The sequence below is a fragment of the Crinia signifera genome, chromosome 2 (assembly GCF_055691185.1).
Source record: "Crinia signifera chromosome 2, ASM5569118v1, whole genome shotgun sequence".
Classification (NCBI taxonomy): domain Eukaryota; kingdom Metazoa; phylum Chordata; class Amphibia; order Anura; family Myobatrachidae; genus Crinia; species Crinia signifera.
Genome location: NC_139218.1, coordinates 396612443 through 396724505, shown reverse-complemented (window position 1 = coordinate 396724505; position 112063 = coordinate 396612443). Strand labels below are relative to the sequence as shown.

Here is a 112063-nt window from a genome sequence, read left to right as displayed (position 1 = left end):
CTAAGGCACAGTAACGCTGGAGTAGGTGTGAGCCTATACTCTGGCAGGGGTTTGCCCGCCAGAGACTTCCTTTATACTGTGGACTGAGCAGTTCAATTTCCTGCCTGTTCCTATAAACGTTAGAACGTGCGGCGCGCGCGCCCCTAGTGAGCGCGCGCTCGCGTACCCGGAAGTTGCAGACACGCTGCCGGAGCTTGTGCAGGGAGAGATGCCAGCCGCCCGTTACACCGCCGCCCACCGCCTGTCTCAGACCGGCGTCGCCCAGCCTGCTCAGGCTGCTGCCTGAGCCAGTGCCTGAGGCGCCCAGCCTGCCGCCCACAGAAGCCACGTCCCCGGACCCGGTAAGAAACTCCCGTGGTCCGGGAGACTGTGACAGGCGCACTCTATATCTTTGTTGCATATATATATATATATATATCTTTTGGACGGGTTGCCGGCACTCAGCTCCAAAAACTTCTCAAAGGGCCCCGTGCCCTCGGTAAAGACCCTGGCAGGGTCAGATACATGCAGTGGATAGCCGCGGCACTGGGGACTTCAACCAAATGAAACAGACAGACAAGCTTTTCTGTGACGTTTCAGCCTTTACTCTAGGCTTTTTTCAAACAGCTTACATGTAAGCTGTTTGAAAAAAGCCTAGAGTAAAGGCTGAAACGTCACAGAAAAGCTTGTCTGTCTGTTTCATTTGGTTGAAGTCCCCAGTGCCGTGGCTATCCACTGCATATATATATATATATATATATATATATATATATATATATATATATATATATATATATATATATATATATATATATATATATATGATACTGCCTCTCCCCTTTACCCCAGAGGCATAAATTAACTAAATATATAAAGTAAAATGGGATCTACAAAATGCAACCGGGTGAAACTGGCACATCACCTAGTTATTATACAGGGGAAACGGCCTCCTGTTCTTCCAACAACAGCTGCTGAATAGTAATCACAGTAATAAAGTGTCCCCCTGCACCAAGTCATGGGTCACCTCCAAGGCCCGCAGCTCCACCTCACCCTAGGAATGACTGCAGCCAATAGCATACCCCCTGTTCCTACGAGGCTGCAGAATAGGAATAGGTTCTGTAGAGTATATTGGACAAGGAAATGTTCTCTAATGTAGATATATATACAGTATCACTATAAGAAAGTAAAACTAATGTCATACATCCAACATGGTGGAATCCGTTGTACAGTGTGTATTACACTACAATATTTCATATACAGTACATGTTCTGCTTGTGTCACAGCTGCAGGCTCAGTAATGACACCATTAATCAGGCCTCTTACATGTCTAATGAGCTGTTCTTTTTTGCTTTGACTCCCACAATGATGTTGCTCATTTGAGCAGGTGTCAGACCCGGCACTAATAATTAGCGCCTGTAGGTTACAGTATTGAAGTAGATAACTCTTTGGGGTTTTCCGAATTAGCACAAATACATATAATTACTACAAGTGGATACAGGTACATTATTATCTCTGTAAGGCAGATGTCACCTTTCCTATATGACTGCTACTGTACTGTACTACTAACCCTCCTGAGCTCAGGTACCTCCTGGGAGTCATCCTGCTAACCGCGCTCATTATAATGATAATGAGCCCTAAGTGATGACACAAACTGTTCATGTAGGATCCTTGTAGATGGAGAGCTGTGTAATCAGCTGTATAACAGGCAGAGAAGGCTGCATTGAGAGCATATTAAACATATTATTAAAATAGAATATGAAGCATAAAAACAAAACATTGACACTTTACGATCCTACAACATATCTTTAAGCCAGAGGTTCCCAAATTTTTTTTCAATCACGGCACCCCTAAGTATCAGAACATTCTTCACGGCACCCCTAGCCCAAACGTTTCTAATTGAGAAAATAAGTAATAAATATTAAAGTAAGTAAATTGTGTTTATATCTTATACTTAGTGTCAGATATATAACGGGGGACAGGATTCACTTCTATTCGTCCACAATTTGCATATTACATTGGTCATAAAATAATATTAATGAGTCATGGATCACCAAACCAGGGCACCCCTGCAAGTCATCCAAGGCACCCCAGGGTGCCACGGCACACAGTTTGGGAACCACTACTCTAAGCAATATAGTGCAGGTCACATATCCGGAACACAATACGTACTGTTCAAAGGTACTTTGGTTTGAATATTGGAACAATGTTAAACTGTTCTGTTTCTACTTATACTGTATGTTAATGACACCTGTAGCTCTGTAATTGTAGCAACTGGACCCAAATAGAGACTTATGGGGTATCCAGCTGTGATAATGCAGCTTTTTCATGAGCCACTTTATCGCACCTGTCCGACTGCTCGCGTGATAATTCTCCCCAGGGTGTATCACAAATGTGTCTTCGTCTACTCTGAGCAGGTGAAAAGTTGGGCAAAATCCCTATGTTTGGGTAAAAAATTTCAGGACGTGCGTGAATTCCCACAGCGGCTGATTATCGAATACACTAAGCATGCGTATGGTTCGCAGTATGCATGCGCGAGGCAATCCTGCGATGAAGTCCTGCCGCATTTCCTATACGCACGCCATTTGCAAGGAAGTAGGTGTCTGAGGGGTGGCTAGGAATGTCCAGGGAAATGCTGGGAGCGACCATTTGCACAGTGAGCGCACTGATTCGCTGGCCAGGATTTTACTCTAGCGGGTGGTGGTATAACTGAGACCTGGCCATGGGAAATTGTGGACCTGCGATCTGGTCTGAATCAGGCACTTGGCGCAGAACCATCGTCCGTAATGACTAATTAGGCACTTACAGAAGTTTTTGCCTGTCAGTTTTAGAATAAATAAGTGCGAAGTGATGGGTACAAGGTATGGGACAGGTATATTGGGGTGCTTTATAGGTGGGACAAGTGTTTTTAGGCTTGCAGGTGGGAGTAATCAATTGTTGTTTTTTAAGAGTCTTTAATGGACCCAAATATATATTTATACCCATTTTCTGTACCCCAGATTTATGAGAGCTTTAATGTTACAGAAAAACTGAACTTTTAACTTTTTTTTCAGTAAAAAAAAAAGAGTGTGTTGCAGCCTGAATAAGTGTTATGTCCCAAATCTTTATTTATTTTTTTATGCCCTTTAATATACTTCTATACTGTTATCCTATGTAACTTTGGGGTTTATTCTAGTTCATTCTTTCTGACAAAATCCTTCTTAGATGGACAAAACCATGTGCACTGCAGGGGGGCAGATGTAACATGTGCAGAGAGAATTAGATTTGGGTGAGTTATTTTGTTTCTGTGCAGGGAAAATACTGACTGCATGATTTTACACTTCAATATAGATCTCACTTTGAAGAAAAACCCCACCCAAATCTAATTCTCTCTGCACAAGTTACATCTGCCCCACCCGCAGTGCACATGGTTTTGTCCATCTAAGAAGGATTTTGTCAGAAAGAATGGACTAGAATAACCCCCTTTGTATCTGAATAACTCACAGTCAATGCCTATCTCAGGCGTAGGCAACCTGTGGCTCTGTTGCGAAACTACACATCCCAGCATGCCGTGCCACAGTTGTAGCACTCCCTAATAGCAAAACTATGGCATGATATGCTGGGACTTGTAGTTTCACAACAGCTGGAGGGCCACAGGTTGCCTACGCCTGGTCTAGGTAGACCAGCTCAACACCAAAACATAGTGACATTGCTCTCGGTCGACATTGCCAAAAGGCTGACATGAGTTTTTCATGATTTTTTTCAATACCATGGCCTTTTTCATGCTTTACCACCCACATGGTCTCTGATCGGTAACAGTGAATGTGCCGAGCTCACCAGTAGGGGAGTGGAGCACCTGGTCCAGAGCATGGGGCGGGGGCATGCGAGGGGACGCGGTACACTGAGACGGTGTCCATGTCGACTGTGTCGACATCCTGCACCCCGGAAAATGTGAAAATCTCATGTCGACATTTTGACTGTCGACTTTCCCATTGTCGAAATGATGCTTATGTCGACCTTCCAACCCTGTCTACCTTCAGTGCCTAATATATGCCGACCTATGACCCATACCCCATTCGTACGCACAGCACACACATTAATTTGCAAGGCGGGAGTTCCCTGTAGCAGGGCGGAGGCATCACTGAAGGCTGTCCGTTGGGAATCCGCAGCCTTGGAGTTTAGGTCTGATTTGGCCCTATTGCAAGTCACCCGTTTTTTCACAATTTTGGAATAGGATAGCATACCCTCCAACATGGCCCATTCCATTAGGTACAAAATGCTCTGTTCCTGGACTTCCCTGCCAGTGGCAGTTACAGATGTGAGCCTGCAGCACAGTCCAATATTCAAAAAGGGGGGCTACACCTACTGCCACCCCAAACATCACTGTCCTGGACTCACTGACAGTTGATGTGACCCCCCCTCTTTGAATATTGGACTGTGCTGGAGTATTCCTACCTAATGGAATGGGTCATGTTGGAGGGTATGGGATAGGTTAGAAAGACACGAGCGCGAATAAGCTTTATTGGGAGACAGGCGCGATCTACGCACTATCACAGATTGTATTATTGTGGGTAACCGTACACCACCCGCTGATGTAGGAATAAGCCGTATAGTCTTACATAATGAGATGCGCGGTGCCCATTGTTACTGGATGATATTACAATCCATTAGAAGAGGCCATCACCGATTAATTTAGTTGCTTATACAGCTACTAGTAAGTCGGCTCCCAATTTACGGGACTCTCCCAGACATTCCGGGAGGGTAGGCAAGTATGAGATATACACAGGGCTATTTTTCTGCAGGCTCCAGCAGGAATGGTGGCCCTTATTCTAGTTCACTCTTTCTGACAAAATATTTCTGAGATGGACAAAACCATGTGCACTGCAGGTGAGGCAGGTGTTACTTGTGCAGAGATAATTAGATTTGGGTGGGGTTTTACACCTGCCTCACCTGCAGTGCACATGGTTTTGTCCATCTAAGAAATATTTTGGTACTTGTTTCCTAGCACGGCCACAATCTTCTTGATCGTGTGCCTTAACTTTAAGGCACACGATGCCCACGATGGACCCGATTTTCTTTCAAATCAGGTCCATTTTACCGGCAAATGGAAAATCGGGTCCATTGCGTCGGTCGTGTGCCTTTAATAAGGCACACGACGCGACCGACGCGATGGACCCGATTCTCCATAGGCTTCAATGTTAAAAATATTTTAACATTGATGCCTATGGGTCCATCGCGTCGGTCGCGTCGTGTGCCTTAACATGACACACGACGCGACCGACGCGATGGACCCGATTTCTCCATAGGCTTCAATGTTAAAATATTTTTAACATTGAAATCGCGTCGGTCTTGTGCCATTATAATGGCACAAGATAAGATGGACTTGATTAAGTCCATCTTAACATAGTAATCAATGGGAAATGGGCCAATATGGGCCATTTCTCATTGTATATGGCCCCATCATGCCCCCCCATTGTAAACGCCACCCCACTATTGACGCCAACCCGAAGCGTGGCGAGCGCAGCGAGCCCGCGAGGGGCGGCGGTGCGCCTTCTCCGACCTTTTCATACCCCTACTATCCACGTCGGCGTGGAGTTGAGAATAGAATAATGTGGCGAGCGTAGTGAGCCACCGAGCCCGAAGCGTGGCGAGGGGACGTGGATACCTTCACAGGTATCCGCGTCCCCTCGCGGGCTTCAGAGGTATCCGCGTCCGCTCGCCACGCTTCAGGCTCGGTGGCTCGCTGCGCTCGCCACACTATTATATTCTCAACTCCACGCCGACGTGGATAGTAGGGGTATGAAAAGGTCGGAGGACGCGCACCGCTGCGCTCGCCACGCTTAGGGTTAGCGTCAATCGTGGGGTGGCGTTACCAATGAGGGGCCATTTCAACCATCAGGGGTGCTGAAATTGGGGTCTGGGGGCTGTTTTACATTGAATCCTATGTAAAATCGGGTCCCAGGGACCATTTTACATTGGATCCAATGTAAAAATCGGATCGCATCGGTCGCATCGCATGCGACCAAATCGCATGCGATGCGACCGACGCGATTTTTCCGACACGACCATCCCGATGCTAATCGGTGTGGCCGTGCTAGGAAACAAGTACCAATATTTTGTCAGAAAGAGTGAACTAGAATAAGGGCCTCAGTTCCTGCTGGAGCCTGCAGAAAAATAGCCCTGCATATACATATATAATATATGTGATATATATATATATATATATATATATATATATATATATATATATATATATATATATATATATATATATATATATATATATACATACCTCCCAACATGACCCTCTCCTGTAGGGACACCATGCTCTGTTCCTGTACTTCCCTCTTAATGTACACAGGTGATGGTAATCATTAATTAAGAGGAAAGTCCAGGAATAGAGCATTGGGTTCCTCCTGCAGAGGGTCATGTTGGGAGGTATAGATATATCTAGATAGATATATAGATAGATAGATACGTCTAGATATCCATGCATCCTGATGCCCCTGCAGCAGCTACACCCAGCTCCCCCTCCTCCCTCACTCACACCACCTCCCGGCTACTAGGACCCAGGGAAAAGAAGCCTGCTGCCCGGTTGCTATGGAGACGCTTCCTGCTTCACGCCTCGTCCTTGGGTCTGATCTGTCCCTGCACGTGACCACCACTTCCTGTATCCAAGCCTCGTTTCCAGCCAGGTGCTCCCAGATTCTCATCCCCCGGTGATTGCTGCCAGTGACCTGGGTCGGCTACTGTGACCTGTCCTTCCCCTGTCAGACTGGTACTGGAGGAGGGGTTTGTGTAACTGGTACTTACTGGGAGGGGAGGGGGTTGTGTATCTGTTCTAGGTGATGATAGGAGGTGATATCTGGTACTGGAAGAGGGGGTGTGTGGTACTGGGAGGGGGGGAGGTCTTATACTGGTACTGTGATAGGGGATCACTGATACTGGGAGAGGAGGGGGTTGTGTATCTGTTCTAGGTGATGATAGGAGGTGATGGTTCTGGGAGAGGGGGTGTCTGATTCTGGAAGAGGGGTTGTCTTATACTGGGAGAGATGATGTCTGGGAGTGGGGTGTCTGATGCTGGTGCTGGGATGAGGTGTCTGGTGCTGAGAGAATGGGGGGGGGGTCTGACACGGGTACTGTGATAGGGGATCACTGATACTGGGAGAGGGGGTGTCTTATACTGGTACTTGGGGAGGGGTTCATGTAACAGGTACTATACAGTTAGAGGGGGAGGGTGTATTGATACTGGGAGGGGGGTGTCTGATGCTGATACTGGGAGAGAGAGTGTCTGATACTGGAAGAGGTGGTGCGTGGTACTGGGAGGGGGGGGGTCTTATACTGGTACTCGTACTGTGATAGGGGATCACTGATACTGGGAGAGGGGGTGTCTTATACTGGTACTTGGGGAGGGGTTCATGTAACAGGTACTATACAGTGAGGGGGGGAGGATTTACTCATACTGGGAGAAGGGGTGTCTGATCCTGTTACTAGAGAAGGGGAGTCACTTATACTGGGAGAGGAGGTGCAGAGAGCTGGACATTGTTGAACAAACAAAAATAACTATTGGGCATGAGGTTTAGCTGTGGGCACTACAGCACGGCGTGACTGGGCGCTACAGCACGGGGTGACTGGGCGCTACAGCACGGGGTGACTGGGTGCTACAGCACGGGGTGACTGGGCGCTACAGCACGGGGTGACTGGGCGCTACAGCACGGGGTGACTGAGCGCTACAGCACGGGGTGACTGGGCGCTACAGCACGGGGTGACTGGGCGCTACAGCACGGAGTGACTGGGCGCTACAGCACGGCGTGAATGGGCGCTACAGCACGGGGTGACTGGGCGCTACAGCGCGGCGTGTCTGGGCACTACAGCGCGGCGTGTCTGGGCACTACAGCGCGGCGTGTCTGGGCACTACAGCGCGGCGTGTCTGGGCACTACAGCGCGGCGTGTCTGGGCACTACAGCTCGTTGTGACTGGATCAAGGGAACTTCTCAGAAACATCAACAAGGCAGGAACTAATGGTCAGTCCGTGTACTCTGTGATACTTATTATAATAATTTTATTTATATTTGTTCCTAGACTACTGTGCAGTGAGGACCGAGAGCCTGTTTTCCTGGAAATCACAGGAGGGTGATACCTGTCCTGTATAACTCACTGAGTCACTGAGGATGGACACCGACAGGAGCCCTGTGACTGATAGGATATTAAGTCTCACCCTGGAGATCATCTACCTGCTGACTGGGGAGGTGAGAGATCTTGGAGTGTCACAGTGACATCACTTATATCTATAGTAATAATACAGGGACATGACTGGGGAGGTGAGGGGATCTGGGAGTGTCACAGTGACATCACTTATATCTATAGTAATAATACAGGGACATTACTGGGGAGGTGAGGTGATCTGGGAGCGTCACAGTGACATCACTTATATCTATAGTAATAATACAGAGACATGACTGGGGAGGTGAGGGGATCTGGGAGTGTCACAATGACATCAATTATATCTATAGCAATAATACAGGGATATGACTGGGGAGCTGAGGGGATCTGGGAGCGTCACAGTGACATCACTTCTATCTATAGTAATAACACAGGGACATGACTGGCGAAGGTGACAGTGACATCACTTATACTGTATCTATAGTAATAATACAGGGACATGACTGGGGAGGTGAGGGGATCTGGGAGTGTCACAGTGACATCACTTATATCTATAGTAATAATACAGGGACATGACTGGGGAGGGGAAGGGATCTGGGAGCGTCACAGTGACATCAATTATATCTATAGTAATAATACAGGGACATGACTGGGGAGCTGAGGGGATCTGGGAGTGTCACAGTGACATCACTTATATCTATAGTAATAATGCAGGGACATGACTGGGGAGGTGAGGGGATCTGGGAGGGTCACAGTGACATCACTTATATCTATAGTAATAATACAGGGACGTGACTGGGGAGTTGAGGGGATCTGGAAGCGTCACAGTGACATCACTTATATCTATAGTAATAATGCAGGGACATGACTGGGGAGGTGAGGGGGATCTGGGAGGGTCACAGTGACATCACTTATATCTATAGTAATAATACAGGGACATGACTGGGGAGGTGACAGTGACATCACTTATATCTATAGTAATAATACAGTGACATGACTGGGGAGGTGAGGGGATCTGGGAGTGTCACAGTGACATCAATTATATCTATAGTAATAATACAGGGACATGACTGGGGAGCTGAGGGGATCTGGGAGTGTCACAGTGACATCACTTATATCTCTATTAATAATACAGGGACATGACTGGGGAGGTGAGGGGATCTGGGAGCATCACAGTGACATCACTTATATCTATAGTAATAATACAGGGACCTGACTGGGGAGGTGACAATGACCTCACTTATATCTATAGTAATAATACAGGGACATGACTGGGGAGGTGAGGGGATCTGGGAGCATCACAGTGACATCACTTATATCTATAGTAATAATACAGGGACCTGACTGGGGAGGTGACAATGACCTCACTTATATCTATAGTAATAATACAGGGACATGACTGGGGAGGTGAGGGGATCTGGGAGCATCACAGTGACATCACTTATATCTATAGTAATAATACAGGGACGTGACTGGGGAGGTGAGGGGATCTGGGAGTGTCACAGTGACATCACTTATATCTATAGTAATAATACAGGGACATGACTGGGGAGGTGAGGGGGATCTGGGAGTGTCACAGTGACATCACTTATATCTATAGTAATAATACAGGGACGTGACTGGGGAGTTGAGGGGATCTGGAAGCGTCACAGTGACATCACTTATATATAGTAATAATACAGGGACATGACTGGGGAGGTGACAGTGACATCACTTATATCTATAGTAATAATACAGGGACATGATTGGGGAGGTGAGGGGATCTGGGAGCGTCACAGTGACATCACTTGTATCTATAGTAATACAGGGACATGACTGGGGAGGTGAGGGGGATCTGGGAGTATCACCGTGACATCACTTATATCTATAGTAATAATACAGGGACATGACTGGGGAGAGGATCTGGGAGTGTCACAGTGACATCACTTATATCTATAGTAATAATACAGGGACGTGACCGGGGAGGTGAGGGGATCTGGGAGTATCACCGTGACATCACTTATATCTATAGTAATAATACAGGGACATGACTGGGGAGGTGAGGGGATCTGGGAGTGTCACAGTGACATCACTTATATCTATAGTAATAATACAGGGACATGACTGGGGAGGGGATCTGGGAGTGTCACAGTGACATCACTTATATCTATAGTAATAATACAGGGACGCGACTGGGGAGGTGAGGGGAATCTGGGAGTGTCACAGTGACATCACTTATATCTATAGTAATAATACAGGGACATGACTGGGGAGATGAGGGGATCTGGGAGTGTCACAGTGACATCACTTATATCTATAGTAATAATACAGGGACGTGACTGGGGAGGTGAGGGGATCTGGGAGTGTCACAGTGACATCACTTATATCTATAGTAATAATACAGGGACATGACGGGGGGTGAGGGGATCTGGGAGTGTCACAGTGACATCACTTATATCTATAGTAATAATACAGGGACATGACTGTGGAGGTGAGAGATCTGGGAGCGTCACAGTGACATCACTTATATCTATAGTAATAATACAGGGACATGACGGGGGGTTAGGGGATCTGGGAGTGTCACAGTGACATCACTTATATCTATAGTAATAATACAGGGACATGACTGTGGAGGTGAGAGATCTGGGAGCGTCACAGTGACATCACTTATATCTATAGTAATAATACAGGGACATGACGGGGGGTTAGGGGATCTGGGAGTGTCACAGTGACATCACTTATATCTATAGTAATAATACAGGGACATGACTGTGGAGGTGAGAGATCTGGGAGCGTCACAGTGACATCACTTATATCTATAGTAATAATACAGGGACATGACTGGGGAGGGGATCTGGGAGTGTCACAGTGACATCACTTATATCTATAGTAATAATACAGGGACGTGACTGGGGAGGTGAGGGGGATCTGGGAGTGTCACAGTGACATCACTTATATCTATAGTAATAATACAGGGACATGACTGGGGGGGTGAGGTGAACTGGGAGCATCACAGTGACATCACTTGTATCTATAGTAATAATACAGGGACGTGACTGGGGAGGTGAGGGGATCTGGGAGTATCACAGTGACATCACTTATATCTATAGTAATAATACAGGGACATGACTGGGGAGGTGAGGGGATCTGGGAGCGTCACAGTGACATCACTTATATCTATAGTAATAATACAGGGACGTGACTGGGGAGGTGAGGGGATCTGGGAGTGTCACAGTGACATCACTTATATCTATAGTAATAATACAGTGACGTGACTGGGAGGTGAGGGGGATCTGGGAGCGTCACAGTGACATCACTTATATCTATAGTATTAATACAGTGACGTGACTGGGGAGGTGAGGGGATCTGGGAGCGTCACAGTGACATCACTTATATCTATAGTAATAATACAGTGACGTGACTGGGAGGTGAGGGGGATCTGGGAGCGTCACAGTGACATCACTTATATCTATAGCAGTGGTTCCCAAACTGTGTGCCGTGGCTCCCTGGGGTGCCTCGGGACACATGCAGGGGTGCCCTGGGTTGGTGGTCCAGGACCAACTCAAATTATTAATGGTTAATTATTTATGAGCGAAACCAGTGCTGGTGGCTGCCAATCATAAAATGTGGACAAACAGAAGCAAATCCTGCCCTTTACCACATAATTGACCCTAGGAATCGTATATAAACCCAATCTAATTAATTTTGTTTTGGCATAGGGGTGCCGTGAAAAAAAAATCTGATACTCTAGGGTGCCGTGATTCAAAAAAGATTGGGAACCCCTGATCTATAGTAATAATACAGGGTCGTGACTGGGAGGTGAGGGGGATCTGGGAGTGTCACAGTGACATTTATATCTATAGTAATAATACAGTGACGTGACTGGGGAGGTGAGGGGATCTGGGAGTGTCACAGTGACATCACTTATATCTATAGTAATAATACAGGGTCGTGACTGGGAGGTGAGGGGGATCTGGGAGTGTCACAGTGACATTTATATCTATAGTAATAATACAGTGACGTGACTGGGAGGTGAGGGGATCTGGGAGTGTCACAGTGACATCACTTATATCTATAGTAATAATACAGGGTCGTGACTGGGAGGTGAGGGGGATCTGGGAGTGTCACAGTGAAATCACTTATATCTATAGTAATAATACAGGGACATGACAGGGGAGGTGAGGGGGATATGGGAGCGTCACAGTGACATCACTTATATCTATAGTAATAATACAGGGACGTGACTGGGGAGGTGAGGGGATCTGGGAGTGTCACTGTGACGTCACTTATATCTATAGTAATAATACAGGGACATGACAGGGGAGGTGAGGGGGATATGGGAGCGTCACAGTGACGTCACTTATATCTATAGTAATAATACAGGGACGTGACAGGGGAGGTGAGGGGGATCTGGGAGTGTCACTGTGACGTCACTTATAGCTATAGTAATAATACAGGGACATGACAGGGGAGGTGAGGGGGATATGGGAGCGTCACAGTGACATCACTTATATCTATAGTAATAATACAGGGACGTGACTGGGGAGATGAGGGGATCTGGGAGTGTCGCAGTGACATCACTTATATCTATAGTAATAATACAGGGACGTGACTGGGGAGGCGAGGGGATCTGGGAGTGTCACAGTGACATCACTTATATCTATAGTAATAATACAGGGACGTGACTGGTGAGGTGAGGGGATCTGGGAGTGTCACAGTGACATCACTTATATCTATAGTAATAATACAGTGACGTGACTGGGGAGGTGAGGGGATCTGGGAGTGTCACAGTGACATCACTTATATCTATAGTAATAATACAAGGCCGTGACTGGGAGGTGAGGGGGATCTGGGAGTGTCACAGTGACATTTATATCTATAGTAATAATACAGTGACGTGACTGGGGAGGTGAGGGGATCTGGGAGTGTCACAGTGACATCACTTATATCTATAGTAATAATACAGGGACATGACTGGGGAGGTGAGGGGATCTGGGAGCGTCACAGTGACATCACTTATATCTATAGTAATAATACAGGGACATGACTGGGGAGGTGAGGGGATCTGGGAGTGTCACAGTGACATCACTTATATCTATAGTAATAATACAGGGACATGACTGGGGAGGTGAGGGGATCTGGGAGCGTCACAGTGACATCACTTATATCTATAGTAATAATACAGGGACATGACTGGGGAGGTGAGGGGATCTGGGAGTGTCACAGTGACATCACTTATATCTATAGTAATAATACAGGGACATGACTGGGGAGGTGAGGGGATCTGGGAGTGTCACAGTGACATCACTTATATCTATAGTAATAATACAGGGACGTGACTGGGGAGGTGAGAGATCTGGGAGTGTCACAGTGACATCACTTATATCTATAGTAATAATACAGGGACATGACTGGGGAGGTGAGGGGATCTGGGAGTGTCACAGTGACATCACTTATATCTATAGTAATAATACAGGGATGTGACTGGGGAGGTGAGGGGATCTGGGAGTGTCACAGTGACATCACTTATATCTATAGTAATAATACAGTGACATGACTGGGGAGGTGAGGGGATCTGGGAGTATCACAGTGACATCACTTATATCTATAGTAATAATACAGGGTTGTGACTGGGTGTTGACTTTGTTGTTGGATCTAGACCATGAAAACCTATGTGTAACTTGAACACTCTCCTGGGCACCAATAAGATGCAAGTCAGATTGGTAATATGGCTACAGGTGGTCTTATTGATTAATGAAACCATTATGGAAAATGGTCTCCAAAACACGCATAGTTGGTCAAATACGAAAGAGTTCTAGTTGCCACTGAAGGCGGACACACAATTGCCAGCTGATCCGTGCGGCTATTCAGAGCGGTACAGAAGTCCATTAGACTGAAGGTGCGTTTGTACAGTGCGATGCGATGCGTGCTCCCACGGCCATCTCATCGCACAGTACACAAAGTATCTTTACTTCCTTCTGATCACATCACATGCAAAACGTATGCGTTGCAATGCAATCCAGCCCATAACAGGTTCGATCATCGCACCCTGTATAGGTACCTTTACACTTGCGGCCCAGCTCGTGTAACTGGTGTGCAGCGGTGCAGGCACCTGGTGCTTACTCCAGGTACTGAACAAGGTGCTGATCAGTTGCAAGTTTTCTTTTTTTCAGTTTTTGAAAGGAAGATTGCAAGAGAGGTGTTATACTCTCCCCACTTTCCTGTATTCAGGGTAAGGTAAGCATTGGTCTATATTCTACACCCTGATAATATGCTATGTACTAGGAAAGCACAGCTCCATGTTTGTGGGGTTCAGCTTTTTTAATGATGTTTCCTCACAATATACAGGGTTACTCAATAGTGAAGAACACATCCGGTGACTGTGTCACGACCAGTAGCCATCCCCGTGTGTCAGGAGAACTGAACAGGAACCAGAGCCCCATCTCGGTGCCTCCACCTCACTCACTGATACATGAGAGAGACAAGGAGCTGGAGATCCTGGAACTCACCAAGAAGATCATTCAGCTGCCGACTGTAGAGGTGACTGCTGGGAATGGGACGTTATACAGTAACACCAGGGGATGTGACCGGAGAGGTGACTGCTGAGAATGGGACGTTATACAGTAACACCTGGGGATGTGACCGGAGAGGTGACTGCTGGGAATGGGACGTTATACAGTAACACCGGGGGATGTGACCGGAGAGGTGACTGCTGGGAATGGGATGTTATACAGTAACACCGGGGGGATGTGACCGGAGAGGTGACTGCTGAGAATGGGACGTTATACAGTAACACCTGGGGATGTGACCGGAGAGGTGACTGCTGGGAATGGGACGTTATACAGTAACACCTGGGGATGTGACCGGAGAGGTGACTGCTGGGAATGGGACGTTATACAGTAACACCGGGGGATGTGACCGGAGAGGTGACTGCTGGGAATGGGACGTTATACAGTAACACCTGGGGATGTGACCGGAGAGGTGACTGCTGGGAATGGGACGTTATACAGTAACACCGGGGGATGTGACCGGAGAGGTGACTGCTGGGAATGGGACGTTATACAGTAACACCTGGGGATGTGACCGGAGAGGTGACTGCTGGGAATGGGACGTTATACAGTAACACCGGGGGATGTGACCGGAGAGGTGACTGCTGGGAATGCTGCGTTATACAGTAACACCGGGGGATGTGACCGGAGAGGTGACTGCTGGGAATGGGACGTTATACAGTAACATCGGGGGGTGTGACCGGATAGGTGACTGCTGGGAATGGGACGTTATACAGTAACACCAGGGGATGTGACCGGAGAGGTGACTGCTGGGAATCGGACGTTATACAGTAACACCTGGGGATGTGACCGGAGAGGTGACTGCTGGGAATGGGACGTTATACAGTAACACCAGGGATGTGACCTGAGAGGTGACTGCTGGGAATGGGACGTTATACAGTAGCACCGGGGGATGTGACCGGAGAAGTGAATGCTGGGAATGGGACGTTATACAGTAACACCGGGGGATGTGACCGGGGAGGTGACTGCTGGGAATGGGACGTTATACAGTAACACTGGGGGGATGTGACCGGAGAGGTGACTGCTGGGAATGGGACGTCATACAGTAACATCGGGGGATGTGACAGGAGAGGTGACTGCTGGGGAAGGGACGTTTATACAGTAACACCGGGTGATGTAACCTGAGAGGTGACTGCTGGGAATGGGACGTCATACAGTAACACCGGGGGATGTGACCGGAGAGGTGACTGCTGGGAATGGGACGTTATACAGTAACACCGGGGGATGTGACCGGAGAGGTGACTGCTGGGAATGGGACATTATACAGTAACACCGGGGATGTGACCGGAGAGGTGACTGCTGGGAATGGGACGTTATACAGTAACACCGGGGGGAAGTGACCGGAGAGGTGACTGCTGGGAATGGGACGTTATACAAAAACATCGGGGGGTGTGACGGGAGAGGTGACTGCTGGGAATGGGACGTTATACAGTAACACCGGGGGATGTGACCGGGGAGGTGACTGCTGGGAATGGGACGTTATACAGTAACATCGGGGGATGTGACGGGAGAGGTGACTGCTGGGAATGGGACGTTATACAGTAACACCGGGGGATGTGACCGGGGAGGTGACTGCTGGGAATGGGACGTTATACAGTAACACCGGGGGGATGTGACCGGGGGAGGTGACTGCTGGGAATGGGACGTTACACAGTAACACCGGGGGATGTGACCGGTGAGGTGACTTCTGGGAATGGGGCATCATACAGTAACACCGAGGGATGTGACCTGAGAGATGACTGCTGGGAATGGGACGTTATACAGTAACACTGGGGATGTGACCGGAGAGGTGACTGCTGGGAATGGGACGTTACACAGTAACACCGGGGAATGTGACCGGAGAGGTGACTGCAGGGAATGGGGCATTATACAGTAACACCAGGGGATGTGACCGGAGAGGTGACTGCTGGGAATGGGACGTTATACAGTAACACCGGGGGATGTGACCGGGGAGGTGACTGCTGGGAATGGGACGTTCTACAGTAACCCCGGGGGGATGTGACCGGAGAGGTGACTGCTGGGAATGGGACGTTATACAGTAACACTGGGGGATGTGACCGGAGAGGTGACTGCTGGGAATGGGACGTTATACAGAGACACCGGGGATGTGACCGGAGAGGTGACTGCTGGGAATGGGATGTTATACAGTAACACTGGGGGATGTGACCGGAGAGGTGACTGCTGGGAATGGGACGTTATACAGTAACACCGGGGGATGTGACCGGAGAGGTGACTGCAGGGAATGGGACGTTATGCAGTAACACCGGGGATGTGACCGGAGAGGTGACTGCTGGGAATGGGACGTTATACAGTAACACCGGGGGATGTGACCGGAGAGGTGACTGCTGGGAATGGGACGTCATACAGTAACACCGGGGGATGTGACCGGAGAGGTGACTGCTGGGAATGGGACGTCATACAGTAACACCGGGGGATGTGACCGGAGAGGTGACTGCTGGGAATTTGACGTTATACAGTAACACCGGGGGATGTGTCTGGGTGATGACTGTATCATTGTGTCTCAGGTGCCTAAAAGATGTGAGGATGTCACTGTCTATCTCTCCATGGAAGGGAAGTATGTAGAGGAACATGATGTGCTTATGGAGAATCATGGTAAGTGGAGACTTTCTTTTATTGTATAGGGGTCCCCTATATACACACATCGTCTGATAATCACATATATACAATGTAGGGTAGTTGTGTAGTTTCACGGCGGCAGTTAGCAGCAGCTCTACGCTAAGTTTGAATCCCGGCAGCTCTACGCTAAGTTTGTTTGAAGCTACGTTATCAGCGTAGTCCAACGGCTGCCTCACTTCTGTAGTTAATTTGAAGGTACATTATCAGTGTAGCTCAAAGGCTCAGCGTAGTGACTCAGCCCTGCGGTGACAAGTCATTGTGCCACAGATAAATAAACAGCCTGGCAATCCGATAACAAAGGACGCTGTAGGGTCTAAATTTAGTCGGGTATAGGGGTGCAGCATTACTAAAAAATACACAGACCGGCAAACCACTAGACCGCATGCAGAATGCTATGGGGAGGCTCGGGCGTCTAGATTTAGTCGGGTATGGGGGTACATAGGGGTGCAGCGTGAAAAACACTATTAAACCTGTCGACAATGACACTGTTCGACGTAACAGATGTCGACCTTGTTTATTCGACCATCCACACCAGCCCGAAGCATGGCGAGCGCAGCGAGGGGACGCGTTACGCAACCTCCCGACCTTTTCATACCCCCACTATCCACGCCGGTGTGGAGTTGATTTTATAAAGTGTGGCGAGCGCAGCGAGCCACCGAGCCCGGAGTGTGGCGAGCGGACGCGGATTACTTCACATGTGTTCAGCGTCCCCTCGCGGAGCTCACCACGCTTTCATGTTTTTCACGCTGCACCCCTATGTACCCCTATACCCAATTAAATTTAGATGCTACAGCGTCTAAATTTTGACGACCCCTTTGTTAGCGGTTTGCCGGTGCTGTACTTTTAGTGTTTGTTAGCGGTTTGCTGGGGTGTCTATTTCTCTGTGCCACAATTAACCGTCACCACAGGGCTGCCACGGAGCCACTATGCTGACAACGTAGTTCAAGCTGCCGCCGTGAAACTACACAAGTACCCAATGTCCTCAGTCACTGTGTGTCTCCTACAGATGGGCCCAGTAACAGAGATACCCCAGAGAGATGTCCCCGTCCTCTGTATTCCCAGGATAGTCACATATATACCATGTCCTCAGTCACTGTGTGTCTCCTACAGATGGGCCCAGTAACAGAGATACCCCAGAGAGATGTCCCCGTCCTCTGTATTCCCAGGATAGTCACATATATACCATGTCCTCAGTCACTGTGTGTCTCCTACAGATGGGCCCAGTAACAGAGATACCCCAGAGAGATGTCCCTGTCCTCTGTATTCCCAGGATAATCACATATATACAATGTCCTCAGTCACTGTGTGTCTCCTACAGATGGGGCCAGTAACAGGAATACCCCAGAGAGATGTCCCCGTCCTCTGTATTCCCAGGATAATCACATATATATATACAATGTCCTAAGTCACTGTGTGTCTCCTACAGATGGGCCCAGTAACAGGAATACTCCAGAGAGATGTCCCCGTCCTCTGTATTCCCAGGAAACTCACATATATACAATGTCCTCAGTCACTGTGTGACTCCTACAGATGGGCCCAGTAACAGGGATACCCCAGAGAGATGTCCCCGTCCTCTTTATTCCCAGGATAATCACATATATACCATGTCCTCAGTCACTGCGTGTCTCCTACAGATGGGCCCAGTAACAGGAATACCCCAGAGAGATGTCCCCGTCCTCTGTATTCCCAGGATAATCACATATATACCATGTACTCAGTCACTGTGTGTCTCCTACAGATGGGCCCAGTAACAGGAATACCCCAGAGAGATGTCCCCGTCCTCTGTATTCCCAGGATAATCACATATATACAATGTCCTCAGTCACTGCGTGTCTCTTACAGATGGGGCAAGTAACAGAGATACCCCAGAGAGATGTCCCCATCCTCTGTATTCCCAGGATAATCACATATATACCATGTACTCAGTCACTGTGTGTCTCCTACAGATGGGCCCAGTAACAGGAATACCCCAGAGAGATGTCCCCGTCCTCTGTATTCCCAGGATAATCACATATATACAATGTCCTCAGTCACTGCGTGTCTCTTACAGATGGGGCAAGTAACAGAGATACCCCAGAGAGATGTCCCCGTCCTCTGTATTCCCAGGATAATCACATATATACCATGTCCTCAGTCACTGTGTGTCTCCTACAGATGGGCCCAGTAACAGGGATACCCCAGAGAGATGTCCCCATCCTCTGTATTCCCAGGATAATCACATATATACCATGTCCTCAGTCACTGCGTGTCTCCTACAGATGGGCCCAGTAACAGGAATACCCCAGAGAGATGTCCCCGTCCTCTGTATTCCCAGGATAATCACATATATACAATGTCCTCAGTCACTGTGTGTCTCCTACAGATGGGCCCAGTAACAGAGATACCCCAGAGAGATGTCCCCGTCCTCTGTATTCCCAGGATAATCACATATATACCATGTCCTCAGTCACTGCGTATCTCCTACAGATGGGCCCAGTAACAGGAATACCCCAGAGAGATGTCCCCGTCCTCTGTATTCCCAGGATAATCACATATATACCATGTCCTCAGTCACTGCATGTCTCCTACAGATGGGCCCAGTAACAGGAATACCCCAGAGAGATGTCCCCGTCCTCTGTATTCCCAGGATAATCACATATATACCATGCCCTCAGTCACTGTGTGTCTCCTACAGATGGGCCCAGTAACAGAGATACCCCAGAGAGATGTCCCCGTCCTCTGTATTCCCAGGATAATCACATATATACCATGCCCTCAGTCACTGTGTGTCTCCTACAGATGGGGCCAGTAACAGGAATACCCCAGAGAGATGTCCCCGTCCTCTGTATTCCCAGGATACTCACATATATACATGTCCTCAGTCACTGTGTGTCTCCTACAGATGGGCCCAGTAACAGAGATACCCCAGAGAGATGTCCCCGTCCTCTGTATTCCCAGGATAATCACATATATACCATGTCCTCAGTCACTGCGTGTCTCCTACAGATGGGCCCAGTAACAGGAATACCCCAGAGAGATGTCCCCGTCCTCTGTATTCCCAGGATAATCACATATATACCATGTCCTCAGTCACTGCGTGTCTCCTACAGATGGGCCCAGTAACATGAATACCCCAGAGAGATGTCCCCGTCCTCTGTATTCCCAGGATAATCACATATATACAATGTACTCAGTCACTGTGTGTATCCTACAGATGGGGCCAGTAACAGGAATACCCCAGAGAGATGTCCCCGTCCTCTGTATTCCCAGGATAATCACATATATACCATGTCCTCTGTCACTGTGTGTCTCCTACAGATGGGCCCAGTAATACAGATACCCCAGAGAGATGTCTCCGTCCCTTGTATACCCAGGATAATCACATATATACCATGTCCTCAGTCACTGCGTGTCTCCTACAGATGGGCCCAGTAACAGGAATACCCCAGAGAGATGTCCCCGTCCTCTGTATTCCCAGGATAATCACATATATACCATGTCCTCAGTCACTGCGTGTCTCCTACAGATGGGCCCAGTAACATGAATACCCCAGAGAGATGTCCCCGTCCTCTGTATTCCCAGGATAATCACATATATACAATGTACTCAGTCACTGTGTGTATCCTACAGATGGGGCCAGTAACAGGAATACCCCAGAGAGATGTCCCCGTCCTCTGTATTCCCAGGATAATCACATATATACCATGTCCTCTGTCACTGTGTGTCTCCTACAGATGGGCCCAGTAATACAGATACCCCAGAGAGATGTCTCCGTCCCTTGTATACCCAGGATTGTACAGAGGATCGCAGGATACCACAGGAGATGAAGGTATATGAGATTTAGGGTCTCCCTAATATATAAAAGTGACTATTGCTATATAATATGTAGAGAAGCTGCATGGTCTTATATTCCAATATTCTGCTGTGTAATCTGGCGTTATGTTATGTTATATTTAGGGTGATGATCAGCCTGATATTAAGTCAGAAGTTATAGAAAAAGAAGAAGTGATGTATGCAAGGGACGATCAACCGTGTAAGGTGGAGGATATCCCTACAGGTATCAGCACAGGTAATGGCCATAACATGTGCCTACCCCCCCCCTCCCCTCCCCCTCACATCATGTCACTGTGTGTTACCAGCCCAGAGATCTGACCAGTCTCCTCCCTGCACTCTCTGGTGTATCTCATACATCAGGTGCCATCAGCCCCTATTATACTCCTGCTCTCCCCCTCACATCATGTCACTGTGTGTTCCCAGCCCAGAGATCTGACCAGTCTCCTCCCTACACTCTCTGGTGTATCTCATACATCAGGAGCCATCAGCCCCTATTATACTCCTGCTCTCCCCTCACATCATGTCACTGTGTTACCAGCCCAGAGATCTGACCAGTCTCCTCCCCGCACTCTCTGGTGTATCTCATACATCAGCAGCCATCAGCCCCTATTATACTCCTGCTCTCCTCTCACATCATGTCACTGTGTGGTACCAGCCCAGAGATCTGACCAGTCTCCTCCCCGCACTCTCTGGTGTATCTCATACATCAGGAACCATCAGCCCCTATTATACTCCTGCTCTCCCCCTCACATCATGTCACTGTGTGTTACCAGCCCAGAGATCTGACCAGTCTCCTCCCCGCACTCTCTGGTGTATCTCATACATCAGGAGCCATCAGCCCCTATTATACTCCTGCTCTCCCCCTCACATCATGTCACTGTGTGTTACCAGCCCAGAGATCTGACCAGTCTCCTCCCCGCACTCTCCGGTGTATCTCATACATCAGGAGCCAGCAGCCCCTATTATACTCCTGCTCTCCCCCTCACATCATGTCACTGTGTGTTACCAGCCCAGAGATCTGACCAGTCTCCTCCCCGCACTCTCTGGTGTATCTCATACATCTACGAGAAGGGGGGGTGGCTTGCACTGACAATTAAATTAAAGTGAATAAATTGACCAACTTATGTATAAATATAGGTATAAATACCTCACATAGGTTTGTTGGCAGTGCTCCCTAGAGTTATGGATAACCATATATTTTTGAAAGAAAAAAGATAACTCTCTTTTTAGGGGCACTAACTTGATCTGTTAAAATTATCAAATATTTATTAGTATATGCTAAAAAAAAAAGGGGTCCAATACACTGTTTAGCACAAGGTACGAAAAAAGAAAAAGAAAAAAGCACAATAGACAGAAAAAGAAGAGGAAAATAGAGTATTACGGTTAAATGTGGGTGTAAAAAAGATGCTGATACGTTCCTCTGCAGGGACTTATCTTATCTTATGCTTGCACACACCAGCCTATAGTCAGTGCTCTCCCCCACTTTATCAAACGAGGCAGAGCTACAGCTTCGCGGTGGCATTGCGTGATAACATAACAAAATGAGTGCACACTTCAAAGTGATGTTTGTTTCAGCTTTTTGTAGTCAGTGATTCCCATATGTGGTCCTTCACAGAACCCCTTGGGTCAATGATCGCTAAAGCTGAGTTTTTTGGGTTATTTAACTGTGAAGATTTATATCTAATATATAATATAATGTGTTATCAGTAATTACAAGTGAGTCGTTATATAAAAAGGAAGTGAATGGCGAAAATATCGTTTTTCAGTGGTGTCAGCCACTTGAGGTAGACCCCAATATCATATCTTATATATATTTTTTTCAATTATGCACATTAAAGACCATATATTTCAATTTGAGTAGATGGGAGGACTGAAAAGAATGTATGCACCCCTAGAGTCCCAACTGTTCCCTGCTTGGTCGTGTGCCGCTAGGGCAGTGAATGATCCAGCTGTATACAGGTTAAGGGGCTGCTAATATGGGGGCAACTGAAAAAAAGATAACTGGGATCTGCTTTTGGGGCTCAGCTCCTGGATCACCCCTGTTGAAATCTCAGCGCAGGGGATCACTCTCTGGCTGGCCGCAATGAGAGTCCCTTAGAGAGAGTAAAGAGATAGTCTTGACAGTAGTTTATTAAATCAATTATGAATTCTGCAATGTTAATACAATGTACACAACTTCGAGTGACCATAAGATATTTTATGATTTAACCCAATTCCTTCTTTCCACACTGCTGGAGGATCTCTTATCACAGTTATTTTGACACCATGTCAGCAATTGCTAGAAAGATTTCAAAATTCAATTACTCTGATACTCTGACACTGGTGAACAAGCCTGTTTTCTAACGGCGAAACGCGCGTCCAGAGAGGTGGTATGGCGCGGCCACTGAGGGGACCCCTGTGATGTACATGCACATCTGAGCGGATCTAGGGAGGCTAAGTAGCAATTTTTTGCTGTGATATTTTGTCTGTCCAAACAATTATGTTTGAGAGATCTTTAGTGATATGAATTGGGATTCTTGAAAGCCGCAAATATTGCTACATTTTATGTACACAACCTGTTTCGGAGAGGGCGAATATGAACTAACACTGTAGAGAATGTAATAGAAACTTCTAGTTATGATTACTCCCCTATCCTCTTGTTGACATTGTGTCAACAATCTACACGGAGCAGGAATGTGCTAATACCGTATAGTTTTGAGATTGAGACAGAAAAGCCTTGCTTTGGCTTAAAATTTGGTTTAAATTATAATAACCTATGTCTATTTGCAGATAAGCCCTAATAATTGTGTCAGTATTGCAGAGTTGAGGATTGACCTAAGGAATTTTCCTGTCAACATCATCTCTTTATTTTCTAGCATTTTCTGGCTAAGACATCTGTCCAAATAATTATGTTGGAAGATTCCATAGTGATGTAAACAGGGAATATTGATATCCTTAGAATCTGCTTACATTTACTGGCATGCAGTCTTTCTCTGAGAGATTGAAATATGTAAAAACTGTGATGAAAAACTGATGATATCTTTACCCCACCTTTCTCCTGCTGACATTGTATCAGAGTAATTGAATTTTGAAATCTTTCTAGCAATTGCTGACATTGTGTCAAAATACCTGTGATAAGAGATCCTCCAGCAGTGTGGAAAGAAGGAATTGGGTTCAATCATAAAATATCTTATGGTCACTCGAAGTTGTGTACATTGTATTAACATTGCAGAATTCATAATTGATTTAATAAACTACTGTCAAGACTATCTCTTTACTCTCTCTAAGGGACTCTCATTGCGGCCAGCCAGAGAGTGATCCCCTGCGCTGAGATTTCAACAGGGGTGATCCAGGAGCTGAGCCCCAAAAGCAGATCCCAGTTATCTTTTTTCAGTTGCCCCCATATTAGCAGCCCCTTAACCTGTATACAGCTGGATCATTCACTGCCCTAGCGGCACACGACCAAGCAGGGAACAGTTGGGACTCTAGGGGTGCATACATTCTTTTCAGTCCTCCCATCTACTCAAATTGAAATATATGGTCTTTGATGTGCATAATTGAAAAATATATATATAAGATATGATATTGGGGTCTACCTCAAGTGGCTGACACCACTGAAAAACGATATTTTCGCCATTCACTTCCTTTTTATATAACGACTCACTTGTAATTACTGATAACACATTATATTATATATTAGATATATATCTTCACAGTTAAATAACCAAAAAAACTCAGCTTTAGCGATCATTGACCCAAGGGGTTCTGTGAAGGACCACATATGGGAATCACTGACTACAAAAAGCTGAAACAAACATCACTTTGAAGTGTGCACTCATTTTGTTATGTTATCACGCAATGCCACCGCGAAGCTGTATCTCTGCCTCGTTTGATAAAGTGGAGGAGAGCACTGACTATAGGCTGGTGTGTGCAAGCATAAGATAAGATAAGTCCCTGCAGAGGAACGGATCAGCATCTTTTTTACACCCACATTTAACCGTAATACTCTATTTTCCTCTTCTTTTTCTGTCTATTGTGCTTTTTTCTTTTTCTTTTTTCGTACCTTGGGCCCCCAGGGATATCTGTGCTAAACAGTGTATTGGACCCCTTTTTTTTAGCATATACTAATAAATATTTGATAATTTTACACATCAAGTTAGTGCCCCTAAAAAGAGAGTTATCTTTTATCTTTCAAAAATGTATCTCATACATCAGCAGCCATCATTCCCTATTATACTCCTGTCACTGTGTGTTACCAGCCCAGAGATCTGACCAGTCTCCTCCCCACACTCTCTGGTGTATCTCATACATCAGGAGCCATCAGCCCCTATTATACTCCTGCTCTCCCCCTCACATCATGTCCCTGTGTGTTACCAGCCCAGAGATCTGACCAGTCTCCTCCCCGCACTCTCTGGTGTATCTCATACATCAGGTGCCATCAGCCCCTATTATACTCCTGCTCTCCCCCTCACATCATGTCACTGTGTGTTACCAGCCCAGTGATCTGACCAGTCTCCTCCCCGTACTCTCTGGTATATCTCATACATCAGGTGCCATCAGCCCCTATTATACTCCTGCTCTCCCCCTCACATCATGTCCCTGTGTGTTACCAGCCCAGAGATCTGACCAGTCTCCTCCCCGCACTCTCTGGTGTATCTCATACATCAGGAGCCATCAGCCCCTATTATACTCCTGCTCTCCCCCTCACATCATGTCACTGTGTGTTACCAGCCCAGAGATCTGACCAGTCTCCTCCCCACACTCTCTGGTGTATCTCATACATCAGGAGCCATCAGCCCCTATTATACTCCTGCCCTCCCCCTCACATCATGTCACTGTGTGTTACCAGAGATCTGACCAGTCTCCTCCCCGCACTCTCTGGTGTATCTCATACATCAGGAGCCATCAGCCCCTATTATACTCCTGCTCTCCCCCTCACATCATGTCACTGTGTGTTACCAGCCCAGAGATCTGACCAATCTCCTCCCCGCAATCTCTGGTGCATCTCATACATCAGGAGCCATCAGCCCCTATTATACTCCTGCCCTCCCCCTCACATCATGTCACTGTGTGTTACCAGCCCAGAGATCTGACCAGTCTCCTCCCCACACTCTCTGGTGTATCTCATACATCAGGTGCCATCAGCCCCTATTATACTCCTGCTCTCCCCCTCACATCATGTCACTGTGTGTTACCAGACCAGAGATCTGACCAGTCTCCTCCCCACACTCTCTGGTGTATCTCATACATCAGGAGCCATCAGCCCCTATTATACTCCTGCTCTCCCCCTCACATCATGTCACTGTGTGTTACCAGCCCAGAGATCTGACCAGTCTCCTCCCCGCACTCTCTGGTGTATCTCATACTTAAGGACCCATCAGCCCCTATTATACTCCTGCTCTCCCCCTCACATCATGTCACTGTGTGTTACCAGCCCAGAGATCTAACCAGTCTCCTCCCTGCACTCTCTGGTGTATCTCATACATCAGGAGCCATCAGCCCCTATTATACTCCTGCTCCCCCCCTCACACCATGTCACTGTGTGTTACCAGCCCAGAGATCTGACCAGTCTCCTCCCCGCACTCTCTGGTGTATCTCATACATCAGGAGCCACCAGCCCCTATTATACTCCTGCTCTCTTCTCACATCATGTCACTGTGTGTTACCAGCCCAGAGATCTGACCAGTCTCCTCCCCGCACTCTCTGGTGTATCTCATACATAAGGAGCCATCAGCCCCTATTATACTCCTGCCTCCCCCCCCCCCCTCACATCATGTCACTGTGTGTTACCAGCCCAGAGATCTGACCAGTCTCCTCCCCGCACTCTCTGGTGTATCTCATACATCAGGAGCCATCAGCCCCTATTATACTCCTGCTCTCCTCCTCACATCATGTCACTGTGTGTTACCAGCCCAGAGATCTGACCAGTCTCCTCCCCGCACTCTCTGGTGTATCTCATACATCAGGAGCCACCACCCCTATTATACTCCTGCTCTCCCCCTCACATCATGTCACTGTGTGTTACCAGCCCAGGGATCTGACCAGTCTCCTCCCTGCACTCTCTGGTGTATCTCATACATCAGGAGCCATCAGCCCCTATTATACTCCTGCTCTCCCTCTCACATCATGTCACTGTGTGTTACCAGCCCAGAGATCTGACCAGTCTCCTCCCCGCACTATCTGGTGTATCTCATACATCAGGTGCCATCAGCCCCTATTATACTCCTGCTCTCCCCCTCACATCATGTCACTGTGTGTTACCAGAGATCTGACCAGTCTCCTCCCCGCACTCTCTGGTGTATCACATACATCAGGTGCCATCAGCCCCTATTATACTCCTGCTCCCCCCTCACATCATGTCACTGTGTGTTACCAGCCCAGAGATCTGACCAGTCTCCTCCCCGCACTCTCTTGTGTATCGCATACATCAGGTGCCATCAGCCCCTATTATACTCCTGCTCTCCCCTCACATCATGTCACTGTATGTTACCAGCCCAGAGATCTGACCAGTCTCCTCCCCACACTCTCTGGTGTATCTCATACATCAGGAGACATCAGCCCCTATTATACTCCTGCTCTCCCCCTCACATCATGTCACTGTGTGTTACCAGCCCAGAGATCTGACCAGTCTCCTCCCCGCACTCTCTGGTGTATCTCATACATCAATAGCCAGCAGCCCCTATTATACTCCTGCTCTACCCTCACATCATGTCACTGTGTGTTACCAGACCAGAGATCTGACCAGTCTCCTCCCCACACTCTCTGGTGTATCTCATACATCAGGAGCCATCAGCCCCTATTATACTCCTGCTCTCCCCCTCACATCATGTCACTGTGTGTTACCAGCCCAGAGATCTGACCAGTCTCCTCCCCGCACTCTCTGGTGTATCTCATACATCAGGGGCCATCAGCCCCTATTATACTCCTGCTCTCCCCCTCACATCATGTCCCTGTGTGTTACCAGCCCAGAGATCTGACCAGTCTCCTCCCCGCACTGTCTGGTGTATCTCATACATCAGGAGCCATCAGCCCCTATTATACTCCTGCTCTCCCCCTCACATCATGTCACTGTGTGTTACCAGACCAGAGATCTGACCAGTCTCCTCCCCACACTCTCTGGTGTATCTCATACATCAGGAGCCATCAGCCCCTATTATACTCCTGCTCTCCCCCTCACATCATGTCCCTGTGTGTTACCAGCCCAGAGATCTGACCAGTCTCCTCCCCGCACTCTCTGGTGTATCTCATACATCAGGAGCCATCAGCCCCTATTATACTCCTGCTCTCCCCTCACATCATGTCACTGTGTGTTACCAGCCCAGAGATCTGACCAGTCTCCTCCCCGCAATCTCTGGTGTATCTCATACATCAGGAGCCATCAGCCCCTATTATACTCCTGCCCTCCCCCTCACATCCTGTCACTGTGTGTTACCAGCCCAGAGATCTGACCAGTCTCCTCCCCACACTCTCTGGTGTATCTCATACATCAGGAGCCATCAGCCCCTATTATACTCCTGCTCTCCCCCTCACATCATGTCACTGTGTGTTACCAGCCCAGAGATCTGACCAGTCTCCTCCCCGCACTCTCTGGTGTATCTCATACATCAGGACCCATCAGCCCCTATTATACTCCTGCTCCCCCCCTCACACCATGTCACTGTGTGTTACCAGCCCAGAGATCTGACCAGTCTCCTCCCCGCACTCTCTGGTGTATCTCATACATCAGGAGCCACCAGCCCCTATTATACTCCTGCTCTCTTCTCACATCATGTCACTGTGTGTTACCAGCCCAGAGATCTGACCAGTCTCCTCCCCGCACTCTCTGGTGTATCTCATACATAAGGAGCCATCAGCCCCTATTATACTCCTGCCTCCCCCCCCCTCACATCATGTCACTGTGTGTTACCAGCCCAGAGATCTGACCAGTCTCCTCCCCGCACTCTCTAGTGTATCTCATACATCAGGAGCCATCAGCCCCTATTATACTCCTGCTCTCCTCCTCACATCATGTCACTGTGTGTTACCAGCCCAGAGATCTGACCAGTCTCCTCCCCGCACTCTCTGGTGTATCTCATACATCAGGAGCCACCAACCCCTATTATACTCCTGCTCTCTTCTCACATCATGTCACTGTGTGTTACCAGCCCAGAGATCTGACCAGTCTCCTCCCCGCACTCTCTGGTGTATCTCATACATAAGGAGCCATCAGCCCCTATTATACTCCTGCCTCCCCCCCCCTCACATCATGTCACTGTGTGTTACCAGCCCAGAGATCTGACCAGTCTCCTCCCCGCACTCTCTGGTGTATCTCATACATCAGGAGCCATCAGCCCCTATTATACTCCTGCTCTCCTCCTCACATCATGTCACTGTGTGTTACCAGCCCAGAGATCTGACCAGTCTACTCCCCGCACTCTCTGGTGTATCTCATACATCAGGAGCCACCAGCCCCTATTATACTCCTGCTCTCTTCTCACATCATGTCACTGTGTGTTACCAGCCCAGAGATCTGACCAGTCTCCTCCCCGCACTCTCTGGTGTATCTCATACATCAGGAGCCATCAGCACCTATTATACTCCTGCTCTCCCCCTCACATCATGTCACTGTGTGTTACCAGCCCAGAGATCTGACCAGTCTCCTCCCCGCACTCTCTGGTGTATCTCATACATCAGCCCCTATTATACTCCTGCTCTCCCCCTCACATCATGTCACTGTGTGTTACCAGCCCAGAGATCTGACCAGTCTCCTCCCCGCACTCTCTGGTGTATCTCATACATCAGGAGCCATCAGTCCCTATTATACTCCTGCTCTCTCCCTCACATCATGTCACTGTGTGTTACCAGCCCAGAGATCTGACCAGTCTCCTCCCCGCACTCTCTGGTGTATCTCATACATCAGCCCCTATTATACTCCTGCTCTCCCCCTCACATCATGTCACTGTGTGTTACCAGCCCAGAGATCTGACCAGTCTCCTCCCCACACTCTCTGGTGTATCTCATACATCAGCAGCCATCAGCACCTCTTATACTCCTGCTCTCCCCCTCACATCATGTCACTGTGTGTTACCAGCCCAGAGATCTGACCAGTCTCCTCCCCGCACTCTCTGGTGTATCGCATACATCAGGTGCCATCAGCCCCTATTATACTCCTGCCTCCCCCCCCCCCCCTCACATCATGTCACTGTGTGTTACCAGCCCAGAGATCTGACCAGTCTCCTCCCTGCACTCTCTAGTGCACCTCTAGTAAGTGAAGAACCCTCTTACTGGCCAGAATAATTATTACTGGTATTGTCTGACATTGCGAGTGGAGGCAGCCCCTGCACCTTTTCAAAACTCGCACAGTTCCTCTTTCCTGCCTGTGGTGTCACACTCTGCTTTGGCGCTTATAGCACAATTTGGTCTTTATCTCAAGATAGAGACCAGCATGTGCTAGAAGCAGCACAGTAGAGAGCCACACCCCAGGAAAGGAAAGTACAGGTTTTAAAAGTAGCAGCCTCCGATTCTCCCGTCTCGGTGGCTGTGCAATAGGCGACTGAGACCTCCTAGTACTTGGAGGAGGAGATTTTGATTTATTGTTGCTCGCCTACTAGAGTCACTGGCCCCTTTCACACCACATTTGGAACCTGGGATGTTACGGACGTAATAACCCGGTGAGAGGTGCTGTGTGAAAGCACCAAACTGTATAACCAGGATTGAGCAACCCGGGAATTCGACCCGGGTTATAAGCAGGGTTAAATGTGAAGGTGCCGGACCCGGGATTACAACAATAATCTGTCTGTATACATCAGGCGTGTCCAAGCTACGGCCCTCCATCTGTTGTGAAACTACAAGTCCCATCATTTCTTTCTATTAGGGAATGCTAAATCAATGGCAAGGCATGCTGGGATGTGTAGTTTCACAACAGCTGGAGGCTCACAGTTTGGACATGCCTGCTCTAGAAGATAAAATCTGATTGGTTGCTATGGGCAACATCCTGTCTTCATAAGAACTCCCATCTTGGTAAACGTACGCCATAGTGTTGCATCTGAGACGCATTATCCGAGTGCCAAGACGGGCACGACTGCAGCAAACATATATATATACATCTGTATTTATTATATGTATGTATGTATGAATCCACAGTCATTACATCGACAGACATTATTCTGATTCATTCGCTCGGATGCGTATTTGCACCCTTGCGAGTGACCCAGATCCCGCCTTGGGAATGGTGGTACGCCGGCCCACCATCCGCAATGTGTGTACGTTCGCAAGCATCCATTCGCAGCCGGCGGGGGAACACCCACATCATACGATGGTTGCCGACCATGGAATGATGTAAAACGTGCTGGCAGATCTCTGGTTGCTCAGAGCAACCTGAGATCTGCCTGCACATTCCGGTGATGTCAGCTGCCTGCCCGGTGATGTCATCGGCCCATCAGCATGAGAATCCCAGAGTTTTTATGGGAACGCCCATAAAACGCTGGGCATTTCCATATGCTGATTGATCAACTCTCCACCCCCCCCTCGCAAGGATGGATGAAACAGTTTGATCTCCCCTCCCAGCGCATGCGCAGAAATGTGGAAAGCAAAAATATCGGCCCTGTGCGAACACACGGCATTGCGAACTGACCAGAATAAGGTCCATGATCAACCTGAAGTTCTTTTTTAACTCTTGCGCCAAGCACGGTGACCGCAGCGGTACATTCATTCCATGTATTGATCTATAATTGTCGACCAAGTAAACCACACCCCTTAATCCCCTCCTGCGCTGAGTGTTACACGGTCAGTAGGTCATCATCAGTCATGTGATATTACAGACACCACTGATAGGGTTAGATAATGTCATAGCAACATAAACAGGAAGAGATACACGGTATAAATGCCCAATTAGGTGCAGAAGTTATTGCATGAATGGACGCAATCAAAAATTGACTTTCAGATTATAACCACAGACTTGGGGCAGGGAATATGATTAATTATCCGATATCAGAGGGCAGCGTTAAAATGGGTGACGTTATGAGTGTGGCGCGGCACCGGGTGTCCGCTGGATTCTGTCGCAAACTGGTTTCAGTGACAAAAAAAATTCAGGTACCTTCCCCGCTACATCGGCGAGGGAGTTGTCCTGTAAACATGAGAATTCTGGGTCAGACTTAAGTAACGGCCAATAGGATTTGGCGATCTTGTTAATACATGCGCTGACTGTATTAAAGGAATTTAGCCAAATAATGGATTGCTGTACATCACGTGCGCCATGGTTTTAAGACGGGAAGATCTACAGTAACTTACTGACGTATACGTATCCATTATAGACAAGATTGCTGGTGCTAATTTCTGTTAGCATCAAGCTTGTAGGGTAGACGGGCACAGGGTGGTGGCTTGAGGACAATAGTATGCGACATGGCGGACAACCGATGCGGATGGATACGTTTGCAGGTTTAACAAAGAAGGATATAATCCACCCATCATGTACTGTAATGGTTGAAGTTTTGAAGAGAGTCGGAGAGGGAGAGAATTCCAGAGGTAGGGAACAGCCAGGGCAAAACCGTTGAGGTGGTCTATGATGGCAATTTTGCGTTCTATCACCAAAGTCTTCATTTTATGACAATATTCATATTTCCATATGTGTGGTTTATTCCCAGCAGATGGATGTAGAACCTGGAATGTCTCCAATGATCATCTCGTATTAACTCAGAATTGTGAAATCGATGAGGACCTCACAATACAGTCTCCAGAAGAAAACCTGATAACCCCAGTTATACATCCGGCACCTCACCGTGCCTATATGTCATGTGATAAAGAGGGAGGTTCTAGTAATGCTGATCTCGCTACATCGGCTACAGCAGATAAAATGTTTCCATTTTCTGTAGATGCCAAATGTTTTATACAGAACACACCGCCTATTACCCATCAGCCAGCTAATGAGCATAAGAGGCAATTTCCGTATTCTGAGCGCGGAAAATATTTTAGACGCAAATCACTTTTAATTACACACGAGAGAACGCACACAGGCGAGAAGCCGTTTCCGTGTTTTGAGTGTGGGACATGGTTTACACGGAAATCAACTTTACTTGTACATCAGCGACGTCACACGGGTGAGAAGCCGTTTTCGTGTGCTGAGTGCGGGAAATGTTTTGCGCTAAAGGCGTACCTTGTTGCCCATGAGAGAAGCCACACGGGTGAGAAACCATTTCTGTGTTATGACTGTGGGAAATGTTTTACACAGAAATCAAGTTTAATTACACATCAGCGACGGCACACCGGTGAGAAGCCATATCCTTGTTTTGAGTGTGGGAAATGTTTTACGCTTAAATCATACCTTGTTGCACATAAGAGATGTCACACAGGGGAGAAACCATTCCCATGTGCTGCATGTGGGAAAAGTTTTAAACAGAAATCACATCTTGTCATACACCAGAGGAGTCATGTAGATGAGAAGCCTATTTTAAATCCCGAGTGAGTCCATTTACTCAGGTAATACTCTGTTTTTTTTCCAATGGAGAATATTTTAACTTATTTTCTTCTGGTTTTTTGTTCGTTGGGACGGTGGGTGGCGCTTTTCCATTTGCTAGACAGCAAATATAAACTGCCTAGCAACCAGGTCTGAATAAGGCCCCATGTGCACTGCAGGTGGGGCAGATGTAACCAGTGCAGAGAGAGTTGTTAGATTTGGATGAAGTGTGTTCAAAATGAAATCTAAATAGCACTGTGAAAATAAAGCTGCAAGTATTTACCCTGCACAGAAACAAAGTACAGATGTAGCGCCTGTGATTTTTGCAGGGGGTGGCGGTAGATTAGCCAGCTGCCGGAAGGGGATTCACGCGCATCCGGAGCTCTTCCCAGGACCCCGCAGCCTCCCCGCCAGTTCCCAACGCCGCCCCCACCTCTCCGCTCCCTCATAACCCTGCCCGTCTCCCTGAAGCGGAGATGGGCAGGGTTTGCGTCCCCTGCTGCCCGGAAACTGGGACGCGCGTGTGTGTGGGATGCTCTTGCGTCCCAGTCAGATGGAGCATCGGCTCACCAGCGGGGGAATTCTGGCGAGCCCCAGCGCTGGCTGAGAGGCACTTTATCTGTAACTCACCAAAATCTAACTCTCTCTGCAAATGTTAAATCTGCAGCACAGCATGGCTTTGTGCAGTTGCTAAAAAATGTGCCCTGCAATCGGGTCTGAAAAATCCCCTTTTGGGGGCATTCAATGTGGGATTCTGACTGTTGGAAAGTACCGACAGTTGGAATCACGGGACGTTTTGTGGTCGGATAGTCTGCAACACGACAGGCGGGAATTCAATGTTCCGCCTGTCAAGTGGCGAAATGTGGGCGTACTGGCGAAAACTACAGCGGATTGTCGACAAACCACAGCCGCTTCCGACAAAACAGATCCAACTGGTTTGAATGCCGAATCTGTTTTTTTTGGGATCCACCATCCACCTGTTGGAAACGGCAGCATTGAATAGGCGGTGTCTGCTAATTCCCCTGTCAGAAATAGCGGCTGATATTGAATACCCCCCTATATGTGTGTGTGCTCCCGGACCTCCAGAAGGATTTGCAGTGTGTTACAGCACCGCCACGTTACAGACACAGCCTGTCTGAGCTCATTGTCTAAAATCCGTTGTTGTTTCCAGGTACTCCGAATCCCCCCTCGTGTATGTCTGCCACCAGTCATTGATTTTTATAAAAATGTTTGAAGTGTTTTTTATTTATTTATTTTAAATAAAATCCTGGATCTGTATTAAATGTTCCGTACCTTATTGAAGCGTACAAAACCCAGACAAATTCCTTAGTGAATTTTGGAGATATTAGCTGTTTGAGTGGTTATATACGTGTGTACAATATTGTTATTATTGGCCTATTCAGTACCTAGTGTTACGTTTACTATCCTGTAAGGTTGTGTTTTTGGCCGTAAAATGCATCTCGGTAATTTCTGAAACCAAAAACAGCAGTTTGCTGAAATATGAATGAAAATCACGTACGACTCAATGCACCGTGGGCCAAACTCAGCAGCGTTACCTCATAGCAAACATCAAACACGCTCATTACCTAGGATTCATGTGTACAACCACGGCCACATGAGGGGTGAAATAGAACGTTCAAATAGAACAGCTTTTGGCTGCATGTGTGTATTATAATCCAATTACAATGCCTATAAAAGTATGTGCAGGTACTGCGGTATGTGTGGTATGTGCAGGTAGTGCGGTATGTGTGGTACTGTATGTGTAGGTACTGCGGTATGTGTGGTACAGTATGTGCAGGTACTGCGGTATGTGTGGTACAGTATGTGCAGGTAGTGCGGTATGTGTGGTACAGTATGTGCAGGTAGTGCGGTATGTGTGGTACAGTATGTGCAGGTACTGCGGTATGTGTGGTATGTGCAGGCACTGCGGTATGTGTAGTATGTGCAGGTACTGCGGTATGTGCAGGTACTGTGGTATGTGCAGGTACTGCGGTATGTGTGGTATGTGCAGGTACTGTGGTATGTGTAGTATGTGCAGGTACTGCGGTATGTGTGGTATGTGCAGGTACTGCGGTATGTGCAGGTACTGTGGTATGTGCAGGTACTGCGGTATGTGTGGTATGTGCAGGTACTGTGGTATGTGTAGTATGTGCAGGTACTGTGGTATGTGTAGTATGTGCAGGTACTGCGGTATGTGTGGTATGTGCAGGTACTGCGGTATGTGTGGTATGTGCAGGTACTGTGGTATGTGTAGTATGTGCCGGCACTGCGGTATGTGTGGTATGTGCAGGTACTGTGGTATGTGTAGTATGTGCCGGCACTGCGGTATGTGTGGTATGTGTAGGTACTGCGGTATGTGTGGTACAGTATGTGCAGGTACTGCGGTATGTGTAGTATGTGCAGGTACTGCGGTATGTGCAGGTACTGTGGTATGTGTGGTACAGGATGTGCAGGTAGTGCGGTATGTGTGGTACAGTATGTGCAGGTAGTGCGGTATGTGCAGGTAGTGCGGTATGTGTGGTACTGTATGTGCAGGTAGTGCGGTATGTGTGGTAAGTGCAGGTACTGTGGTATGTGCAGGCACTGCGGTAAGTGTAGTATGTGCAGGTACTGCGGTATGTGTGGTACAGTATGTGCAGGTACTGCGGTATGTGTGGTACAGTATGTGCAGGTACTGCGGTATGTGTGGTACAGTATGTGCGGGTACTGCGGTATGTGTGGTACAGTATGTGCGGGTACTGCGGTATGTGTGGTATGTGCAGGTACTGTGGTATGTGCAGGTACTGCGGTATGTGTTGTATGTGCAGGTACTGCGGTATGTGTGGTATGTGCAGGTACTGCGGTATGTGTGGTATGTGCAGGCACTGCGGTAAGTGTAGTATGTGCAGGTACTGCGGTATGTGCAGGTACTGCGGTATGTGTGGTACGGTATGTGTGGTACAGTATGTGCAGATACAGCGGTATGTGTGGTACAGTATGTGCAGGTACTGCGGTATGTGTGGTACAGTATGTGCAGGTACTGCGGTATGTGCAGCTACTGCAGTATGTGTGGTACAGTATGTGCAGGTACTGCAGTATGTGTGGTACAGTATGTGCAGGTACTTTTGGTATGTGTGGTACAGGATGTGCCGGTAGTGCGGTATGCGTGGTACAGTATGTGCAGGTGGTACGCTATGTGTGGTACAGGATGTGCTGGTAGTGCGGTACAGTATGTGCAGATACAGCGGTATGTGCAGGTACTGCGGTATGTGTGGTACAGTATGTGCAGATACAGCGGTATGTGTGGTACAGTATGTGCAGATACAGCGGTATGTGTGGTACAGTATGTGCAGATACAGCGGTATGTGTGGTACAGTATGTGTAGGTACTGCGGTATGTGTGGTACAGTATGTGCAGATACAGCGGTATGTGTGGTACAGTATGTGCAGATACAGCGGTATGTGTGGTACAGTATGTGTAGGTACTTTGGTATGTGTGGTACAGGATGTGTAGGTACTGCGGTATGTGTGGTACTGCGGTATGTGTGGTACAGTATGTGCAGATACAGCGGTATGTGTGGTACAGTATGTGCAGGTACTGCGGTATGTGTAGGTACTTTGGTATGTGTGGTACAGGATGTGTAGGTACTGCGGTATGTGTGGTACTGCGGTATGTGTGGTACAGGATGTGTAGGTACTGCGGTATGTTCGGTACAGTATGTGCAGGTACTGCTGAGACCTTATTTTTGTTAGGGGCCATTGGCTGATGCACAGGTCATGCTGATGTTCTGTCTCATTCGTACCAGCATTTTCCATATGACCTCATCAAACTGGACTTCTAGACTCAGAGACAACACTCTCACATTTTGTCTGAGGCCTGCATAAATGGCTGCGTGGCTTCTGGAAGCTTTCAGGCTGTCAGTGACAGAATTATTGGGGTCTCACAGCCCACCCTCTCCCATTATCTGACTCAGGTGCTGGGGGCTATAGAGCCCCCACATCGACACCTCTATCTGTTTTCCTATAGAGCAGGTTTGCCTGCCTGACCCTCTCCATGAGGGAGAAAATGCTCTGTTCCTGGTAATGTAGGATTGCTGTCACCTGTGGGGAGCTGGGTAATTGATAAGACAGGCATTTCACCGCAGGTGATGGCAATCATACATTACCAGGGACAGAGCATTTTCTCCCTCATGGTGACCTCAGCGGGATGATCACAAGGGATGATTGCCTGCAGTTCCTATTCACACCTCTAGATGTCATTATTTTTTTTTACTTCAACTGAGAATTTACAAAATGCAGCAAGCACATTAAGCTTTTAAATGATATATTTATAGTTAAAGAAAAAAAGATACAGAATTTATGTAGCATCTGCATTGGTTTATAACAACAAGGCCATATAATTAAATGAATAAGAAAACAGCATTCTAATATCAATATTGAGTCCTGGCACCGTTTCTATACGTTTCCAGTGGGATGATGGCGATGATCAGGTTTTTATCGTAGATATGTATACCTGGGACTGCTTTCTGTGCAGTCCGACCACCCGACTCTGATCCGATGCGCACGGGACCGTGCATCAGGTCGGAGGGGATGTCAAACACGTCCAATTTTGTCAGATTTCCTGAAATCAAGGTGAAAATTTTAATTTTATACAAAAAACAGAAGAAATAACAAAATTAGATCTATTGAATTATTATTTATGGTATCACTATTATGCAGTGAATTTGGACAACATATATGCTTATATATTTGCTCATGACCTCCCACACTACCAAAGTATTTTTCCCAACAGAACTGACAATCACTTTGTTCATGGATTTGTAATCCGCTGCGGAACGCTAACAAGAAGCTCTGATCTGCTCCGGCTACCATGCACTTCCAGGTGCCATTAGCCAGATGGCGGTACTGGCTCAAGTTGGTGTTGATAAGATCCACCACCTGGGACATACATGACCCAGGTGGTGACTGGGGTCAGAGGGGAGGATAGAGGGGGAGTAGTCATGCTACTGTTAAGTTTCATGACATCACAGGGAGCGGCTGGAGAGAGCCACAGCCATGTAGCCGCCTGCCGGCCAGGGAGCTCTGCCAGGGGAGATGCCCGTCAGAGGAGAGTGTCTTTCACCGACTGTGGCTACAGCTGCCCCCTAAGCACTCTCTCTCTCTCCCTCACCCCTCTCTCCCACCTGATTTTTTTAAAGTTGGTTTGAGATTGTCGGAAAAGGGGCCAAAAACTGTTGGTTTTGGCTGTGTTTCCGACAAAAGAATGCGGATCCACAGCTATTATCTGTCACAGAGTGCAACTAAGCTGATCATCCACTCACTGGTCATCTCACGGCTCGACTACTGCAATGTTCTCCTCACCGGCCTCTCTCAATCCCAACTGGCTCCTCTCCAATCTGTCCTCAATGCTGCAGCCAGGCTTATCTTCCTCTCCCGCCGCTCTAATTCTGCCACTCCCCTTCAACAAAATCTGCACTGGCTTCCATTCCCCTACAGAATCCTCTTCAAACCCCTCACACTCACATACAGGGCCGTCTCTAATTCCATATATCTCTAACCTTTCACCATTCATACTCCCTCCCACCCTCTACGGTCGGCTGATGACTGTCGTCTCTCCTCCACCCTGATCACTGCTTCCCATGCTAGAGTACAGGACTTTGCCCATGCTGCACCCCTTCACTGGAATGCACTCCCTCCCTCCATTAGACTCTCTCCGACCTTGCAAAGCTTCAAACGGGCATTGAAAACTCACCTATTCATCAAAGCGTACCCTTCCACTGCATAAACCAGCTGGTTCTCCGACCCCTTGCCTGTTTACATCCTGCTATCTAACCACCACCCACTCGCTTGCACCTCTTGTAATCTGTCTGTCTCCCCTTCCTACTAGATTGTAAGCTCCTCCGAGCAGGGCCCTCTTCCCTCCTGTTGTCAAAGCCCTCTTCTCTTCACATGTCACTCACAGCTCTCCTTTACTCCAACACTCAGTGACCATCTTCGTCTACATACTCATCTCCATCATTGGCATCAAGCGTCTAGTTGTATGTTGATTGAGTCCTCACTACTTACATTTAAGCTGTAATTATATTTGTACTCTATTTTTGTTATTTATTCAATGTAATACTGTTTTGTCTCCCTGTACTGTTCCATTGTACGGTGCTGCGAAACACTTGTGGCACATTATAAATAAAATTATAATAATAATAATACCCCTTATGCTGCTTTCCCACTGCAGACCAGTTTAAAGTACTGGTAATCTTAAATGGTATTTAAAACGGTATTAGCATTCCCACTGCAGCAGATTACTGTTTTAAATACCATTTAAGTACCATTCCCATTGCAGTGAACCGTGTAAAATGTAGAGTGCCCAACATCCCCCCCCCCCCAGTGTAACGAGTTCCTAATCCCCCCCCCCCCAAGTGTAAAGAATGCCTAACCCCCTGTGCCCCCACCTCCCCTCCCCTTGTACTTACCTGCACGGGGATGCAGGGCAGTGGGGAGGCAGCGGGGGTCCATGCGGGGTACAGGCAGTCCCAGTGCCTGATGAGAACTAGTAGTTCTCACTTTGTGCATATGTAATGAGTGCATGTGCATACTAATGAGCCGCTTATTAAATATGTGCATATGTAATGAGCGGCTCTTTATTATGCACGTGCACTCATTACACATGCACAAAGTGAGAACTACTAGGTCTTATCAGGCACTGGGACTGCCTGGAGGCTAAATACCGTTTAAGAGGCATTCCCACTGCCTCTTAAACGTTATTTTAAAGTGTAGGACTCTGCTTTAAAAACGGGTTGAAATACCATTTAGCTTTAAACTGTATTTCAACTCTGGCACTTTCCCACTGCAGCCTTAAAACGGTAAATTGCGCTGAAAATCGGCAATTTACAGTTTTTTAGCTGCAGTGGGAAAGGGGCATTACTGTACCGGATATATTGTATTTATTATAATTCTATTATAATGTTTATAAGCATTAGGGAAATATACTTTTGAATTAAACTGTTTTGTATACAATTGTTTTTGTAGTTATTTTGCATTAAAGAATCCCAATGGCAAATCCCTAAAGTTATCGTGTTATCGCCATCACCCCACTGGAAACGCATAGAAAACAGTCCCAGGTATACATATCAGCGATGAAACCTTGATCATCCCACGTAAATAAAAAAAGATATCGCCATCATCCCACTGGAAACAAACAATATATGTACGTATGACGTATGTATGTTATAATATATAATAAATATGGGATAATGCACGTTTTACTGCAAATGATAATGATATAAGGCGGTCTAAGGTGGTCTGACTGACATAATTTGCTGTTACACGTTTTTATTTTTCATTTTTTAAATGTGTAAATCAGTAAAAATTGTGACATCTAGTGTATTGGAGGGGAACTGCAGGCAATCGTCCCGATCATCCTGTTAGTACATCCCTGCCCTCAGCATGGAGCTTGTTACTGTGGGGGTGGGAGCCAGGTTGTACCCCCAGGATGGCATGTAACTGGGCAGCTCAGACTCAGAGAGTCCACTGGTAGCGGAAGCCCCTGCAGCAGATACACCCAGCTCACCCCCCTCTTCCTCACATAATCACTTCTCATGATCTCTCACTCTCTCTGGCTCTGAGTGACGCCGAAGTCCCCGCTACTTCCTGAATCCAAGCCTCATTCCTGCGTCTGACCACTCCCCCCGGAAGTGACCGGATATCGCTGTATTCCAAGCCTCGTTTTCAAGGTGCTCCAGCCTGTCATCCACCTGCAGATTGCTGCCAGTGACCGGGCTTCTCTGCTACAGTGGCCTCTGACCGTCCCCTGGGTGACTGGTACTGTACTGGGAGAGGGTGTGTCTGATATTGGGATTGGGGTTAGGTAACTGGTGCTGTACTGGGAGAGGGGTGTGTGACTTGTACTGTTCAGGGAGAGGGGTCAGGTAACTGGTGCTGTACTGGGGGAGGTGTGTGTGAGACTGGTCCTGTAATGGGAGAGGGGTGTGTGTGTGTGTGTGTGTGAGACTGGTCCTGTAATGGGAGAGGTGTGTGTGTGAGACTGGTCCTGTAATGGGAGAGGTATGTGTGACTTGTACTGTTCAGGGAGAGGGGTCAGGTAACTGGTGCTGTACTGGGGGAGGTGTGTGTGAGACTGGTCCTGTAATGGGAGAGGTATGTGTGAGACTGGTCCTGTAATGGGAGAGGTGTGTGTGAGACTGGTCCTGTAATGGGAGAGGTGTGTGTGAGACTGGTCCTGTAATGGGAGAGGTGTGTGTGAGACTGGTCCTGTAATGGGAGAGGTGTGTGTGAGACTGGTCCTGTAATGGGAGAGGTGTGTGTGAGACTGGTCCTGTAATGGGAGAGGTGTGTGTGAGACTGGTCCTGTAATGGGAGAGGTGTGTGTGAGACTGGTCCTGTAATGGGAGAGGTGTGTGTGAGACTGGTCCTGTAATGGGAGAGGTGTGTGTGAGACTGGTCCTGTAATGGGAGAGGTGTGTGTGAGACTGGTCCTGTAATGGGAGAGGTGTGTGTGAGACTGGTCCTGTAATGGGAGAGGGGTGTGTGACTGGTACTGTACTGGGAGAGGGGTGTGTGACTGGTACTGTACTGGGAGAGGGGTGTGTGTGAGTGACTGGTGCTGTACTGGGAGAGGGGTGTGTGTGAGTGACTGGTGCTGTACTGGGAGAGGGGTGTGTGACTGGTACTGTACAGGGAGAGGGGTGTGTGTGAGTGACTGGTGCTGTACTGGGAGAGGGGTGTGTGTGACCGGTGCAGTACTGGGAGAGGGGGGGGGGGGGGGATGTGACTGGTCCTGTACTGGGAGAGGGGTGAGTGCGTGTGACTGGTCCTGTACTGGGAGAGGGGTGTGTGCGTGTGACTGGTCCTGTACTGGGAGAGGTGAGTGCGTGTGACTGATCCTGTACTGGGAGAGGTGAGTGCGTGTGACTGGTCCTGTACTGGGAGAGGTGAGTGCGTGTGACTGGTCCTGTACTGGGAGAGGTGAGTGCGTGTGACTGGTCCTGTACTGGGAGAGGTGAGTGCGTGTGACTGGTCCTGTACTGGGAGAGGTGAGTGCGTGTGACTGGTCCTGTACTGGGAGAGGTGAGTGCGTGTGACTGGTCCTGTACTGGGAGAGGTGAGTGCGTGTGACTGGTCCTGTACTGGGAGAGGGGTGTGCGTGTGACTGGTCCTGTACTGGGAGAGGGGTGTGCGTGTGACTGGTCCTGTACTGGGAGAGGGGTGTGCGTGTGACTGGTCCTGTACTGGGAGAGGGGAGTGCGTGTGACTGGTCCTGTACTGGGAGAGGGGAGTGCGTGTGACTGGTCCTGTACTGGGAGAGGGGAGTGCGTGTGACTGGTCCTGTACTGCGTGAGGTGAGTGCGTGTGACTGGTCCTGTACTGGCAGAGGTGAGTGTGTGTGACTGGTCCTGTACTGGGAGAGGTGAGTGCGTGTGATGGGTACTATAACTGACACTAGGAGGGCTATAACTGGCATTGAGAGAATGGTAGTTGCAAAATCTAAGTGGGCTAAAGGACGAGCAAGGCGGGTGTTTTGCAGTTTCACTATCTGCACCACCATTGGTTGCCGTTAGTAATCCGGTGACGAGCAAGCAAAGTGAGCCACCATGCCTGAAATGTAGCAAATGTCCATTTGCGTCCCTTCTTTTGACGTTGCTCCTCCCCCTGTCACAGGACGAATCCTTTAACCCACTTGGATTTATCCCTAACCCCGAGGGACTGGTGTAGGACAGATAATGGGGAATGGTAGGGAACATGTATATAAAAGATGCAGATAACGTATCTCCAGCAGCTCAGCAGTATAAAGATAGATATTTCCTTCCCCTGAAGTTAGGGTGTAATGTTTCTCCTGTTGGATTCCTGACACCCCAATAGTTAGCAGTGTGGTCTATGCTGTACTGATGAAATTTGGGATTTCTATATTTTGAACATGAAATAACCGTGTGGATCATAAAATCCAGTTTGTGCATTTATAACATATTTGGGACAACCGGCACCATATATAAGTGTGATTGGCTCACTGGGGAAATGTCTGCCAGTCTGTGGGTGCCGGTACACGGGCTGGTGCCAGGTGGTAGCAGGTCCCAGCAATACCCCAGCGAGCCAGCCCAGCTCTGGTCTCAGAAGATTGTGACTAAGCAGTTTTCTGAAGCTGGGTCAGGAAACTTCTGAGGAACATTTCCCCTTCCTACTAGATTGTAAGCTCCTCTGAGCAGGGCCCTCTTCCCTCCTGTTGTCAGAGCCCACTTCTCTTCACATGTCACTCACAGCTCTCCCATACTCCAACACTCAGTGACCATCTTCGTCCGCATACTCATCTCCATCATTGGCCTCAAGCCTCTAGTTGTATGTTGATTGAGTCCTCACTACTTATATCCAAGCTGTAATGTGTATTGATCTGCGTCGCTCTTTATTTGTACTGTATTTTTGTTATTTATTCAATGTTATGCCAAGCTTTGTCTCCCTGTATTGTTCCTTTGTATGGCACTGCGAAACACTTGTGGCGCCTTATAAATAAAATTATAATAATAATAACATTCACCAAGTCTCTGTGATGCTTATTATACTAATAACAATTCTATTATTCCTAGCACAGTGCAGACCGAGAGCCTGTTTTTCTGGAAATCTCAAAAGGGTCACTGAATTACTGATGATGGACACGGACAGGAGCCCGGTAACTGAGAGGATATTACATCTCACCCTGGAGATCATCTACCTGCTGACTGGGGAGGTGAGTGATCTGGGAGTGTCACAGTGACATCACTTATACCTATAGTAATAATACAGGGATATAACTGGGGAGGTGAGGGGATCTGAGAGCGTCACAGTGACATCACTTATATCTATAGTAATAATACAGGGACGTGACTGGGGAGGTGAGGGGGATCTGGGGGTGTCACAGTGACATCACTTATATCTATGGTAATAATACAGGGCATGACTGGGGAGGTGAGGGGATCTGGGAGTATCACAGTGACATCACTTCTATCTATAGTAATACAGGGAGGTGAGGGGGATCTGGGAGCGTCACTGTGACATCACTTATATCTATAGTAATAATACAGGGACGTGACTGGGGAGGTAAGGGGATCTGGGAGCGTCACAGTGACATCACTTCTATCTATAGTAATAATACAGGGACATGACTGGGGAGGTGAGGGGATCTGGGAGCGTCACTTATATCTATAGTAATAATACAGGGACATGACTGGGGAGGTGAGGGGATCTGGGAGTGTCACAGTGACATCACTTCTATCTATAGTAATAATACAGGGACATGACTGGGGAGGTGAGGGGATCTGGGAGCGTCACTGTGACGTCACTTATATCTATAGTAATAATACAGGGACATGACTGGGGAGGTGAGGGGATCTGGGAGTGTCACAGTGACATCACTTCTATCTATAGTAATAATACAGGGACATGACTGGGGAGGTGAGGGGATCTGGGAGCGTCACTGTGACGTCACTTATATCTATAGTAATAATACAGGGACATGACTGGGGAGGTGAGGGGATCTGGGAGCGTCACAGTGACATCACTTCTATCTATAGTAATAATACAGGGACATGACTGGGGAGGTGAGGGGATCTGGGAGTGTCACAGTGACATCACTTCTATCTATAGTAATAATACAGGGACATGACTGGGGAGGTGAGGGGATCTGGGAGCGTCACTGTGACGTCACTTATATCTATAGTAATAATACAGGGACATGACTGGGGAGGTGAGGGGATCTGGGAGTGTCACAGTGACATCACTTCTATCTATAGTAATAATACAGGGACATGACTGGGGAGGTGAGGGGATCTGGGAGCGTCACTGTGACGTCACTTATATCTATAGTAATAATACAGGGACATGACTGGGGAGGTGAGGGGATCTGGGAGCGTCACTTATATCTATAGTAATAATACAGGGACATGACTGGGGAGGTGAGGGGATCTGGGAGTGTCACAGTGACATCACTTCTATCTATAGTAATAATACAGGGACATGACTGGGGAGGTGAGGGGATCTGGGAGCGTCACAGTGACGTCACTTCTATCTATAGTAATAATACAGGGACATGACTGGGGAGGTGAGGGGATCTGGGAGTGTCACAGTGACATCACTTCTATCTATAGTAATAATACAGGGACATGACTGGGGAGGTGAGGGGATCTGGGAGCGTCACTGTGACGTCACTTATATCTATAGTAATAATACAGGGACATGACTGGGGAGGTGAGGGGATCTGGGAGCGTCACAGTGACATCACTTCTATCTATAGTAATAATACAGGGACATGACTGGGGAGGTGAGGGGATCTGGGAGTGTCACAGTGACATCACTTCTATCTATAGTAATAATACAGGGACATGACTGGGGAGGTGAGGGGATCTGGGAGCGTCACTGTGACGTCACTTATATCTATAGTAATAATACAGGGACATGACTGGGGAGGTGAGGGGATCTGGGAGTGTCACAGTGACATCACTTCTATCTATAGTAATAATACAGGGACATGACTGGGGAGGTGAGGGGATCTGGGAGCGTCACTGTGACGTCACTTATATCTATAGTAATAATACAGGGACATGACTGGGGAGGTGAGGGGATCTGGGAGCGTCACTTATATCTATAGTAATAATACAGGGACATGACTGGGGAGGTGAGGGGATCTGGGAGTGTCACAGTGACATCACTTCTATCTATAGTAATAATACAGGGACATGACTGGGGAGGTGAGGGGATCTGGGAGCGTCACTGTGACGTCACTTATATCTATAGTAATAATACAGGGACGTGACTGGGGAGGTGCGGGGATCTGGGAGCGTCACAGTGACGTCACTTCTATCTATAGTAATAATACAGGGACATGACTGGGGAGGTGAGGGGATCTGGGAGCGTCACTGTGACGTCACTTATATCTATAGTAATAATACAGGGACATGACTGGGGAGGTGAGGGGGATCTGGGAGCGTCACAATGACATCACTTCTATCTATAGTAATAATACAGGGACATGACTGGGGAGGTGAGGGGATCTGGGAGCGTCACTGTGACGTCACTTCTATCTATAGTAATAATACAGGGACATGACTGGGGAGGTGAGGGGATCTGGGAGTGTCACAGTGACATCACTTCTATCTATAGTAATAATACAGGGACATGACTGGGGAGGTGAGGGGATCTGGGAGCGTCACTGTGACGTCACTTATATCTATAGTAATAATACAGGGACATGACTGGGGAGGTGAGGGGATCTGGGAGTGTCACAGTGACATCACTTATATCTATAGTAATAATACAGGAACGTGACTGGGGAGGTGAGAGGGATCTGGGAGTGTCACAGTTACATCACTTATATCTATAGTAATAATACAGGGACATGACTGGGGAGGTGAGGGGATCTGGGAGTGTCACAGTGACGTCACTTATATCTATAGTAATAATACAGGGACATGACTGGGGAGGTGAGGGGATCTGGGAGTGTCACAGTGACATCACTTATATCTATAGTAATAATACAGGGACATGACTGGGGAGGTGACAGTGACATCACTTATATCTATAGTAATAATACAGGGACATGACTGGGGAGGTGAGGGGGATCTGGGAGTGTCACAGTGACATCACTTATATCTATAGTAATAATACAGAGACATGACTGGGGAGGTGAGGGGGATCTGGGAGTGTCACAGTGACATCACTTATATCTATAGTAATAATACAGGGACATGACTGGGGAGGTGAGGGGATCTGGGAGTGTCACAGTGACATCACTTATATCTATAGTAATAATACAGGGACATCACTTATATCTATAGTAATAATACAGGGACATGACTGGGGAGGTGAGGGGATATGGGAGTGTCACAGTGATATCACTTATATCTATAGTAATAATACAGGGACATGACTGGGGAGGTGAGGGGGATCTGGGAGTGTCACAGTGACATCACATATATCTATAGTAATAATACAGGGATGTGACTGGGGAGGTGAGGGGATCTGGGAGTATCACAGTGACATCACTCATATCTATAGTAATAATACAGGGACATGACTGGGGAGGGAATCTGGGAGTGTCACAGTGACATCACTTATATCTATTGTAATAATACAGGGATATGACTGGGAAGATGAGGGGATCTGGGAGTGTCACAGTGACATCACTTATATCTATAGTAATAATACAGGACATGACTGGGGAGATGAGGGGATCTGGGAGTGTCACAGTGACATCACTTATATCTATAGTAATAATACAGGGACATGGCTGGGGAGGTGAGGGGATCTGGGAGTGTCACAGTGACATCACTTATATTTATAGTAATACAGGGACGTGACTGGGGAGGTAAGGGGGATCTGGGAGCGTCACAGTGACATCACTTATATCTATAGTAATAATACAGAGACATGACTTGGGGGGGTGAGGGGATCTGGGAGTGTCACAATGACGTCACTTATATCTATAGTAATAATACAGAGACATGACTGGGGAGGTGAGGGGATTTGGGAGCGTCACAGTGACATCACTGATATCTATAGTAATAATACAGGGACGTGACTGGGGAGGTGAGGGCATCTGGGAGCGTCACTGACATCACTTATATCTATAGTAATAATACAGGGATGTGACTGGGGAGGTGAGGGGATCTGGGAGTGTCACTGTGACATCATTTATATCTGTAGTAATAATACAGGGACATGACTGGGGAGGTGAGGGGATCTGGGAGTGTCACAGTGACATCACTTATATCTATAGTAATAATACAGGGACATGACTGGGGAGGTGAGGGGATCTGGGAGCGTCACAGTGACATCACTTATATCTATAGTAATAATACAGGTACATGACTGGGAGGTGAGGAGATCTGGGAGCGTCCCAGTGACATCACTTATATCTATAGTAATAATACAGGGACATGACTGGGGGGGTGAGGGGATCTGGGAGCGTCCCAGTGACATCACTTATATCTATAGTAATAATACAGGGACATGACTGGGGAGGTGAGGGGGACATCACTTATATCTATAGTAATAATACAGGGGCATGACTGGGGGGGTGAGGGGAACTGGGAGTGTCACAGTGACATCACTTATATCTGTAGTAATAATACAGGGACATGACTGGGGGGGTGAGGGGAACTGGGAGTGTCACATACACATCTCGGCGGTTCCGATTGGCTATACAGAGGAGCACAGAAGTCCGATTTCTGTGGCTAGATATGTGTAACTGGTCAGCACCGGTGCGCTCGCACTTACCGTGTGTTTGCAGCGGGGTGTAGATGTTATTGCAGCCTATTGAGATTTCTCTGAGATCCCGCAATGTCAGGGTGATCTCTTGCACCCAGGGTTGAGCTGCTACGTACGTGTGCTGATAGTAAGGACAGCCGCTGTAACATACGGATACACAGTATACGGGTGGTGCAGCCACAGAGATCCGGCCGACTGATGACAGCGGGAAATCTGCAGCTAGTTCCAAGTGTGAAATGTGGCCCAGATGCAGCCGCTATGTGTGGAATCTGAGTCAGCCCCAATCAGAGGTGCTATATATAGGGAGTGGGTACAGATAGTGTAGGCATTGTGTCTGTAGTCTAACTTATTGTGTATTATGTACAGTTATCTATGAGGAAATCACAGCTCCATGTTGGGAAGGTTCAGCTTTGTATGGTCGTGTCCCTCCCCAATATACAGGGTTACACAGTAGTGAAGAAGGCATCCGGTGACTGTGGGACACCCAGCAGCCGTCCCCGTGTGTCAGGAGGACTGAGCAGGACCCAGAGCCCCATCACGGTGTCTCCACATCACTCACTGATAAATGAGAGAGACAGTGAGCAGAAGATCCTGGAACTCACCAACAAGATCATTCAGCTGCCGACCGGAGAGGTGACTGCTGGGAATTGGACGTTATACAGTAACACCGGGGGATGTGACTGCTGGGAATGGGACGTTATACAGTAACACCAGGGGATGTGACCGGAGAGGTGACTGCTGGGAATGGGACGTTATACAGTAACACCGGGGGATGTGACCGGAGAGGTGACTGCTGGGAATGGGACGTTATACAGTAACACCGGGGGATGTGACCAGAGAGGTGACTGCTGGGAATGGGACGTTATACAGTAACACCGGGGGATGTGACCAGAGAGGTGACTGCTGGGAATGGGACGTTATACAGTAACACCGGGGGATGTGACCGGAGAGGTGACTGCTGGGAATGGGACATTATACAGTAACACCGGGGGATGTGACCGGAGAGGTGACTGCTGGGAATGGGACGTTATACAGTAACACCGGGGGATGAGACCGGAGAGGTGACTGCTGGGAATGGGACGTTATACAGTAACACCGGGGGATGTGACCGGAGAGGTGACTGCTGGGAATGGGACGTTATACAGTAACACCGGGGGATGTGACCGGAGAGGTGACTGCTGGGAATGGGACGTTATACAGTAACACCGGGGGATGTGACCGGAGAGGTGACTGCTGGGAATGGGATGTTATACAGTAACACCGGGGGATGTGACCGGAGAGGTGACTGCTGGGAATGGGACGTTATACAGTAACACCGGGGGATGTGACCGGAGTGGTGACTGCTGGGAATGGGACGTTATACAGTAACACCGGGGGATGTGACCGGAGAGGTGACTGCTGGGAATGGGACGTTATACAGTAACACCGGGACATGTGACCGGGGAGGTGACTGCTGGGAATGGAACGTTATACAGTAACAGTGGGGGATGTGTCTGGGTGGTGACTGTATTATTGTGTATGTCAGGATGTCACGGTCTGTGTCTCCATGGAGGAGGAGGAGTATGTAGAAGAACAGAAGGGTTTAATGAAGGAGAATCGCCAATCCCTCACATCATTTGGTAAGGGGAAACTTTAGTTTTTCATACAGTTGAGACGTTATGGGGATATCTATATACAGCCATAGCCAAAGGTTTTGAGACTGATACAAGTATTATTTTCGCAATTACAAAGTTTGCTGCCTCCGTTTTTATGATGGCAATCTGCATATACTAACACCACTGCATTTTAGCCCTGACACAAAAAGACCAGCTGACATCATGCCAGTGATTGTCCCGTTAACACAGGTGAGAGTGTTGACGAGGACAAGGAGATCACTCTTTCATGCATATTGAGTTAGAATAACAGACTGGAAGCTTTAAAAGTAGGGTGGTGCTTGACATAATTGATCTTCCTCTGTCAACCATGGTTTCTTGCTTTGCAAAAAAAGGGCTTAACAGGCAAGGATATTGCTGCGAGTAAGTTTGCCCCTCAATCAACAATTTATTGGATCATCAAGAACTTCGAGAGAGAGGTTCAGTAGTTGTGAAGAAGACTTCAGGGAGCCCTAGAACAGCCAGCAAGTGACAGGACCATCTCCTAAAGTGGAGTCAGCTGAAAGATTGGGGAATCACCGGTGCAGAGCCTGTTCAGGAATGGCAGAAGTCAGGTGTGCACGCACAGTGAGGCGAAGACTTTGAGGATGGCCTGGTAGAAGCCACCTCTCCAGGAAAAACATCAGGACAGGCTAATATTCTGCAAAAGGTGCAGGGACTGGACTGCTGATGACTTGAATGCAGTCATTTTCTCTGATGAATCCCCTTTCAGATTGTTTGGTACATCTGGAAGAAAAACTTTGTCCAGAAAAGGAGAACTACCAGCAGAACACTTGGCATGACACAGCACTGAGACCATCCATGTGTGGTCCGGCTTCTTGGGCACGGAGTGGGCTCGCTCACAATTTTGTCTAAGAACACAGCCATGAATAAAGAATGGCACCAAAACATCCTCCAAGACATTGACATTTTGTGTCCATGGCCAGGAAACTCCTTAATTCCATTGAGAACTTGTGGTCAATCCTCAAAAGACGGGTGGATAAACAAAAACCCACAAATTCTGACAACCTCCATGCATTGATTAGGCCGGAACTGGCGACCATCGGTCAGTAGGTACCTCAGAAGGTGATTGACAGTTTCCAGGGCAAAGGTCATGAAAAAGAAGTGTCAACGATGCAAATATCGACTCTTTGCGTAAATTATATGTAATTGTAAATAACTAAAAGTCTTTGATGCATGAAATGCTGTAATGTTACTTCAGTATCCCATAGTAACGTCTGACAAACAGGTGTAACAATGCTGAAGGCCTGATTCTGGTTCAATGTGCACTGCAGGTGGGGCAGATGTTACATGTGCAGAGAGAGTTAGATTTTGGTGTTTTGTCCCTGCAGAGTAAATATTGGCCGCTTGATTTTTACACTGCAATATAGATATCGGTTTGAAGTACAAACCCCACCCAAATCTAGCTCTCTGCACAAATTGCATCTGCCCCACCTGCAGTGCACATGGTTTTGTCCATTAGAGAGACAATTTGCTTTTGTGAGTGCAAAACGATGCTGCATGCATGCTACGTTTCTGATGCTGCAAAACGTAGCACTGGTGTGTAATTCTCAATACACAATGTACTCCATCACTGAATGTCTCCTACAGATGGGCCCAGGAACACAGATACCCCAGAGAGATGTCCCCTTCATCCGTATTCCCAGGATTGTACAGAGGAGAATCACAGAAACCCACAAGAGAATCAGGTAAACAAGATTTAGGGTCTCACCAATATACCAAAGTGACTGTCACTATATGATCTGTAGAGATGATAAATGGGTCTTCTATTCTGATGTCTGAAATCAGATATTTTATATTGCATTTAGGGTGAATATCAGGTTGATATTAAAGTAGAAGATATACAGGAAGAAGAAGAGATGTATGTGACTGATAATAAGGCAGAAGATACAGAGGGAGAAGAAGAGACGGATGTGACTGATATGAAGGCAGAAGATACAGAGAGAGAAGAAGAGACGGATGTGACTGATAATAAGGCAGAAGCTACAGAGGGAGAAGAAGAGATGTATGTGACTGATAATAAGGCAGAAGCTACAGAGGGAGAACGAGAGATGGATGTGACTGATATGAAGGCAGAAGCTACAGAGGGAGAAGAAGAGACGTATGTGACTGATAATAAGGCAGAAGCTACAGAGGGAGAAGAAGAGACGTATGTGACTGATAATAAGGCAGAAGCTACAGAGGGAGAAGAAGAGACGTATGTGACTGATAATAAGGCAGAAGCTACAGAGGGAGAAGAGATGTATGTGACTGATATGAAGGCAGAAGATACAGAGGGAGAAGAAGAGACGTATGTGACTGATAATAAGGCAGAAGCTACAGAGGGAGAAGAGATGTATGTGACTGATATGAAGGCAGAAGATACAGAGGGAGAAGAAGAGACGTATGTTTGCGGTGATCAGCAGTGTAAGGAGGAGGAAATCCCTACAGATATCAGCACAGGTGAGTAACAAACACACTCTTACTGACCAGTCTCCTCCCAGCACTCTCTGGTGTATCTCATACATCAGGTGCCATCAGCCCCTATTATACTCCTGCTCTCCCCTCACATCATGTCACTGTGTGTTACCAGCCCAGAGATCTGACCAGTCTCCTCCCCGCACTCTCTGGTGTATCTCATACATCAGGAGCCATCAGTCCCTATTATACTCCTGCTCTCCCCCTCACATCATGTCACTGTGTGTTACCAGCCCAGAGATCTGGCCAGTCTCCTCCCCGCACTCTCTGGTATATCTCATACATCAGGATCCATCAGCCCCTATTATACTCCTGCTCTCCCCCTCACATCATGTTACTGTGTGTTACCAGCCCAGAGATCTGACCACTCTCCTCCCCGAACTCTCTGGTGTGTCCCATACATCAGGATCCATCAGCCCCTATTATACTCCTGCTCTCCTCCTCACATCATGTCACTGTGTGTTACCAGCCCAGAGATCTGACCGGTCTCCTCCCCACACTCTCTGATGCATCTCATACATCAGGTGCCATCAGCCCCTATTATACTCCTGCTTCCCCCCTCACATCATGTCACTGTGTGTTACTAGCTCAGATATCTGACCAGTCTCCTCCCCGCACTCTCTGGTGTATCTCATACATCAGGAGCCATCAGTCCCTATTATACTCCTGCTCTCCCCCTCACATCATGTCACTGTGTTACCAGCCCAGAGATCTGACCAGTCTCCTCCCTGCACTCTCTGGTGTATCTCATACATCAGGTACCATCAGCCCCTATTATACTCCTGCTCTCCCCCTCACATCATGTCACTGTGTGTTATCAGCCCAGATATCTGACCAGACTCCTCCCCGCACTCTCTGGTGTATCTCATACATCAGGTACCATCAGCCCCTATTATACTCCTGCTCTTCCCCTCACATCATGTCACTGCGTGTTACCAGCCCAGAGATCTGACCAGTCTCCTCCCCGAACTCTCTGGTGTATCTTATACATCAGGAGCCATCAGCCCCAATTATACTCCTGCTCTTTCCTTCACATCATGTCACTGTGTGGTACCAGCCCAGAGATCTGACCAGTCTCCTCCCTGAACTCTCTGGTGTATCTTATACATCAGGAGCCATCAGCCCCTATTATACTCCTGCTCTCCCCCTCCCATCATGTTACTGTGTGTTACCAGCCCAGAGATCTGACCAGTCTCCTCCCCGCACTCTCTGGTGTATCTCATACATCAGGAGCCAGCAGCCCCTATTATACTCCTGCTCTCCCCCTCACATCATGTCACTGTGTGTTACCAGCCAGAGATCTGGCCAGTCTCCTCCCCGCACTCTCTGGTATATCTCATACATCAGGATCCATCAGCCCCTATTATACTCCTGCTCTCCCCCTCACATCATGTCACTGTGTGTTACCAGCCCAGAGATCTGACCAGTCTCCTCCCCGCACTCTCTGGTGTATCTCATACATCAGGAGCCATCAGTCCCTATTATACTCCTGCTCTCCCCCTCACATCATGTCACTGTGTGTTACCAGCCCAGAGATCTGACCAGTCTCCTCCCCGCACTCTCTGGTGTATCTCATACATCAGCAGCCATCAGCCCCTATTATACTCCTGCTCTCCCCCTCACATCATGTCACTGTGTGTTACCAGCCCAGAGAACTGACCAGTCTCCTCCCCACACTCTCTGGTGTATCTCATACATCAGCAGCCATCAGCCCCTATTATACTCCTGCTCTCCCCCTCACATCATGTTACTGTGTGTTACCAGCCCAGAGATCTGACCACTCTCCTCCCCGAACTCTCTGGTGTGTCCCATACATCAGGAGCCATCAGCCCCTATTATACTCCTGCTCTCCTCCTCACATCATGTCACTGTGTGTTACCAGCCCAGAGATCTGACCGGTCTCCTCCCCACACTCTCTGATGCATCTCATACATCAGGTGCCATCAGCCCCTATTATACTCCTGCTTCCCCCCTCACATCATGTCACTGTGTGTTACTAGCTCAGATATCTGACCAGTCTCCTCCCCGCACTCTCTGGTGTATCTCATACATCAGGTGTCATCAGCCCCTATTATACTCCTGCTCTTCCCCTCACATCATGTCACTGCGTGTTACCAGCCCAGAGATCTGACCAGTCTCCTCCCCGAACTCTCTGGTGTATCTTATACATCAGGAGCCATCAGCCCCAATTATACTCCTGCTCTTTCCTTCACATCATGTCACTGTGTGGTACCAGCCCAGAGATCTGACCAGTCTCCTCCCTGAACTCTCTGGTGTATCTTATACATCAGGAGCCATCAGCCCCTATTATACTCCTGCTCTCCCCCTCCCATCATGTTACTGTGTGTTACCAGCCCAGAGATCTGACCAGTCTCCTCCCCGCACTCTCTGGTGTATCTCATACATCAGGAGCCATCAGCCCCTATTATACTCCTGCTCTCCCCCTCACATCATGTCACTGTGTGTTACCAGCCAGAGATCTGGCCAGTCTCCTCCCCGCACTCTCTGGTGTATCTCATACATCAGGTGTCATCAGCCCCTATTATACTCCTGCTCTTCCCCTCACATCATGTCACTGCGTGTTACCAGCCCAGAGATCTGACCAGTCTCCTCCCCGAACTCTCTGGTGTATCTCATACATCAGCGACCATCAGCCCCTATTATACTCCTGCTCTCCCCTCACATCATGTCACTGTGTGTTACCAGCCCAGAGATCTGACCAGTCTCCTCCCAGAACTCTCTGGTGTATCTCATACATCAGGAGCCATCAGCCCTATTATACTCCTGCTCTCCCCTTCACATCTTGTCACTGTGTGTTACCAGCCCAGAGATCTGACCAGTCTCCTCCTCGCACTCTCTGGTGTATTTTACCTGAAGGGTAAAAAAAGGGGCAGACTAGATGGGCCAAATGGTTCTTATCTGCTGTCAAATTCTATGTTTCTATGTTCCTATCTCATACATCAGGATCCATCAGCCCCTATTATACTCCTGCTCTCCCCCTCACATCATGTCACTGTGTGTTACCAGCCCAGAGATCTGACCAGTCTCCTCCCCGCACTCTCTGGTGTATCTCATACATCAGGAGCCATCAGTCCCTATTATACTCCTGCTCTCCCCCTCACATCATGTCACTGTGTGTTACCAGCCCAGAGATCTGACCAGTCTCCTCCCCGCACTCTCTGGTGTATCTCATACATCAGGAGCCATCAGTCCCTATTATACTCCTGCTCTCCCCCTCACATCATGTCACTGTGTTATCAGCCCAGAGATCTGACCAGTCTCCTCCCCGCACTCTCTGGTGTATCTCATACATCAGGTACCATCAGCCCCTATTATACTCCTGCTCTCCCCCTCACATCATGTCACTGTGTGTTACCAGCCCAGTGATCTGACCAGTCTCCTCCCCGCACTCTCTGGTGTATCTCATACATCAGGAGCCATCAGCCCCTATTATACTCCTGCTCTCCCCCTCACATCATGTCACTGTGTGTTATCAGCCCAGATATCTGACCAGTCTCCTCCCCGCACTCTCTGGTGTATCTCATACATCAGGTACCATCAGCCCCTATTATACTCCTGCTCTCCCCCTCACATCATGTCACTGTGTGTTACCAGCCCAGAGATCTGACCAGTCTCCTCCCCATACTCTCTGGTGTATCTCATACATCAGCAGCCATCAGCCCCTATTATACTCCTGCTCTCCCCCTCACATCATGTCACTGTGTGTTACCAGCCCAGAGATCTGACCAGTCTCCTCCCCGCACTCTCTGGTGTATCTCATACATCAGGAGCCATCAGCCCCTATTATACTCCTGCTCTCCTCCTCACATCATGTCACTGTGTGGTACCAGCCCAGAGATCTGACCACTCTCCTCCCCGAACTCTCTGGTGTGTCTCATACATCAGGAGCCATCAGCCCCTATTATACTCCTGCTCTCCCCCTCACATCTTGTCACTGTGTGTTACCAGCCCAGAGATCTGACCAGTCTCCTCCTCGCACTCTCTGGTGTATTTTACCTGAAGGGTAAAAAAAGGGGCAGACTAGATGGGCCAAATGGTTCTTATCTGCTGTCAAATTCTATGTTTCTATGTTCCTATCTCATACATCAGGAGCCATCAGCCCCTATTATACTCCTGCTCTCCCCTCACATCATGTCACTGTGTGTTACCAGCCCAGAGATCTGACCAGTCTCCTCCCCGCACTCTCTGGTGTATCTCATACATCAGGAGCCATCAGCCCCTATTATACTCCTGCTCTCCTCTCACATCATGTCACTGTGTGTTACCAGCCCAGAGATCTGACCAGTCTCCTCCCCGCACTCTCTGGTGTATCTCATACATCAGGAGCCATCAGCCCCTATTATACTCCTGCTCTCCCCTCACATCATGTCACTGTGTGTTACCAGCCCAGAGATCTGACCAGTCTCCTCCCGGCACTCTGGTGTATCTCATACAACAGGAGCCATCAGCCCCTATTATACTCCTGCTCTCCCCCTCACATCATGTCACTGTGTGTTACCAGCCCAGAGATCTGACCAGTCTCCTCCCCGCACTCTCTGGTGTATCTCATACATCAGGAGCCATCAGTCCCTATTATACTCCTGCTCTCCCCTTCACATCATGTCACTGTGTGTTACCAGCCCAGAGATCTGACCAGTCTCCTCCCCACACACTCTGGTGTATCTCATACATCAGGAGCCATCAGCCCCTATTATACTCCTGCTCTCCCCCTCCCATCATGTCACTATGTGGTACCAGCCCAGAATCTCCTCCCTGCAGTAAAGGGTAGTTTCCACATTGATTCCATTACTAATGGTAGTAATATATGTGTAGATATTGTTAGTTGTATATGGGACAAGCTGTATTCCAGCCTACTATATTGCATGTACAATGCTGCATGTTGCAGGGGGTGTGACGCTGGCCAGAAGAACAATATTTCTCAGGAGAATCTTGGTGACCTAAAAGCGTATATTCTAAAGGGGAGGGGCAGACAGGGGTGACACCGATAGCTATGAGTTAGGAACAGGGTGTTAGGGTGAGATCTGGATGGCATTGATGAAGAAGTGGGTCATAAGAGCTACGCTGCGATCAGATGTGCACGCTTACACATCGGCTCACAAGTACCCGCACAGACTGTTCCTCTGTTCCCTGTAGAAAGGCAGCCTAGGATTTATTTTTCTGCTGCACATTGTTGTTCGAATAAGGGGAGTGCGCTAACGTCATGTGACGTCCTCTGCGCACCCTGAGCAGGCGGGAGAACACCGTTGTTTCCTGGGTCACGCCCACAAAACTTTGGCTGTCCACCCTGGAGCATCAATCAGGTAGCGAGCGACTCTGCAATCTTTTCACCGAAGGCGCTCACTGCGGGGGACTGCATAGGCGCAAGCGCAGTCCCCCACCATCGGAGGCGGGGACGAATTTGGACCTTCTCCCACAGGGAGCAGCATGTGTAGAATCTTGAGAAGAAGTAATCAGTAGGCAGGAGAGGGGGCATAAGTGGAAGTGTCATGGAACAGCACAGAGACTCCAGAACCAGGTCCCATGGCACCTGCTGATCACCGGCCGGCTGCTGCGGCGAGAGAACAGGCTGATCACCGGCCGGCTGCTGCGGCGAGAGAACAGGCTGATCACCGGCCGGCTGCTGCGGCGAGAGAACAGGCTGATCACCGGCCGGCTGCTGCGGCGAGAGAACAGGCTGATCACCGGCCGGCTGCTGCGGCGAGAGAACAGGCTGATCACCGGCCGGCTGCTGCGGCGAGAGAACAGGCTGATCACCGGCCGGCTGCTGCGGCGAGAGAACAGGCTGATCACCGGCTGGCTGCTGCGGCGAGAGAACAGGCTGATCACCGGCCGGCTGCTGCGGCGAGAGAACAGGCTGATCACCGGCCGGCTGCTGCGGCGAGAGAACAGGCTGATCACCGGCCGGCTGCTGCGGCGAGAGAACAGGCTGATCACCGGCCGGCTGCTGCGGCGAGAGAACAGGCTGATCACCGGCCGGCTGCTGCGGCGAGAGAACAGGCTGATCACCGGCCGGCTGCTGCGGTTAGAACACCGGTGATCAGCCGGTGTTATCGCTGCAGCATCCGTCCGGTGATCAGCCGGTGTTATCGCTGCAGCAGCCGTCCGGTGATCAGCCGGTGTTATCGCTGGAGCAGCCGGCCGGTGATCAGCCAGTTTTCTCTCGCTGCAGCAGCCGGCCGGTGATCAGCCAGTTTTCTCTCGCTGCAGCAGCCGGCCGGTGATCAGCCAGTTTTCTCTCGCTGCATCAGCCGGCCGGTGATCAGCCAGTTTTCTCTCGCTGCATCAGCCGGCCGGTGATCCGCCGGTATTATCGCTGCAGCAGCCGGCTGGCTATCTGCGGGCGTTCTCTTTGCAGCCTGTGACTTAACTGTGGCTGATTCTGGTGGTCTCCAAGTTCCTAGGTCATTATCCAGCCTGAGGTAAATGCTATTCCTTGCACAACTTGTACATCATAGACTGAAGACTGATCCCTAGTTATTGAGTTATTCCATCTCCTACTGATAGTTCTAGCAGCCACAGTACTGTGCATCCACAGCTTCATCATTCCCTGCAAGTTCATGCAATAGGACTACATCACGCCTCCACGTTTAGTATTAGCTGCATCATTGGCTCCTGACAGTGTTACTACATCGGGGATCCTGAGGGGCCTGAGTGTGAGGAGGTCAGATGTGTAGGTGGGAGAGGATTGGGTGAGAGCTTTGTAAGTGATTGCAAGACGCTTGAATTGGAATCTGAAGGGAAGAGTCATTTAAATATTGCCCCAACGTATGCTCTTTGATGGCAGTTAGGGGTCATTTCACCATAGTCTTTAGAAATTTAAACTGGACAAATGTTCATGTTTCCGTATGTGTTTTATTCCCAGCAGACGGACATGGCAGCCAGAATGTCGCAGAGTTATCTCAGAATTGTCAAGTAGATGATGACATCACACAAGGTTCTCCAGGAGAAATCCCTTATCCAGTACCTCACCCTGCTGATATGTCATCTGCTCCCGCTGGTCATCTAGAGACTTCTGATAATGCTGATATAGCTGCGTCTGTCACACCTCCTACAGTAGATGATGACATCACACAAGGTTCTCCAGGAGAAATCCCTTATCCAGTACCTCACCCTGCTGATATGTCATCTGCTCCTGCTGGTCATCTAGAGTATTCTGATCATACTACGTCTGTCACACCTCCTACAGTAGATGATGACATCACACAAGGTTCTCCAGGAGAAATCCCTTATCCAGTACCTCACCCTGCTGATATGTCAGCTGCTCCCGCTGGTCATCTACAGTATTCTGATCATGCTGATATAGCTGCGTCTGTCACATCTCCTACGGTAGATGATGACATCACACAAGATTCTCCAGTAGAAATCCCTTATCCAGTACCTCACCCTGCTGATATGTCAGCTGCTCCCGCTGGTCATCTACAGTATTCTGATCATGCTGATATAGCTGCGTCTGTCACATCTCCTACGGTAGATGATGACATCACACAAGATTCTCCAGTAGAAATCCCTTATCCAGTACCTCACCCTGCTGATATGTCATCTGCTCCCGCTGGTCATCAAGAGACTTCTGATCATGCTGATATAGCTGCGTCTGTCACACCTCCTACAGTAGATACAATGTTTCCCCGTACTATAGATGACCAATCTTTTACACAGAACACAAAGCTTATTATCCATCAGCCAGCTAAGGCACCTGAGAAACAGTTTCAATGCTCTGAGTGTGGAAAACATTTTAGATTTAATTCCCATTTAATTACTCATGCGAGAACTCACACAGGTGAGAGACCATTTTCATGTTCTGATTGTGGGAAACGTTTTACAGATAGATCAAATCTTGTTACACATCAGAGACAACACACAGGTGAGAAGCCATTTCCATGTCCTGAGTGTGGAAAATGTTTTACAGATAAATCGAATCTTGCTACACATAAGAGAAGTCATACCGAGGAGAAGCCATTTCCATGTCCTGATTGTGGGAAATGTTTTACACTGAGAGCATATCTTGTTGCACACCAGAGGCGTCACACCGGTGAAAAACCATATCCCTGTTCTGAGTGTGGGAAATGTTTTACAAAGAAATCAAATCTTCATATACATCAGAAATGTCACACAAGTAACAAGCCATATCAATGTTCTGAGTGTGGGATAAGTTTTACACACAAATCCTATCTTGTTGCGCACCAGAGGTATCACACAGGAGAGAAACCATTTGCATGTTCTAAGTGTGGGAAATGTTTTACACGTAAATCCAATCTTGTTGTTCATCAGAGAAGTCACCCAGAGTAAGTGGACTTGCTCAGGTGATACTTTGTGTGTTTGCAAGTGAGAATATTTTATTCAAAGAATAAACCTGAGTTTGCATATTATTTCTGCTGTCTCAGGCTCATTATTGGCCTAGTCACATTTATTTTTCATTGTGGCATCATTTAGGTTAATGTACAGACTGAAGACTCAGCACCCGCCCTTTCAGTAGGTGAGAGGGAAGCAAGTTGACCATAATACTTTGAGGGTTATTCAGACTTGATCGTCGGGCTGCCAAATCTATGCGATCAGAAAACTGCAGCCCTGCTAGTTCCGTGAATTCCCAGCCGTGCAATCAGCTCTGAATTAGGCCCTCTATCTCATATATTTGGCTACATCTGTCACTCAAAGTGTGTCTGACTCTCTAACGGGTGGAGCCTCTGACTCACATGACAGAGAACCAGCCCAGTGAGACACCCTCTGCCTCCCCATGTTACCCAGCAAAGACACAGCTACTCACCAGACACACCAGGTGAGCGCCCCCCTCCCGCGATTCGCACGGTGGCGGGCGGTGTTTTCCTGCCCGCTGGGCTCAGAACACTAACAGCCTGAATCAGTCCCTATGTGGTTATTAGAACCGGGTAACACATTCTGACATTAACATTTAGGTAAATAAAAATAACAACACACGGAGACTGGACACGCCAGTACATGTTTCTCTGCATACATGATCGCAGCTGAAAGCAGATACACGCCCGGAATACAGCCACGACACGCCTACGTTTATGCAACAAATCCCCATTTCTTCCCCCAAACAGTCACTGTTAAAGTTCCCACTGAGGGCAGCATTTATCTGGACACATACACAGCTCAGGCAAGGGAATGAGGTCATAGCGCACAAGCAAAGATTAAGGCCTGAGGGCCAGATGTATCAAGCTTCAAAAAGGGATAAAATGGAGAGTGATAAAGAACCAGCCAATCAGCTGCTACCTGTCATTTTTCAATCAAAGCCTGTAACGTGACAGCTAGTAGCTGATTGGCTGGTTGTTTATCACTCTCCTTTTTATCACTTTTTGAAGTTTGATACATCTGGCACTGAGTGAGCTTGGAGACCACATATGTTTAAGCAGGAACATTCCAGCCCAAAGACAGATTTTCCACAAGGAAACCCGGGAGCCTCCTAGGGCCCAGCAGGTCCCAAGGGGCCCCATAAAGATATCCTGACCATCCAAAATGTTCCCAGCGGATCATTGTGCGACTTCCATGTGACATCATGACATCACATGGACCCGCCCACGCTCCCAAAGTGCCGTTGATGTTCTTTGATAGGATAGCAATTGCTTGGACACAAAATGGTCTCATCCACTGTATGTGGGCCGTCAGTGACACATCTTCCTCTCCCGCCGCTCTACCTCCGCCTCCCCCTCTGTCTATCTCTTCACTGGCTCCCCATTCCTTTCCGAGTTCTCTTTAAACTCCTCACCACCACCTACAAGGCTCTCTCCTCCTCCACCGCTCCTTACCTCTCTTCACTGATCTCTATCCACACTCCCTCCCATCCTCTTCGCTCCATTGCTGACCGCCGACTGACCTCTCACCTAATCACCTCCTCCCACTCCCGTGTCCAAGACTTCTCTCGCGCTGCCCCCCTGCACTGGAACAACCTCCCGCCATACATCAGGCTTTCTGATTCCCTTACCTCCTTCAAGCGCTCCCTCAAAACCCACTTTTTTCGACTAGCCTATCCCTCCTCCTAACCTCTTTTGATCCTCCTATCCTGCCTCCATTCCTACTTATCCTATTGTATTTCGTTCGTCCACCCACCTATTTTTAGTATGTTAACTCTTATGAGTAGGGCCCTCCTTCCTCACGTACTCACCCTACCTCATTACCTCACCTGTGCTCCTGCCCTGTTCTTCCCTTCCTCTAATTCATCTTCAGTCTCCTTGACAATTTTGACACCTACTTCTGAACTGATGCTGATTTTAGTTCTACCAGCTATACCCCTATTCATACTGTATTTTTCAACACACCCTGTATGTTACCTTGTAATTTGTTTTTTTGTTTGCTATGTACGGCGCTGCGGACACTTTGCGGCGCCTTATAAATAAACATACTACTACTACTACTACAGGACTTTAACTTCCTTCCAAAAGACCTTGTTCCTGATTCATGTTTGTACGCAAGTCCGATGGTCACAATGCTGAGCATTTATCGGTAGACTGTGCATGCTCCAATGCAGTGGCGTAACTTGGGGTCCGCAGCCCCAGCGATGGCGTGGTAGCAGGCTCCACCGGGGCGCAGGTTCAGTGTTGACTTGTACACAGCATTGTAAATTCACTGCCTGGGATGAGATCCTGGAATACACAGCAGCGCTGCGTGCAAGCTGGAAGGGCAGCGGGTATGGTGGAAGGGGGAGCGCTCTCTGGCTGTCTGTGTCAGGACGCAGTGACCGGTTCACTGAGCGTCCTCACACAGACAGCCAGACTCGCCAGAGAGCGCTCCCCCTTCCACCATGCCTGCTGCCCTTCCAGCTTGCACGCAGCGCTGCTGTGTATTCCGGGATCCCAGGCGGCGAATGTACAATGCTGTGTACAAGTCGGCCGACAGGGATTGTGCAGGACAGCGCTGAGAATTTACCGTTTTTCCGCCTGCCTCGCAGCTCCTGGCCACAGCGATCAGATAGGCTGTCTGATCACTGTGGCCAGGAACAGCAAGGCAGGTGGAAAATGGGGTAAGGACCTGACAGGACGCGGTAGGGGAGAGGGGGAGAGAGATCACGCTCACCTCCGCTGGCTATTAGCCGGGGAATGTGTGACACATGTCAGTGTCCAGCTTCCCCTGATCCCCACTCCCCAGGCGGTGTTGCCTACTCCTCTCGATCCCCGGTGGCTGCTGGCTGCTCCAATGTACTCTATCGATGCTGCCTGCAATCTATGAAGAGACACTGAACGGAAGAGACAATCCTGCCAAGATCAGAAGATGGTTGGGGAACGTCTCCCGTGTGGATAAAGGGGACACAGGGGACTGGGAGATGAGGAACGTCTTCCCATATAGCAGTAGAGGAACAAATGATCTCCATGCGCACTTCTCACCTGCAATCAGACTGAGCCTGACGCCACCTTGATCAATAGTTACTGGATGGGTGACACCTGGTGCCGTTACCACCGTGGTACAACGTCAGAGCATCGAAGAGATTCCAGGACATCGGGAGGCAACCTGACCAAATCTATCTACCACAACATAAGTAGTACTGGGACAATGGGAGGTTACCATCCAATCTGACCTTTTCATTCTTTGATATTGGACCAATCAGACACACGATTTTCTTTGTCTACAATTGTGCTATTGGCCTGTTCCTGTAGATGTCAATCCCTAACTTGCATAAGAACACTTGGGCATAGCTCGTTACTGCCTCGTTTTTTTATGGTGATCTGGGATAATAGCTCCACCTGCAGAGGCGTCCTGGACCTTTTTTATGGCGCCCATACACTCATGCGATCAGATGCCATGTCCCATCGTATTTGATCGCATCAAGTGGTGCCCAGGGCAGCACCCGATGTCGCATGCCATCTGCGATGGACATCGGGTGCTGGAAGAGGGGTGGCATGGCGGCTGTGTTGTGGGGACCGGAGCGATGGAGCTTTCAGGTGGCGAGACTCAGCAGCGGCAGCAGTTGACTATGAAACACTGGACGGCCCTCTGATTACCTATCTAAGGAGCAGAAGAGGCAATTATCTTGTTCTGTGTGTGGGAAATATTTTAGATATAAATCACAATCAATTATCCACGAGAGAGGTCACACAGGTGACAAACCATTTCCATGCTCTGGGTGTGGGAAATGTTTTACAGCTAAATCAGTTCTTCTTCTTCTTCTTACGCATCAGCGGTGCCAACCAGGTGAGCAGCTGTTTTCATGCTCTGAGTGTGGGAAAGGCTTTACCCATAAATCAAATCTTGTGGATCATAAGATGTTTCACACAGGAGAGAGGCCATTTCCATGTCCTGAGTGTGGGAAATGTTTTACCCAAAGATCATCTCTTGTTGAACATAAGAGAATTCACACAGGAGATAAGCCGTTTCCATGTCCTGAATGTAAGAAATGTTTTATTAATAAATCAAATCGGGTTATACATCAGAGAATACACTCCGGAGAGAGACCGTTTCCATGTTCTAAATGTGGGAAATGTTTTTCAAAGAACTCACATCTAGTTACACATCAGAAAAATCAGTCCTGCAAGAAGCTATATCCATGTTTAAGTGTGGGAAATGTTTTACACGTAAATCAAAACTTGTTGTTCATCAGAGGAGGGACACGTTAATAATCTTCTCACCGGTTACATCACAATGTGCACGGCAGTGCAGGTGAGAGGCGCACTTTCCGTGCGCATACAACAACTAGTAAACCAAAAAATTATACTGTCCTGGTGATTAGTACTATACCATTGAGACTCTCCCGCTGTGGGCACCGCAGGCTGGTACCGCAGGTGTTATTGATTTGCCAATTAAACTAAATCTTAATTGTCACAAAAATGTATGAGGATATTTTCCACATTTAATACGATCTATGGTTTAATAGACCCGGTGCTTTCATTATAAAGATACAATTTAGGGCTCAACTTCAAATGTATTGATGTTTATATAATATCTGAATGTCTTTTTAGTATCTTTTTCTGTTTATATTTTAGGTGGCCACCTAGATAATGTTTGATATACATTTATAAATAAATACATTATATTATTATTATTATTTATAGCGTTTGTGTGAGTATATACATCCATGGTGCTTTGAAAATATCAAATTGCGCAGAAACGCAATTCTTAAGCCCCCCATACACGGTCCGTTTTTGCGGTCCGTTTTGTACTTTTAAAGTACACATCGTATCGGATCGCATGCCTAGTGCATGCATTGTGCATGCACTGCGATCCGATACGATGTGTACCTAGTACAAAAAGTATGTGCAGCACATACTTTTTGTACCGTACTTTGTGATGCACGGGAGCGCGCATCGCATAGTACAAAACGGAGCCGGCAAAAACGGACCATGTATGGGCTCCTTTATTTGTTTTTTGCAATCTTTTCTGTTATACCCTGTACCTATATGGTACAGTATAGGTTCAGGTGAAGAACAGAGTTGTGTACACGCACTTGTACATGTAGAGGACTGTAGCTGAGTTTTATATATATATATATATATATATAGAAAGCACTTACCCCCTCGCAGAAAGGATTGGAGCCGGCACACAGTAGTAGGTGAAGAAAAAAAGGGTTCATTGCACAAAGAGACAGCTGCCGACCTGACAGCCGTTTCAACTGCATGTGAGCAGTTTTCATCAGAGGTGATGATGAAAACTGCTCACATGCAGTTGAAACGGCTGTCAGGTCGGCAGCTGTCTCTTTGTGCAATGATGTAATTGCAATAAACCCTTTTTTTCTTCACCTACTACTGTGTGCCGGCTCCAATCCTTTCTGCAAGGGGGTAAGTGCTTTCTATTAACCACATTATGTGCCTGGCACCGGAACAGTTTTATCTTTAACCAGAGTGCCAACCTGAGAACCCAACTGTCTATATATATATATATATATATATATATATATATATATATATATATATATATATATATATATATATATATATAATTTGTAATTAATTATTATTTAATTATTTGAAAGGTTATTTAATTTGTATACATATATTTTAATTAGCGGCCAGTATAACACTAGTCTTGGCCACCCTTACATATGCGTGCGCGTTCAGAAGGAAGTGGGCGGGCAGCTACATCTGGTGATGTCAGCTGCCCGTCCCTGGCGCCCATGCCACGGCCTCATTAGCATGGGAACGCCCAGGAAACGCTGTTTGTTCCCATATGCAGGGGTGTCAAACACAAGGCCTGCGGGCCAAATCCGGCCCGCCAGACCTCTTCATGTGGCCCGCGCAGCCACCAGCCTTCACCTTTTATTCTCAATTTTTTTTATTTCTTTTTTTAAACAAGAAAGCCGCCTCTTCAGCGCATGCGCGGCAGCCTACAAGCCAGAGAACATCTGCCCTCTAGCGCAGTGCCGCCGGTCGTCAACACCACCTGCTGTATAGGAGCCAGAGAGAGGAAAGAGCAGGTCCGTCGTGGTGAATGGTGCTGCTGCTGCTGTGCGCTCCAGGTCACTTACTGCTGAGTGTGCACTGCACAGTGACCGGGAGCACGCTGCCCCCCACTCCTGGATAGATAGTGCGAGGAGCGCTACTCACAGGAGGGAGGGGGAAATGCGCCTGTGTGAGAGCGCAGCTGTGTCCTTGGTGGTGGAGCAGCTCAGACTGGAGTGGACGCATCAGAGCGGGTAAGTGTCAAACTCTCTGCCTATGTGTGTGTGTGTGCACTGGCACATTGCAGCCCATCATTAATTGCTGTGTCCCATGATAATAAGCAGGACATATGCCCTAAGACTGAGTGCTGCCCCCCTGTGCAGGCAGCGTGTGCTCTAATGCACTGCAGTTCACAGCAATAGCAGGAGGGAAATGCTACTGCTGAGTATACAATAATTGAATGCAGTGACAATAATTTATGATAATAAAGAGTGGACACATAGTCCTACAGATACAACCGGCCCTTTGAGGGTGACCAAACTGCTGATGCGGCCCCCGATGAATTTGAGTTTGACACCCCTGTGCTAATGGGGCCTGTTGACCTTATGACTGAGGACCTGGCCATTGTCCGCCTAATGTTGCAGTATCGGTCTGTGCCCCTACATGTGTGTGTCATTATATCTGGGCAATAATTGATAAATATCCCCCTTTATTTGTGTTACTGGATATGAATACCGTGAAAGTGGAACTGATTGGATTTTGGGGGTGATTCTGGTTGGTTTGCAAAAGAAAACTCCTCCATTATGGAAAAACCATGTGCACTGCAGGTGGGGCAGATGTAACAGGTGCAGAGAAAGTAAGATTTAGGTGGGATGTGTTCAAACTGAAATCTAAATTACAGTGTAAGAATAAAGCAGCCAGTATTTACCCTGCAAAGCAACCTGGATTAGGCCCCTCCTGTATTGGATACTGGAATAGGTCCTGCAATGTCTACTGGCCACAGAAATGTGCGCTCATACCAATATTAATAATGTATCACTAAAGGAATCTAATATTGTACATCCAACATGCTTATAACACACCAGTACTATAGTGGCCCCCATCACATTACAGTACTGGGGACCGTACCAGTACTATAGTGGCCCCCATCACATTACAGTACTGGGGACCATACTAGTACTAAAGTAGCCCCCGTCACATTACAGTACTCGGGACAATACTATTACTGTAGTAGTCCTTGTCACACTACAGCACTGGGGACCGAACTAGTACTATAGTGGCCCCCATCACATTACAGTACTGAGGACTGTACTAGTACTATAGTGGCCCCTGTCACATTAAAGTACTGAGTACTGTACTAGTACTATAGTGGCCCCCATCACATTACAGTACTGAGGACTGTACTAGTACTATAGTGGCCGCTGTCACATTAAAGTACTGAGGACTGTACTAGTACTATAGTGGCCCCCATCACATTACAGTACTGAGGACTGTACTCGTACTATAGTAGCCCCCATCACATTATAGTACTGAGGACTGTACTAGTACTATAGTGGCCCCTGTCACATTAAAGTACTGAGTACTGTACTAGTACTATAGTGGCCCCCATCACATTACAGTACTGAGGACTGTACTAGTACTATAGTGGCCGCTGTCACATTAAAGTACTGAGGACCGAACTAGTACTATAGTGGCCCCTGTCACATTACAGTACTAGGGACCTAACTATAGTAACCCCATCACATTACAGTACTGGGGACCATACCAGTACTATAGTAGCCCCCGTCACATTACAGTACTGGGGACCGTACTACTACTAAAGTAGACCCCCGTCACATTACAGTACTCGGGACAATACTATTACTGTAGTAGCCCCTGTCACATTACAGCACTGGGGACCGTACTAGTACTATAGTGGCCCCCATCACATTACAGTACAGAGGACTGTACTAGTACTGTAGTGGCCCCTGTCACATTACAGTACTGAGGACTGTACTACTACTAAAGTAGCCCCCATCACATTACAGTACTCGGGACAATACTATTACTGTAGTAGCCCCTGTCACATTACAGCACTGGGGACCGTACTAGTACTATAGTGGCCCCATCACATTACAGTACTGAGGACTGTACTAGTACTATAGTGGCCCCTGTCACATTACAGTACTGAGGACTGTACTAGTACTATAGTAGCCCCTGTCACATTACAGCACTGGGGACCGTACTAGTACTATAGTGGCACCCATCAAATTACAGTACTGACGACTGTACTAGTACTATAGTGGCCCCCGTCACACTACACTACCGAGGACTGTACTAGTACTATAGTGGCCCCTGTCACATTACAGTACTGAGGACCGTATTAGTACTATAGTAGCCCCCATCACATTACAGTACTGAGGACCATACCAGTACTATAGTAGCCCCCATCACATTACAGTACTGGGGACCGGACTAGTACTATAGTAGCCCCCATCACATTACAGTACTGAGGACCATACCAGTACTATAGTAATCCCCATCACATTACAGTACTGAGGACCATACCAGTACTATAGTGGCCCCCATCACATTACAGTACTGAGGACTGTACTAGTACTATAGTGGCCCCCATCACATTACAGTACTGAGGACTGTACTCGTACTATAGTAGGCCCTGTCACATTACAGCACTGGGGACCGAACTAGTACTATAGTGGCCCCTGTCACATTACAGTACTAGGGACCGTACTATAGTAACCCCATCACATTACAGTACTGGGGACCATACCAGTACTATAGTAGCCCCCGTCACATTACAGTACTGGGGACCGTACTACTACTAAAGTAGACCCCCGTCACATTACAGTACTCGGGACAATACTATTACTGTAGTAGCCCCTGTCACATTACAGCACTGGGGACCGTACTAGTACTATAGTGGCCCCCATCACATTACAGTGCTGAGGACTGTACTAGTACTGTAGTGGCCCCTGTCACATTAGAGTACTGAGGACTGTACTAGTACTATAGTGGCCCCCATCACATTACAGTACTGGGGACCGTACTACTACTAAAGTAGCCCCCATCACATTACAGTACTCGGGACAATACTATTACTGTAGTAGCCCCTGTCACATTACAGCACTGGGGACCGTACTAGTACTATAGTGGCCCCATCACATTACAGTACTGAGGACTGTACTAGTACTATAGTGGCCCCTGTCACATTACAGTACTGAGGACTGTACTAGTACTATAGTAGCCCCTGTCACATTACAGCACTGGGGACCGTACTAGTACTATAGTGGCACCCATCAAATTACAGTACTGAGGACTGTACTAGTACTATAGTGGCCCCCGTCACACTACACTACCGAGGACTGTACTAGTACTATAGTGGCCCCTGTCACATTACAGTACTGAGGACCGTATTAGTACTATAGTAGCCCCCATCACATTACAGTACTGAGGACCATACCAGTACTATAGTAGCCCCCATCACATTACAGTACTGGGGACCGGACTAGTACTATAGTAGCCCCCATCACATTACAGTACTGAGGACCATACCAGTAATATAGTAATCCCCATAACATTACAGTACTGAGGACCATACCAGTACTATAGTGGCCCCCATCACATTACAGCACTGGGGACCGAACTAGTACTATAGTGGCCCCTGTCACATTACAGTACTAGGGACCGTACTATAGTAACCCCATCACATTTCAGTACTGGGGACCATACCAGTACTATAGTAGCCCCCGTCACATGACAGTACTGGGAACCGTACTACTACTAAAGTAGCCCCCGTCACATTACAGTACTCGGGACAATACTATTACTGTAGTAGCCCCTGTCACATTACAGCACTGGGGACCGAACTAGTACTATAGTGGCCCCCATCACATTACAGTACTGAGGACTGTACTAGTACTATAGTGGCCCCTGTCACATTAGAGTACTGAGGACTGTACTAGTACTATAGTGGCCCCCATCACATTACAGTACTGAGGACCGTACTAGTACTATAGTGGCCCCCATCAAATTACAGTACTGAGGACTGTACTAGTACTATAGTGGCCCCCGTCACACTACACTACCGAGGACTGTACTAGTACTATAGTGGCCCCTGTCACATTACAGTACTGAGGACCGTATTAGTACTATAGTAGCCCCCATCACATTACAGTACTGAGGACCATACCAGTACTATAGTAGCCACCATCACATTACAGTACTGGGGACCGGACTAGTACTATAGTAGCCCCCATCACATTACAGTACTGAGGACCATACCAGTACTATAGTAATCCCCATCACATTACAGTACTGAGGACCATACCAGTACTATAGTGGCCCCCATTACATTATAGTACTGAGGACCGTACTAGTAATAAAGTAGCCCCATCACATTACAGTTCTGAAGTCCAAACTAGTACTATAGTGGCCCCTGTCACATTACAGTACTAGGGACCGTACTATAGTAACCTCATCACATTACAGTACTGGGGACCATACCCGTACTATAGTAGCCCCCATCACAATACAGTACTGAGGACCGTACTAGTATTATAATAGCCACTGTCATGTTACAGTACTGGGGTCCGTACTAGTACTATAGTGGCCCTCATCACATTACAGTACTGGGGACCATACCAGTACTATAGAAGCCCCCGTCACAATACAGTACTGAGGACTGTACTAGTATTATAGTAGCCCCAGTCACATTACAGTACTGGGGTCCGTACTAGTACTATAGTAGCCCCCATCACATTACAGTACTGAGGACCATACCAGTACTATAGTAGCCCCCATCACATTACAGTACTGAGGACCATAAGATTACTATAGTGGCCCCATTACATTATAGTACTGAGGACCGTACTAGTAATACAGTAGCCCCATCACATTACAGTACTGAAGTCCTAACTAGTACTATAGTGACCCCTGTCACATTACAGTACTAGGGACCTTACTATAGTAACCCCATCACATTACAGTACTGGGGACCATACCAGTACTATAGTAGCCCCCGTCACAATACAGTACTGAGGACTGTACTAGTATCATAGTAGCCTCTGTCACATTACAGTACTGGGGTCCGTACTAGTACTATAGTGGCCCCCATCACATTACAGTACTGGGGACAATACCAGTACTACAGTAGCCCCCGTCACAATACAGTACTGCGGGACCATACTAGTACTATAGTAGCCTCCGTCACATTACAGTACTGGGGACTGTACTAGTACTATAGTAGCCACTGTCACATTACAGTACTGGGGACTGTACTAGTACTATAGTAGCCCCCATCACATTATAGTACTGGGGACTGTACTAGTACTATAGTGGCCCCTGTCACATTACAGTACTGGGGGCCGTACTAGTACTATAGTAGCCTCCGTCACATTACAGTACTGGGGACCATACCAGTACTATAGTAGCCCCCGTCACAATACAGTACTGGGGACTGTACTAGTAATATAGTAGCCTCCGTCACATTACAGTACTGGGGACTGTACTACTACTATAGTAGCCCCCGTCACATTATAGTACTGGGGACTGTACTAGTACTATAGTGGGCCCTGTCACATTACACTACTGGGGACCGGACTAGTAGTATAGTAGCCCCGTCACATTACAGTACTGGGGACCGGACTAGTAGTATAGTAGCACCGTCACATTACAGTACTGGAGACCGGACTAGTATTATAGTAGTCCCTGTCACATTACAGTACTGGAGACCGTACTCGTACTATAGTAGCCCCTGTCACATTACAGTACCGGGGACCGTACTAGTACTATAGTAGCCTCCGTCACATTACAGTACTGGGGACCATACCAGTACTATAGTAGCCCCCGTCACAATACAGTACTGGGGACTGTACTACTACTACAGTAACCTCCGTCACATTACAGTACTGGGGACTGTACTACTACTATAGTAGCCCCCGTCACATTATAGTACTGGGGACTGTACTAGTACTATAGTGGGCCCTGTCACATTACAGTACTGGGGACCGGACTAGTAGTATAGTAGCCCCGTCACATTACAGTACTGGAGACCGGACTAGTATTATAGTAGTCCCTGTCACATTACAGTACTGGAGACCGTACTCGTACTATAGTAGCCCCTGTCACATTACAGTACTGGGTACCGGACCAATACTATAGTATCCCCCGTCACATTATAGTACTGGGGACTGTACTAGTATTATAGTAGCCCCTGTCACATTACAGTACTGGGGACTGTACTAGTACTATAGTAGCCCCCCTCACGTTATAGTACTGGGGACTGTACTAGTACTATAGTGGCCCCTGTCACATTACAGTACTGGGGACCGTACTAGTACTATAGTAGCCCCGTCACATTACAGTACTGGGGACCGGACTAGTACTATAGTAGCCCCCATCACATTACAGTACTGGGGACTGTACTAGTATTATAGCAGCCCCTGTCACATTAAAGTACTGGGGACCGGACTAGTAGTATAATAGCCCCTGTCACATTACAGTACTGGGGACCGGACTAGTACTATTGTAGCCCCCATCACATTACAGTACTGAGGACCATACTAGTATTATAGTAGCCCCCGTCACAATACAGTACTGGGGACCATACTAGTACTATAGTAGCCTCCGTCACATTACAGTACTGGGGACTGTAACAGTACTGGAGACCGGACTAGTACTATAGTAGCCCCCGTCACATTACAGTACTGCGGACCATACTAGTACTATAGTAGCCTCCGTCACATTACAGTACTGGGGACTGTACTAGTACTATAGTAGCCTCTGTCACATTACAGTACTGGGGACTGTCTAGTACTATAGTAGCCCCCATCACATTATAGTACTGGAGACTGTACTAGTACTATAGTGGCCTCTGTCATATTACAGTACTGGAGACCGGACTAGTACTATAGTAGCCCCGTCACATTACAGTACTGAGGACCATACTAGTACTATAGTAGCCTCCGTCACATTACAGTACTGGGGACTGTACTAGTACTATAGTAGCCTCTGTCACATTACAGTACTGGGGACTGTACTAGTACTATAGTAGCCCCCATCACATTATAGTACTGGGGACTGTACTAGTACTATAGTGGCCCCTGTCACATAACAGTACTGGGGACCGTACTAGTACTATAGTAGCCTCCGTCACATTACAGTACTGGGGACCATACCAGTACTATAGAAGCCCCCGTCACAATACAGTACTGGGGACTGTACTAGTACTATAGTAGCCTCCGTCACATTACAGTACTGGGGACTGTACTACTACTATAGTAGCCCCGTCACATTATAGTACTGGGGACTGTACTAATACTATAGTTGGCCCTGTCACATTACAGTACTGGGGACCGGACTAGTAGTATAGTAGCCCCGTCACATTACAGTACTGGGGACCTTAATAGTAGTATAGTAGCACCGTCACATTACAGTACTGGAGACCGGACTAGTATTATAGTAGTCCCTGTCACATTACAGTACTGGAGACCGTACTCGTACTAAAGTAGCCCCTGTCACATTACAGTACCGGGGACCGTACTAGAACTATAGTAGCCTCCGTCACATTACAGTACTGGGGACCATACCAGTACTACAGTAGCCTCCGTCACATTACAGTACTGGGGACTGTACTACTACTATAGTAGCCCCCGTCACATTATAGTACTGGGGACTGTGCTAGTACTATAGTGGGCCCTGTCACATTACAGTACTGGGGACCGGACTAGTAGTATAGTAGCCCCGTCACATTACAGTACTGGAGACCGGACTAGTATTATAGTAGTCCCTGTCACATTACAGTACTGGAGACCGTACTCGTACTATAGTAGCCCCTGTCACATTACAGTACTGGGGACCGGACTAGTACTATAGTATCCCCCGTCACATTATAGTACTGGGGACTGTACTAGTATTATAGTAGCCCCTGTCACATTACAGTACTGGGGACTGTACTAGTACTATAGTAGCCCCCCTCACGTTATAGTACTGGGGACTGTACTAGTACTATAGTGGCCCCTGTCACATTACAGTACTGGGGACCGTACTAGTACTATAGTAGCCCCTGTTACATTACAGTACTGGGCACCAGACTAGTACTACGGTAGCCCCGTCACATTACAGTACTGGGGACTGTACTAGTATTATAGTAGCCCCTGTCACATTACAGTACTGGGGACCGGACTAGTACTAAAGTAGCCCCCATCACATTACAGTACTGGGGACTGTACTAGTATTATAGTAGCCCCTGTCACATTAAAGTACTGGGGACCGGACTAGTAGTATAATAGCCCCTGTCACATTACAGTACTGGGGACCGGACTAGTACTATTGTAGCCCCCATCACATTACAGTACTGAGGACCATACTAGTATTATAGTAGCCCCCGTCACAATACAGTACTGGGGACCATACTAGTACTATAGTAGCCTCCGTCACATTACAGTACTGGGGGACTGTCACAGTACTGGAGACCGGACTAGTACTACAGTAGCCACCGTCACATTACAGTACTGGGGACCATACTAGTACTATAGTAGCCTCCGTCACATTACAGTACTGGGGACTGTACTAGTACTATAGTAGCCTCCGTGACATTACAGTACTGGGGACTGTACTAGTACTATAGTAGCCCCCGTCACATTATAGTACTGGAGACTGTACTAGTACTATAGTGGCCTCTGTCACATTACAGTACTGGAGACCGGACTAGTACTATAGTAGCCCCGTCACATTACAGTACTGAGGACCATACTAGTACTATAGTAGCCTCCGTCACATTACAGTACTGGGGACTGTACTAGTACTATAGTAGCCTCTGTCACATTACAGTACTGGGGACTGTACTAGTACTATAGTAGCCCCCATCACATTATAGTACTGGGGACTGTACTAGTACTATAGTGGCCCCTGTCACATTACAGTACTGGGAACCGTACTAGTACTATAGTAGCCTTCGTCACATTACAGTACTGGAGACCGTACTCGTACTAAAGTAGCCCCTGTCACATTACAGTACCGGGGACCGTACTAGAACTATAGTAGCCTCCGTCACATTACAGTACTGGGGACCATACCAGTACTACAGTAGCCTCCGTCACATTACAGTACTGGGGACTGTACTACTACTATAGTAGCCCCCGTCACATTATAGTACTGGGGACTGTGCTAGTACTATAGTGGGCCCTGTCACATTACAGTACTGGGGACCGGACTAGTAGTATAGTAGCCCCGTCACATTACAGTACTGGAGACCGGACTAGTATTATAGTAGTCCCTGTCACATTACAGTACTGGAGACCGTACTCGTACTATAGTAGCCCCTGTCACATTACAGTACTGGGGACCGGACTAGTACTATAGTATCCCCCGTCACATTATAGTACTGGGGACTGTACTAGTATTATAGTAGCCCCTGTCACATTACAGTACTGGGGACTGTACTAGTACTATAGTAGCCCCCCTCACGTTATAGTACTGGGGACTGTACTAGTACTATAGTGGCCCCTGTCACATTACAGTACTGGGGACCGTACTAGTACTATAGTAGCCCCTGTTACATTACAGTACTGGGCACCAGACTAGTACTACGGTAGCCCGTCACATTACAGTACTGGGGACTGTACTAGTATTATAGTAGCCCCTGTCACATTACAGTACTGGGGACCGGACTAGTACTAAAGTAGCCCCCATCACATTACAGTACTGGGGACTGTACTAGTATTATAGTAGCCCCTGTCACATTAAAGTACTGGGGACCGGACTAGTAGTATAATAGCCCCTGTCACATTACAGTACTGGGGACCGGACTAGTACTATTGTAGCCCCCATCACATTACAGTACTGAGGACCATACTAGTATTATAGTAGCCCCCGTCACAATACAGTACTGGGGACCATACTAGTACTATAGTAGCCTCCGTCACATTACAGTACTGGGGGACTGTCACAGTACTGGAGACCGGACTAGTACTATAGTAGCCACCGTCACATTACAGTACTGGGGACCATACTAGTACTATAGTAGCCTCCGTCACATTACAGTACTGGGGACTGTACTAGTACTATAGTAGCCTCCGTGACATTACAGTACTGGGGACTGTACTAGTACTATAGTAGCCCCCGTCACATTATAGTACTGGAGACTGTACTAGTACTATAGTGGCCTCTGTCACATTACAGTACTGGAGACCGGACTAGTACTATAGTAGCCCCGTCACATTACAGTACTGAGGACCATACTAGTACTATAGTAGCCTCCGTCACATTACAGTACTGGGGACTGTACTAGTACTATAGTAGCCTCTGTCACATTACAGTACTGGGGACTGTACTAGTACTATAGTAGCCCCCATCACATTATAGTACTGGGGACTGTACTAGTACTATAGTGGCCCCTGTCACATTACAGTACTGGGAACCGTACTAGTACTATAGTAGCCTTCGTCACATTACAGTACTGGGGACCATACCAGTACTATAGAAGCCCCCGTCACAATACAGTACTGGGGACTGTACTAGTACTATAGTAGCCTCCGTCACATTACAGTACTGGGGACTGTACTACTACTATAGTAGCCCCGTCACATTATAGTACTGGGGACTGTACTAATACTATAGTTGGCCCTGTCACATTACAGTACTGGGGACCGGACTAGTAGTATAGTAGCCCCGTCACATTACAGTACTGGAGACCGGACAAGTATTATAGTTGTCCCTATCACATTACAGTACTGGAGACCGTACTCGTACTATAGTAGCCCCTGTCACATTACAGTACCGGGGACCGTACTAGTACTATAGTAGCCTCCGTCACATTACAGTACTGGGGACCATACCAGTACTATAGTAGCCTCCGTCACATTACAGTACTGGGGACTGTACTAGTACTATAGAAGCCTCTGTCACATTATAGTACTGGGGACTGTACTACTACTATAGTAGCCCCCGTCACATTATAGTACTGGGGACTGTACTAGTACTATAGTGGGCCCCGTCACATTACAGTACTGGGGACCGGACTAGTAGTATAGTAGCACCGTCACATTACAGTACTGGAGACCGGACTAGTATTATAGTAGTCCCTGTCACATTACAGTACTGGAGACCGTACTCGTACTATAGTAGCCCCTGTCACATTACAGTACCGGGGACCATTCCAGTACTATAGTAGCCCCTCTCACAATACAGTACTGAGGACTGTACTAGTATTATAGTAGCCCCTTTGACATTACAGTACTGGGGTCCGTACTAGTGCTATAGTGGCCCCCATCACATTACAGTACTGGGGACCATACCAGTACTACAGTAGCCCCCGTCACAATACAGTACTGGGGACCATACTAGTACTATAGTAGCCTCCGTCACATTACAGTACTGGGGACTGTACTAGTACTATAGTATCCTCTGTCACATTACAGTACTGGGGACTGTACTAGTACTACAGTAGCCCCCATCACATTATAGTACTGGGGACTGTACTAGTACTATAGTAGCCCCTGTCACATTACAGTACTGGGGACCGTACTAGTACTATAGTAGCCTCCGTCACATTACAGTACTGGGGACCATACCAGTACTATAGTAGCCCCCGTCACAATACAGTACTGGGGACTGTACTAGTACTATAGTAGCATCCGTCACATTACAGTACTGGGGACTGTACTAGTAGTATAGTAGCCCCGTCACATTACAGTACTGGAGACCGGACTAGTATTATAGTAGCCCCTGTCACATTACAGTACTGGGGACCGGACTAGTACTATAATATCCCCTGTCACATTATAGTACTGGGGACTGTAATAGTACTATAGTAGCCCCCCTCACGTTATAGTACTAGGAACTGTACTAGTACTATAGTGGCCCCTGTCACATTACAGTACTGGGGACCATACTATTAATATAGTAGCCTCCGTAACATTACAGTACTGGAGAGCGTACTAGTACTATAGTAGCCCCTGCTACATTACAGTACTGGGCACCAGACTAGTACTACGGTAGCCTCGTCACATTACAGTACTGGGGACTGTACTAGTATTATAGTAGCCCCTGTCACATTACAGTACTGGGGACCGGACTAGTACTATAGTAGCCCCCATCACATTACAGTACTGGGGACTGTACTAGTATTATAGTAGCCCCTGTCACATTAAAGTACTGGGGACCGGACTAGTAGTATAATAGCCCCTGTCACATTACAGTACTGGGGACCGGACTAGTACTATTGTAGCCCCCGTCACATTACAGTACTGAGGACCATACTAGTATTATAGTATCCCCTGTCACATTACAGTACTGGGGACTGTACTAGTACTATAGTAGCCTCCGTCACATTACAGTACTGGGGACTGTACTAGTTTTATAGTAGCCTCAGTCACATTACAGTACTAGAGACTGTACTAGTACTATAGTGGCCCCTGTCACATTACAGTACTGGGGACCGGACTAGTACTATAGTAGCCCCAGTCACATTACAGTACTGGAGACCGGACTAGTACTATAGTAGCCTCCGTCACATTACAGTACTGGGGACTGGACTAGTACTATAGTAGCCTCCGTCACATTACAGTACTGGGGACTGTACTATAGTAGCCCCCGTCACATTATAGTACTGGAGACTGTACTAGTACTATAGTGGCCCCTGTCACATTACAGTACTGGAGACGGGACTAGTACTATAGTAGCCCCGTCACATTACAGTACTGAGGACCATACTAGTACTATAGTAGCCCCCGTCACATTACAGTACTGGGGACCGTACATGAAAAGCTTCAATTATTAATTGTATATTTTCATAACATTGTACAATGTTTTTACTGCACTTTCCCAACCAAGTAGCAATAAAAAAAAAAAAAACGCAAAACTGTAATAAATGGGGTCACTGTGGATTAATACATTGTATATAAGTGTTATTGTATTCATACAATTGTGTTTCTTTAGATTATATACAGTACATGTTCTGCTTGTGTCACAGCTGCAGGCTCAGTAATGACACCATTAATCAGGCCTCTTACATGTCTAATGAGCTGTCCTTTTTTGCTTTGACTCCCACAATGATGTTGCTCATTTGAGCAGGTGTCAGACCCGGCACTTATAATTAGCGCCTGTAGGTTACAGTATTGAAGTAGATAACTCTTTGGGGTTTTCCGAATTAGCACAAATACGTATAATTACTACAATTGGATACAGGTACATTATTATTTCTGTAAGGCAGATGTCACCTTTCCTATATGACTGCTACTGTACTGTACTACTAACCCTCCTGAGCTCAGGTACCTCCTGGGAGTCATCCTGCTAACAGCGCTCATTATAATGATAATGAGCCCTAAGTGATGACACAAACTGTTCATGTAGGATCCTTGTAGAAGGATATGGAGCAATACATATTTTACTGGTGTATTTTCTATAAAGTTATTTTGTTCAAGTTGTAGAATAAATATGCATATTTGACATTGTCATTTGAGGACTATGCATGTGTCAGTACTGGGGATACATGTATTTGCTGACATAAAACCCTAATAATGTTGCTTTTATTATTAGTATTTATTGTGTATATACAGATGGAGCCGGCTCCATCTTTGGCCGGCGCTTGGCAGATGCCTTTCACTGGCGAGCGACTGGGACGCACGTGCGTCTCACGCGCATGCGCGTCTCAGTATCACGGCGGCTGGGCAGCGGCTCCCTGTTCGTCCCCGCTTCAGGGAGATGCTGCCCAGTTCAGGCGGGGGGGGGAAAGCAGCGAGGACCCCCGTCAAGCTCCGTCACCACGGGGTAGCCAGCCGCTGGCGGTGGATGGCGGTAGAATCGCCATCCACTGCAAAGATGGAGCCGGCTTCCTCTGTATGTATATGGAGCATTTCCTGGTCAGTATTGTCATGGATGGGCTACATATAAAGATGTTACTTACACTGTATGTATGTATGTATGTATGTGTGTGTGTGTGTGTGTGTGTGTGTATATGTAATCACTGTCTGTGGGGTGTCTGAACTAGAAACAACCAGGTTGATGACTGAACTGGAAACGGGTTGGACTGGAATGCACCCATTTGTACCATTCGATCCTACTTTCGCATGGGACCCGCAGGTCGACAAATTTAAGAACGGCGCGCTCGGCTTTATTTGGCTGTACGAATAAATTCAGCTCAAACTACAAATGGAAAATCAGAATAATTTCCCATGCGTACTGTATATGCTTCTTTGTGTAAAAAATAGGAAAAATAAATAAAGGACGTGCACCCCCACCCCCGGCAAAACCAATCCTAGGCTCTTTAAGCCTGTCCTGGTTTCAGAGGAAAAAAGGACTGGGGTCCCCCTTTATTTAAAAAAACAGCACCAAGCACTTAGACTGGTCCTGGTTCCAAAAATATGGGGGACTAAAGGAGTAGGGACCGCCACGTCCCATATTTTTGGAAACAGCACCGGGCTCCAACAGGATGATGCCACACCCAGGGGACACTTTTTATATAAGGTCCTGTGGCCATGCCATTAACCAGTGACTGGTCAGCCCAGGCCACCCCCTGGCAAGGGCTGAAGCCCGTGGCTATTTCCAGTCCTCCTGGGCGGTGGGTGCTGGGTTGATAGATATGTGTAAAAAACTAAAATAAATGAGGAACATTTGGTTCTGCTGAGGAATTAAAAGTCCCAGCAAGCCTCCCCACATGTAGGGACTTGGTGAACCACAAGTCCCTGCATGCAGGGCATTAAAGGGTCTGTTGGGACTTCCACAGCACAACCAATACTAAAGAAAACACACACACTGCAGACAGTATAACGTTAATGACATACATGCACACAACATACACATATACTCTCCTATCTGGACATGTAGGTCGGGCCCCTTGTCTACGCAGAAATCCATTAGCTACCTATGGGAAAACAATCCAATACTCACCTACTCTAGTGTAGATCATGTCCTCTTCAGTCCATGCAGGCATCCAGGGGTTAAAGAAAACAACAATGACTCAAACCAGCGGACTAAGAAACCGCACATGCAGCTCCTCCCAGAGACTGGGGGGGGGATCCCACTGATGTCAGTCAATGGAACGCCCCTCAGCCTATCACGTTTGAGCTCAAGAAGAGCTGTGCACCTGATAGGCTGTTCGCCATACATAGGAGCATTATGAAAATAACATGGGTTCCTGGGATGGGAAGCGGCACATTTCCACAACCAGAAAACTATTGCGGTCACTTTGTGGTCTCCTCCAATTGACTTTTACACAGAGAAGCATCGTATTCACCCGTATTTGGGTGGCGGTGACCTCGGCAGCCAAACACGAGTAAGTTCACCCTTGGAAAATATGAATCCTGAGACCTCAGAAGCTATGTAAATTTGCTGAGTTCTCAAGCCAAGCTTAGTTAATTTCCCCCAGGGCGAAGGTCAGCACATTGGTCCCCGTTACCTCTCAGCTCTTCTCAACCCATCACATGCTGCGGTGTGGCCAGGGAGGAGCTTAAAGTGTTATTTTTTCACTATTTTTTCTAAGGGTGCATGGCCATGCCTCCTGTGATTAGACCACGCCCCTTGAAAAGTCCCTGGGCCCTGCCGGGCTCTCTACTGCCCTGACTACTGTCAGTCCATTGATTGATGCAGTCAGCTGACCAGAAGTAGTTTACTGAGTGGCTGAAAGTAATATATGGCCCCTCCCCCAAATGTCACTATAAAAATTGCACCCCCCTCCCCGCAATCCTCCCCAACCCCCCTGCCCTATCCTGTCACTCACTGCGGCAGTGGTGAGCGCAGCAGGGAGCAGGACCGTTTGACGGTCTCCTGGAGGCGGCACAGCTGGCGGCTGGGGCAGCACAGTGGGCTCTGTCCAGGTTTGGGAAGCGACTGTGCTGAGTCTGACAGGCATAGTGGTGGCCAGGCTGTGCAGCGTGACGTGATGTCAGGGGTCACACTGCGTAGCCTGGGCGCCGCCATGCTTGTCAGACTCAGCACAGCACACTGTCCCGACTCCCAAACAGCATTGGGGTAAGGAGCATCCAGCCGGGCAGCATCTCAGCCATATTCTAAAGCACTGAGCGCTGCCTGGCTTTAAACAAAAAGTACATTTTCAATCCCGGGATTCAAATCCCGACGATTTTAGGCCAAAATCCCGGGATTGGCCTCCCTAGTTGGGGCGGAGCTATGCTGTGTCCTCTGTGTCCCGGCACCTGGGGGAAAAGAAAAAGAATATCTGGTTATGCATTGTCATCGATGGAGGAAAACCATCTGGTTCTCCTGGGGGTTTGTGCTGTATAGAGGAGCATTGCACGGCCTCCGAGCATTGCCTGCCAAGTCTATTCCTGCTTCCATCCCGATGCATCAAATGCAGCTACACTCTGTGATTCACCGTCATTTTTATATTGATTTGGATTATATAGCCCAAATCTAATTCTAATTGAAAATTACACTGAATGGAACCGTGTGTAAATAGCTTATGTGTTTATGTATCTGGAGAACTATAATCACGATCTGGATAGATTGTATATTACATCTATATAAGAACATTTTCAGAATATAATAATAATCATTTATATGGATGTATTTGGAAGTGTTTTTTTTAACTGTCTGTAAACTTTACATCTCTGAGCTAAGGAAGGAAGGAGGAGGATGTAGAATTCTAATAACAATAACCATCTCACTGACAGCAGCACATCACTGACAGCAGCGCATCCCCATCTCACTGACATCAGCACATCACTGCCTCACTGACAGCAGCACATCACTGCCTCACTGACAGCAGCACATCACTGCCTCACTGACAGCAGCACATCACTGCCTCACTGACAGCAGCACATCACTGACAGCAGCACATCCCCATCTCACTGACAGCAGCACATCACTGCCTCACTGACAGCAGCACATCACTGCCTCACTGACAGCAGCACATCACTGACAGCAGCACATCCCCATCTCACTGACATCAGCACATCACTGCCTCACTGACAGCAGCACATCACTGCCTCACTGACAGCAGCACATCACTGCCTCACTGACAGCAGCACATCACTGCCTCACTGACAGCAGCACATCACTGCCTCACTGACAGCAGCACATCACTGCCTCACTGACAGCAGCACATCACTGACAGTAGCGCATCCCCATCTCACTGACATCAGCACATCACTGCCTCACTGACAGCAGCACATCACTGACAGCAGCGCATCCCCATCTCAGTGACATCAGCACATCACTGCCTCACTGACAGCAGCACATCACTGACAGCAGCACATCACTGATAGCAGTGCATCACAGCTTCACTGACAGCAGCGCATCACCAGCCTCACTGACAGCAGCACATCACTGCCTCACTGAAAGCAGCGTGTTCCCATCTCATTGACATCAGCACATAACCCGCCTCACTGACATCAGCGCATCCCCATCTCACTGACAGTAGCACATCCCCGCCTCACTGACAGCAGCACATCCCCATCTCACTGACAGAAGCCCAATCCCCGTCTCACTGAAAGGAGCCCATCCCTGCCTCACTGACAGCAGCACATCCCTGCCTTACTGACAGCAGCACATCCCCGCCTCACTGACAGCAGCACATCCCCGCCCCCCCCTCACTGACAACAGCACATCCCCACCTCACTGACAGCAGCACATCCCCGCCTCACTGACATCAGCGCATCCCCGCCTCACTGACATGAGCACATCGCCGCCTCACAGACAGCAGCACATCCCTGCCTCACTGACAGCAGCACATCCCCGTCTCTGTAACAGCAGCACATCCCCACCTCTGTGACAGCCGCACATCCCCGCCTCTATGACAGCAGCACATCCCCGCCTCTGTGACAGCAGCACATCCCTGCCTCTGTGACAGCACCACATCCCTGCCTCTGTGACAGCAGCACATCCCTGCCTCTGTGACAGCAGCACATCTCCGCCTCACTGACATCAGCGCATCCCTGCCTCACTGACAGCAGCGCATCCCCGCCTCTCTGACAGCAGCACATCCCCACCTCTGTGACAGCAGCACATCCCCGCCTCACTGACAGCAGCACATCCCTGCGTCACTGACAGCAGCACATCCCTGCCTCACTGACAGCAGCACATCCCCGCCTCACTGACAGCAGCACATCCCCGCCCCCCCTCACTGACAACAGCACATCCCCACCTCACTGACAGCAGCACATCCCCGCCTCACTGACATCAGCGCATCCCCGCCTCACTGACATGAGCACATCGCCGCCTCACAGACAGCAGCACATCCCTGCCTCACTGACAGCAGCACATCCCCGTCTCTGTAACAGCAGCACATCCCCACCTCTGTGACAGCCACACATCCCCGCCTCTATGACAGCAGCACATCCCCGCCTCTGTGACAGCAGCACATCCCTGCCTCTGTGATAGCAGCACATCCCTGCCTCTGTGACAGCAGCACATCCCTGCCTCTGTGACAGCAGCACATCCCCGCCTCACTGACATCAGCGCATCCCTGCCTCTCTGACAGCAGCACATCCCCACCTCTGTGACAGCAGCACATCCCCGCCTCACTGACAGCAGCACATCGCCGCCTCACAGACAGCAGAACATTCCTGCCTCACTGACAGCAGCACATCCCCGGCTCACTGACAGCAGCACATCCCCGGCTCACTGACAGCAGCACATCCCTTCCTCACTGACAGCAGCACATCCCTGCATCACTGACAGCAGCACATCACTGCCTCACTGACAGCAGCACATACTATCAGTGAATAGAGAATGAATAGAGATGAGAAATGTTTTAACTTCATTTGTTTTTAATGTGCAACTTGTATATTGCTGCTTGTAGGCGGCTCACAGGAGAATTGGTTCCGGCTTGTCCTTAAGACACGTCGGCCTAATATATGGGGGCCTTTATACAGAAGGCACCTGGCATTTACTTCACTCTGAGTGCTGGCAGACCACGCAATCTATAACTGTATCTGTAAATATATGGGATAAGACACACTGTAGCCCTTTTCTTTGACTGTTTATGACAATTTTGCACTTATAAATGAATATAAGGAAACACTATAAGCAAAGCAAAAGTTAAGATTGCGTAGTAGTTTATGTAATGTTTTCTGCAGCTTATTGCCCCCGTGGGTCAGCAGCTTATTGCCCCCGTGGGTCTGCTGCTTATTGCCCCCGTGGGTCTGCAGCTTCGCTCTCTGGGGCAGTCGGGCCATTTGCTGCTAACTCATCATTCTGATGATCTAAACGGTTCTGAGGATTCCAATGTGACCGCTGGTAATGAGGCGCTAACACAGACCCATCACCTGAGAGCTAATTATCCTGGAATATAGTGTGTGACATTGTCCCCAGACAGATGGCATGTGTCTCCGTGTATGATGGCATTGTGCTAATAAGCACATTCATTACTGCTGCCTTATATTGGAGTTCTGTCGTATTCAAAATATCATTTATTTGTAATGTTTCATATTTATGAGATTGGTCTATTTCCAACTTATTGTTAGAAATAAATGGTGAAATGTAATTTGGTAAGAAATCTCCAGTTTTTTTAAAGCGGCAATCATTTACACTGCAAAATCACACTGGTCCTGAAGTATAAATGATTGCCGCTTTAAAAAATCTGGAGATTTCTTACCAAATCTCTCACTTTCTGATTCTCTCATCCTATTACATTTCCCCCATAATGTAGAACATGGCTAAATACTATTATGGATAACAGCTTTATATCATTGACAATCTACTCTTTTATTATAGAGATTAGTGTCCTGACTATTGGTCGGCTAAGATTCGTTCCGATTACAGATTGTAGACTGTCTAGCGTACACTATGGGGCCGATTCGGCCCCATCCCCTATGTTTGGATTTTTGCATGCACGATTATGCGCAATTCCCAGGAGCAAACGGCTTTTGTGAGTTCCACTCTGGGAACGGAGGGTCGGGGGCGGCAGCAGGGAAACACCGGGTGATTTATGGACATCCAAATAAAGACACTGGGTGTTCCTGTGCGTATGCAGGTGTGGTGATGCCTGCTCGGGGTAGGTGGCTGACATCACATGACAGGATGAGAAGGCCAGGGGCTCGCACTCTCCATTCGATGGGGTTAAGGTCAGTCACGTTCCACACTGAACTCAAACCATGTCTTTCTAGCAGGGCCTTAACTCGTTATGTGCCAGCGATGCCTTGCCCACAGCGCACCACTGGCACACTGCTAATCTGCAGGAGGTGCAGACTGCTGCAGCCAGTGACAGCGCATCCCCTCCACGCTGCACTGTGTTCCCCAGCTTGTGGATCAGCATCATCAGTTCAGTCACAGTGCCGCCTGCCAAGCAGATTGCCGAGTCTAGGACACAGAGGATCCGTGACTGAGGGTCTGCCGGAGGAGACGTGCTGTCACTGGCTGCAGGAGCAGCAGTGGGCACCGGTATGTGACCTAAGTGGACATGGCTGACATAGAGTGGGGAGGGGGACATGGCTGACATGGGGGGGTAGACAGGGAGATAGCTGACCCTGGGGGAAGTGGGGGTTAATGGGGACATGGCTGACACTGGGGGGGGGGGGGGTGCTACTCCAGTGGGCATTTTGTACATAAGGGGCACTACTCCTGTGGGCATTATGTAAATAAGGGCACTACTCCAGTGGCCATTATGTGCGTAAGGGGCACTACTCCTGAGGGCATTTTGTGTCCACTGGAGTACCTGGCGCAGTTTGTCTAAGGGGCTGTACCTGGCACAGTGTGTTATAAGGGGTTCTACCTGGCGCAGTGTGTCTAAGGAGCTCTATCTGTGCAAGTGGCACTGTGTGGTGTAATGTGAATAAAGAACAATACTGTGTGGTGTAATGTGAATAGGTACTATTATGTGACCATGCTCGTTCCCCATGAAGCCATTTTAAATATGGGGGGGCACCAATTGCCTTTCTGGCACAGGGCACTTAAATGTCTAATTACGGCACTGCACTGGGGCAGTTATATTGGAATAGAAAAGGGCCTTTCCCAAGCTGTTGCCACAAAGTAGGAAGCAAAGCATTGTCCAGAAGCAATAAGACTGCCCTTCACTGGAGATAAGGGGTCTCCCCCGAACCCTGACACACAACCCCATACCATTATATCTCCTCCACCAGATCGTGTACCATGATCCCTCCTCCACCAGCCCCATACCATTATACCTCCTCCACCAGCCCCATACCATTATACCTCCTCCACCAGCCCCTGTACCATGATCCCTCCTCCACCAGCCCCTGTACCATTATCCCTCAACCAGCCCCGTACCATTATCCCTGCTCCCCCAGCCCCCCATACCATTATCCCTGCTCCCCCAGCCCCCGTACCATTATCCCTCCTCCACCAGTCCTGTACCATTTTCCCTCCTCCACCAGCCCCTGTATCATTATCCCTCCTCCACCAGCCCCTGTACCATTATACTTCCTCCACCAGCCCCTGTATCATTATCCCTCCTCCACCAGTCCCTGTACCATTATCCTTCCTCCACCAGACCCTGTACCATGATGCCTCCTCCACCAGCCTTGTACCATGATCCCTCCCCCCACCAGTCCCGTACCATTATACCTCCTCCACCAGCCCCATACCATTATACCTCCTCCACCAGCTCCAAACCATTAACCCTCCTCCACCAGCCCCATACCATTATCCCTCCTCCACCAGCTCCATACCATTATCCCTCCTCCCCGAGCCCCGTACCATTATCCCTCCTCCACCAGCCTCATACCCTTATCCCTACTCCAACAGCCCTGTACCATTCTCCCTCCTTCCCCAGCCCCCGTACCATTATCGCTCCTCCACCAGCTCCCGTACCATTATCCCTCCTCCATCAGCCTCATACCATTTTCTGTCCTCCACCAGAGCCCCACCATTATACCTACTCTACTAGCCCCAAACAATTATCCCTCCTCCATCAGCCTCTTACCATTATCCCTCCTCCACCAGCCCTATACCATTATCCCTCCTCCACCAGCCCCATACCATTCTCCTCCACCTGCCCCCATACCACTATCCCTCCTCCACCAGCTCCATACCATTATCCCTCCTCCCCCATCCCCATACCATTATCCCTCCTCCCCCATCCCCATACCATTATCCCTCCTCCCCCATCCCCATACCATTATCCCTCCTCCACCAGTCCCATACCATTATCCCTCCTCCACCTGCCCCATACCATTATCCCTCCTCCACCAGCCCCATACTATTACCCCTCTTCCACCACTCTGTGACTCCACAAAAAACATTTTGAGTACTCCACAGTCCAGTGTTGGTGTGGGTTACAACACTCCATCCCACACCTGGCATTGGTCTTGGTGATGTACATGCAGCTGCTCGGCCTTGGAAACCCATTCCATTACGCTCCGACCGCACAGGTTTTGTGCTTACATTAATGCCAGTAGAATTTCAGAACTCTTCAGCTATGGAATCAGTAGAGCGTTGGTGACATTTACGCACCATGCACCTTATCAGTCATTGACCCTGCTCTGTGATTTTACGTGGTCTTCTGCTTCGTGGAGTTGCTGTTGTGCCTATTGTTGCACCAAATGGCGCAGAATGCCCGGTGCGGCTGAGCTGCTTTGGGCTAGGTAGAGCAGCATATTTTCTCAAATTTATAAATGATTTGCAGACACAGTAAAACTCCACTCAGAGGGTGAGATTTAATAGGATGAGATTTTCAGAAAGTGAGAGATTTGGTGAGAAATCTCCAGTTTTTTTAAAGCGGCAATCATTTACACTGCAATATCAAACTGGTTTAGCAGTGTAATTGATGGCCGCTTTAAAAAACCTGGAGATTTCTTACCAAATCTCTCACTTTCTGAATCTCTCATCCTAATAAATCTCACCCAGAGTGTCAGTGTCACAACTAGAAATGTTGCGGCCCCCCACCACAAAAAGTATGGCTCCTCATAAATTAATTCTAAGTTTTTTAATCTGCTTGCTCTTTGCCAGAGCTGGTTACCAGGGGATACAAGCTGCTTGCCAGCAGTTTCATGCTCCTTGCCTGAGATTTCATGCTCGTTGCCAGGGGTTACTTGCTCATTGCCAGGGTTACCTGCTCATTGCCAGGGATTTCATGCTCAGTGCCAGGGTATTGCTGTACACATTGGTGCCAATCTATGTTTTTGCTGGTGGGTGCTCAAGCCAAAAATATAGGGGAGTGGCTTCATGGGAAAGGGGCGTGGCCACAAAATAATACTGATTTATATTACGCAGCACAGTTGTTTCCAATATTCAAATGGTGGCAACAGTGCCAAATACATAAATGCCCCCACAGTGCCAAATACATAAATGCCCCCACAGTGCCAAATACATAAATGCCCCCACAGTGCCTAATACATAAATGTCCCCACAGTGCCAAATACATAAATGCCCCCACAGTGCCAAATACCTAAAAGCCCCCACAGTGCCAAATACATAAATGCCCCCACAGTACCTGTGCCAGCGACGTAGGAGGGGGAGTGCAGTGGGACACGGGCGAGTAGGCCGCTGCTGAGCCGGTGGGTGCTCATCAATTTTCGTGGGTGCTCGGGCCCTCAAGCACCCACAGAATCGGCACCTATGGCTGTACATGCTGCACTTACCTGATAGAAACTAGAGGTCCAGTAGGACCTCTAGAATTAGTCTCCTACAAGTTGGTGGCCATTTTTCTATGGCCATTTTCAGCAGATTCCATGTTGACCACCAGACTGACTGGCCAGGCCCTGTCTCAGTGCGCCAGGTGGTCGAGCACTACGCTGGGAGATGGAGCTGATTGGTCAGCTCCTGTTTCAGTGTGTCAGGTGGCCGTGCAGAGTGCAGGAAGGTGGAGCTGATTGGCCAGCCCCCGTGTCAGTGTTCCAGGTGGCCGCTCAGAGTGCTGGGAGGTGGAGCTGATTGGTCAGCCCCTGTCTTAGTGTGCTATGCAGATAATCACTGCACTAGGAGGTGGAGCTGATTGGCCAGGTCCTGTTTCAGTATAGTGGGTGGTCGAGCACTGTGCTGGAAGCTGGAATTGATTAGTCAGCTCCTGTCTCAATATGCCAGGTGGCCAAGCAGAGTGCATGGAGGTGGAGCTGATTGGCTAGCCAGTGTGTCAGAGCACACTGGCACACTAGCTGAGTGGCCTCTCAGAGCGCTGGGAGGTGGAGGTAATTGACAAGGCCCTGTCTCAGTGTGTCAGGTGGTCGAGCACTGCGCTGGGAGGTGGAGCTGATTGGTCAGCCCCTATCTCAATGTCCTGGGTGGCTGAGCACTGTGCTGGGAGGTGGAGCTGATTAGCCAGGCTCTGTCTCAGTGAGTCTGGCAGCCGAGTAGAGTGCTGGTAGGTCAAGCTGATTGGCCAACCTCTGTCTCATTTTGCCAGGAGGCCATGCACTGCGCTAGCAGGTGAATTTAATTGGCCAGCCCCTGCCTCAATCTGCCGAGCAGAAAAACAGAGTGCTGGAAGGTGGAGCTGAATATTCAGCCCCTGTCTCAGTGTGCCGGGCAGCCAAGTAGAGGGCTGGGAGGTGCAGCTGATTGGCCTGCCCCTGTCTCTGTGTGCTGGGTGGCTGAGCAGAGTTCTGGGAGGTGGAGCTGATTGGCCAGGCCCTGTCTCTGTGTGCTGGATGTCCGAGCAGAGTGCTGGGAGCTGGATCTGATTTGGGGCCAGATGTACTAAGCTTCAAAAGTGATAAAATGGAAAGTGATAAACCACCAGCCAATCATCTTTTAACTGCCAAACTCCATGCTGTGTTTGAAAAATGATAGGCAGTAGCTGATTGGTTGGTGGTTTTTCACTCTCCATTTTATCACTTTTCAACGCTTAGTACATCTCGCCCTTGGCCAGGCCCTGTCTCAGTGTGCCAGGCGGCCGAGCAGAGTGCTGGGAGGTGGAGCTGATTGGTCAACCCCTGTCTCAGTGTGCTGGGTGGCCAAGCAGAGTGCTGGGAGGTGGAGCTGATTGGCCAGGCCCTGTCTCAGTGTGCTGGGTGGCCGAGCACTGTGCTGGGAGGTGGAGCTGATTGGCCAGGCCCTGTCTCAGTGTGCTGGGTGGCTGAGCACTGTGCTGGGAGGTTGAGCTGATTGGCCAGGCTCTGTCTTAGTGTATCGGGCAGCCGAGCAGAGCACTGGTAGGTGGAGCTGATTGGCCAACCCCTTTCTCATATTGTCAGGTGGCCATGCACTGCACTGGCAGATGGATCTAATTGGCCAGCCCCTGACTCAATGTGCCGGGCAGCTAAACAGACTGCCGGTAGGTGGAGCTGAATGGTCAGCCACTATCTTAGTGTGCTGGGCAGCCGAGCAGATGCTGGGAGGTAGAGCTGATTGGTCAGCCCCTGTCTCAGTGTGCTGGGTGGGCGAGCAGATTGCTGGGAGGTAGAGCTAATTGGTCAGCCCGTGTCTCAGTGTACCAGGCAGCCAAGCGGAGTTCTGGGAGGTGGCGCTGATTGCCCAGGCCCTGTCTCAGTACGCTGGATGTCTGAGTAGAGTGCTGGGAGATGGAGCTGATTGTCCAGGCCCTGTCTCAGTGTGCTGGATGACCCAGTACTGCACTGGGGGGTGGAGCTGATTGTCCAGGCCCTGTCTCAGTGTGCCAGGTGGCCCAGCACTGCACTGGGAGGTGGAGCTGATTGCCCAGGCCCTGTCTCAGTGTGCCAGGCAGCCAAGCAGAGTGCTGGGAGGTGGATCTGATTGGCCAGACCCTGTCTCAGTGTGCTAGGTGGCCGAGCTGAGGGCTGGGAGGTGGAGCTGATTGGTCAACCCCTGTCTCCGTGTGCTGGGTGGCTGAGCAGAGTTCTGGGAGGTGGAGCTAATTGCCCAGGCCCTGTCTCAGTGTGAAGAAAACAGATAACAGGTGGCTGGTTGGGTGCTGAGTGGTGAGCTGCTGTGCTAAGCTGTGGTTATGTGGAACGGGGGTGTCACTACCGTTAATCAATGTAAAAAAAGAAAGGGGTAAACTGTGCTATCCGGGTAGTTTCCAATGGTATGTGGGAACCAAAGATTATATAGATCACGATTTTATTTAAAAATACATTGACAAGATGACAATGCTGAGGCTTGTCCGGACACTGTGGTGGCTTGTTGGTACCTGAGCAGGGTAAGTCACTTGCAATAAGCACCGCCGCTTTCCTTGCAATAGCAACTTTATCAAGTGCTATTGCAACAAAATGTGTCAGTGCTTACTGGCCAGCCCCTGTCTCAGTGTGCCGGGTGGTCGAGCACTGCGCTGGGAGGTGGAGCTGATTGGTCAGCTCCTGTCTCAGTGTGTCAGGTGGCCACTCAGAGTGAGAGGAGGTGGAGCAAATTGGGTCAGTGTGCCAGGTGGCGGAGCAGAGTGCTGGGAGGTGGAGCTGATTGGCCAGGCCCTGTCTCAGTGTGCCGGCTGGTCGAGCACTGCGCTGGGAGATGGAGCTGATTGGTTAGCTCCTGTCTCAGTGTGCTGGGTGGCAGAGCAGAGGGCAGGTAGGTGGAGCTGATTGGCCTGCCCCTGTGTCAGTGTGTCAGGTGGTGAAGCAGAGTGCTGGGAGGTGGAGCTGATTGGCCAGGCCCTGTCTCATTTTGCCGGGTGGCTGAGCAATATGCTGGGAGGTGGAGCTTATTGTCCAGGCCCTATCACAGTGTGCTGGACAGCCGAGCAAAGTGCTGGGAGATGGATCTGATTGGCCAGCCCCTGTCTCAGTGTCCTGGGTGGCCAAGCACTGTTTCGGGAGCAGGGCAGGCGACAGGGGGGGGGGGTCAAAGGGGACACCTGTACCGGGCCTCAAGCTTGTGAGGGGCCCCAAGGTTCTGACGCGCTCAGGGCTGTAAGCATACCGGCGGCAGTGCAGTGCCTAGCAATGGTTTATAATGGCACCCCCCTGGTTCCTGTAAAAGTACTTACTCAGACCCTCCTTCGGTATTAGTGAATATTAATTATGTTTCTTTTGTAACAATATAAAAAATACATTGCAGTATATTAAAAATGTTTTGCTCAAAGGGGCGGTGTTGGTGGGGCCTGCCAGAGATATCAGTGTACCGGGCCCTGAGTTTTCTGTTCCCGGCCCTGGCTGGGAGGTGGAGCTGATTGGCCAGGCACTGTCTCAGTGTGCCGGGTGGCCAAGCACTGTGCTGGGAGGTGGAGCTGATTGGCCAGGCACTGTCTCAGTGTGCCGGGTGGCCAAGCACTGTGCTGGGAGGTGTAGCTGATTGGCCAGCCCCTGTCTCAGTGTACCCGGGTGGCCAAGGACTGTGCTGGGAGGTGGAGCTGATTGGCCAGGCCCTATCTCAGTGTGCCGGACGACCGTGCAGGTAGACAAGAAGCGGATTGGCTTAGTTAGCCCCAGCTTTCTGTTTGCCATGCTTTTAGGCCGACTGCTTGGTTAAGAGGTATATCCAGAAGGGATGAATCTCTACCTTCTATCATTAGTAATCTACCAGAGATTTCCTGGATATCAAATATTCTCCTGAATAAAACACATAATACTGCATATAAGATGCCACTTTCTTATCTCCCGTATTTGATATAGTCACAATTCCTCCTGTGCGTCTTTCCTATGGTAAACCATTTAGCTTTGCTCTCTCGGGGACACTGGGCCATTTTCTGCTTACTCCTCATTCCTTTTTCTGAAACAGTTTGGAGGCTCCCAGTGGGCCAGATATTAATGAGTCCCCAATGTATATACATTATCCAGGAGTTACAGTACATAGTCAGTGAGTGAGCAGGTCCCAGGAATAGCCTTTGTGACACTGCTCACCCCTAGAGAGAGGGGCAGGTGTCTCTGTGTGTGACGGTACTAGTGGGAGATGTTTTCCCCATGTGACTGTACTAGCAGGAGATGTTTTCCTGATGTGTGACATTTACTGGCGCTAATCACCAATTCACTGATAATTAGTACATAGCATTTGCAAATGTCTTTGTTTCAAATCAAATCTCTTCATAACTAAAGTTCATAAGAAACACTATTTTTTTACTGTCATGATATATTGCCATGTTATCTTTTGCATATAGATTGTATATATATATATATATATATATATATATATATATATATATATATATATATACACACACACACACACACACACACACACATACTTCGAGGTTGTGAAGTGACAAACCAGAATCAAATGATTAATTTGCCAATTGACACCTAGCCGATTTTATGTAGAAATATAGGAAATTCAACTTTTCTATAAAATCTTTTTAATCATTAGTTTCCTAATTGAAAACCGCCCGGTCCTGCTGCTGCCCCGTATGTGCCCGTCATGGGACCGTTGCACCATAAACTGTTTTTTTGAGCAGGCCGAGGTCCTTGTCCAGCAAGAAATCCCCCAGCGACCGTCCTGCCCAGCCCTCACATGTGCCAGATACTCCTTACATAATGGTGTAAGCTTCTACATAAACACGAGAAGCATCAGATTCTGTCAGTCATTGTACTCTAGAGATGAGATAATAGACACAATCTGATTGGTTGCTATCGGCTATGAGACACTATGAGACACTATGTCAGTCTCCTCAGTACGGGCATTTCCTTGATATTAAGGATAAGTTTCAGCTTTAGAGCCTCCGTCCTTACCCCGTACACAATGGGGTTCACAATGACAGACGTGAGGAGTCCGCTGATGGAGAGCATCACATGGGCCGTGACCGACACCGTGCCACCATTCAGTCTGTATCTCAGGAATACGAACAGAGATGCCGTCATGAAGACACAGAAGGTGACGACGTGCGTCAGCACAGTATGGACGGCTTTCAGAGAAGCCGGCCCAGAGATCTTCAGGCAGACCGCCAGCGTCCTTATATAGCAGTATATAATAATCAGCAGCGTACACAAAATGACAACTAATGTTTCAGCAAGTCCAAAGATGTTACTGACGGAGGTGTCGCCGCAGGCCAGTCGGACCAGCGACATATTGTCACAGAAAATGTTATTAATATTCACCCCACAAAACCGCAGGTTTGCCGTCAGTATCACCGGAACCAGGACCAGTATAAAGGCAGCGATCCAAATGATAAATATATATGTCAGAGCTTTTACATTGGTCATCAAGGCGGAGTATCTCAGGGGGTGACCGATGGCCAGATAGCGGTCATAGGCCATGGTGGTGAATGTGAATATTTCCACCGTAGAAAAGCTCTGGACACAGAATGTCTGCAGGAGACACCGAGGAACCGTGATCGTCCAGGATCCCAGCAGCAGGTTCATTATATACTGCGGGAAGATAACGGTGTTACCACACGCACCATTGAGAATCAGGTTACAGATGAACATATACATGGGCTCATGGAGACTCTCCTCAGCCCAGATCACATAGACAATCAGGCAGCAGAGGGTCATGGTGGCTATATACAGGCTGAGGGCTAATACACAGTACAGGTATCGGTAATTCTCCATCCCCAACAGGCCGAGGAACACAAAGGATGTACTGACTCCGGACAGGTTCTCCAGCTTCATTCCAGCCTCATATTCCAGCAAAGCCATGGTTACTAATCCTATAGTATACGGCTTATACTGAGTATACAGGGAATGTCGGTCCTATGTGGGAATGGCTGCAGGGAATGTGCTCTGGGATATCTGACAATTGTGTGATTCCAGCTGCTGCTGCATCCCTCTTCTTATACACAGATCTCAGGGACGGTCCCTGCCCCGGGGATTCGCTCCCACAAGGCGTCTATGATCACTGGAATACATCATTTATTTATCTGGCAAAGAGTCATATCCACTAAGCTGCAGTCTTAATAAATATGGGCCTTATTCTGGTTCACTCTTAGAGGAAAATTCCTTCTTAGCTGGACAAAACCATGTGCACTGCAGGGGGGCAGATGTAACATGTGCAGAGAGAATTAGCTTTGGGTGAGTTATTTTGTTTCTGTGCAGGGTAAATACTGGCTGCTTTATGTTTACACTGCAATATAGATCTCACTTTGAAGTAAAACCCCACCCAAATCTAACTCTCTCTGCACACGTTACATCTGCCCCCCTGCAGTGCACATAGTTTTGTCCAGCTAAGAAGGAATTTGCCTCTAAGAGTGAACTAGAATTAGGCCCTATGACTCTTCGCTATACTGTTAGATATACTAAAGGCTATGAAGGGGTGTAACCATAGCAACATATTGAGGGGGTGATTCAGGTTTACTTGCTGAAAAGCAGATCGGCGAATATACACATGTGCAGGCCCGCTGTGTGAGTATCACACTCGCCAAGGTGTTCACACCAAGGGGGCATGGGAATGCCCAGTGTTTCCTGGGCGTGCCCAGAAAAACAGTGGGTGCACCCAGAAAAATGCTGGGCGTCCCGACGCAAATGCAGGCGGGTCAAAACCTGCACGCAGCGGGCAGCTGAGGTCACACTACATCAGCACCTCCCCTATTTTGGCCATATCCGAGGCAGATAATATTAGTCTATATTGACTTTTATTTGCAGATGGGTAAAAAAATCATTCAATGGTGGCGTCCATCGAATGATTTTTTTGCCCGTATACCGCATGCGACTGGATGTATCAGCGTAGACATCCATTTGCATGCCAGCGTGGGCATTTGGTCGGCGAATGGGGGTGGGCATTTGCTCCCCTGGCCAGCGGCGTTTACCCGCTGGCTAGGTAGCGAATGAACGCTGCTTAGCGAGCAGGTCTGAATCAGACCATGGAGGTGCCACTGTCCGAATGCTTACTGAGAAACACCTGTCCATGGTAGTTATTCATTTTATGCCCCATACTTTACATTCTAGACCCGTGGCCAGTCTGAGTGGCCCTCCCACCCGACCGGCGGCTTTGCCAGGAGTCAAGTACAGGGGAATCTCGCGAGATTCCTTTTAATCAACAGCAGCTGGAGACTGTCAGTCCTATTCAGCGGCAGCCGCCGGAGTGTGGGACGGCTGCAGCAGGCCAATTTGTAAGAGAAATTTTTACATACAGATGTAGCCCCTGCCATCCTTGGCCGGGGCTCGCCAGACCCTCCCCAGTGGCAAGCGCCGGCAGACAGAGGCTATACTGAACTGGGACACGCGTGCGTCTCACATGCACGCACATCCCAGTCTCTCGGTGAGGACGCTGCATGTCCCTGCTTCAGGGAGATGGGCAGGGTTAGGGGGGCGCTCGGGGCGGCGATGGCGGGGGAGGTGGCGGGGACTGGAGGCAGGCTCCATTGCCCAGGGGGCGCGCAAGCGTCTTGCGCGCGCGCGCGCCCCCTGGTGGGGCTGGTGTGATGGCGGGGTTGGTGTTAGAAATGCCAGCCCTGCAAAGATGACATAAGCCCCATCTGTATGGCCCCCGAAGGATTTCTTTCCCCATACAAACGAGCCACCGAGCCCGAATCGTGGTGAGCGCAGCGAGCCCCGCGAGGGGACGCGGACACCTGTAAAGCCCGCGAGGGGACGCGTATACCTGTGAAGGTATCCGTGTCCCCTCGCCACGCTTCGGGCTCGGTGGCTCGCTGCGCTCGCCACACTTTCTATTCTCAACTCCACGCCGACGTGGATAGTGGGGGTATGAAAAGGTCGTAGGACGCGTACCGCCGCCCCTCGCGGGCTCGCTACGCTCGCCACGCTTCTGGTTTGCGTTGTTAGTGGGGGTGGTAAAGCCTGAAAAATGACATTTGGGGGCCATTGAACATGTGTGATACAAATTTCAATGCATTTGGATGCATTTCTGTTAAAAATCGCAATCGCATGCGATGCGATTTTTTACCATACGATGCACATCGTGGGAGCCGTGATTGTCCACAAGTACCCATTACCCTCCTGTGAATGCACTGTATTTATTACCAATCCTGTTTTCTATCCTGCAACCAAGCTCTGTTCCATACAACCATCTTAGTATCCAATCCTATGTTTCAAGTCTATTTAGCAGTCTGTGATGTGTGAAAGTGTTAAAAGCCTTACTAAATGTTCCTAGTAGATGTGAGGCTCACTCGTTGGTAGTTGCTTGTGTCTGCCTTGCTTCCACTTCTGTGCAGTGGTATTACATTCAATATTATCAAGTCCTCTGGAATTACTTCTGTAGCTAGTGACTGGTTGAATCATTCTGTTAATGGTGGTACCACCACCCATTGTTAGTGTATCTTTGGATGTATACCATCTGGCCCCATTGATTTTTTTTTTTGTAACATATATTTCTTGAGTTTTTCAGGCATAGTACAAAAAGTAGAATAATAGCAGAGATCAATGAAACATTCCAAAACAAAACAGACATTGGAATATATACCGTATTTGCTGGCGTATAAGATGACTTTTTACCCCTGACAAAAATGCCTCCAAGTGGGGGGGTCGTCTTATACCCCGGATATGCCTTATACGCCGGGTCTGCGCAGGGTTAATGGAGGCGGGCATGGGGATCAGCTGTATGATACCCACAGTGCAGGTGCAGCGGGGATGGAAGCGGCAGCGAACGGAGCGGTGCTTTGAATCTCCCGCTTTTCGGGAGCCAATCATGCGCTGTACTCAGCCTCGCCCCCGGCGTCTGATGTCAGATGCCGCCAGGAGGGCGAGGAAGGAAGTCCCCAGGCTGAGGAGCAAGAGGACGCCGGAAGCCGCCAGAGGACGGTGCAGAAGACTGAGGCGGGGAGAAGAGCTCCTGCGGCCGCTGAAGAGGAGAAGCAGCGCCGCCACTTTCCAGGACAGGCCAGCGGCAGAAGAAAGATGGCGGCCGGATCCGGAGAGACCAGCAGGGGTGGAAAGCAGAAGAGATGACAAAGCTCCCCCCTTCGGCCTCTCCCAACAGCAGGTAGGCGGCCCCAGGCCACCTACCCCTCCCTAGACCACCCGTGGGTACAGATCAGGGCTCTCCGGCCTGTGGGCATGATAGTCGGGCCCTCTCGGCCCGTGGGCATTTCATTCCCTCCTGGCTCTTATTGTATTTAGCTGGGCCCTCCTGGGGCTCTCCTATTGTTGGGGGGTCATCTTATACGGCGGTCGACTAATACGCCGGCAAATACGGTATATGTAAATACAAATTTTAAGGGTCCTCGATGAGAGCATGTGATGCCATAAAGAGACCAAAGCAGGAGTCTACAAAGATCCAGGTATTGAAATATCAAGTCCAGTGGCATAGCAAATGTCGATAGAAAACTGTATAGTTGTACATCAAAATCATCCTTGTGATAAATAAAGGCCTACAAATAGAGAACCAATGACTTGTAATTCCTAAAAGTGGGAACCAAAAATTCAACATAAGACATAACATGGAAAACCAGACAAATGGAGAGGGAAACTCGGCAGCCATAGACGAATGAGTTCACCATCAGAAAATACGAATCCTAGCTTTGTAAATGGGCCGATTTCTCAGGCCAAAAATACGGCCGATTGCCGACCACCTCCCTCACCTGCGACCGATGACCTCCTCCTTCCTGCACTGTACATCCTCTTCCGGGTGCAGGAAGGAGGAGACATAGCCCACCCACAGCAGCCAGCAGCCGGGTAATGGAGGGATGGAGGGGGAGCAGCTGGGGACCCGCTCACCCTCCGCTGGGTTATCTCAAAAGCTGCTTGTTGCTATACTAATCGGATGTTAGAGCATATGCGACTAGTATCATTGCAGTTGCCGGCAGAGGGGGGGCGGTAACTGGCGGCGGAGGTTAGACCAACTCACCCAGTGTCCCCAATTTATAATATGAAATAGAACTAGGCGACGGGGGGGTGGGGGCAGCAAGACATTATGGGACCATCAGGGAGAGAAGCCGGACTGGGATCAGGAATCATATGGGGGAAGGAGATGGGGGGGGGGGACGGAGACATAGACAAAGCCCTGGGACATAACAAGGGTAAAATCGGGGGTAACTCTCAGGGTGCATCAGGAATGTCATGTAATAAAATGTTATGTTGTAACAGTCACGTTACCCCATTACAGTTCTTAGGTACAGATGATCTTAGTATACGGGAAGGAGGGAATGACAGAGGAAGAATTCCCGGAACTATGGAGAGGGCAGGCAGTGTGCATGGTGGGGAGGCCTGTAGAGAGTCTATTGAAGGGGAGAGGGGAAAGGGGAAGCTAGTTAAGAATTCAAATGGGTCCTGGGGTGAAACTAATCACAATATTAGAGCCATATCTAAAAATAAACATAAATTAAAATGCTTACTGGCTAATGCAAGAAGCTTAGTGAGTAAAATCGGGGAGCTTGAAACGGTGATCAGTAGGGATGACTACGACATCATTGGTATTACAGAAACATGGTGTAATGAGTCGCATGACTGGGCATTAAACATGGAGGGATATACACTCTACAGGAAAGACAGGGAAAATAGAAGGGGCGGGGGTGTGTGCCTATATGTAAATAATAACTTAACATCATGTGAGAAAAATATGAGCACAGACCTGGAAGACGACAACTCAGAGACAGTGTGGGCAGAGATAACCGACAATAATAAGAAACCAAAAAACAAATTTATAATAGGGGTATGCTATAGACCACCAAATATAAATGAAAGGGAAGAGTCTCTTCTTTTAAACCAAATCAAACAAGCATCAAATCAGGGTCAGGTATTAATTATGGGGGATTTTAATTTACCCGACATTGATTGGGAAAACGAAACAGGTAAATCAGCAAGAAGCAATGGGTTCTTAAGCTTACTTAAAGACCAGTTTATTACACAAACGGTAGAAACTCCAACTCGTGATGAGGCGCTCTTGGACTTAGTATTAACAAATAACACAGACTTAGTTTCAAACACAAAAGTAATTGAACAATTAGGGAATAGTGATCACAATATGGTTTCACTGGAAATCAACTTCAGTAAATTACATCAAAAAGGATCTGCAAAAATACTAAACTTCAGAAAAGCGAACTTTGAATTATTCAGGGAAGCCCTTGCAGGAATTGGGTGGGAAACGGTTATGGAGGGAAAAAATGCAGAGGAAATGTGGGATACTCTAAAAATGGTGCTTGATTCACTAACTATTGAATACATTCCTAAAGTAATTAAAGGTAAATTCAACAAAAAAAGCCACCATGGTTGGACAAAGAAGTAAGGTCAGCTATCAACAATAAAACCAGAGCCTTTAAATTCTATAAAAATAACTTGAATGAGGAGGCGTTCGCAAAATACAAAGAATCAAACAAAACTTGTAAAGGGGTAATCAAAGCAGCTAAAATATTATATGAAGAGTGCATAGCCACTGAAAGCAAAACCAACCCAAAGAAGTTTTTTAAATACATAAATAGTAAACGTTTAATTAAGGAAAACATAGGCCCACTAACTGATACTAGTGGAAAAAGTGTTACTGAGGACAAGGGAAAAGCAAAACTGTTAAATGAGTTCTTCTCATCAGTATTTACTAAGGGAGAGCAGACTGTGGAACGAACATTTACCACAAACGGGACAAATAAGCCAGATCTCATTGTGGATTTCACGCCGAAGGAAATAATACTGAGGCTAAGCAAACTCAAAACAAATAAGTCACCAGGGCCAGATGGGATTCATCCGAGGGTATTAATGGAATTAAGGGATGAACTAGCTACCCCCCTACATTATATCTTTAGCAAGTCACTATCGTCAGGTATAGTACCAAAAGATTGGAGAATAGCAGAGGTAGTGCCAATATTCAAAAAAGGAAAAAAGGAAGATCCCGCTAATTACAGACCCGTTAGTTTAACATTAATTGTGGGTAAACTATTTGAAGGATTTTTAAGGGATGGTATCCAGGAATATTTAGATCATCACCGTCTACTCAGTACTAACCAACATGGGTTCGTGAAAAATCGTTCATGCCAAACTAATCTACTAGGGTTCTATGAAGAGGTTAGCAAAAACCTCGATAATGGAAATGCTGTAGATGTGATTTTCCTAGATTTCGCTAAAGCATTTGTTACTGTCCCACACAAGAGATTGATTAATAAAATGGAGAACCTAGGATTGGGTGAAAATATCTGCAGATGGGTAGGGAATTGGCTATGTAATAGAGAACAAAGAGTGGTTGTGAATGGTGCCGTATCAGATATGATACCGGTACTAAGTGGAGTGCCCCAGGGCTCGGTTTTGGGGCCCATTTTGTTTAACATTTTTATTAACGATATTGGGATAGGGTTACTCAGCAATGTATCCATCTTTGCGGACGATACAAAACTTAGCAAAGTCATCAAATCACCAGAAGATGTCACCATGCTTCAAAATGATCTTGCAATTCTAGATGAGTGGGCTAAAAAATGGAAGATGAGGTTCAATGTAGATAAATGTAAGGTTATGCACCTTGGGAGACACAACCAGTGTGCAAGTTACAACCTTAGCGGAGAGGAACTGGGTAATTCCATACTTGAAAAGGATCTAGGAGTCCAAATAGACAGCAATCTAGGATGTAGTGCCCATTGTAATGTAGCTACAAAAAAGGCCAACAAAATTCTGGCATGTATTAAGAGGGGAATGGAAACTAGGGACTCAAGGGTAATTATGCCACTATATAAAGCATTGGTGAGACCTCACCTAGAGTATGGAGTACAGTTCTGGGCCCCACACTATAAAAAGGACATCATAGAATTAGAAAAAGTCCAAAGGCGAGCAACAAAGCTTATTAGGGGAATGGAGAATTTAAGCTACGGGGAGAGATTAAGCAATTTGGGACTATTTACATTAGAAAAGAGACGTTTAAGGGGGGACATGCTCAACATGTACAAGTATATCAAGGGCCAATATAAGGAACTGTCACAAACCCTATTTTCTACTAGAAAGGAATCTAGGACGCGAGGGCATGAGTATAGATTAGAAGAAAAAAGATTTAATTCAGCTAGTAGAAAGAATTTCTTTACGGTCAGAACAGTCAAAATCTGGAACTCTCTTCCCAGAGAGGTGGTAATGGCTGGCTCATTAAATGCGTTCAAGGCAAAGTTGGACAAACATTTACTGGAGAAAAACATCCATGGGTACAAATAAGAAATATAATTTGTCTGTAAAATACCAGAACCTACCAAATCAGCAATGGATATCTATACCAGGTTGAACTAGATGGACGCAAGTCTTTTTTCAGCCTTACCTACTATGTAACTATGTAACTATGTACCCAGTTCACATTATGGGTGGGATGTACTAAGGCAGAAATGCAGGAAAAACACAATTTTCTATGTATTTACTGCATTTCTGTATGTACTAAAGCCACAATGTCGGCGTCACTGGGAACTCCTGGGACACAGACCCAGAAGTCCTGGCTTCAGAGTTACCCACAAAGGGTGGCTTGCTGGGAGAGTCGCCCTACACATTACTAATGCATATGTGATTAGTATCAGCGTGATGGGTGGCATGATGTATGGCAAGTGGTGGAAACATCCCTCATTATGCCACAATTACTGTGCTCCCTATTCATACTGGGCCACACTAGAGTTCTCTCCAGTTCACATTTTGCCATATTACTGTGATCCAGTTCATATTATTCCACCCTGTAGTGCCTCCAGTTCATATTGTGCCACATTACAGTGCCCCAAAGAACTGTCAAAATAGATTTGTTGTCACAGTCAAACTTTACTTTGGAGTATCCAAAATCCCATCCAAATAGAAATGGCTAATTATCGATTAGGATGGAGAACCTGAAACAAATCAGTTCTCATAAGCGCATGGAAAACAAAGGATGATGGTCCGGAATCCATCATCCAATGTCGGCTAAAACCAGTAAGAAGTCCAGATCCAAGTCAGGGTTTAAAAGTTAGCACCAAGTACTCCCACACAGCTGATCACACCGGCCAGGTCCATCAGACACACACAGCTGATCACACTGGCCGGGTCCATCAGACACACACAGCTGATCACACCGGCCGGGTCCATCACACACACACAGCTGATCACACCGGCCGGGTCCATCAGACACACACAGCTGATCACACTGGCCGGGTCCATCAGACACACACAGCTGATCACACTGGCCGGGTCCATCAGACACACACAGCTGATCACATCGGCTGGGTCCATCAGACACACACAGCTGATCACATCGGCCGGGTCCGTCAGACAAACACAGCTGATCACACTGGCCGGGTCCATCAGACACACACACAGCTGATCACACTGGCCGGGTCCATCAGACACATGCAGCTGATCACACTGGCCGGGTCCATCAGACACACACGCAGCTGATCACACTGGCCGGGTCCATCAGACACACACAGCTGATCACACTGGCCGGGTCCATCAGACACACACAACTGATCACACTGGCCGGGTCCATCAGAAACACACACAGCTGATCACACTGGCCTGGGGCCATCAGACACACACAGCTGATCACACTGGCCGGGTCCATCAGACACACACAGCTGATCACACTGGCCGGGTCCACCAGACACACAGCTGCTCACACTGGCCGGGTCCATCAGACACACACAGCTGATCACACTGGCCGGGTCCACCAGACACACAGCTGCTCACACTGGCCGGGTCCATCAGACACACACAGCTGATCACACTGGCCGGGTCCATCAGACACACACACACAGCTGATCACACTGGCCTGGGGCCATCAGACACACACAGCTGATCACACTGGCCGGGTCCATCAGACACACACAGCTGATCACACCGGCTGGATCCATCAGACACACACAGCTGATCACACTGGCCAGGTCCATAACACACACACACAGCTGATCACACTGGCCGGGTCCATCAGACACACACAGCTGATCACATCGGCCGGGTCCATCGGACACACACACACAGCTGATCACACCGGCCGGGTCCATCAGGCACACACAGCTGATCACACTGGCCGGGTCCATCAGACACACACAGCTGATCACACTGGCCGGGGCCATCAGACACACACAGCTGATCACACTGGCCGCGTCCATCAGACACACACAGCTGATCACACTGGCCGGGTCCATCAGACACACAGCTGATCACAATGGACGGGTCCATCAGACAAACACAGCTGATCACACTGGCCGGGTCCATCAGACACACACAGCTGATCACACTGGCCGGGTCCATCAGACACACAGCTGATCACAATGGACGGGTCCATCAGACAAACACAGCTGATCACACTGGCCGGGTCAATCAGACACACACACAGCTGATCACACTGGCCGGGTCCATCAGACTCAAACAGCTGATTACACTGGCCGGGTTCATCAGACAAACACAGCTGATCACACTGGCTGGGTCCATCAGACACACACAGCAGATCACACTGGCCGGGTCCCTCAGACACACACAGCTGATCACACCGGACGGGTCCATCAGACACACACACAGCTGATCAAACTGGCCGGGTACATCAGACACACACAGCTGATCACACTGAAAGGGTCCATCATACACACACAGCTGATCACACTGAACGGGTCCATCAGACACACACAGCTGATCACACTGGCGGGGTCCCTCAGACACACACAGCTGATCACACTGGCCGGGTCCATCAGACACACACAGCTGATCACACTGGCCGGGTCCATCAGACACACACAGCTGATCACACTGGCCGGGTACATCAGACACACACAGCTGATCACACTGGCCGGGTCCATCACACACACAGCTGATCACACCGGCCGGGTCCACTGGACACACACAGCTGATCACACTGGCCGGGTCCATCAGACACACACAGCTGATCACACTGGCCGGGTCCATCAGACACACACAGCTGATCACACTGGCCGGGTCCATCAGACACACACACAGCTGATCACACTGGCTGGGTTGATCGGTCACCCAGAGCTGATCACACTGGCCTGGTCCATCAGACACATACAGCTGATCACACTGGCCGGGTCCATCAGACACACACAGCTGATCACACTGGCCGGGTCCACTGGACACACACAGCTGATCAAACTGGCCGGGTCCATCAGACACACACAGCTGATCACACTGGCCGGGTACATCAGACACACAGCTGATCACACTGGCCGGGTCCATCAAACACACACACAGCTGATCACACTGGCCGGGTCCATCAGACACACACAGCTGATCACACTGGCCGGGTCCATCAGACACACACAGTTGATCACACTGGCCGGGTTCATCAGACACACACAGCTGATCACACTGGCCGGGTCCATCAGACACACACAGCTGATCACACTGGCCGGGTCCATCAAACACACACACAGCTGATCACACTGGCCGGGTCCATCAGACACACACAGCTGATCACACTGGCCGGGTCCATCAGACACACACAGTTGATCACAATGGCCGGGTACATCAGACACACACAGCTGATCACACTGGCCGGGTCCATCACACACACAGCTGATCACATCGGCCGGGTCCACTGGACACACACAGCTGATCACACTGGCCAGGTCCATCAGATACACACTAAGCTGATCAGACTGGCCGGGTTGATCGGTCACCCAGAGCTGATCACACTGGCCTGGACCATCAGACACATACAGCTGATCACACTGGCCGGGTCGATCAGACACACACAGCTGATCACACTGGCCGGGTCGATCAGACACACACAGCTGATCACACTGGCTGGTCCATCAGACACACACAACTGATCACACTGAAAGGGTCCATCATACACACACAGCTGATCACACTGAACGGGTCCATCAGACACACACAGCTGATCACACTGGCGGGGTCCATCAGACACACACAGCTGATCACACTGGCCGGGTCCATCAGACACACACAGCTGATCACACTGGCCGGGTCCATCAGACACACACACAGCTGATCACACTGACCGGGTCCATTAGACACACACAGCTGATCACACTGACCGGGTCCCTTAGACACACAGTGGATCAAACTGAGCGGGTCCATCGGGCACACAGAGCTGATCACACTGGCCTGGTCCATCAGACACACATAGCTGATCACACCGGCCGGGTCCATCAGAAACACACAGCTGATCACACTGTCTGGGTCTATCGGACACACACAGCTGATCACACTGGCTGGATCCGTCAGACACACACAAAAACACACACAGTTGATCACACTAGCCGGGACTATCACACAAACACACAGCTAATCACACACAGCTGATCACCCTGCCCGAGGCCATCACGCACAGCTTATCACACTGGTTGGGTCATTTAGAAACACACACAGCTGATCACACTGGCCTGTGGTCCATCAGACACACAAAACTAATCACACTGGCCGGGTCCATCAGACACACACACAGCTGATCACACTGGCCAGGTCCATCGGACACAAACAGCTGATCACACTGGCCGGGTCCATCAGACACACACAGCTGATCACACTGGCCGGGTCCATCAGACTCACACAGCTGATCACACTGGCCGGGTTCATCGGACAAACACAGCTGATCACACTGGCCGGGTCCATCGGACACACACAGCTGATCACACTGGCCGGGTTCATCACACACACACAGCTGATCACACTGGCCGGGTCCATCAGACACACACAGCTGATCACACTGGCCAGGTCTATCAGACACACAGCTGATCACACTGGCCGGTCCATCGGACACACACAGCTGATCACACTGGCCGGGTCCATCAGACACACACACAGCTGATTACACTGGCCGGGTCCATCAGACACACACAGCTGATCACACTGGCCAGGTCTATCAGACACACAGCTGATCCAGTGGTGCGAGTAGAAAAAACGACTTAGTGGTACTGTGCTGCGCGCCTTCGGCGCGCAGCGAAAAATGGGCGTGGTCAGGGGAGTGGCCATGGGCGTGGTCATATGACACAAGGGGGGGTGGTTACATGCCACCGCCCCCCCCCACAGAGTCTGTACGCCCGCTGACATACTATATAACACCACAATGCCCATGACATACTATATAACACTCCGCGATGCCCAAGACATACTATATAACACTCTGCTATGTCCATGACATACTGTATAACACACCATAATGTCCATTACATACTATATAACACCGCAATGCCCATGACATACTATATAACACCGCAATGCCCATGACATACTATATAACACTGCAATGCCCATGTCATACTATATAACACCGCAATACCCATGACATACTATATAACACCGCAATGCCCATGACATACTATATAACACTGCAATGCCCATGTCATACTATATAACACCGCAATACCCATGACATACTATATAACACTGTAATGCCCATTACATACTATATAACACACTATAATGCCCGTTACATACTATATAACACACTATAATGCCCATTACATACTATATAACACTGTAATGCCCATTACATACTATATAACACCGTAATGCCCATTACATACTATATAACACTCCGCGATGTCCATGTCATACTATATAACACACTGTAATGCCCATCACATACTATATAACACACCGTAATGCCCATTACATACTATATAACACAGCGTAATACCCATTACATACTATATAACACACCATAATGCACATTACATACTATATAACACACTGTAATACCCATGTCATACTATATAACACTACGCAATGCCCATGTCATACTATATAACACAGTGTAATGCCCATCACATGCTATATAACACTACGCAATGCCCATGTCATACTATATAACACTACGCAATGCCCAACACATACTGTATAACACACCATACACATTTGACACATAAGTGCCACTTACCTACATGCTCAATGCCAGGGGCTTCATGCCGATGCCAAGGTGGACTGAATTTGCTCGTTGCTCAGGGGGATAGATCTGTGCCACTGTGCTCATTGCCCAGGGGGATATATCTGTGCCACTTTTCTCGTTGCCCAGGGGGATAGATCTGTGCCACTTTGCTCGTTGCCCAGGGGGATATATCTGTGCCACTTTGCTCGTTGCCAAGGGGGATATATCTGTGCCACTTTGCTCGTTGCCCAGGGGGATAGATCTGTGCCACTTTGCTCGTTGCCCAGGTGATAGATCTGTGCCACTTTGCTCGTTGCCCAGGGGATAGATCTGTGCCACTTTGCTCGTTGCCCAGGGGGATAGATCTGTGCCACTTTTCTCGTTGCCCAGGGGGATAGATCTGTGCCACTTTGCTCGTTGCCCAGGGGGATATATCTGTGCCACTTTGCTCGTTGCCAAGGGGGATATATCTGTGCCACTTTGCTCGTTGCCCAGGGGGATAGATCTGTGCCACTTTGCTCGTTGCCCAGGTGATAGATCTGTGCCACTTTGCTCATTGCCCAGGGGATAGATCTGTGCCACTTTGCTCGTTGCCCAGGGGGATAGATCTGTGCCACTTTGCTCGTTGCCCAGGGGGATAGATCTGTGCCACTTTGCTCGTTGCCCAGGGGGATAGATCTGTGCCACTTTGCTCGTTGCCCAGGGGGATAGATCTGTGCCACTTTGCTCGTTGCCCAGGGGGATATATCTGTGCCACTTTGCTCGTTGCCCAGGGGGATAGAACCCCCCCCCCCCCCCCCGGCAGGCAGGCACATACACAGCCCCCTGTGCCTGCCCGCCCGCACGCTCTCGTCTCCCCCGCTGTGTACGCGGGGGAGACGTGCTGCTGCTGCTGCTGCTCCTGATAGTTACAGCTCCTGCTGCTGGACCGCGCGCTAACCAATAGCCGCGCGCGGTCCAGCAGCAGGAGCTGTAACGAAATCATGAGAGCAGCAGCAGCAGCAGCACGTCTCCCCCGCGTACACAGCGGGGGAGACGAGAGCAGGGAAGACCCGGCTGGGGGGAGCGGCGCTAGCGCGCATATGTAAGTGGCCACGCCCCCCGCCACTTACATATGCGCACATGCGCAGTAAATATTTCGGCCTATTTGTTATGGCGGTACGGGGTACCGGCACCATTTGTTTTAATGGTACGCCGTACCACCCCGTACCGCCATAGTTGCACCCCTGAGCTGATCACACTGGCCGGTCCATCGGACACACACAGCTGATCACACTGGCCGGGTCCATCAGACTCACACAGCTGATTACACTGGCCGGGTTCATCAGACAAACACAGCTGATCACACTGGCTGGGTCTATCAGACACACACACAGCTGTTCACACCGTATGGGTCCATCACACACACACAGCTGATCACACTGGCCGGGTCCCTCAGACACACACAGCTGATCACACTGGCGGGGTCCATCAGACACACACAGCTGATCACACTGGCCGGGTCCATCAGACACACACAGCTGATCACACTGGCCGGGTCCATCAGACACACACACAGCTGATCACACTGGCCGGGTCCATCAGACACACACACAGCTGATCACACTGGCCGGGTCCATTAGACACACACAGCTGATCACACTGAAAGGGTCCATCATACACACAGCTGATCACACTGAAAGGGTCCATCATACACACACAGCTGATCACACTGAACGGGTCCATGAGACACACACAGCTGATCACACTGACCGGGTCCCTTAGACACACAGTGGATCAAACTGAGCGGGTCCATCGGGCACACAGAGCTGATCACACTGGCCTGGTCCATCAGACACACATAGCTGATCACACCGGCCGGGTCCATCAGAAACACACAGCTGATCACACTGTCTGGGTCTATCGGACACACACAGCTGATCACACTGGCTGGATCCGTCAGACACACACAAAAACACACACAGTTGATCACACTAGCCGGGACTATCACACAAACACACAGCTAATCACACACAGCTGATCACCCTGCCCGAGGCCACACACAGCAGATCACACTGGCTGGGTCCATCAGACACACACATAGCTGATCACACTGGCCGCGTCCATCAGACACACACAGCTGATCACACTGGACAGGTCCATCAGACAAACACAGATGATCACACTGGCCGGGTCCATCAGACACACAGCTGATCACACTGGCCTGGTCCATCGGACACACACAGCTGATCACACTGGTCTAATCCATCGGACACACACAGCTGATCACACTGGCCGGGTGCATCGGACACACTCAGCTGATCACACTGGCTGAGTCCGTCAGACACACACAGCTGATCACACTGGCCGGGTCCATCGGACACACACAGCTGATCACACCGGCCGGGTCCATCGGACACACACAGCTGATCACACTGGCCGGGTCCATCGGACACACACAGCTGATCACACTGGCCGGGTCCATCGGACACACACAGCTGATCACACTGGCCGGGTCCATCAGACACATACAGCTGAT

General features: G+C 48.5%; 2 protein-coding genes across 2 annotated transcripts; one reads left to right on the top strand and one right to left on the bottom strand.

The window, feature by feature from the left end:
* Positions 1–6604: 6604 nt before the first annotated feature.
* Positions 6605–90116, top strand: LOC146058602 (uncharacterized). The gene is made up of 17 exons (XM_083170877.1): positions 6605–6760; positions 8038–8204; positions 14446–14637; positions 17192–17279; positions 21017–21111; positions 21240–21351; positions 32717–33532; positions 41190–41339; positions 44096–44235; positions 49191–49382; positions 50275–50368; positions 51992–52089; positions 52210–52843; positions 59742–61162; positions 64840–65400; positions 86232–86391; positions 90061–90116. The coding sequence occupies exons 2-17, from the start codon at positions 8127–8129 to the stop codon at positions 90114–90116; spliced, it is 4887 nt and encodes a 1628-aa protein (XP_083027003.1). The 5' UTR covers positions 6605–6760; positions 8038–8126.
* A 5436-nt stretch (positions 90117–95552) lies between these two features.
* On the bottom strand, positions 95553–96533 carry LOC146058601 (olfactory receptor 4B13-like). The gene has a single exon (XM_083170876.1). It carries the CDS (start codon positions 96531–96533, stop codon positions 95553–95555), a length of 981 nt encoding a protein of 326 aa, XP_083027002.1.
* Between the last annotated feature and the right edge of the window lie 15530 nt (positions 96534–112063).

Bases quoted from the DNA above. Each gene is read 5' to 3' on its own strand.
- LOC146058601 (XM_083170876.1), bottom strand. From the start codon at position 96,533: ATGGCTTTGCTGGAATATGAGGCTGGAATGAAGCTGGAGAACCTGTCC.
- LOC146058602 (XM_083170877.1), top strand. From the start codon at position 8,127: ATGGACACCGACAGGAGCCCTGTGACTGATAGGATATTAAGTCTCACC. The intron at 33,533-41,189 runs GAGTCCATTTAC...GACCACTCCCCC, and splicing joins GCCTATTTTAAATCCCGAGT to CGGAAGTGACCGGATATCGC. The intron at 52,090-52,209 runs GTAAACAAGATT...TATTGCATTTAG, and splicing joins GAAACCCACAAGAGAATCAG to GGTGAATATCAGGTTGATAT.